The sequence below is a fragment of the Phasianus colchicus genome, chromosome 17 (assembly GCF_987193195.1).
Source record: "Phasianus colchicus chromosome 17, bPhaCol1.hap1.1, whole genome shotgun sequence".
Lineage (NCBI taxonomy): Eukaryota > Metazoa > Chordata > Aves > Galliformes > Phasianidae > Phasianus > Phasianus colchicus.
In genome coordinates this window covers 5228415-5359066 of record NC_143452.1, presented here as the reverse complement: position 1 = coordinate 5359066, position 130652 = coordinate 5228415, and the positions used below count along the sequence as shown (strand labels likewise).

Genomic DNA, 130652 nt, shown 5'->3' with positions numbered 1-130652 from the left:
AGGCTGGCTGCCTGCAGTCACTGGCTCCTCCAGACAGCAGTTTGGAGCTGGAGCAGGGATTGCAGTGACAGCAGAGTTTTTCAGGGGATGTTTTAAGTAAATGTGATTCTCATGTGGAACTCTTACCAGCAGGTGCAATTTGGTTCTCCACTGCAAGGCTGGCCTCCCATTTTGGGGTTCTTCATGAAGTCCATGGGCTATTGGTGCCCTTTGCCTGACACTAACACTCACCTTTTTGTTGACCACTGTCTCTGCAGCCCCCTTAGGGAGCATTTCCTCCATGGAGGTGAATGTGGACGTGCTGGAGCAGATGGACATGATGGACCTGTCAGACCAGGACACTGTGGATGTGTTTCTGGCCTGTGGGACAGAAGAGAGCAGTGTTTCTGGGCCCCTAACAGGTATGAACAGTCTGAGCCCTTTGTGGTCCAGACCAGGGGCTCTTCCTGCCTCCAGCATCTCCACCAGCTTCTTCTTCAGCCCTGGCCACCTTGACATGTCCCAGTGCTCTGTGTACACGTGCACATACACACATCCACCATACAAAGACACTCACTTGGTGCTGGTTACCACGAGATAGGTAAGACCTCACCCTGAGCTGCTCCGTGCCACTGTCCACCTCCACAGCCCAGAGGTAAAGACCCTGTAAATATATTGCACTGCAGAAGATAAGAAAGCTCAAGCACAGACAGCCCCATGAGCCAGCAGAAGCTGGGCAGAAGTCCCACAGGGAAAGCCCCGCGTGCCAGCATCTTCCTCCCCACCCACATGTACTGCAGCAAGTCACCAAGGCCAAGCCAGACATTTCCCCAGCACATCCTGTGACTGCAGCTGATGGCCCCACACAGCATGGCTTTGAGCCGTGCTTCACACAAGGCAGAGGCGGTTTTGCTACCAAAAATGGGGAAGGAATGCAAAGCACAGCCCAGAGCCAAGCTAGGGGGGTGAGATGGGGAGCGGCTACAGCAGCCACACAGCTCCCACTGCACCCCAAAGAGGGGTGAAGGAGAAAATGTGGCCTATAGAGGAATAACGTGTGTGGGGAGGGGGGCTATCTTTGAAGTTTTGGGGGAAAGAAGCCTCCAGAAGCCTTTTTCTTCCTTCTCTTACCTCTCTCTCCTCCAGGAGCAGATGCCAGCCAGTGCCAAGAGGAAATCACCCTGCAAGTGCCCCATGCAGCTGATACCAAGTCACGCATTTCCTCCACGTCCTCTGTCTCCACGGATCCCAACAGCCTGGACACCAGCGAGGAGGGGGCTGAGACCCCCGTGGTGCAGTCAGATGAGGAGGACCTGCAGGAGGACAGTCCTAAAGAGCTAGCAAGAAGCTAGCAGCCAGCCCTGCTCCCAGCCTCTTCTGGATGGACCTGCCAGCCTGGAGGAAGGAAAGCTGCTGGCACTCAGTAAAACCCATCCTGGACTGCTGTCTCGCAGGAGAGGGGAGATAGTTTTCCCCTCCTCTCCCTCTGCAGGTTCTCCTGGCATCCAAGGGAGAAGCAAAGGGGCATTGTAGGTTCCCAAAATTAACTCTTCAGGCTTTGCTGCTAACACTCCCTTGCTTCATTCCCCTCAAATGCTCAGCATCCCACAGCCCTACCATTCCCAGAAACCATCCCTTGGGATCCCAGCTCCATCATCCCACTGACAAGCACCCTATCCAGACAAGCATTTAACAAAGGCATACAGAGAAATAATACTCCTATCTAACCAAGCAGTGGGTGTGTGTGTTACTGGGAGAAAACAGCACTGGGGTGAAGGTTAGGTGGGGATTGCAGGAGGGAGAAAGTTATGAAGTAAGTGTGCTGAGTGCCACTTGGGAGCAAACTAATGCAGTTCTCCTGCTATGCACCCCAGCTTCAGCACAGGATGAAGTCCTGCATGTGGGGAACAGGCAGCACAGACTTCTGCTTGCTTTGCAAAGCAGGTCATGTGTGGATGGGCAGGTCACCATGCAGTGCTGCATCCATGAGGCAAGCAGCCAGGGGTTGAGCATGGCACAGCTGACCTCAAGAGATTTGCTGGTGACCTGTAACTACCAGGAAGATTTCCTATGCAAACAGGCTTACAGAGTCCATCAGCACACACAGCATCAGCTGCTGCTGCCCCTCCAGCACAGTACAGGAGCATCATCCTGCCTGGAGGCTGATTTGGAGGAGCATAGGAGGAGCGTAGGAGGAGCCATTGCAGTGGAGCCCTGTTGCAGCTTGCTTCACTGGCTTTATGAGCCAGGACAAGCAGGGCCTACTACTTCTATCAGCAGATGTAGGCCAGGAAAGTGCTGTCACTGCCCTGGCTGCGTCAGCAGAGCCACAGTCAGCCCACAAGTGAAAGAGCATGGAGATAAGCAACAGGGATCTAGGAACACTGTGTACACAGCTGTTCCCTAGGGGAATGTTCTTGCCATGCTGCAGGCAGGCAGCCCTGCACAGAGGGCACTGCATTTCTGGGTATGAGGAGCTCCATCACAGCTCTGTGCCAGCACTGTCACAGTGCGGCCTTCCTCCCGAGGTTAGCAGACGGGAGCAGTGTGCAGATGGGCCCACTGCCAAAGGAATCTGCTGCCTGCAGGACAGACACATCGCTGGGAGAACAGAAAGCAGAGGGGTACTCTGAGGAGAGGGAGCCGCGGGCAGTGAGGGCAGCCGGGCCTCGAGGACAATCCTCGCAGAGCCCACAGATGGCAGGAGCAAAGGAAACCTCGTGGAGAAGCCAGGCTCCTGCCACGCGGGCGACATGGATGCCGTCGTCACTGGAGCCGGCGACACCTCACTGCACTGACCGGGTCAGACGCAACGAGAAGGACGCTGCCGGCACGGCACGGCACGGCACGGCACATGGACCGCATCTCCACCGCGACGCCGGAAGCGGGCGCCATTGGGCGGCAGGACCGGAAGCGGAAGTAGGTGGGCGGGGGCGGGCGGCCATGCTGGCGGCGGGGCTGGTGCTGCTGCTGGCGGCGGGGCTGGGGCAGGGGACGACGCGGGGCGTGCTGCGGGAGGAGCTGCTGCTGCGGCCTCTGCCCGTGGGGGACGTGGCCGCCGTTTTCCAGTTCCGCACGCGCTGGGACGCCGACCTGCAGCGCGGGGCAGGTAGGGCGGCGCGGTGGCGTCGGAGATGCAGGTGTGACGTCACGTGGGAGGGCGTGCGACGTTGCACGTGCTGTAGTGACGTCACGCGGGGCCGAAGGTCGTGTCGCGTCACGTGCTGATAAGGGAGGCGAGGCTGTTTGGTGCTGATGCCGTGGGGTGCGGTGACACGGGAACGGGGCTGTGTGATTACACGGGGTTGATGACGTCAGCAGGAGGAGGCGCGGTATCGCAGCGGTGACGTCACGGCACTCACACCCCCGTAGTCTCTCACTACAGGCTCTTCCCGAAGGCGCTGGGGCAGCTGGTGGCGGCACACGGCGTGCGGGAGCTGCACCTTGCCCTTACCCAGGGCTTCTGGAGTACCCAGAGCTGGGGGCAGCCGCCCCTGGGGGCCCCTGCTGGCGCTGAGCTCTGGGTCTGGTTCCAGGACACCGTCCCTGAGTACGTACCTCCAGCACCACTGCACCTATGGGATTGTAGCCTGGGCCAGGTGGGATGCAGGGCTGCAGCTGGAGGGCAGGGCAGCACATCTGTCCCTGCAGCCTGGTGTCCATCCCACCCATAGCCTTCTCTCCTCAAAGGCACTGCTTGCTGGAGCTCGCCTTCAGCTAGAAATGGTTTGATGTCAGCTGGAGTGAAGGAAGTAAGAGAGGAGCAGCTGTAAGGAGAAGCAGAGTGGACCTGTGCTCAGTCTGAAGAGCAGAGTGGTGCAGAGAGAGAAAGCTCTTGTTCACTCAAGAAACAATTCCCTCTTGTCTCTGTGATGACAAAGCTCTGGCTGTGGTGGCAGGGTTACACCCCAAGCTCTCACCCATGACTCACTTCCTTTGACTCCTATACACTGTCTGTCACCATTCCCTATCTCACGTTCCCTCTAGCTTGGCAGCAGCAGTTCAGTGTGGATTCACAGAGCTCTCTCTGTCCTGCCATCCTATTGAAAGCTGCCTGAAGTTGCCCCATCCAGCCCCCACCACTTGCTCCTGCTTCCCCAGCCTTGCATACTACACACTGCCAGCCCAGCGACTGACCCTGCCTACATCTCATGTGTTAGAACAAAGCACTGGAAGGGGTGGAGAGTGAGTGACCAACAACCTGAAAGCCAGTGTGGTCACTGCAGTATGTTATTGGATGTTACTGAATTAACACCTGTTATTCTGAGGCTCCAAGCTAATGAGTAACCTTTGGTGTCTGTTCTCACACAGTGTTGACAAAGCCTGGAAAGAACTGAGTAACATCCTCTCGGGAATATTCTGTGCTTCTCTGAACTTCATTGACTCCACCAACACAGTCACTCCAACAGCGTCCTTCAAACCCCTGGGTGTAGCCAATGGTGAGCCTGACCCACACATCACAAAGGCTGGCTTTGTGCACTGACTCTTGTCCCTAGCCTTAGTTCTACTACCCCTATGCCGCACTGGGGCAGCTGGGTGCAGGTCCTGCAGGGACTCCTGCACTAGCAGTGTTTTTTCCTGAGTGGATGTCGCTGTGATGAGATATCCCTGGAAAGGGAAATCCTGTGTCCATGAACAAATACCAGAGAGGCTGGTGCTGTGCTAGCTCGCTCAGGAGAACAAGTGTTCCCACTCTGTTTCCTGTCAGCTAACCTTACTCCAGCAGCTGGCAGTGCCCTATCTGAATACAGACATGTACACTGGGGATTGTTAACCTGCTGGAAGCATTTCCTCTCCCTACTATTGAAGCTTATATTTGTGCAGAGGAAACCCGAAATAAATATGTGTCAGGTGCTTGTAAGCTCTTAGCTATCTCTGAAACATGTTTTACAGAGCATCCAGTGAGAACTGCAGGATTTAAGGCACTCTGAAAAAAAATCTGCGAAGAGACACTCTTACTTTAGTCTTTCCAAATCACTCTGAACAAGTAGAATCTATTCCTGATTGAGATTGTGGCATTTTAGGCACCTTCAAAGGGTCCTGGGCTCTGAGGTACGCGAGAGAATGGAACTGATCTGCTTCTGCAGCAGAACTTTAGAATCATTAAGGTTGGAAAAGACCTCTAAGATCATCTAGTCCAACCGTCCACCTACCACCGATGCTGCCCACTAAACCACGTCCCTAAGTGGTACATTTACACTTTCCTTAAACACTTCCAGGGATGGGGACTCCTCCACTTCCCTGAGCAACCTGTTCCAATACCTAACCACTCTTTCAGAGATGAAATTCTTCCTAATATCCAATCTGAACCTCCCCTAGTACAACTTGAGGCCATTTCCTCATGTCCTATTGCTGTTACATGGGAGAAGAAGCTGACCCCCAACTCTCAGGGAGTTATAGGGAGTGAAAAGGTCTCCTCTGAGCCTTCACTTCTCCAGGCTAAACAGTCCCAGACTGCTAACTCTCCACTTCCCTACACAGGGACAGATCACCGTCTCCTGCGATATGCTGTCCTGCCCCGGGAGGTGGTCTGCACAGAGAACCTCACACCTTGGAAGAAGCTGCTGCCATGTGGCTCAAAGGTAATGTTGAGTTCTGTTCCTGCATTGGGCTACACTCTGTGGAGCTAGGTGCAGTTCAGTAATGTGCACAAGGAAGTCTCAAAGCCTTATAGAGAGCAGACCACGGACTGAGTTTTTCCTCTTCCCCTTGCAGGCTGGTTTGGCTGTGCTGCTCAAGGCTGAGCGGTTGTTCCACAGCAGCTACCACTCACAGGCAGTGCACATCCGCCCCATCTGCCGGGTAAGCATCAAGCTCAGTGGCTCCCTCCTGCTCCTCCCTCCTTGCTCCAGCAGCTGGGGAGAGCAGAGTGTCTCATGGCCACTTGATGCTCTACAAATTGAGGAGAATTCAATTTTAGCAAGCTTTCACCAGTGCTGAGTTGTAGGAAGCTTTATCACCCCAAGGGAAAACTAGTAGCCTTGTTGTTGTGACTCTGCTCAGTGACATGATTTTGGCCACCTCCCCTGCAGTATCTCACACTTTTTCTGGTCTCACGTGTGCCCTGATGGGACTCTTGCAGTCCTGCTGTTTTGCCTTTCCAGAAGGTGTGATTGAAGCTGTCTCTTCCACAGGATGCTTCCTGCCTGGCTGTTTCCTGGGAGCTCAGGCAGACACTCACTGTGGTCTTTGACAGCTTTACCAGTGGCCAAGGAAAGAAAGGTAAGTTCAGCACCACTATGCTGTGCTCCCTACAGCCTACCTCATACCATCCATCACTGGATTTGCCTCCCACAGATTGGTCCCTGTTTAAGATGTTCTCTCGCACCCTTACCGACGCGTGTCCTCTGGCATCAGAGAGCAAGGTCTACGTTGACATCTCTCCTAAGAACAAGGTAACACCCATGGATGAGGGAGCATCCTGCTTTCTCAGTTCAGTGGCACTGGAGCATCCTCGCCTCCTACATCAGGGACTGAGTTCAGGGATGTCAGCAAGTGTGTTCAACTGATTGTTGGGTGGGAAAGCTCAGGGCTGGCTACTTCTGAGTGGGGCTTTGCCTAGCACCACAATTTATTTCAAGAGGAACTTTTCTTTTCATGGTCCACTTGCTTTCTCAGGAAAAAGAGTTACTGGAAGTGACCCCCACACCAACATCTGTACATGAAGCAATTGTCCAAGGAGACAAGACAACCTATGCAGTCTATGACCTGCTCAGCCCCGTGCTCTTCAATACATCCCGTAGCCTCAACGTGCAGCTGAAGTGGAAGCGGCCTGAAGACAGCTGTGAGTGATCACAGTGTTATCCCCTCTGCACTGCTGGCCAGGGCTCCAGGCCCAAAAGCTCCTGTCATCAGCCTCTCATTCCTCTTTCCTTTTCCTTTCTGCAGCGGAACTGTCAACACCCATAATGCATGCTCATCGCTATGTAAGTGGGTATGGGCTGCAGACTGGAGAAATCAGCACCCTCATCTACAACACTCACCCATACCGTGCTTTCCCTGTGATCCTGCTGGAGACTGTGCCATGGTATCTGCGACTCTATGTGCACACTCTGACTATCATAACTAAGGGAAAAGAAAACAAGCCAAGTAAGTAGACATTCCTGGCAGCATATTCCATCTGAATCCCTTGGCACAAGCAGCACATTCCAGAGATGGTTTAGTTCCCTCCCTTGGACCCAGCAATAACTGGGTAACAGGCCTAGGAAATAAGTGTTCTATAGAGTCATGTGGACAGTATTTCATAATCCAGCAAGATGCTGAACCAAAGCAAATTGATTTGGGTAGTAAGGGAACCTTAATTTAAAATTGTAGACTTAATTACATTTTACATTTTTACCTTTCTTTTTGAACACTTTCATGGGTCATCATTGCTGAAGACCAGCCAGATTTAGCTTTAACATGTTTTTTATTGCCTGTGCATCTTTACTTGCCCAGAAAAACTCTTCCCAGGACAGGGGAAGCAAAATTACCCACTCTGTGGAGCTCTCTGGGCAGTGTGAGGCTCGACCAGCCCATGGCACTGATGTGTGTCTTTGGGCTTAGGTTATATTCACTACCAGCCAGCCCAGGACCGGAAACGACCTCACCTCCTGGAAATGCTGATCCAGCTTCCAGCCAATTCTGCCACCAAGATCACAATCCAGTTTGAGAGGGCCTTACTGAAGTGGACAGAGTACCCTCCTGACCCTAATCATGGCTTCTATGTCAGGTAAAGGCACCTCTCAGCCTCTTGTCTCCTTCTGGGTTATGTGTAGCACTTCCTGCCTGGGTTTCTGGGTTGGGAAGAACTTTTGTTCTCTTCACTGGCAAGACTGACACCAATATATCCTTTGTTTTCTTAGTTCATCTGTACTTAGTGCCCTGGTGCCCAGTGCCATTGCAATGAAGAATGTGAATGTGGAGGAGAGCCCACTCTTCACCTCACTGTGAGTGTGCCTTTCTGCTGGGAAGAGGGAATGTGCTGCAGGCCTGCTGCAGCTGTCATCCCATCTGGGCTTCACCAGCCTACAAAACCTCAGGGGTCCTGGTGGGTGTTTGTGGTGTGTCAGGGGTCCTTGTGAGAGAGGCAGCTATAAGAGGTAACTGCTGTTATAGGTCCCCACAGTCTCTTCTGTGATTTCCTATGGGATTCAGAGGTCCTTGGGAGAGCCTGACCCTAAGGGGCTGTGAGCACTTCCAGAACTACACAGGCCCAGGTTGAACAGCACAAGGTCTGTCTTGTGCAGGCTGACTCTCCTGCTTCCCTTCTCCAGGTTTCCTTCCTCCGATGGCTCCAGCTATTTCTTGCGCCTGTATACAGAGCCACTGCTGGTGAACCTGCCAACACCAGACTTCAGCATGCCCTACAATGTCATTTGCCTGACGTGCACGGTGGTGGCTGTGTGCTACGGCTCCTTCTACAACCTGCTAACTAGGACATTCCACGTGGAGGAGCCCAGCCGTGGAGGGCTGGCCAAGCGGCTGGCCAACGTCATCCGCAGGCTTAGGGGTGTGCCGCCCATCTGAGAGCCTGGGGCACAGCCTTGGGAGGAGCAGAGCCCTGCTGCCTCCTGCCTTTGCTGCCTGCGTCCCTCTCCTGGGTCCTACAAGCTGAGGGATTGCTTCTGTAATTAAGGTGGGAAGCAGCTCTAAGCTCGTTAACTACTGAACTGCACTTGTACAGGGTTAGGAAATTAGTATTCTGTTTGGGAGAAGGGGTAACTTATGTGCTGGGAATTATGCTGAAAGTAAACTTGAGCTGTTTCGTACGTTTGTGCTGCTCCTCTTTGGGTTTGTTTCCCAGCACCACAGGCAGAGGGAGCCCCGTATGCTGCGGGGCTGCAGCAAAGTGCTGCAGTCAGTGGGAGCAGATGCAGAGACCTGTGGGGCAGCACAGGGATCAGAGGTGGTGCCACCTGCTTTGCCACAATGCCACGTTCCAGTGCCCTCCTTCCAGCCCGTACCACAGCTGAGCCACTTTCCAAACAACAAAAGCTGTAGGCACTAAACTGCCTGCTTGTCCCCTCTTTCACCCCCGGGGTTTACTTGCCATCTCAGAGCAGCCATGAGCACAGAGCCTCACGTGGCAGATTTTGAGCTGCTGACCCCCAGCACAGGACACCCCTCTGCTGCCCCCAGGCACCATTCATACTGAATTCGTGCATCTTTACGCATCTGCACCGCAGTGCCAGCAGTGCCCAGCAGCACAGTGTGCACCCAGCAGGGCACCGTTCTGCACAGCACACACACCAGCTTTGCTGCCGTCGGCACCCTGCAGTGGGAGGACACGTGCCGTAGCGTGGCCTGGGACAGTGCCGCTATCAAAGCACAAGAACTTCAGCACAACTGCAGTTCACCCCTCCATACCAGCGACGCTTCGATCCTCCGCAGCCCCTCAAGGACTCGCGCCAGCAGCGCACAGAAATGCAGCTCAACCAATGGAGCCGCACTCATGACAACATCGCGCATGCGCAGTGCTCTCAGTCCCCCCCCACTTTCGCTCGCTGCGCAGGCGCAGCGCGCTCAGTGCCCGCATCCACCCGCTGCGCATGCGCAGTTGCTATCAGCCACACTTCCACCTGCCGCGCACGCGCAGTGCTCTCAGTTCCCGCTGCCACCCACCGCGCGTGCGCAGTGCTCTCAGCTCCTGTCACCCGCCGCGCATGAGCAGTGCTCTCAGTTCGTCTGCCACCTGCCGCGCATGCGCAGTTCCCCCGCGCGGCTGCCCGCGGCGCCGCCTGACGGAGCGGCCGCGCTGCCCCCGCCGCCGCCTGAGCGCGGCCCGCGGCGGAGCTGTTGCGGGGCGGCGGGGCCGGGCCGGGGTAGGCGGGGAGGGAGGGAGGAGAGGGCCCCGGGCGGGCGTCGGCACGCGGCCCGAATCGGCCTCTCCTCTGCTATCCCTCCGCAGGGCGCGGCGCGTGGAGGCGGCCCCGGGATGGCGGCGTGAGGCGGCGGCGCCGCGCCGTGAGTACGGGCCGGGCCCCGCGCGGGGGAGGGGCGGCGCTGCCGGCCGGGCCGGAGGCGGGCGGCGAGGGCGGGAGGGCAGGCGGAGGAGCGCCGTGACACCGGCGGGATCGGGCCGCCGTCGGCGCAGCGCCGCGCTTCCCCCGCCGCTCTCTTCTCCCCTTTCGGTGCAGCTGTGCCGGGCGTCCCTCCGGGCACCGAGCTCTAAAGGAGCCAGAGCAGCCGGCCTCGCAAACGCTGTGCCCACGGAACAGCTTCTGCCTTGCCAGCCCGTGTGTCACAGCTCCCCAGAACGCGCTGTGGGTTTGCCTCGATTTGCGAAGGCAGAAATCTGAGCCCTGTATGCAGCGTGGTGTCAGAGGCACAAAGAGCGCTGAGGGGATCCGAATGAAAAGTAACGATGTTCTTTAGCGAATGACGTGGAATAGGCCAGGAGTTTTGTGGTTATTGACAAGTAAAGGCCAAGGAGGTGGAGAATAAGATCCAGTGATAATTAAATTAGTACAAAGGAAAATAGCAGCACTTGGCAGTTGTTGATGTTAGCTCTACCATAGAGCTAACTGACTTAAGGTTCTGCTTCTGTCATTTCCCCCTCTGAAAAACAGCCCTGCTGCCCTCTCTCTCCTCTCCAGAGGTTTATCGGCTCTATATTGCCTTTAATTGTGCTGCTGTCCAAGCAGGCAGGTCTGTGCAGTAACTGGACACTGTCTGATCAATTCCCCAGTGAAGTAACGAAGCTGTGAGAGCAACCCTGGAAATGGTAACAAGTGTCTCAGCAGATGTCTGCACTTTCCATGAAAGGAGTGTTGCTGTGGATTGTCTCTAGCTTGAGAAACCAGAACACTTTGTAACCCCCGAGGCTTGATTAATCAAGGATTTGCTGCTCTTTTGGAAATCGTTTGCTATTCTATTGCACCATTGCTGAGTCTCCACCAAGTGTTCCAAGGCATGAACTTACCAAAGAATGGCATAAGGCTTTTGCCAGAAATGGAAGGCTCACTTTTTCCAGCTGAGTCATACTGGCAGATAAACTTAAACTAAAAAAAAAAAAGAAAAATAACAAACAAAATCACAGAAAAACAGGAATTACTGGAATAAAAGCTGACATTAAATCTCTGATATTACAGATAGGTCTCAAAAGTTTGAACAGTTGTAGTTCTTAATTGTTCTGTATGTCTGTTTTTAAGAGATAGCACTAACATGTAGAATGCTGGGCTACTGTTGTTTTTCTTAGCTGAAAATAATAATACAAAAATTGTCACTTTTAATAGCTCCTCCACCTCTTTCCCCCTAGTGCTTTGGGTATTGTTGTATTTAACAGCTGTTCTGGACACTGGACAGTATTTGCAGGTTGGTTTTAACGCATGCTGGCAGCAGGAAGCTCTGCTCACACACATAACTTAAAGCTGCGTGGCTGCAATGAGGTTCTGGATCTGAACTGTTTTAAGCAAACTGTACCATAGGTGAGCCTTATGCACAACAAACTCAGTGCACATCCCGAGGCACACTTTAAGTATACACACACTTTAACTTGGGAGATTTTTATCTAGACATGTGGCTTTTAGTTCCCAAGCAGGAATTTGAGCTCCTAGAAGAGGAATAAATGGAGTGCTTAAGGAGTTAGGATGTTCTCAATAAAGATATTAACTCAGTACTGACATACTGATACAGAAAACTTGCTGGGTACAAGCACTTCTCAGCCTCACAATGTCTGGATTAACTTGTGGAATACCAGGGAACACCTTGCTGGCTCCTCACATGGATTTAATACAAAATGTAAATAATCCACTGCAAAATAATAGACTTGTGGAGGGCCACAAAGATGATCGGGGGCTGGAGCACCTTCCCTACAAAGACAGGCTGGGGGAGCTGGGCTTGTTCAGCCTGGAGAAAAGGCGGCTGGGGGTTACCTGATTGCAGCCTTTCAGTACCTAAAGGGAGCCTACTAACAGGAGGGGAGTCAACTCTTTGTAAGGGTAGATAACAGCAGGATGAGGGGAAATGGTTTTAAGCTGAGGGAGAGGAGATTTAGGTTGGATGACAGGGGGAAGTTCTTTACTATAAGAATGGTGAGGAGCTGGAACAGGCTGCCCAGAGAGGTTGTGGATGCCCCATCCCTGGAGGTGTTCAAGGCCAGGTTGGATGGGGCCCTGGGCAGCCTGGTCTAGCATTAAATGGGGAGGTTGGTGGCCCTGCATGTGGCAGGGGGGTTGGAGCTTCACAATCCCTGATGTCCCTTCCAACCTGGGCTGTTCTGTGACTTGTCCTAATTAATGCTTTGTTTTTCTTTCTGGGTGGGAAAGGTGTGCCCGTACACCTGCATAGGAATCTGAAAGTCTTCCCCACAAACATATGCCAATAGGAACTGCTGGATTTGAATGGACTTGGGAGGGAGGGAAGATGAGAGAAGGAAGGACTCTGCACACTGTGGAAACTGATTAATAGGCATGTGGAAAAGCGTCGGTGTTTGCTTACTAATGAAGTGTGCAGGGAACCTCCCCACACTACAGGAAGCATTAGGGAGGAGGCTGCAGCAGTGCCCAGAGATCTGAGGAGAGCCCAGAGTGCTGGCTGTGGGGAGAGCAGCAGGAGCATCACATGTGCTGCTGAGGGGGCTGCAGCAAGTTGGTGTGGCTCTGATCGCTGTGGAGGAGCCCGAGGTGGTGCATGAAGAGGAACTGATGGTAAACTCCGCTGTTGCCAAGTCAGATGACTTGAGCACTCCTGAGGATAGCAGGACAGCAGGCTGCTAAAGAATGAGATGAGTCACACAGGCAGGGGAGAACAAGAGCAACTGGTTGACGGAAAGCAGGGCACGTTGTGAAACAGGGTACTGGTAGAAGTGCTGTTGGATGACAGGTAATTATTTGTTCTGGGACATGGTAATCTTTTGCTTGGATCATGAGGAGGGGACAAAGAAAGCAAGGTAGGAATGTCTCATTTGCAAGTTTCACCAGCAGACTGTTGCTTGAGAATCTAGGCAGATCTGCATAATCTGCATGTTGTTAAGCTTCAAGAAGGGACTTCCTATCCCAGATGCTAAGGGGAGTGATACTTCCCTGTTCAGTGAAGAGCTGACAATGGGAGGCACCATTTCTCTGCAGGAAACCCTCAGCAGGAGGAGAATTGATAGCTTGGAAAGAGAACTTTATCCCTCTGCCAGCACTATAAAGGACTCTGCACTGAAGAGTGGGGAAGAGCATGAGTCTTAATTGTGGAAAATCCCATGAGGAATACAGAGGTGTGAAAGTTTCAAGTAGCAGTTACCTTATCTAGGATCAGCTGTGAGATCACATAGACAATGGTTTTTTCAGCCCTTAACTGGTGTATAGTTAAGAGGCACAGGAAAATAAGAGCACACTGACTACAGATACAAGACTAACTGTTCAAACATCTACATTTGTTTGAAATATAAGAGTTCTGCAGATTGAAGGGCATAGAACTTCATAGTAAAGAAAGACACTATGAAGTGTTTCTTTGTTCTGCAGAGTGGTTTTTCTGATTGCTGCAAGCAGCTGGCTCTTCCAGGAAGTACCAATATTTAACAGTGATTAACTTGGTCTGAGACCTGTGTCTATAGTGGGAAAGAGACTGCAGAAAACTTTAAGGAGAGAACACTCAGAAGGATGACTGGAGATCGTTAATTTAGTACAACTTAACTTACTCAAGGCAACGTGATCTCTGCCTAAGCAGGACAGGAAATAGAAGATGGGGTAGAGGGGTTCATTTATTTATCTGTTCAAATCTCTGTTAAATCTTTTCTCAGAATATTTCCCAGTTAAGAAGTTACCTGATGATTCAGCAGTACTTTTTTCTCCAGAAACAGCTAACTGATTCACAGAGGCCAGCAGACAGCATTTTTTGCTATGGAATGAGTAATTGTTATTCCCAGTTCACAGATTAGGAAAACTGGCGTGGGACTAGACTTGCCCTTGAAGATGTGAGAAGATGAGCTGCATAAGATGGGACCAGCACTGAGATCGTATTCCTTCAATTTTACTTTAGCTACATTGCAGTGTAAAATATTTTCTTCCCTATTCCTTTGGCTGCCTAATTGAACCCCTGCTGTCCTCTCTGCAGGAAAGCACTCTCTAGCAGGACAGTCAGCACAACATACTTCCCCCAAATTCTCTTAATCTGTTTGCCCTGGAGATTTTGGCCTGTGCTGTTTTTCACTAATGTTAAAATAGATCCTGCTGCTAGATAGACGGTGGATGGCAGCGTGCTTCCTGCTTCTGACACCAGAGCTGCTTGGTACCAAGGAGCTTAGTAAGCTGTGAGACACAGGTCTGACCTCAGTGGGGGTTTGGAAGAGAATCATGTGTGGTTTTCTCTTGGCTCTTCTGTGCACTCCCTCATTCCCTCTCCCTTTGCCAGGAAATCCCTTCTTCTGCCAGCAGGAGCCAGAGGAATGTGCTGTTTGTTTACTTTCTCACTCTTTCATCCTTCTAACCTTCCCACACCCCCAGCTCTAATCCAGACAGGCTCAGCTCAGCCCTTCATCCTTCTGACAGTACTGCTCAGCTGAATATTTTCAGATAAAAGGATTGCTAGAAAAAAGCTTATTCTGACCAGGGTCTGCATAGCTGGAGCAAGGCTGGGGCTGTCCTCTTGCCTTTCCTTCTCTGCCTTGGCTGGCAGCTGCTTCATTCAGTTGGCTGCATGTCACCATGACATACCATAGGATAACAGACAAGAGCCCACTTCCCAAGCTCTACTTTCTTTCAGCACTCCTTCTTGTATAATTTTTCCTTTCTAGGGTAGTAAGCTAGGTGTCTCCATGTACCACATCTCATTCTTTCTGTGCTTCATAAACTGAAGGAAATCTTGTCTGTTATTTTCCCCAAGAATATCTATATCTTCTGGCCTGTAATGCTGCTATATTAGATGGCTGAACTCCATTCTTTTGCCCTCTTTCAATAATTCTATCTTGGTAAAATATATCTAGGGCATTTTAATATTTTTAAAGCCCTCTAAAATTCTTGAATATGTTCGAATTGCTTAGAAATAAAAATCAAACAGTGTAGTTGATCCAGTTGCTAAAGATAGAAGTGTATTTTCTGGATCTCTGGTGTGCTGCCATCCCTGGTTAGCAGCCCTTGAAGCTCACTGTGTCCACAAGGTTTTATAATAATCCAAGTGAGGAAATCCTGTGTTTACTGCACTTATGAAAATTGCCATTTTGAGATTGTCCTCTCTTTGATTCATTTGCATACTTTGTCTTATCTGACTTGAGCTGATTGGCAAGGATTATAAATCCCTTAAGCAGGGACTGTCCTCCCCTTTGTTTTGCAGTACAGACACTGTCAGGGCTTTCCTGGGCAGCTGCATGTGTAGATTATTTTTTTTCTTTTGCTGTTTAAGACATTAGAATGGGTCTGTGCTTGGGGAGGAAGCAGTTTGTGTCTTAACACTTCCTATAAGCACGGTTAGGAACCAGACCTGCCATTTTCCCCTTCCTTTGTACCACCTGAGTTTTATCACTCAACTGGATGTTTTTCCCCATCACTTTTAGGCTTTGGGCAGCCTCAGATAAATACTTGTGTAGGAAGGGCTGCAGTAGCTTGTTTTTCTTTCTGTTGTTTCCCCTTCCACCTTTCTGTGTCTGCACTGTGCTAAAGAAAAGCGTCAGTTGTTAGGGTAAAAGCCTGAGAAACAGAGCACAGAAGGGATACATTTCTATATGAGCAACAGAGAATCTCATCCCCAGTTGTGGGCTTCAGAAAGCAGAGTTTCTACCAACTCTTGAGATGCACCAGAATTTAGTACTAGGAGTTGAAACCAGCAGCAGCATGCAGTGCTTGAGAATGGGTGAGCTGTAGAAGAGCTACTGTTGATCTGTTTGCCAAGTGTCTGACTGTCTTTTTAACCTCCTCCCTACAGGACAGCCCACCTGAGGAGCTGCTGGAGACTGGAGCACCAAACTACTGCTGCCAGAAGGCCCCACCAGCCAGACACGATGTACTGCCTTCAGTGGTTGCTGCCTGTCCTGCTCATCCCCAAGCCCCTTAACCCAGCCTTGTGGTTCAGTCACTCAATGTTCATGGGCTTCTACCTGCTCAGTTTCCTCCTGGAACGGAAACCTTGCACAATTTGTGCCTTGGTCTTCCTGGCAGCTCTGTTCCTCATCTGCTATAGCTGCTGGGGGAACTGTTTCTTGTATCACTGCACAGGATCCCAGTTGCCAGAATCAGCTCACGATCCCAGTATAGTGGGCACCTAGAAAACTATTATCTTCCAGTTTGCTGACAGCTCTGGTTTTGCTTTTAATTGGGGGGGAGGGTCTAGGGAACAGGGCAGGGGTGTGTTAGGCATGTGATTGAAGTAAAAACAGCCTATTTCCTGTAATGTATGTGTGGACTAGAGTGGTAAATTCCTGACCAGCCCTCCCACTCTGCCTGTGAAATTTGACTTGTTTACTGTGTGAACTCTTGCAGCGCCACCTGCTTTTTTAGAAGCAGAAATCTTTTTTCCTTCCCATATCACTGGGAATGGACACCAGCCCTTCTACCTGAGAACTGGTAGAGGAAAGAGCTGTTGGCCTCTGTCTGACTGTTGCATGGTGGTGGAGTTGTGTGTCACTCTCTTGTTGGCCATGGTGATCTAACACTGATTCTGCTCTAGTAGCTCCAGGATCCTCTCCATCCTTCAGTTTGTGGGGAGCCAGCCTTCCTACCTTACTGATCAAGGGACAGTTCAACAACTCACAGATGCACTTGGCCAAAAGCTGCTGGAGCCAGAGGCAGTTGAGTCATCTCCTCCTGCTCAGCCTGCCAAAGAGATGTGTGCACTGCCCAAGTGCTTTCTGAACTACTAATGCTCCAAGATCATAGCCTGAAAGCCTCAGTTACGCTGCTGCTTTTATAAAGCCTCACAGGCAGCAGAGACTGCCTCTTCCCCTGCTAGATTTCCAGGGTTTACCAAATTATTGACTGCAACAAGATGTGGGATTTTTCAGAATCTCTATGAACCTCACCTGAGAAAACTAAACTGGCCCAAAAGTCTGGGTGTGAGCAGAGCAAGAGAAGATCCTGAGGTAGAGGCATGGCCTGAAGCCATTGATGCCATCAGTGGACAAGTGATTTTCAATGACTGTTCTCAGGCGGATGGTGACAGAAAGCGCTGATGCTATGGCTTGGTGATGGAGGCACTGGGTACTCCTCTGACCTCACCCTGGCTCCTCTGGGTGGTGGTGGGTGTTTGCACGCAGGCACTGTTGTGCAGAGCTTTGCCCTGTGCAGTACTCTCCATTGAAGTGGCTCTTGGGGAGCCTTCCCTGGGGCAGCAGCTTGCATATGAGAAACTAAAGTCAACACAAAGTACTGACTACACTGTCTGAGAGTTCCCTCAATTACCATCTGCTCATCTTCAATCTCAAAGGGGAACGCAGCAGAAGTGGCTGCTGCTGTCCCAAGGAAGTTCAGGCTATGAAATTGTGAAACTTCCAGAATATTGTTTGTTCATTGCACAGCTGTTCAAAAATGTTTAATAAAGCTTTATAAACTTTGGTCTATGGACTACTTCCCTGACTACTGTTCGTCACAGATGCCTTAGCCCAGCAGTCACGCAGCTCAGTATTGTTTTGTTCCAAGTGCAGTAATGCCAGAGTCCTAGCAAGAGGCAGAGCCTGTTTACCCTGTGACTCCCAGTACAGACTCATTAACTGTTTAACCTAACCCTGGGCAAGCCAAGGAGCACACTGGCAGTTCCCAAAACAAGCTCATTTTGCACACAACACAGGAGGGAGCTTCTGGCTGCGTCTCCGCACTTCTGTGACAGATTCCTCTCCCTTCCTTGCAGCTTAAGGAGCTGAGGCACAGAGCTGACAGCCTAATCCCCAGCAGGGAACTGTTCCCTGCAGACACACGCACTGTGAGCCCATCCCACGCTGCCCAGTGCTGTGCCTCGTTGTGTCAGCCCCTGCCCTGCCCACAGCTCTGCTCAGCACTGGATGAGATGGGGTTATGGAAGCACCGTGCCCGGCTGCAGCCAGCAGCACCTCGCAGTTATCAGCACGTTTGGGAGCCAAAATGCACTGCTGGAACCAAAAGCAACCTCTGCCCTCACTCCTGGCCACTGAGTCCAAGTTGGAAAGCATCCAACGTGTATCTGTTTCTACGTTTAAAAGTGTGTGCCACATCACCAAGAGTAGACACGACAGCTCTGTCACCGAGCAGGCTGAGGGGAATCCCTGTAGCTGCCAATAGTTACAGCATAAATAAACAGAAGGGAAAGGTACACCTCTCATTTGCAAGGCATGGCAGTGCAGTTGGAGTGCTCTGAGTGGCTTTTAAGTTTTGTTTATTTAAGCTATGAGGATTGTTTTATTTAAGCTAATGCAGTCATCTCTTTTAAGAGCCCATTTGAGTTGCTAACTAACCAAGCTGCACTTCACTGCAATTTAAATAAAACCTAGCCACAAAGCCAGACAGTTTGGGTGAGAGCAAGCCCTGCCTTCGCCCATCAGCCCGACCCAGGACGCGGCTGCGGTTTCCCCAATGTGAGGCCTGGCGTGGGGAGCACAGCACTTCAAAAGAGGGACAAAGACGACGGCAGAGATCTCGACCCGATGCTTGAGAAGCATGCTTTTCGTGGTGCTTCCTCCCCAAATATAGTGATAAGCCCTTTGATATGCACAAAGCCCTCACCGAGTGCTATCTGACGCTTCAGAGCGCTGAGATACCATCTTCATTTTGAAGATGGAAAATTAAAGCAACTTCATCACGGTCAGACAGACAGCCTGAGGTAGAGCAGGAACCCAGCCGGGATCACATCCCATGCTAATGCCCTGATCCTCAGCTCATCCTCTATAAAGAGACTGCGAAAAACCAGCCTACAACTGCAGAACAGGTCAAACCCGACCACGTAGCAGAAGCATCATCACAGCTTGTACTTGTGTGCTGCGAATTGGACAGAGTCCACACAAATGCAGTGCCTGCTCCAGCTACACAGCAGCACCACAGTGCTCCCTGAGAGCCACCCCACCAGGAGGGCAGCACTGCTCCAGCACTGCAGTCCCTGCCTGCCCCCAGGACCATGCAGTGACAAGGAAAGCAACAAGGCTCAGAGCAGAGCGGTGCCAGGTCCTACGGAGCCCAGGCACTGCCCAGAAGGGATCTGGCACAGAACATCTCATCACCTTGCTTTTTAATAAGGTGCCCATCTGCCTCGTGTTCCCTGGTTGCAGGAGCCTTAAGCCATCCCTTTGCCTTTCCATCATAAGGAGGTCATTTTCTAGGTCACCCAACAGAGAAGCAGCATGGTGGGGTCAAGAGAGGAAAACAACGGCAGCCCTGCCACAAGCACACCCTGCTCTGCACCAGGAGCCCTCCCGCTGGGTCTGGGCGATAGGAGAGACCCCAGAGCCAGACCAAGACTCAGTCCAGGGCACTGCAGCCCAAATGTGGGTTGGGGCTGCTCCCTGCACGGTCACAAACACAGAAGATACACGGTGGGGGTTCCCACATCCCAACCCCAGCTCTGCAGAACCCCTGCCCCACTACAAGGACGAATCCCAGCACCGCAGCCACCCCAGCAGGGTACCAACCACCTTTCCCACCCATCACACACATAGACTGAGGCATTCACCAACAAAGATACCCTCTCCATCACTTAATTACTTTAGCAAGAAGTAAATCACAAAGCATTAAACACTTAAGATGATGAAATCGACTCACCAGCCCTCAGAGACAGAGCAGCACTCAGGGCACCAGAACCACCACGGGTCACTGAGGCTCAGCCACAGCCACACTCTCTGAAGGCCTATTCCCACAAATCAATTACTTCATCACCAACTGAGGGATTCCAATCAGCATCCACTAATTACCCTAATGAAGCAAACCTGCTCCCAGCCAGCTCACTGAGCAACAGCTGAAAGAGGCTGCAATCAGCACAGACAGGGGTGTCCCAGGGCAGGTGGATACTGGACAAAGCTGTGCATGCCCCATAGTTCCCCTCACACCCCTTACTGACTCTCCCCCCCCCCCCCCAAGACAACCCTGAGAGCCACGTGGGACTGCATGCCCTCTGGGGATGCCAAGAGGTCCTCCTTCACCATACACAACCCACAGCAATCTGTTTGGTGAGGTCTGTTTGTCTTTAATTATCAAATTGCAAAGTATTTACAACAACATCATCAGTTTCAAAGCACTCCCTCCCGCCCCTCCCCACCACGCCGGACATGGTCAGGTTTTTCCAAAGTTTTATTATTATCACAAAAAAAAAAAAAAAAAAAAAAAAAAAAAAAGCTAAATATTTCTTACTTTGACACTGAAAGAGGCAGAGGGGGAGTGGGTTGGGGAGAAAAACAGATCCACACGTCCTCTGCATAGTTGATGGGAGATGTTACAAAATGCTTTAAAAAATGGTACCAGCAGAAAAGAATGTCTCACACAGGGCTGCTTTGTGCCAAAGAACATCACTGGGGGGGCTGGGGGGAAGTAACCCCCCTGCTGTTCACTGGCTTCAGCAACAGACTGGTAGTGGAGGGGATGGCATAAGGGGGCTCTGTGGAGCACAGGTGGGCTAGCAGCCCCCAGCCCTGCTCCATGCTACGGGAAACCAAAGGCTGTGTGTCCGTGTGTGTGTCTGCCTTTTTTCCCTCTCCCCAGCTCTTGGCTCACATCTGGCTACTGCCCATTCCCATGTGCTGCTCTCAGAGCTTTCTCCTGGGGCTGCAGGCACTGTGCACACTGTGTAGTGATGGCACACAAACATCATGAGATGCGGGGGTTAAAAAGCTGCGACCGCTGGGGTGAGCAGACCCTGCACCAAGGTGGGCACAGGAAATGTGCTGGGGGACGAAGGGCTCTGAGTCCCATTGTGAGCACAGAAATCCATGGAAACAGTCCTCCAGGCCAAAGGTGGGATCCCTCCATACTGCTAAGAGCCCCTTCGTACTGAGTTCACCATTAAAACGGAGCCACCGACTGAGAACTCGGGTAATAAATAAGATGCTGGGGAGAGACTGGGAGGCAGCAGCAGCTCAGCTTGGTGCTCTGGAGGCATTTTTGGCACCAGGTGTGAGTGATGGATAAGAGGTCCAGGACACAGGTAGTGATTGTGTGATGAGGGGCTCCAGCTGGGGACAGACGAGGACAGATGTTGGTGGTACCACAAGAGGAACATGACAGCACGTGCAGCTGGGTCAAGTAGTGGGAGGTGCTGGAGGGCTATGTACAGGGTGGTGCTCAGTGGGTGCTGTTGTGGACACTGGGCTGTTCATGGATCGTTCTGACCTCCAACACACGGTGCTGACAGCAAGCAGGGAGCAGCTGAGCCTGCAAATGGCTCCCGGTGGCTCCGTGCTCCCTGATATGGGGATGGCAGAAGCAGGGGGGATGGTGGCTAGAAACACACTGGTGGACAAAAGCAGTGCTGAAAGACAAGTAATTCCCCAAAACACTGAGCCCTGCGCCCAAGAACGGGCGGGTGCTAGAGGAAGGGAGATGGCCAGCCTCCATGAGGCATCCCAAGGTCTGCACTCCAGCTGCATCCAATCCAAAGCAGTGCCTTCCCCATCACCAAACATCTCTGCAAACAGCTTCGGAGTGAAGTGGGTGGGTGAATGGGTGAAGAAATTTGTGCTGATTTAAAAAAGGGGGTGCAGGAGGTGTGGGGCAGTGTGTCTGAGGTGGGAGAGGCTATACCCCAATTTCTCTGGCTACTGTGAGAAGAGGGTCCTGAAAGCCGTGGCCAGGAGCCATCCAGCTGCTCCACTCGCCATCCTGAGCCCCAGCTCCACTGGTGGCAGTGCCCAGGGCTCCTCTTGCCACCTCGTTAAGTGTGGCCCAGCAGTTTTAATGAGCAATGCGGCACCCGCCACATCCTGCTCTGGGGCTGCTCCCCAAAACGTGGCCCCTCTGCATGGAGCCGGCCCTCTGTGCCCCACAGCGAGGCCTCTGGTGCCAGGAGGAGCTCCAGGTCTATAGGTTCTCTCCGGGCTGGTACTGGGGCTCTGTCGAGGTGAAGTAGTCCTCCAGGAAGGCCTGCAAATACTCAAAGGTGGGCCGTTCCTCAGGGTCCTTCCGCCAGCACTGGCACATGAGGTCGTGCAGTGACTCGGGGCACTCGGGCGGGCAGGGCATGCGGTAGCCCCGCTCCACCTGGTCCAGCACCTCCCTGTTGACCATCCCTAGGGAAAGAAGGGCAGCAGGGCCGGGTCACACACTGTGCCCAGCCCGTGGGGCGTGGGCTTGTTGCCAGCTCTCACTCACCTGGGTACGGCACCCGGCCCTTGGTGGTCAGCTCAGTCAGCAGGATGCCGAAGGACCAGACATCTGACTTGATGGTGAACCGGCCATACAGGGCCGCCTCGGGGGCCGTCCACTTGATGGGGAACTTGGCACCTGGACGGGGAGGCAGAGTGAGGGGCTGCTCCCCTCTGCAGCCCACAGACCCCCAACCTCAGGGCCTGGGGCACCGAGCCACCAACACCTAGTCCCACTGCCCGGGCCCTGCTCACACCTTGCCGTGCTGTGTACTCGTTGTCCTCGATGAGGCGTGCCAGCCCGAAGTCAGCCACCTTGCACACCAGGTTCTCCCCCACCAGGATGTTGGCCGCCCGCAGGTCTCGGTGCACGTAGTTCATTCTCTCCACATAGGCCATGCCAGATGCAATCTGTGGGCAGAGTGTGGGGACCGGGCTTTGCAGGGGACAGGAGGACCCCCACCATGGTGGGGATGGCTCCACAGCCAGACCCGATCCAGCCAATGGGAGGAAAAGGAAACAGGAACCCACCTGAGCAGCCATATCGACGAGCTGTGGCAGCCGCAGGTACTTGCCCATCTCTCCCTTCAGGAAGTCCAGGAGGCTCCCTGTGAGGAAGACAACGGTCACCAACGGGCAGAGCCATTTCTCCGGTCACCCAGCAGCCCTCCTGTGCTCACCCTTGCTCATGTACTCAGTGACGATGTAGATGGGCTCCTCTGACACCACGGCATACAGCTGAACCAGCTTCTCGTGTCGGAGCTTCTTCATCACCTGGGCTTCCTGTAGGAAGGCCTCCGGGGACATGGTGCCGGGCTTCAGGGTCTTTATGGCCACTCTGGTGGTGCCATTCCAGGTCCCTGCAGCACAGGACATGTTTACAGGGCTGTGTCTCTCACTTGCTGCCCCACTGCTGCAGATGCTAAGACTACATGTGGCCGTGGCACCAGGGCCAGAGCTGTCCTTACCCATCCAGACCTCTCCAAAGCAGCCCTGCCCCAGCTTCACCTCCAGCCGCAGCGACTCCCGGGGGATTTCCCATGCATCCTTGGCGAGTCCTTGGGTCTGGGGCTTGGATGTGGGGCAGACGTTGGTCAGGCGGTGGCACAAGCCATCAGCATGTTCTAACACAGCAGGGACAACCCGAGTGATACTCTGGAATTTGGATGATGTCTTCCTTGCAACATCTTGAGCATCTACACTCAGACCCCTTCTCCTCTTTCTCAAACCCAGTGTTTCACCAGGGTCTGCCCACCTGCTTCAGTGTCCCCACTGGCATTCCCTTCATAAAACCATCTAAGTTGGAAAAGACCTTCAAGATCACCAAGTCCCACCACCCCATCACTAAGACACGTCCCTCAGCTCCACATCCACGTAACTCAAACACCTCCACAGATGAGGTCTCCACCACTACCACCTTTCCATGAACAAACTCTTCCCAATACCCAACCCAAACCTTCCCTGGCATCACCCAGACCCCAAGGGATGTGGGCAGGGGCTCTGGCCATACGCACTGGAGTAGTAGGCCACCAGCTGCTGCAGGCTGCCGAACTGTGTGCGTGAGGTGATGTAGAAGCCACCGCTGTCCAGCTTGCGGATCTTGTAGTGCTTCACATTGAGCCCCTTGGCGTTGTCAAAGTCGGAAACGGAGAGGCAATAGGCACCTGAGGGCACAACCGAGTGGCTCGGGAACTGCACAGGGACCCCACAGGGGTTGGTGCAGCAGGAGCAGGCTGCTGGTTTTACCTCCAAAAAGCACCTCTTCTCTATCACTTACAATTACTGCCACAGCCAAGCAGCACTGTAAGGCACAGGGAGCAAAGTGGCAGCAACTGGGGGATGCTGAAGCAGGGATATAGGGAGGGATGGGGAGCTGCAGACCCAGTTATATGCTCCTACATCCTATGCTCTAGGCTATGTGCATCGATTCCAGTGCCTGGCTCTGCTGTGCCCACACAGCTGTGATAGCACAAGTCTGGGGCCACAAACAGAAAGAGGGAAGGCTGCTGAATGAACTGCTTCCAATGGAATAAAGTAAATGGTGCCAAGCTCAAAGCATCAAAACAGAAAAAAATATCAAGGAATTTTTCCCAAAGGGGCATTTGGAGCCAGACTAAAGCATGCTTCCAGGTAAGAAAAAGCATCCTCAGAAAGCCAAGCTCTTGAGATCAAACTTGTACATTTGGGAGGAAAAAAACAGGGAGAAAGAGTCATTAGACTTGAAAGGGCGTAAAAATCCATCACTGCCTCCACGTAGTTCTTCACAACTGAGATTTTGCCATTACAGAGAGGCTAAGAAAAAACAAAACTCATTTGCCCAGGGACAAAAATAACATGCAAAAAAGCCCAGGAGAGGACATGGTGTTGTTCCCAACACTTCAGAGTTATGTGGGCACATCAGTGGGAAAACCTTAGTGGGTAAAACCAGGATGTCATGCATGGGACACCTCTGTCTCCAGCTTGGATAATGGGACAAGAGCAGAGTGTGAAGGGGACATCTATAAAAGCAGAATACGAGTGAAACTGCAGGTGAATGCAGTGCAGGAGGCTCATCTCCTTTGGTACACCTATGACAGGGGGGTTGGGACCACGCGGTGACCAAGTGCTGGAGGACCCCTGCAGGGCTGCTCCCAGCACTGTGGCTCTGGCAGAGAAAGAAAGGGGGATATGGGGGTCACCTTTCGTCGTCTCACTCTCCCGGACCAGGAAGGTTCCCCGGGGGTTTTCAGGGTTGAGCAGCAGCCGCTCGGACTCCCGACGAGTGATCTTCCCAAAGTACCACCTGTGGGAACAAGCAGCAGGCTCACAATCACCGAGCAGAGCTCCGCTCAGCACCCTCACTCCAAAAGCCTCCCAAAACATGGGTGACTCGAGGACACCCAGCCCCCGTGCTTTGGTCATTGTGGGCAGCTGTGTGACTTCTGCTTTCCAAATGCAATGGTCACTCTGTGTCACCGGGGTCCTAATCTGCAAATGCAGAGTTTGCAGTTTCCCTGTGCCTGGAGGTGAGGCCATGCAACCAAGTGCTGTGCAAACACACAGAGCTCCGTGTGCCTCGAGGAGAGGCAGAAAAATGCTTAACGGGCTTAGAAACAAAACAAAATGAAAAAAAATAAGCAAAAAATAAGATGTCCTTCAGGTTTTGCACGTGAGGAGAGGGACAGCAGAGAGGGAAAAGTGCTCAGCGAATGCTTTTGTCATTGTTTGTTTTAAAACTGTCTAAAAATGGCAATTACTCTTCAGCCTGGATGGAGTCTGAGGGCGCGACATAGTTACTGGGGATGTAGCCCGTCTGTCCTGTAGTGAGGGAATGAGCCAGCCACCAGTCACCTTCCCTGCAAGAGAACCAAAACACACTCAGTGTGAAGCTAAAGAGCCCACAGCGCCCCGGGTCGGGCCCTGTCCCACCTCTGGGCACTGTCCCTGCATCCCCAGAGGAAATGTGGGATGGGGAAGAGCCAGCAGAGCCCAGCCTGAGGGGACAGCGGTGAGCAGCACCCACACCCAGCCTGCAGCAGGACCCACTCCCCACAGAGACCCCAAGGAGGGCAGCAGTGAGCCCCATCGGCCCCAAATCCTTTAGGGGCTCCCCAGGATGAGCAGCAGCTCCATGGTGCTGGTTGCCCATAAAGGAGGGTGTCCTTGCTGGAGAGATAGCAAGGCAAATACCTTTGGAGCCATCTGAATTTGAGCCGGGTCTGGCTGGAGATTGAGACGCATTGGAAATCCCAGCGAGCAGATAAGCAACAGGCAAAGGGGAAGGGAGGGGAAATGGGAGAAAAGCAACAGAATGATGGCAGTGATTAAAAAAGGCGCCAGGAGAAACAAAAGAAGGCAGAATTTGTTAAACACAGGCTGCAGAAAAGCAACAAAAGGGAGAAAATAAACGAGTGTCAGAGAGGGGTGGAACACCAGATCCAGCGGGCGCAGGGCAGCCGTGCTGGTGCCACGGGGAGGGGATGAGAGCTGCCCTATGGGCAAAGCCTGGCTGCGGTGCAGTGGGTTCAACCCCTTTGTGGCACAGATGAATACCAGTGCTATCCCCAAGCTCTGGTGCTGCCAAGAGGTGGCTGCAGGTGCTGGCAGGGTGCAGGAGCCTTCGCCCGCTGCGTTCCATGTCCTCCCCATCACATCCCACAGGCTGCTGGGCAGGAAAGGACAATGAATGGACATCAGGAGGCAGCTTCCCCTTCCAGGCAGGCAGCAGGGGGTTCCTCCACCACCGCCGTGTCCTCAGCCATCAAAGACAGCCGTTTCATTTATTCTGACCGCCAGGAAGACGGGGCTGCAGGGAAACCGCAGCTCTGTGAGAACAGTGCAGCAAGGACCGGAGGGCTGTGGAGGCATGGAGCAGCAGAGCTGCAGCCCAGCACCTCACTGTGTGCCCGGGACAGGGGCAGGAGCTGCCTTGGTTCTGTTCCCACGGGGCCAAAGTGAATGTCTGCTGGGAAATGGCCAAATCCTGACTGGCGGCGCTGTTCCAGCATGGGCTGAATGGCTGTCATCTGGGAATTCAGCAAAACAAACTATTCCAAAAATGTCGCAGCAGGAGGAGAAAAAATCATCAGCAGCATCAAAACAAAGCATTTCAATAATTCCCTGCACAACTCTACCCAGAATACCCTGTTACATCCCTGCTGCCTGACTGGGAAGGGACTTGCTCCTGCTGGGAGCAGTACTGAGATCCTTCCTGCACTGGGTGGGTGTGTTTGGCCATCAGGGAGGGGGAAGGTCGCTGCTGGCCTCTGGCAGTGTGCAGAACAGAGAGCTGCACACCCAGCCTGGTACAGCAGCTGGGATGCACCAAACACCCCACATGAAAGCTTTCTGTGCATGGCCAAAGCCCTGCAAGCAGCACATCCCAAACTTCATGGAGTGGAGCCATTAACAAACAGTGAGTGTTGGAACAAGGACAACAAGGACCCAAAATGCATTGCTGGGACAGTGCTGGGTCACTGCAGCAGTGCTTACTGTAGACAGCCCCACACCTCTCTGCTTGTTGCAGAGCTGCAGGGCTGTGCTGGGCACGTGCTGTGCATCTGGACAGAGCATACCAGCATTGCATCACTCACCAGCCCGGCCTCTGCCCCACGCCGTGCATCCGGCAACAGATGGATGTGCTCTTATGAGTGGGACGGAGAGCAAAGAACCAGACCCTATGGAAGTATCCCAATCCCCAGAGTGGCTCATTAAAAAAAAAAAAAAAAAAAAAAAAAGAGGAAATAAAAAAAAAAAAGCTAAAATAAATGGAAAAACAAAAAGAGACCAGGAAGGAGCAGAAACCCAAATGAACCAGGACTGCAGAGGGGCAAAACAGACAGGTGGGGTGCAGCTCTGAGTGGGCAGCAGGCAGGATTTTACCAAGAAGGTCATTAACAGTAATCATAACCCGCAATACACACCTGACATCCACTTTTCTCCTATATGAAAGCATGGCATGCAGAGAGAAAAAACACAGTCAGGACAGAAGCTGAGATCAGAGGCACCGCGGCAGCATGGAGAGAAGCACCTGAGGCAGAGGAGATGCATCCGGGCCAATGAGAAGTAGCTGAGTGCTGATGGGGACAGGGGACCTGGGCTGGGGGACCTGAGTTGGCCACAGGATGAGGAAAGACTTGGAGGCAGGTGCAAGGAGAACAGGGGAGCAGTGCAGCCTGATGCCTTTGGACATATCACTGGGAGAGGTGGCCCTCTGCAAGGCTTGGCTTAGGGATCCCCAGAGCTCCCAAAAGGGGTGAAACTGATGCAGGGTTGCAGGGACACTCACGTGTTGTTGACAATCTGCAGGCGTTCTCCTTTCTTGAAGGACAAGTCTGTTTCAGTCCGGGACTCGTAGTCATAGAGAGCCACGAAGGTGGTGACACCGCCTGCAACACGGATCGCTCAGGGCAGGCTGCACACTGGGTGTCCCACGTCCCACTGCCCGCCCTCCAGATCCCAGACAAAGCCCCCCAGTGGCAGGAGAACCCATCACCACCACAGGATGCTGGAACCCAATCCCACCCCACAGCTCACAGACACTCCATGTCGCACTGACCAGCCAGCGCCCCAGCACGCTGCGGTGACGTGACGGTGTCAGAAGTGTTGAAGCCCCCAAAGAGTTTGGGCTCGGTGGCCACGGTCCCGAAGGAGCGGCTGGGAGTGCGGTGCGTGTCGGGGGCTGCTGTCTTGTTGGGGGTCTGCGAGGCTGGGAACCCCCCGTGGTGGGTGCTGTCAGGTGGCTCCAGGCTGCGCCGGCGCTGGCTGGGGTCCTTGGGTTTGCTCTTGCTGCTCCCCATGATGGTGGGCTGGGAGAGACAGAAATGTGTGTGCAGAAGGTGTTTAATAATAATAATAATAATAATAATAATAGCCCAGCCCAAAAAGAAGAGCTGGATGGCAGAGCTGCTGCAACACACAGCCACCGCATGGCACGTTGTTCCCGGTGCCCCAAAGCCTTTCCTGCACGCTGTCAGCACTACAGCATCTGTATGGCCATGCTTCTGTGCACAAAAGGGTTTCTGTCAGGTCACGGATGGGACACAGACAAACACTCATAGGCAAGACCCAGACAAATATTCACAAGCTGGGATTCCTCCAAACTCACAGAGCCCACAGCTGCATTTAAATGCTGAGGATGCTCAAGTGGAGCCCAAAGCTCACAGCAAAGCAAACCCTTGGAAAAACCGAGCGGGAGAAGCTTCAATCGGGAGCAGTTTAAGGCAGTTAGCAGCTAAAGACCAAGGGATCGCTGCTTTATATATAGTCCTGCTTTCCCTTCCACTCAAGATCACGGTCTATAAATACCTCCAAGGTAATGATATAAATGAAGGAAGGGAATTATTCGCAGTCTCCAAAGAAGGCTGGATACACAGCAGCGTCCTGAAGCTACGGAAGGGAATATTTAGGCTAGATCACACATGGCAGGATGGAGAAGGGAGGTGGAGAATCTCTCTAGTAAGAAAATCCAGGCAAGCAGGAGTGGAGGCAGGAGAACAGCAGGGAAAGCAGGTTCTTGTGAAGAAGGAAAGCCCCCTCCTGTAACATGAGCCACCCCCATCTCCTCACCCCCTGCTCACCTCTGCAGGGTTCGGCACCCGCAGTGCTGCTGGGGCCACAGGGATGTGGCCAGGGGCTCGTGACAGCCCACGCGGCTGTGAGCAACAAGCAGCTTCCCCCAGCATGGCACTTCCCCAAGCAGTGAGCACCAGGGCGGGCAGTGGGGGCTGAGCTGCAGCCCTGAGGTGCACCCAGCAGCACCCTCCCAACTCCAGCCCAGAGCACATCAAAACAACAAAACTGCAAAAACAGCCGTGGCCAGCAGCGACAGGATTTGTGTGCAGTGTTATTATGTGTGCAGTGTGCCATGGGCGTGCTTGGAGCTGCACACTCAGCTCACACACAGCACAGCTGATACCCACTGTTTGCATATCTTGCTCACCCAACACCAGCAGGAGGGGTCTTCCCCCCCCCCATTCCTTACCTGCACGTCCCAGCTACCGCCTGGCCACGGTGGTGTGTGAGGCCACCAGCAGAGTCAGCTCAGCTCCTGCAGCACACAGACAGACAGATGGGTGTCAGTGCTTCTTTCCCCACTGCCCTCACCCGCTGCGGGCTGCTGTGCCCACCCTCCTCCTCCTCCTCCTCCTGTTTGCCCACCCAGCAATCCCACAGTGTGGGGTTGGCGGCCGATGGCTCTGATCTCTCATGTGTGAAGGGGACAATTCTCTGCTCCACTTCATCACTCCCACCCGGCGCAGGGTGAGGGGCCGGCGGGGGGCAGCCCTGGGCAGTGCGCAGTGCTGGGAGGGGGGGATGACACATTGCTGCTGGGGCACCCCAACGTCCTGTGGGGTTTTCAATTCTTTCCCAATGGTGGAGAAGCGAAACAGCTCTTCTAGATGTTCCATAGGGTGTTTCCAGCCCCACTGCTCCACGTCAGATGGCTGCAGGAACACGGGGACTTTGTCACCGGGGCTGTGAGTCGCCCTCTCCATCTCCAAGAGCACTGATGTGCCATGGCATAAAGCACACACACACAACATCCTGGTGCACTTCGTGCTGCTCCAGCCCCGACCCGAGGATCCTCATGCAGCGATGCTCCAGGCTCCCTCCATCCCCAGTGGGCTGCATGGGGCACACAGTGCAGCACAGAGCCACAGGGGCTGCAGCACACGTCCAGCACCTCCGGCTGGGCACTGTGCCGAGGACGTGCCATGCCACGGGTCTGTTTTGACATCCTTCCCTTCCCCCCTTTGCCCCCCCGCCAATAAGTTTGGTGGCTATTTTTAGTGCATTTGATAACAAGCAGTGGCTGATTGACAGCTCTTTACGACTTGAATGGTTTGTAATTTGTACTTGCCTAATATTCGCCGGCAATAATTGCACAGCGGGAGGGAAGGTGGGGGAAGCTGCAGACCCAACCCTGGGCTGCAGCACACACAAATACAGCTGCAACGCGGCTGCACGTGGTCCCTACGTCCCTGGCATTCTCACAGTGGCCCTATGGGAGCATCCCTGGGGGGGTCAAAGCGCTCCGTCCCCAAGGGGACACTCAGTACTGAGCTTTGCACACAAGCTCAGCCTGGTCCCCTATTCCCTCCCTGCAAACACCAAGCTGCACATCCCTGCCCAGGGCATAGCAGGCAGAAGAACCCCAGCCAGAGGGCACCCGGCCCTCCCTGTTCCCAAAGCAATTAAAACCGAGGCACACTCAGCTGCACAGCTCAGCTCCCATCACATCACGGCTGCGGATCAGGGTGGGAGCGCTGCTCATCAGCACCAATGGCCCCAGGGTTTCTGCCCACCCCCCAGAATTACAGCCAGCAAGGCGGCAGGTGGGAAGAGATGGCACCTGTGCCCTACCTTGCAGGGATGCTGTGGGAAAGCAGCACCAGGGGAAGCGGCTGCTCAGGGTCATCCGTCTCCTGCAGACAGGCTGTGTGCTGCGCCGGGCGGCTCAAGGATACAATGGGAGTTGTAAGAGCCACGCCGACAGCAGGGCTGGCAATATGGGGAGGGAGGGGGGGAAAGGCATGAAGGCATGAGCTTATCTTATTTCTTTTGTTTTTTTTTTCCCCTCTCAAAGACACCAACAAAAGACACTGATTGGGAGCAGACGAAACACAGAAATTCCATATTTGCTGCCTTCTGTGCGGCAGAAGCAGAGACCTTGGGAGAATCTGCGACATGCTGGGGCCCAGCCAGACAGTGAGCCTTGGGGGGGGGTTATATATGCCGACATGCCATGTCCTTGGGCTGCCGGGGGTGGGCACCGAGCAGGCAGGATGGGACGGTGCTCCAGGACACTGCAGTCGGCAGGAGGATTGGTACGGGGACACCATGCAGTGCCTCACCACCAGGTTTAAATCCCCCCTCAACTCTGTGTTTCATCCCTTCCCTGCAGCCGTGCTGCAGGGAGACCTCTGCCAGCCCTGCCTGGAAGAGCCATGCGTTAACCCCAGCCTGGTTTGCTGCATAGAAAACTGAGAGCATCCTTTTGGATATAAGGAGTGGGACGAGGGACCGGCACAGCCCCAGGTTTCCCCCCATGCTCCATCAGCTCACACAGCACAGCACGATGAATGACTGCACCTGTCTGCTGCCAGACTGACAAATGGAGCGGGAAGTGCGGCGGGCAGACAAAGCCATGGTGCAGCACAGAGCTTAGCCCACAGAACCAGGACAGCAGAACAGCGTAGGAATGCAGCCCCAAGCCCTTGTGCACAGCAGGCATCCCTAGGGATAGGAGTGGGGATGGGCTGGTGTGAGGCACAGAGCACATGTGAGGGTCATGCAGCAGCATGGGGTGATGGCGGCTGCCAGCAGGGCTTGGCATGGCACAGCCCTGCTCTGCACATCACTGTGTGCCCCTACATGGACAGGTGGTGCTAGGGATGCTGCTGAGATTTTTGCTCATTTTGGGGCTGCCAGAATGGATCCTGCAACAGGAGCACCTTGAAGGGCACCGCAGCAGCACCAAACCACACTTCATCACCAACTCATAAAGCAGGGGAGCAGCTGCCCCTGGCATCCCAAAGGCACCTGAAGCAGCACATCCCTGCCAATCTCTCATCCCCCCCCAGGACAAATCCATGCAGGGCCATGGCGAAGGCACAGTGCAGCTGTGTGCTCCCAGCAGAAGCAATGCGCGGCCGCTCCCATCCCACTCCGTCAACTCCTGTTACATTTAAAGACATCTTAATTAAAGCCTCATAGCCCAACCTGGCAGAGGCTGGTGGGTCACGAAAAGGCAAAGGATAATTAAATGAACCATCCAAATTCATCCCCCCGAGCACAGGGGAGTCACATTTGGTAGCAATGCAGAACGCCTTCAAAAAGACGTGTCGAAACAGGAGCTGGAAAGAACAAAACAAACCCTGAGCAGCACAGACACAGATTATTGATGTTCATCTGGTCAAGAAATGCAGAACCACTGAACCACTTCCAGGGCACCTAAACCGCTGCTCCTCCAACTGCACGTGGAACAAACACACGGGTCCTGCAAACCCATCCTGAGTTTGCTGTTTGCACACATGGATTGCCAGCCCAGTCCCAATCAGCACTACCCAAACAAACACAAAGCCCTTGGTGTGCATTAACCCGGAGCGTGCCTCTCCCAGACAGGTGATGAGGGCACAGCCCTCCTCCTGCCCAGCCCAGGAGAGGCAAACAGGGAATGCTGCCCGCTGCCCCGTGCCAGGAAGCACTGATGTGGAGCGGGGCCAGCACCACACCTAACCACAGGGCAACGCAGCCTCCTGCTCCCCAAAAGACACCTCAATACCACCCCAGGACACAGTGACCACCTGTGGGCTCCCTGCTAATTCTCATGTTCTGAGTGGCCTCAGAAGAGGAGCACAAAGCTGTGCACTTCAGTTCCCCATTCCTGCAGCAAACTCTCCCACTCCCAGGACAGCTGCAGAAAACAGAGCTCGCTTCTGCTTTCTGCACGGAGAGATCTGCCCGGGGCACTGCAGGGGATGGTCACAGTGCCCAGCCCCTCCGGGCTGGCAGCAAAGGGCTGACACGAGCAATGGATGCAACCCAAGTGGTGCCACCCACCCATGTGCCACTCGCAGCGATTTCACAGCCCAGAGCAAGGATAGCAGCTCCATGGGCAGCGGCAGGAAAGGATGAGGAACACGTGGCAGACAGAAAAGCTCCAGATATGAGCAAGTCGCAGTCACCCCGGCCATGCTGGCGTCACTGCTGAAACATTTCCCCACTCAGAACCAGCCCAGCCAGTCCGGCCGGAGCTGCCCGGCTTCCCCAGCTGCAGCCCCGGGGCACAGACCCCCAAAGGGCCCCGCAGGATCCCTGCTGCTCAGAGCCCTCGGACACACACCCGGAGCTGCAACAGCTGTGTTCAGAGCGGGGCCAGGAATCGGCTCCCTCCCTGCCCCACCGCTGGATGGGGGCCCGCGGGCACAGCTCTGTGCTCAGCCGGTCCACGGCTTCTTCAGCGCGATTTGTCACCAAAACAAAGCTCAGGATACGGCAGAAGCTCAGCTCAGCGAAAGGAGGGGTCTGGAGGGGGAGATCACACAGAGCCCCTCCGTGTTCCCGTGCCCATACGGCTGTGCTGGGTGCCCCGGCTGCGCCCTGACAGAAGCAGGCTGTGCAGGATGCTTGGAGCCGGCCGAGGTGCAGCGCACACTGCTTGCTACAAACAGCCCCAGCAGATGCAAAACAAAGGAAAACGCTGAGCTGGTGGCTTTCAGCCCCGCCGCTCCTGGAGGTGAGAACCAGGCTCTGCACACATCCCAACCCTGTACTGCTCACTCAGGTGCCCAGAACCCACCTGGATAATAGGAGTCACTGACACGGGACGAGCTGCAGGTACACACAGTTCCTCCAGCTCTCAGCGATGGCCCCACACCCACTTCCAGTGCTCTGAGCCTGTCCACCCTGGGAGCTTCCAATGCAGCTCCCCGCCCTGTCCCGTGTGCTGATCATCACCAGCACCAGTGGGATTCCGGCCATCCTCATCCCATCCACCCCCCAGCACAGCACAGCACAGCCTGCACTCACCCCATCCCACAGACACCGGCTCAGCATCCCCTCCCATGAGGACACGACCTCACACCACATGGGGGGTGGCAGTGCCGCTCCCCAGGGCTGCAGAGCTCCCTTATCTCTCAGCGACTGCTGCCAGGGGAAGGAAAGGGCTCAGCTGAGCAGGGAGGGACTCCAAAAGCTGCTGCCACTGTTCTTTTTTTCCGTATTGCAGAAGTTCTCCAGCACACGGTTCCGCCCTGGGAACATCCAGACCCATGAGGTGCTGCAGCACCATGGTTCCATTTAGAACTGGGAAACTGGGAAACTGCCAGGACCGGGCACAGTGTGGGAGCAGGGACCCCGTGTGCAGGGATGGCATGTGGCAGTAGGCACAGCCCAGTGCTGTGAGCCTGCTGTGCCCAATGACATGGGGCTTTGGAATGGGGAAAGGCGGAAGGGTGAGACTGTGTTATCTCCAGGTGCTGCAGTTCCCCATTTTCCTTTCCAAACCCTTCACCTACGCAGCCAGACATTGGGACAGGACCCCTCATGTTACACAGTGGATGTTCCAGCTCCTCCACCACACCTCTGCACAGCACAGCCAGTCTGGGGCTGGGGGCAGCCCTCTGTAAGGTCTAAAGCAAAGCCACCAACCAGACCCCCCTTTTCCCAGGGCTTCTCCTTCCTGTATCCCCACCACTGCTTTTGTCCCCTCCACATCTCCAGCACTGCTTTGCCCCCCGCGTCCACCAGCACATCCCAAGCATTCCCAGCTCTGCGCCCAGGAGGGCAGTGAAGAGATCTATAGCCTGGAGGGAAGTCAGAGCAAGACGCAGATTTACAGGTCCCGGTTCCTGGCCCACGTTCAAACCACATGAAATCTGTTTCAAGGCTTTCTTTTCAGCCTGTGCATGTGCAAAGGCATGTGCAAAGCAGTGCCACTTCCCTCACACCAAGGTCATGGCACCAGAGCAGGGGTGCACAGAGCACACAGACCACACCGACCAGATCCTTTTTCTCCCTGCCAAGCGGGCTACAGAGCAGACTATCACACAGCATCACACTCGAGGGAGCTGACCCACACTGCTCGCCCCACGGCCGCGCTTCTGAGAGGGCTCTAAGCTGAGAAGCTCTGAGGAAGTGAGGTCAGCTGGGAAATGGTTCTCAGAGATAAAGGGCCAAGTTAGAAACCGTGCTGCAGAATGGACGGCACAGGAAGCAATAGTGCTGCAGATAGCCCTTGGTGCTTCCCCTGCCACGCCTGGAGCAGCGCAGGGCAGGAGCGATGTGTGGCTGTGCTTCCCCTGAGGCACGTGGGCTGTGTGCTCCAGCCCAGGGCTTATTGCAACCCCTTCTCCATCCAGACATGGCACGTGCTCGCTGGTCATTAAAACATGTCATTCTGAGCCAAGCCTGGAGCCCATGTCTCCTCTGTGCCAACAGTTTGCTCCCTGTGCATGCAGCAAGCCTTCGCACATCAGACACTGCAAATCACAGCCCCTTCACTTGCTGTGCTGGGACAGACCCAACTGGGTGCTTTTCTGTCACTCCAGGACAATGTCATTCAAAAGCAGAGGTATTGTTAAGGCATCTCCATCACACAGGCAACACTGCAAGGCCACTGACAGTCTAAACAGCGAGCATCACACTTCCTTTTGCTGTGCCAGCCCACAAGCAACCCCAGCTCCAAAATCACAGGGCTGCATTTTGGGGACACTCCTGAGCATGAGATGCTCAGACAAGATCCAGCCCTGGGACAAAGCCTGGGAATGGGCACAGCCCACAGTCTGCTAAGCAGAGGTGCAGTGGGAGCACAGCCTGGCTCACAGTGGCACACTGCTCCCCAGGGAGCCTCATCACAGACACCGAGCAGCAGAGGTTTGTCCATGGGCCAACCATTGAGCCAGCACGAAGTGACACAAACAAGCAGCAGCAGCAGGGGAGCAGCCTGCACAAGAGTGCAGGGGAACAACAGCATCGCACTGCTCCCAAGCATGAGGTCACCAGCATCCCCATCACATCCCCTGGGGACAGGGGTGAGCACCAGCACAGAAGGAGGAAAAATACCAAACTGAGTCTTTTGTTGCCACATTCCCACAGCTCCATTTGCATCTCACGCTGTTGGATCGGTGCTGTCCCATTCTCAGCACCCAGGCTCCCTATGGGCTCTGAACACCACTGAGTGGGGAAACATCACCCACGGGAGCTGCTTCCCATACCCTCAGACCTCCCGGGCAGCAGAAAGAAAGGACAGTCAGGAGGAAACCACAGCTGCCGTGGGGCTGAGCCGGAGCACACTGCACGGGGTCATGGTCCGGGGAGGAAAGTCCACCGAGGCCCGGGTTGGCTCAGACAAATCCCGCGGTGCTTCCTCGCGGCGGGGACACGCACAGCAGCCAGGCTGCTCCGGGGGAGCCTCCCGGCCGGGTACGGCCCTTCCCCGACAGCGCGGGGCTCTGCAGCCTCTCCAGGCGAGAGCACAGTAAAAGCCCGGCCGAGCGCGGCCACGAGCCCCGAATCACTGACGAGCGAACATCGAGAGGGAAACGGAGCAGGAGACATCAAAGCAGGGGGGCGATGAATATTTCATGCCCTGGCCTACATACAGCCCGGCTCTCCCCGCCCCGCGCTCCCGGGGGTCCCCCGCAGCCCCCGATCACAACAAAGGGGAGTGCGGGCAGGCGGGGCCGGACCCCGCAGCTCCCCCCTCCGCCCCCCCGGCAGCCCCATAGCCGACACCGGGACCCCGCGCACCCTCCGCCGGACCCACAGCCGCCCCGCAGAGCCCGGAGCCGTTCCGCCGGCATCGCCGCCCGGCTACTGCGGGCATCCCCGGAGCCGCCCCGCCGCCAGCCGGGCATCCTCCACCGAACGGCGGGAATCTCCCCGCAGCCGGACTCCGCGCGGTCCCCGCTCACCTCCCGCGTGTGCGCACCGCGGGGCCGGACCCCGCCGCTCCCCTCCAGGGCTCGGCAGCGGCTTTGTCTCCGCGCCGGGGGCGCGGCCGCCGCCCCCCGCAGCCGCCGCCGCCGCCGCCGCGCTGGGTGCCCGCAGCCGCGGGCCGGGCCGTGCCGGGCGCTCAGGGCTGCGCCGCCGGCAGCATCGCGCAGCACCGCGGATCCGGCGCGCCGCTCCCCCGCCCCCGCTCACCCCTTCTCCGGGGTGTGTGTGTGTGTGTGTGCGTGTGTAAGGGGGGGGACAACCCACAGGGAGAAAAAAAATAGGAATATGGCAGCAGTAAACCGGAAACGGCTTATAGGAAAAGAAAAAAAAAAAAAAAAAAAAAAAAGCCGAGCCCCTCCCCTCTTTTTCTTTTCTTTTTTTTTTTTTTTTTAAGGAAGAAGGCTCCGGGCTGCCGGGCTTCGCGGGGTGCGGAACGCGACCGGAACCGCCCCTGCCCGCGGCTCTGCCGACGCACCCCGTCACGGAGCCGCCCGGTCGCGGCGGGGCCACGCGTGGGAGCGCGCCGCGGTTCTCCGTTCGGCTCCGAGCTCTCCGGCGCGGGGCTGCGGGTTGAGCTGTCCGCCGGGGCTCGTCCAGAGGAGAGCAGTGATTTTCAGTGAGGTTAGAACCGGGCTGCTTTGCGGTTCGTTTTTATTTAGCGACTGGGGCACGCAGCGAACAGCTGCTTTGTGATGGGTTCTGCGCCCTCGTGCATCCTCGTCCCCAGCAGGGACACCCGGCCGGTCTGGGAGGCTGCAGACCGCGATCCCCCCGATCTCCGGGAGGAGGCATAACTTCAGTGTAGGGGAATAAATAGGGAAAGAAGACCGTGCCGCGGGCCTCCCCGTGGACGCCATGCCCACCGCTCCTGCTACCCATTACAGCAACTGGAGCGGGGGCTTCTGGAAACTCCAACACTTGAGAATCGGTGTGGGAAGTGAACGAGTTTCAGGGAACTACGCGGCGGAGCTTTCCCTTCTGTTTGCAGTCCAGGCCCTCCCCCAGCTCATTTGAGTTATTAAAAAAATATTTCCCGTGACACTGCTGAGGGCCAACAAATCCATGAGTCACTGACAGTCATGCACACACCGATCTGTCCCCACCGGCCAGCACATCACACGGGGGGGGCCCTTCTGCCAGGAGCAGCCTGATACTTCCTCCCTAGCTGATTTGGAGGCAGCAGCCCCAAATTGCTGCCTAGTGCCCATGGAGAGTCTTTTTGGTGGTGTTAATTCCACAGGGCATAGCAGGGCATGGATGCTGCACCCACACCAGCTGCCCCAGCCCCGCAGCCCTCCTGCAGGCAGCGCAGCCCCAGGCACCGGGCTCGGCCCCAGCCCCCAGGAGCTGCTGGACGTGACTCAGCCCCCGCTGGATCCAGACCCAAACCGAAGATGCAATTATGACCCATAAATATTTGAATTTGGTTTCCCTCCTTTGCAGCCAGCTCCTTGGCTGCACACAGCCCCACAGTCCGCTCTTTCATCCCCAGCAGTGCAGCAGGCAGGCAGGCAGGCAGGCAGGCAGGCAGGCAGAAGGCAGCGCCTTGTAGCACGCTGTACCGAGCCCACCGTGCAGCCTCCTTCGTGGAAGGAGGAAGACGCCGACGCGCCAGTTGAAAATGGCAGACAGACACTCTTGACGTGCAGCCTCTCCTCTCTCGGGCTCCGGCTCAGCAATGTGCCCTCGCAGCACCCCGACGCTCAACACGCGGCGCTGCCCATAACGCGCTTGAAGCCATGGCAGCTGAAGCAGCGCAGCACGGCTCGCTGCCCTCCCGGCTCACGCCTGAGCTCTGGGCCCGAGGCGCGTTCACCTGCAGCCCTCCCGCTGCCCTCTCCTCCTGCCCCACTCCCAGCGCTGCTCTACACACCAGCCCACCCGCGCTCTTTGTTTTTCCCCCAGTGAAGGGTTCCAGTCTCTTCCCTGAAACCTTTTTCTTCTTTCTCTTCACCTTTCAGTAGCACCAAAAATGCACATTGAGGGGGGCGGGCAGGGAGGGGTGCAGAGGCTGAAACTGGAAGTGAAAGGCAGGTGCTTTCCAATTCCGAGTCACTCTCACTGAGTACTTCTCCTGGCTCACTCATGTCGGCACATCTTGATTTCTTGTTACAGACGCACAGGTATTTTTGTGTTTTTTTTTTTGTTGAACTTTAGGCAAGTTTCACCAGGAAAAATCAGAATAACTGCCCATGGCTTTCTCCCTTCAGGCATCTGCACACAGACAGCGTGTTGCAATGCCTGGTGACACCGGTGCTGCTACGTTTCTCCCCACGGAGCCCCGAGGCTCAGTCCCACGGCTGTGTAGTGCTGGGGAGCTCCAAGCCCTGCAGCTGCGGTGCCCCATAAAACTCAGAGTGGTTGGGTTGGAATTGAGCTCTCACCCCTGCCCCAGGCTGGCTGCCCCCACTGGATTGGGCTGCCCAAGGCCCACCCAGCCCAGCCTTGGCCACATCATGGAACGGGCATCCATGACTTCTCTGGACAAACCGTTCAGACCTGCTCATGAGCCCCATCCGACTGCTCCACGAGGCCCCTAAAATCTTCCTGCAAAGTGAGAGGGGCCCTTTGAGGTCCAATGCTCGTCGGTCCTGACCTCCTCAGCCCAGCTGTGGATTTATAACAAAACAGCCATTCATCTCTGGCCAGCTTTATTTTTAAGCATCCCTTTGGCGAGCGTGCATAAGTCTTGTTTCACAGATTCCATTCCTGAGGCGAGCTGTGCTTTGCTCGCTGCAAATTCCAAATATGTTTGTAGGAATTATTACTATGAATAACACAATGGTTGTGTTTGAGTTGCAGACAGACGCAGCAGAGCCCTTTGCTCTGATCTTTTCAGGAACTCAAACAGCTTTTCAGCAGCCCCACCTGCAGCCAGGAGCTGGAAGGACCCAGTGATCCTTGCAGGGACCCTCCAGCTCAGGAATTCTGTGTTTCAATCATTTTACAATCACTAAGCTTTGCAGACTTGCAAAGAGTGTGGGTGTGACAGCAAGTGATCAGCATGGCCAGCATCAGGAACCCACCGTTATGAGCTTAGGGCTGGTTTAGGTTTGTGAAGGGGGAACTAAAGCTGGGATCCTTCAATCCGGGCTGGAGGCACCTCGCACAACAGCCTGGTTCTGTGGGTGGCAGGTGGGCTGGACCCAGGCTGTGCAGGAATCATCTGGGCTCTGCTCCAGCTGTCTGCTGAGGGCCTTCGGCTGCAGCCAGCTGCTGCTCACACAGGGTGCAGAGAGCTCCAGAGCCACACAGGGACCTTCAGGCTCTGAGTGAAACCAGGCAAGCTGAGGGGAAGGAAGCAAACATCACCAGAGGTGGGGACTGCACAGCACTGATGTGTGGTGATAGATCGGGATGATGGTGAAGTTGGGAAGGTTAACAGTGAAAGCTGAATTTAAGGGAAGAGATGTGAAGCCAACAAGATCATTACCCTGTAACTGCCAAGCAAGGGACGTTTTGACCAGTGACTGCTCTGATCCACTTAACAAAAGCCACAAAACCACTCCATAAACTTAGAAAAACTGCTCAAAGCCACAAGCTACCAGATACCAGAGAAGAGCAGGACCTTTTCCCTGCAGTCACTGGCAGTTTCAGAAACATCAAAGCCAACACTGGTCCATATCTCTTGTGGGACAGCCCCAGCCAAATCATCCCTTCTGGTTTGAGGAGGATGAGGAGGGTAAGATCCTTTCAAGTGCCAAACCTGGCAGCCAACCTCATCACCAAACAAGTGGCCGGGATCCAAACGCCAGCACTCTCCATTCATCATCCCACTTCCTTGCTGCAGTCAGTCTGATGCCTCAAGAGATTCAGAAGCAAACAACAAAATCAATACAGTCATCTTGATCCCTGCAGGCAACACGCTGTGAGCAACACAATGTCTTCCTGGAAGAACTACCTCCATGAACAGAGGCAGCCACCAGCTCCTCCCCTCCTACAGCCTCATTGCTTTCTCAAGTATCACCACACGGAGCCTTGACCCTCCCTGGCACCCAGGCACCAAAGAGCTCTTTTCACATTCTTTACAGCAGGCTGGGAAATAATCTTGGCTTCAAGACTTTTCCAGGGGTGTGAGAGGCAAGCATCGGTTCTCTTCACAGATGGCCTTGGCCCTTCTGCTGCTGCCAGTGGGGAACAGCACCAGAGCATCTCTGAAGCAGAGAAGCACATGTATGAGAATGAAAGTAAATTAGGTCTGAACAGGATTAATAAGGATTTAATTGAACGATGTGAACTGGAACTCAGGTCACGAGCTGCTTATTAGCCTGCCTCAATGGATCATGCTGCTTGCACTGGAGGAACAGAGGGATGCACTGGGAGTGGGGTGGCTCGCGGGGCAGTGATGGCCATGGCACTCGAGATGAGCGTGGCCAGAGAAGGAGATCTGCTTGGACACTGTCAAAAATGGAACAAAAAAATTGCTTGAAATACTTGGGAGTTTAAGGACTTACCGCATAGCTTTTCTTTCCTTTCCTCTTCTTGGGAGGGAACCAAGTGATACTGGCCAGAGCTCGCCCAGCACATCACTCTTCCTGTAGCCCAAGCGGCCACCAGGCAGCTCCCTGCTACAGTTATGCTCACCACGGAGCCTGCAGAAATCCCCATCATCAATCGACTGAATCCCCATCTAATCCCCTGCTCCTATTAACAAACACTGCCTTTATTTCACTTCCACGGGGGGCTTTTGGAGCCAATCTCTCTCATGAGAGGCAAATTAATTAAGATGTTGTACCGTTTCCTCTTTCCAGGAAGGTGTTCTGGCAGACATTTTGCTGCTTCCAAGTCAAACACAGATACATGCATGCCTGAAAGTATGAACTAACCAACTTCACACAGATCAAAGGAGCTGAAAGGCTTCCCCTAAATAGGTCGCTTTCATGAATAGGCCATTGATGTCCCTGTGTTTCCACAGAGAGCTCTGGCAGCCTTCATAGTAAACAAACACACAGAAAGAGGCAGCATGATTTTTAAAAAGTTACTTTTGTTTTTATTTGGAACAATGATTATATATACATATATTTCAATACAAAATAGAATAAAATAAAATATGTAAGATACTGGTAATTACTAAAGACATACTATCAGTTCAGCTAATAATCAACATTTTGAAACAGGTATCAAGCTGTTAGGAACCAACTGTAAATACAGCACAATCCCACCTCCCCTCCCCCCAGAACAAAACCCCAATATCCAGGAATTCCACTTAGAAATGAATCATTTAGTCTCAACTTAGACAGAAGGAGAAGCCTGTTGTTCTGAGTTAACAATCACACAGGGCTCATTGCTGACCGGCTCTTGGCTGTGGAAGCACTCCTGTATTTTGGGAAATGTGTGCATTACTATTTCAGCATTTGTACTTCTGTTAGAAGAAAGCAACAGAACCCATCTTTAAGGAACCTGCAGAAGGACAAGATTAAATAAAACAACTACCATCCTCATTCACGGAAACTCAGAGATCAATATTAGTCTTTACTGTTGGTGTGAGAAATTTCTGTCATGTTTCTTTGTCCCGAGATCTTGAAGCAACTTTGGAGTGCTTCTGTCTCACATACTTTGTTCTGTTCTCCTCATGCTGCCCACCTGACTCATCCACCAACAGCAAGGGAGAGCAGCAAACATGGTCCTTCTCAAACTGATGGTTCCAGCCAGCAAGTGTGCTGTTAGGCTTCTGGTAGAGAACAGACACAGCACAGCACTGCTATTGTACCTGGGCTCACAATGGATTTGCAGCCCCACCACAGAACCCTTTCCTTCAAAGCCACTCTGAGCCCTGGAGCACCTAACACAGCAGGTTCTCCTCCCATTGACTCATTCGTGATCAAACAAACCAAGATGTGAGCTGGCATCAGGAAGCTCCAGATGCCTTATAGAGACTGTGTGGCTATGTCACCACCTCTCTTTCCAGTCCTGTCTAGTCATATTTCAAGCTAACTAGACCGTTCCTGGCCCTTAAGAGACAGACCCTGAAAGAATGCAGCGTCCCCAGCTCTTGCCATACATGAAGTCCTGCACAGGTGAAGTCCTCTTTGCTTGTAATGCATCAGAAGCCCTTCCCTTCCAGCTTCATAACTTCCTCTCCAATGTCCATGAAAGGGAAAGCACGGCCATGCCAGAAAACCAGACCGTACAGTCCGCTGCATTTGGAGCACCTCTGAGGAAGCATTCCAGGTGATTCTTCTGCCCTTTGTGGCTTACTGCTCAGGCCCTTACCGTTTCTTTTTGCTTTCCTTCTTGGCTTTCTTGCTTAGCTGTGCAGCACTTGCCTTTGGTTTCTTCACCGTCTCCCAAGTCTTAGACTCAAAGCCGTCCGAGTCCTACAAGAATCAATTCAGAAACAGTCAGGGAACCTTCTAACAATTGCCAGACTGCTCGCTTTGGGCACTTATGTGAAAACAGAACTACGTAAGTGCTGGGTATCTCTGCTGGAATGCATCTATATCAGACTGAGTCCACATTTAATGAGACTTGAGCAGCACCATCCCTGCTTCTTCTGTGTGTCTTTCTGGATGAGTGTGAGCTCACGCACAGCTTGTTACCACAGAGGTTGTTATAAGCTTAAGTGCCTAAATCAGGCTTTGGAGAAAAAAAAGTCTCAATTTTAACAGCAGGATGAAAACCATCACTAAACAACAATTATTCAAACAAGAAAAGGAAAAGATATCACCTGTATATGCGGTAACATTCAAAAAGTATTTCTGCAAAATGTTCATCCTTATCATGTGCAAGACAAAAGGTAATCCTCAAAACAGTAGTCAGAATGCCACGTTCAGAGCCTTTACACCAAGACTAAAACGCAAGGAGGGCACCAAAAGCAAAGCTCTCTTCACCTGGACTAACAAGAAATCCTAAGGTATAGAGCTTGTTTCCTTCAGGGGAGATGACAGATAATATTTCAGCCATGGGAAATAAAGTCTAGTTATCTGGTAAAGACGTGAGGGAACAGCGCCAGTCTCATTTGAGAAAGCACACACACACAGATTGCTTCCTTTCATTAAATGCATTTGAGTATAAATATTGCTTTAGCATCTTGGGTTCTAGCAGTCAGAGCTTGCCAACTGGAAAAGGACACAGAAAATGGCAGAGCAAGATGTGCTAGCTTCAAGCTTCCAACACAGAGCACCAGATAATGGAGGGGGAGGCACGCATCTGACAGTATCCTTTTAATCAGAGTCCTGTTCAATCATCTCTAAAGTCACTGGGCTATTACGGTTCAAATCTGGGTGGCTTTCCAAGGAAAGAGAGTTGGCTGGCTTTCCAAAGACTGTAATCAGAGCATGGGGAGCCGGGAAGGCTCTGGAGAAACAGAGCAACAAGCAACTATTACTCAGGTTTGCAGAGTGGTGCTGCTGACAAATGAACACTGATGCCTTCTACTGTTCGAACCAAGGTAGTCTCCAAAGCCTGAAGCCTCCAAAACAAAGAAGCTACTATGCACACATCCTGAACCCAAGCATCATTCCTAAGATATGGAGGGAGAGTATCTCTTGGTTATTATCATGTGAATTAATCACACAGACAGCAAATCAAGGGGACAGTGTATATATGGAGAAAATAAAAAATAGAGCATACAAACAACCGGAACAATAATAAGCCTGACATTTCTATCAGTTTAACTAACGGGATGAGGGTAAGAAACACCACATCAAACTAAGCTGTCATTATTCTAAATAACAAGAACAAGACATTCAATATTTCTCATAAATTTACTAACGGAAACGATGGGAACAGATGGCTGCAAAGGAACAGAGCAATGCCAGAGAATCAGGACTGGAATTGTTGGCTCTGTCTCATGCAGGTCAGAATACCGAGGTCCAGTTTTAAGTAAAGGGAAGATGGCATCATAGTCCTTCATTTCACATCAACATTTAACTTAAAAATTCAGCTGTACAACCCAAATGTGCGGATTCAGAGGCCAGTGCGGGAAATTGCCTTCCTGACATTGGGGCACACCAGAAACTCCACCTCTATCTTGTTCCCAAAAATCCCACGCAAACTACAGTCTAAAGGCCTTTCCTGCAACACAGTCCCTGCACAGGGGAACGCCCCGACTGGCACCTCATAGGCCACAGCAGCAGCAGGACAGTAAGATGAGCTTGCACCTCAAGGCTCCTTGCGTGCCAGCAGGAACAGCACGCACACGGAAGGAAGGACAGAACAAACTGCGGCACTCTCAGCAATGCTGGGGCACACTACCGTAGGCAACAGCTACAGATTGTTCCCTCCCAGCCTACTTGCTCAGCATTTCTATCAATCTCTGTCAAACAGAGCGCTACTTACTGTCTTTGCGGACTTGGAAAATGGCAGGATGATGGCCAACACGCAGAGAAGCTGGAAAACGGCTCCAAAGAAGAGTCCGTAGCGCAGCACGTTCTCCATTAGTGTGGGCTCAGGGATCTCAGGTGGCGAGAAATGCAGTTCAGCTGCCATAGCGCAGACAGCCTGCTGCTCTGCTGCTCTCAAGGAGGCTGCTTTCTACAAGGGGGAAAAAAGACTCATCATTCCTATCACGCACTCCGACGCTGTTACTGCCTGCTAGCAATAATTCCCAGCCTCACTTAGAGACGTGCTCTGAAGATACCCTGGGTCTTCCCACCCAATAACAAAGAGGGACACAAAATTTCAGGGAAGGCTTAACAGGCAGGAATAAACGTATCCCTGAGGTTGATCACACACGTGTGACGACTGCCTTATTAATATTAACAATAATATTATTAATACGATGACAGTTACACTTTTTCATGTACCTGGCTATGTATGTATCACGGCCTTGCTGCTGCTGTGCTGTACAACACCGAGCACAGAAATAAAGCACGCAGAAAGCCGATCTGCTGAGGACAGTGGGATGAGCTGTGCTTAACCAGCACTGTTTGGGAGCACGCCTAAGCGGTGCAGCGGTGCTTACTGTAAAGTAAGGCACACCTACCTTGCAATGGCCACGCGGGATGCTTGAGACACAGTCACAGACTGTTCTCCTGAGGCCCAACTTAATGTCACAGCCACTCACACTCTGCTCCTCAACACTCTGCAACACAAAAGTCACAAGGGGGAAATTCAATTAATCGGAGACGCCATTGGACCTCCGTGCTCACGGCAGTCGCACTCATGTCTTCAGATGATAAATCAGACGTGAGCTTACCGAGTGAGCACTGCTAACTTCCAGTTGATAGGAGCAATCTACCCCTAGCTCTAAAGTATGAACAGTAACCTATGCCTAACACTAAAAGACTACAAGTAACCTACGCCTAACTCTAAAATAAGAACAGGAACCTATGCCTAACACGAAAATACAAACAACTGTCTACTCCTAACACTAAAACTAAACTTAACACTAAAATCAACAAGAAAACCAGGGACTGGGACATAACAGGGTTAAGATGGCACTGGGGGCCCACAGAACTTGGCTCCAGAGGAGGCTCGAAGGAGGAGCAGCTGTTAAGTAATGCCACCCAGCTAATGCTGGGGGCGGGGGCCGCGCAGCGGGTAAGGAGCCGAGCGCCTGGACCAGCGACGGTGGAGCTGCGACGGCGCCAATGAGGGGCCTGGCACGGTGGTGTGGTGCCAGGCCAGCTGTGCCGCAGGCGGATCCACCTCCATCGGCTCATCCAGAGGTGGATCCACCTCCATGGGCTCATCCAGAGGTGGATCCACCTCCATGGGCTCATCCAGAGGTGGATCCACCTCCATGGGCTCATCCAGAGGTGGATCCACCTCCATGGGCTCATCCAGAGGTGGATCCACCTCCATCGGCTCCACCGTGGTGGTCACAGTGCTGGTCCAGGCGCGATGGAAACAGACTCTCTTTTCACTCCTCCTCCGCCTGATGGTCATGGCCAGCCCCCTCCTCGGCTTCGCTACTGGGGCCCCCAGCTCTCTCTTCCTCTTGAAAAGAGGGCAACCTTCGCCCCTCGCACTCTTCGCTCCTGACATGGCTGCTAACTGCCAGAGCTTTCAGAGGCGAGTGCGTTGTCCGGGGCAGCGGTGACCAAGGTGACAGCTGGCGAGGGTTCTAAAATGGCAGCCGCACTGCTGGCACTGGCGTTCCACATAGGATGAGGAGGGGGCTGGACGACAGGGCACGGCACGGCACCTAGAAGGCACTCCCTGTGCACAGCAGGCAGCCCTTCTCTCCGCCAAGCAAGAGGGCACAGAGGAGCCGGCCCCCACAAAAGGGCCCTCAGCATCCTGCACCCTCGCCCTTCTTCCACAAGGGAATCTTTTGGGGCTGGGACACGCAGCGCACAGCGCCATGTTCAGGGCTCTCCTGACCTCAGCACCAAGAACAGCAGGCTCCAAAGGGACCTGACTACGCCTGCCTCCTGGAGACCGAAGCTCCGGGTTCCACGTTAGCATCCACTGCCCCCTCTTGCACCTCACGCTTCGGGTTGCAACCATTCCCTACAATAAGCATGGCCAGCTGAATTTTGATTAAAATCACTCTGACTCAATTCCAAATCCGCACAGAATGCTGGCACGTACACGGGGCCACGCCGGCTCACCCGTCCTCAGCGGGGACCCACAGACGTAGAACAGCATCAACGGAGCAGGCAGAAATGCGACGTGCTCCTGACCGACGGCACTCTTAAAACCTGCCTCTCCCGCTGAGGGACGTCCAGAGGAAGTCTTGACAGCGTCTTTACAAACCTTCGTTCAGCTCCACAGCCTCAGGCCAACGCAGCACCCAGGCGTGTCGCTCCATTCCTCGCCCGGGCTTTGCTGGGCACCGCTCCCTGCGGGGACTGCTCCTCCAGGCGCCTGAAACACCAACAAAGCTCGGCACTCGCGCGGCCTTCCCTGACGGCAAGCTGCCCCCCGGCCCCCGCAGCGCTCGGTGGCACCGCACGCATCGCCTCCGCGCGCCGGCAGCGCCGCCAGCTCCTCCCCCGAGCGCCCCGCGATGCCCCCGCACCGAGGCCCGACCCCGTTCCCAGCACGCAGCCCGCTCCTCCCGGCCCCGCTCACCGCCCGCGCGCCGCCATGCCGCGCTGCCCCGGAAGTGCTCTCCGCCGCCACGAAGCACTTCCTGCCCCGGCCCTAGCAACCGCCTGCGGCGTCACGTTGCTAAGGGCGGCCTGGGGCCGGCCGGGACCTGGAGGGGGCAGGGGGAGCCGGGGGGGTCCGCTGCCGGATTCCTCTCGGATGGCGCCGGCGGCATGCAGCTTGTCTCCTCCTTTCCTTTCTTTCCCTTTCCCTTTCCCGTCCCTTTCCCTTTCCCTTTCCCTTCACTCCCCTTCCCTCCCCTCACCTGCCCTTCCCTACGCTACCTTCTCCTTTTTTCCTTTCCTTTTCCTTTCTTCCCTTTTCTCTTCCTTCCCTTCCCCTCCACAGTTCCCTTTTTCGGTCCTTCCCTCTCTTACTTTCTTCCCCCCATACCCCGCCCCTCCCTTCCGTTTTCTGTCAGTCCACACTCAGGATGCAGATCTCAAATGGACATGCCTGCAGAAGATCATCTACACAGGCAATAAATGCCTTGTGCTGTGCTTCCCTGCTTTGTGCTCTTGAAAGACTCTGATTTGTTTTGCCCTTCCCCAGCCCCAAAGTATCGGGAGGGCCTGGCCGGCTTTGCTGCGGAGCCTTATCATCCCACAGTCTGAGGGCTTGGGGGAAAAGCTCAGCAGCTACGTAGCTGCCAAGGGCAGATTTCATGCCCTGGGCTTCACACAGCCCGGCTCTCCCCGCTCTGCTCTGCGCTCCTGGCATCTCCTGCAGCCCCTGTGCTGCGACAAACACGAGCGGGGCTCGGGCCCAGTGCTCCCCCTGCTGCACGCCCTCCCACATCCCCATGTGCTGCACCCACACCAGCTGCCCCAGCCCCGCAGCCCTCCTGCAGGCAGCGCAGCCCCAGGCACCGGGCTCGGCCCCAGCCCCCAGGAGCTGCTGGACGTGACTCAGCCCCCGCTGGATCCAGACCCAAACCGAAGATGCAATTATGACCCATAAATATTTGAATTTGGTTTCCCTCCTTTGCAGCCAGCTCCTTGGCTGCACACAGCCCCACAGTCCGCTCTTTCATCCCCAGCAGTGCAGCAGGCAGGCAGGCAGGCAGGCAGGCAGGCAGGCAGAAGGCAGCGCCTTGTAGCACGCTGTACCGAGCCCACCGTGCAGCCTCCTTCGTGGAAGGAGGAAGACGCCGACGCGCCAGTTGAAAATGGCAGACAGACACTCTTGACGTGCAGCCTCTCCTCTCTCGGGCTCCGGCTCAGCAATGTGCCCTCGCAGCACCCCGACGCTCAACACGCGGCGCTGCCCATAACGCGCTTGAAGCCATGGCAGCTGAAGCAGCGCAGCACGGCTCGCTGCCCTCCCGGCTCACGCCTGAGCTCTGGGCCCGAGGCGCGTTCACCTGCAGCCCTCCCGCTGCCCTCTCCTCCTGCCCCACTCCCAGCGCTGCTCTACACACCAGCCCAACCACACTCCAACTCCTTGCGGCTCAACACGAGGCTGACCTGCAGGCCATGGCTGCCCAAAGACGGAGCTGGCCTTCCCAGGGCAAACAGGAACAGCCGGCACTACAGAAGGCTGAAAAAGCCAGCGGGGAAGAGAGACAAGCTCAAGGGGCTGAGTGCAGGGACACTCTTCTTCCTCGTGCGCTGCTTCCTCTCCTTTTGTTTCTCTCAGGCCTCAGAGAGCAAGGCGATGCTCACAGTCTGCCACAGCAGTTACTTTCAGCTTTGGCTGAACGGCCACCACTTGCGAAGACCAACATGGAAACGCGGGAAAAGCAGCTGCATCTCAGGGAGGGACGTGAAGCCGACCGGTTCATCGCCCTGCCACTGCCAGCCCAAGCCAGGGATGTTTTGACCAGCCACTGAAAGAGGCAGCACCGGGTTTAAAAGCTTTGTTTCCCTTTTATTTTAAACTAAGGGATTTGGGTTGTATTTAGTATACATTTCAACAGAATGTAAAATAGGTTGGCTACTGCTAATCGCTAAAGACATACGGTGACTTCAGCTAATGATCAACATTTTGAAACAGGTATCGAGCTGAAGGACCCTGAGGGAATGCAGCGTCCCCAGCTCTTGCCATACATGAAGTCCTGCACAGGTGAAGTCCTCTTTGCTTGTAACGCATCAGAAGCCCTTCCCTTCCAGCTTCGTAACTTCCTCTCCAATGTCCATGAAAGGGAAAGCACGGCCATGCCAGAAAACCAGACCGTACAGTCCGCTGCATTTGGAGCACCTCTGAGGAAGCATTCCAGGTGATTCTTCTGTCCTTTGTGGCTTACTGCTCAGGCCCTTACCGTTTCTTTTTGCTTTCCTTCTTGGCTTTCTTGCTTAGCTGTGCAGCACTTGCCTTTGGTTTCTTCACCGTCTCCCAAGTCTTAGACTCAAAGCCGTCCGAGTCCTACAAGAATCAATTCAGAAACAGTCAGGGAACCTTCTAACAATTGCCAGACTGCTCGCTTTGGGAATTCAAGTCACCTGACTGGGCAGCTTAGGATGCCAGTGCGGGAAATTGCCTTCCTGACATTGGGGCACACCAGAAACTCCACCTCTATCTTGTTCCCAAAAATCCCACGCAAACTACAGTCTAAAGGCCTTTCCTGCAACACAGTCCCTGCACAGGGGAACGCCCCGACTGGCACCTCATAGGCCACAGCAGCAGCAGGACAGTAAGATGAGCTTGCACCTCAAGGCTCCTTGCGTGCCAGCAGGAACAGCACGCACACGGAAGGAAGGACAGAACAAACTGCGGCACTCTCAGCAATGCTGGGGCACACTACCGTAGGCAACAGCTACAGATTGTTCCCTCCCAGCCTACTTGCTCAGCATTTCTATCAATCTCTGTCAAACAGAGCGCTACTTACTGTCTTTGCGGACTTGGAAAATGGCAGGATGATGGCCAACACGCAGAGAAGCTGGAAAACGGCTCCAAAGAAGAGTCTGTAGCGCAGCACGTTCTCCATTAGTGTGGGCTCAGGGATCTCAGGTGGCGAGAAATGCAGTTCAGCTGCCATAGCGCAGACAGCCTGCTGCTCTGCTGCTCTCAAGGAGGCTGCTTTCTACAAGGGGGAAAAAAGACTCATCATTCCTATCACGCACTCCGACGCTGTTACTGCCTGCTAGCAATAATTCCCAGCCTCACTTAGAGACGTGCTCTGAAGATACCCTGGGTCTTCCCACCCAATAACAAAGAGGGACACAAAATTTCAGGGAAGGCTTAACAGGCAGGAATAAACGTATCCCTGAGGTTGATCACACACGTGTGACGACTGCCTTATTAATATTAACAATAATATTATTAATACGATGACAGTTACACTTTTTCATGTACCTGGCTATGTATGTATCACGGCCTTGCTGCTGCTGTGCTGTACAACACCGAGCACAGAAATAAAGCACGCAGAAAGCCGATCTGCTGAGGACAGTGGGATGAGCTGTGCTTAACCAGCACTGTTTGGGAGCACGCCTAAGCGGTGCAGCGGTGCTTACTGTAAAGTAAGGCACACCTACCTTGCAATGGCCACGCGGGATGCTTGAGACACAGTCACAGACTGTTCTCCTGAGGCCCAACTTAATGTCACAGCCACTCACACTCTGCTCCTCAACACTCTGCAACACAAAAGTCACAAGGGGGAAATTCAATTAATCGGAGACGCCATTGGACCTCCGTGCTCACGGCAGTCGCACTCATGTCTTCAGATGATAAATCAGACGTGAGCTTACCGAGTGAGCACTGCTAACTTCCAGTTGATAGGAGCAATCTACCCCTAGCTCTAAAGTATGAACAGTAACCTATGCCTAACACTAAAAGACTACAAGTAACCTACGCCTAACTCTAAAATAAGAACAGGAACCTATGCCTAACACGAAAATACAAACAACTGTCTACTCCTAACACTAAAACTAAACTTAACACTAAAATCAACAAGAAAACCAGGGACTGGGACATAACAGGGTTAAGATGGCACTGGGGGCCCACAGAACTTGGCTCCAGAGGAGGCTCGAAGGAGGAGCAGCTGTTAAGTAATGCCACCCAGCTAATGCTGGGGGCGGGGGCCGCGCAGCGGGTAAGGAGCCGAGCGCCTGGACCAGCGACGGTGGAGCTGCGACGGCGCCAATGAGGGGCCTGGCACGGTGGTGTGGTGCCAGGCCAGCTGTGCCGCAGGCGGATCCACCTCCATGGGCTCATCCAGAGGTGGATCCACCTCCATGGGCTCATCCAGAGGTGGATCCACCTCCATCGGCTCATCCAGAGGTGGATCCACCTCCATCGGCTCCACCGTGGTGGTCACAGTGCTGGTCCAGGCGCGATGGAAACAGACTCTCTTTTCACTCCTCCTCCGCCTGATGGTCATGGCCAGCCCCCTCCTCGGCTTCGCTACTGGGGCCCCCAGCTCTCTCTTCCTCTTGAAAAGAGGGCAACCTTCGCCCCTCGCACTCTTCGCTCCTGACATGGCTGCTAACTGCCAGAGCTTTCAGAGGCGAGTGCGTTGTCCGGGGCAGCGGTGACCAAGGTGACAGCTGGCGAGGGTTCTAAAATGGCAGCCGCACTGCTGGCACTGGCGTTCCACATAGGATGAGGAGGGGGCTGGACGACAGGGCACGGCACGGCACCTAGAAGGCACTCCCTGTGCACAGCAGGCAGCCCTTCTCTCCGCCAAGCAAGAGGGCACAGAGGAGCCGGCCCCCACAAAAGGGCCCTCAGCATCCTGCACCCTCGCCCTTCTTCCACAAGGGAATCTTTTGGGGCTGGGACACGCAGCGCACAGCGCCATGTTCAGGGCTCTCCTGACCTCAGCACCAAGAACAGCAGGCTCCAAAGGGACCTGACTACGCCTGCCTCCTGGAGACCGAAGCTCCGGGTTCCACGTTAGCATCCACTGCCCCCTCTTGCACCTCACGCTTCGGGTTGCAACCATTCCCTACAATAAGCATGGCCAGCTGAATTTTGATTAAAATCACTCTGACTCAATTCCAAATCCGCACAGAATGCTGGCACGTACACGGGGCCACGCCGGCTCACCCGTCCTCAGCGGGGACCCACAGACGTAGAACAGCATCAACGGAGCAGGCAGAAATGCGACGTGCTCCTGACCGACGGCACTCTTAAAACCTGCCTCTCCCGCTGAGGGACGTCCAGAGGAAGTCTTGACAGCGTCTTTACAAACCTTCGTTCAGCTCCACAGCCTCAGGCCAACGCAGCACCCAGGCGTGTCGCTCCATTCCTCGCCCGGGCTTTGCTGGGCACCGCTCCCTGCGGGGACTGCTCCTCCAGGCGCCTGAAACACCAACAAAGCTCGGCACTCGCGCGGCCTTCCCTGACGGCAAGCTGCCCCCCGGCCCCCGCAGCGCTCGGTGGCACCGCACGCATCGCCTCCGCGCGCCGGCAGCGCCGCCAGCTCCTCCCCCGAGCGCCCCGCGATGCCCCCGCACCGAGGCCCGACCCCGTTCCCAGCACGCAGCCCGCTCCTCCCGGCCCCGCTCACCGCCCGCGCGCCGCCATGCCGCGCTGCCCCGGAAGTGCTCTCCGCCGCCACGAAGCACTTCCTGCCCCGGCCCTAGCAACCGCCTGCGGCGTCACGTTGCTAAGGGCGGCCTGGGGCCGGCCGGGACCTGGAGGGGGCAGGGGGAGCCGGGGGGGTCCGCTGCCGGATTCCTCTCGGATGGCGCCGGCGGCATGCAGCTTGTCTCCTCCTTTCCTTTCTTTCCCTTTCCCTTTCCCGTCCCTTTCCCTTTCCCTTTCCCTTCACTCCCCTTCCCTCCCCTCACCTGCCCTTCCCTACGCTACCTTCTCCTTTTTTCCTTTCCTTTTCCTTTCTTCCCTTTTCTCTTCCTTCCCTTCCCCTCCACAGTTCCCTTTTTCGGTCCTTCCCTCTCTTACTTTCTTCCCCCCATACCCCGCCCCTCCCTTCCGTTTTCTGTCAGTCCACACTCAGGATGCAGATCTCAAATGGACATGCCTGCAGAAGATCATCTACACAGGCAATAAATGCCTTGTGCTGTGCTTCCCTGCTTTGTGCTCTTGAAAGACTCTGATTTGTTTTGCCCTTCCCCAGCCCCAAAGTATCGGGAGGGCCTGGCCGGCTTTGCTGCGGAGCCTTATCATCCCACAGTCTGAGGGCTTGGGGGAAAAGCTCAGCAGCTACGTAGCTGCCAAGGGCAGATTTCATGCCCTGGGCTTCACACAGCCCGGCTCTCCCCGCTCTGCTCTGCGCTCCTGGCATCTCCTGCAGCCCCTGTGCTGCGACAAACACGAGCGGGGCTCGGGCCCAGTGCTCCCCCTGCTGCACGCCCTCCCACATCCCCATGTGCTGCACCCACACCAGCTGCCCCAGCCCCGCAGCCCTCCTGCAGGCAGCGCAGCCCCAGGCACCGGGCTCGGCCCCAGCCCCCAGGAGCTGCTGGACGTGACTCAGCCCCCGCTGGATCCAGACCCAAACCGAAGATGCAATTATGACCCATAAATATTTGAATTTGGTTTCCCTCCTTTGCAGCCAGCTCCTTGGCTGCACACAGCCCCACAGTCCGCTCTTTCATCCCCAGCAGTGCAGCAGGCAGGCAGGCAGGCAGGCAGGCAGGCAGGCAGAAGGCAGCGCCTTGTAGCACGCTGTACCGAGCCCACCGTGCAGCCTCCTTCGTGGAAGGAGGAAGACGCCGACGCGCCAGTTGAAAATGGCAGACAGACACTCTTGACGTGCAGCCTCTCCTCTCTCGGGCTCCGGCTCAGCAATGTGCCCTCGCAGCACCCCGACGCTCAACACGCGGCGCTGCCCATAACGCGCTTGAAGCCATGGCAGCTGAAGCAGCGCAGCACGGCTCGCTGCCCTCCCGGCTCACGCCTGAGCTCTGGGCCCGAGGCGCGTTCACCTGCAGCCCTCCCGCTGCCCTCTCCTCCTGCCCCACTCCCAGCGCTGCTCTACACACCAGCCCAACCACACTCCAACTCCTTGCGGCTCAACACGAGGCTGACCTGCAGGCCATGGCTGCCCAAAGACGGAGCTGGCCTTCCCAGGGCAAACAGGAACAGCCGGCACTACAGAAGGCTGAAAAAGCCAGCGGGGAAGAGAGACAAGCTCAAGGGGCTGAGTGCAGGGACACTCTTCTTCCTCGTGCGCTGCTTCCTCTCCTTTTGTTTCTCTCAGGCCTCAGAGAGCAAGGCGATGCTCACAGTCTGCCACAGCAGTTACTTTCAGCTTTGGCTGAACGGCCACCACTTGCGAAGACCAACATGGAAACGCGGGAAAAGCAGCTGCATCTCAGGGAGGGACGTGAAGCCGACCGGTTCATCGCCCTGCCACTGCCAGCCCAAGCCAGGGATGTTTTGACCAGCCACTGAAAGAGGCAGCACCGGGTTTAAAAGCTTTGTTTCCCTTTTATTTTAAACTAAGGGATTTGGGTTGTATTTAGTATACATTTCAACAGAATGTAAAATAGGTTGGCTACTGCTAATCGCTAAAGACATACGGTGACTTCAGCTAATGATCAACATTTTGAAACAGGTATCGAGCTGAAGGACCCTGAGGGAATGCAGCGTCCCCAGCTCTTGCCATACATGAAGTCCTGCACAGGTGAAGTCCTCTTTGCTTGTAACGCATCAGAAGCCCTTCCCTTCCAGCTTCGTAACTTCCTCTCCAATGTCCATGAAAGGGAAAGCACGGCCATGCCAGAAAACCAGACCGTACAGTCCGCTGCATTTGGAGCACCTCTGAGGAAGCATTCCAGGTGATTCTTCTGTCCTTTGTGGCTTACTGCTCAGGCCCTTACCGTTTCTTTTTGCTTTCCTTCTTGGCTTTCTTGCTTAGCTGTGCAGCACTTGCCTTTGGTTTCTTCACCGTCTCCCAAGTCTTAGACTCAAAGCCGTCCGAGTCCTACAAGAATCAATTCAGAAACAGTCAGGGAACCTTCTAACAATTGCCAGACTGCTCGCTTTGGGAATTCAAGTCACCTGACTGGGCAGCTTAGGATGCCAGTGCAGGAAATTGCCTTCCTGACATTGGGGCACACCAGAAACTCCACCTCTATCTTGTTCCCAAAAATCCCACGCAAACTACAGTCTAAAGGCCTTTCCTGCAACACAGTCCCTGCACAGGGGAACGCCCCGACTGGCACCTCATAGGCCACAGCAGCAGCAGGACAGTAAGATGAGCTTGCACCTCAAGGCTCCTTGCGTGCCAGCAGGAACAGCACGCACACGGAAGGAAGGACAGAACAAACTGCGGCACTCTCAGCAATGCTGGGGCACACTACCGTAGGCAACAGCTACAGATTGTTCCCTCCCAGCCTACTTGCTCAGCATTTCTATCAATCTCTGTCAAACAGAGCGCTACTTACTGTCTTTGCGGACTTGGAAAATGGCAGGATGATGGCCAACACGCAGAGAAGCTGGAAAACGGCTCCAAAGAAGAGTCCGTAGCGCAGCACGTTCTCCATTAGTGTGGGCTCAGGGATCTCAGGTGGCGAGAAATGCAGTTCAGCTGCCATAGCGCAGACAGCCTGCTGCTCTGCTGCTCTCAAGGAGGCTGCTTTCTACAAGGGGGAAAAAAGACTCATCATTCCTATCACGCACTCCGACGCTGTTACTGCCTGCTAGCAATAATTCCCAGCCTCACTTAGAGACGTGCTCTGAAGATACCCTGGGTCTTCCCACCCAATAACAAAGAGGGACACAAAATTTCAGGGAAGGCTTAACAGGCAGGAATAAACGTATCCCTGAGGTTGATCACACACGTGTGACGACTGCCTTATTAATATTAACAATAATATTATTAATACGATGACAGTTACACTTTTTCATGTACCTGGCTATGTATGTATCACGGCCTTGCTGCTGCTGTGCTGTACAACACCGAGCACAGAAATAAAGCACGCAGAAAGCCGATCTGCTGAGGACAGTGGGATGAGCTGTGCTTAACCAGCACTGTTTGGGAGCACGCCTAAGCGGTGCAGCGGTGCTTACTGTAAAGTAAGGCACACCTACCTTGCAATGGCCACGCGGGATGCTTGAGACACAGTCACAGACTGTTCTCCTGAGGCCCAACTTAATGTCACAGCCACTCACACTCTGCTCCTCAACACTCTGCAACACAAAAGTCACAAGGGGGAAATTCAATTAATCGGAGACGCCATTGGACCTCCGTGCTCACGGCAGTCGCACTCATGTCTTCAGATGATAAATCAGACGTGAGCTTACCGAGTGAGCACTGCTAACTTCCAGTTGATAGGAGCAATCTACCCCTAGCTCTAAAGTATGAACAGTAACCTATGCCTAACACTAAAAGACTACAAGTAACCTACGCCTAACTCTAAAATAAGAACAGGAACCTATGCCTAACACGAAAATACAAACAACTGTCTACTCCTAACACTAAAACTAAACTTAACACTAAAATCAACAAGAAAACCAGGGACTGGGACATAACAGGGTTAAGATGGCACTGGGGGCCCACAGAACTTGGCTCCAGAGGAGGCTCGAAGGAGGAGCAGCTGTTAAGTAATGCCACCCAGCTAATGCTGGGGGCGGGGGCCGCGCAGCGGGTAAGGAGCCGAGCGCCTGGACCAGCGACGGTGGAGCTGCGACGGCGCCAATGAGGGGCCTGGCACGGTGGTGTGGTGCCAGGCCAGCTGTGCCGCAGGCGGATCCACCTCCATCGGCTCATCCAGAGGTGGATCCACCTCCATGGGCTCATCCAGAGGTGGATCCACCTCCATGGGCTCATCCAGAGGTGGATCCACCTCCATCGGCTCATCCAGAGGTGGATCCACCTCCATCGGCTCCACCGTGGTGGTCACAGTGCTGGTCCAGGCGCGATGGAAACAGACTCTCTTTTCACTCCTCCTCCGCCTGATGGTCATGGCCAGCCCCCTCCTCGGCTTCGCTACTGGGGCCCCCAGCTCTCTCTTCCTCTTGAAAAGAGGGCAACCTTCGCCCCTCGCACTCTTCGCTCCTGACATGGCTGCTAACTGCCAGAGCTTTCAGAGGCGAGTGCGTTGTCCGGGGCAGCGGTGACCAAGGTGACAGCTGGCGAGGGTTCTAAAATGGCAGCCGCACTGCTGGCACTGGCGTTCCACATAGGATGAGGAGGGGGCTGGACGACAGGGCACGGCACGGCACCTAGAAGGCACTCCCTGTGCACAGCAGGCAGCCCTTCTCTCCGCCAAGCAAGAGGGCACAGAGGAGCCGGCCCCCACAAAAGGGCCCTCAGCATCCTGCACCCTCGCCCTTCTTCCACAAGGGAATCTTTTGGGGCTGGGACACGCAGCGCACAGCGCCATGTTCAGGGCTCTCCTGACCTCAGCACCAAGAACAGCAGGCTCCAAAGGGACCTGACTACGCCTGCCTCCTGGAGACCGAAGCTCCGGGTTCCACGTTAGCATCCACTGCCCCCTCTTGCACCTCACGCTTCGGGTTGCAACCATTCCCTACAATAAGCATGGCCAGCTGAATTTTGATTAAAATCACTCTGACTCAATTCCAAATCCGCACAGAATGCTGGCACGTACACGGGGCCACGCCGGCTCACCCGTCCTCAGCGGGGACCCACAGACGTAGAACAGCATCAACGGAGCAGGCAGAAATGCGACGTGCTCCTGACCGACGGCACTCTTAAAACCTGCCTCTCCCGCTGAGGGACGTCCAGAGGAAGTCTTGACAGCGTCTTTACAAACCTTCGTTCAGCTCCACAGCCTCAGGCCAACGCAGCACCCAGGCGTGTCGCTCCATTCCTCGCCCGGGCTTTGCTGGGCACCGCTCCCTGCGGGGACTGCTCCTCCAGGCGCCTGAAACACCAACAAAGCTCGGCACTCGCGCGGCCTTCCCTGACGGCAAGCTGCCCCCCGGCCCCCGCAGCGCTCGGTGGCACCGCACGCATCGCCTCCGCGCGCCGGCAGCGCCGCCAGCTCCTCCCCCGAGCGCCCCGCGATGCCCCCGCACCGAGGCCCGACCCCGTTCCCAGCACGCAGCCCGCTCCTCCCGGCCCCGCTCACCGCCCGCGCGCCGCCATGCCGCGCTGCCCCGGAAGTGCTCTCCGCCGCCACGAAGCACTTCCTGCCCCGGCCCTAGCAACCGCCTGCGGCGTCACGTTGCTAAGGGCGGCCTGGGGACGGCCGGGACCTGGAGGGGGCAGGGGGAGCCGGGGGGGTCCGCTGCCGGATTCCTCTCGGATGGCGCCGGCGGCATGCAGCTTGTCTCCTCCTTTCCTTTCTTTCCCTTTCCCTTTCCCGTCCCTTTCCCTTTCCCTTTCCCTTCACTCCCCTTCCCTCCCCTCACCTGCCCTTCCCTACGCTACCTTCTCCTTTTTTCCTTTCCTTTTCCTTTCTTCCCTTTTCTCTTCCTTCCCTTCCCCTCCACAGTTCCCTTTTTCGGTCCTTCCCTCTCTTACTTTCTTCCCCCCATACCCCGCCCCTCCCTTCCGTTTTCTGTCAGTCCACACTCAGGATGCAGATCTCAAATGGACATGCCTGCAGAAGATCATCTACACAGGCAATAAATGCCTTGTGCTGTGCTTCCCTGCTTTGTGCTCTTGAAAGACTCTGATTTGTTTTGCCCTTCCCCAGCCCCAAAGTATCGGGAGGGCCTGGCCGGCTTTGCTGCGGAGCCTTATCATCCCACAGTCTGAGGGCTTGGGGGAAAAGCTCAGCAGCTACGTAGCTGCCAAGGGCAGATTTCATGCCCTGGGCTTCACACAGCCCGGCTCTCCCCGCTCTGCTCTGCGCTCCTGGCATCTCCTGCAGCCCCTGTGCTGCGACAAACACGAGCGGGGCTCGGGCCCAGTGCTCCCCCTGCTGCACGCCCTCCCACATCCCCATGTGCTGCACCCACACCAGCTGCCCCAGCCCCGCAGCCCTCCTGCAGGCAGCGCAGCCCCAGGCACCGGGCTCGGCCCCAGCCCCCAGGAGCTGCTGGACGTGACTCAGCCCCCGCTGGATCCAGACCCAAACCGAAGATGCAATTATGACCCATAAATATTTGAATTTGGTTTCCCTCCTTTGCAGCCAGCTCCTTGGCTGCACACAGCCCCACAGTCCGCTCTTTCATCCCCAGCAGTGCAGCAGGCAGGCAGGCAGGCAGGCAGGCAGGCAGGCAGAAGGCAGCGCCTTGTAGCACGCTGTACCGAGCCCACCGTGCAGCCTCCTTCGTGGAAGGAGGAAGACGCCGACGCGCCAGTTGAAAATGGCAGACAGACACTCTTGACGTGCAGCCTCTCCTCTCTCGGGCTCCGGCTCAGCAATGTGCCCTCGCAGCACCCCGACGCTCAACACGCGGCGCTGCCCATAACGCGCTTGAAGCCATGGCAGCTGAAGCAGCGCAGCACGGCTCGCTGCCCTCCCGGCTCACGCCTGAGCTCTGGGCCCGAGGCGCGTTCACCTGCAGCCCTCCCGCTGCCCTCTCCTCCTGCCCCACTCCCAGCGCTGCTCTACACACCAGCCCAACCACACTCCAACTCCTTGCGGCTCAACACGAGGCTGACCTGCAGGCCATGGCTGCCCAAAGACGGAGCTGGCCTTCCCAGGGCAAACAGGAACAGCCGGCACTACAGAAGGCTGAAAAAGCCAGCGGGGAAGAGAGACAAGCTCAAGGGGCTGAGTGCAGGGACACTCTTCTTCCTCGTGCGCTGCTTCCTCTCCTTTTGTTTCTCTCAGGCCTCAGAGAGCAAGGCGATGCTCACAGTCTGCCACAGCAGTTACTTTCAGCTTTGGCTGAACGGCCACCACTTGCGAAGACCAACATGGAAACGCGGGAAAAGCAGCTGCATCTCAGGGAGGGACGTGAAGCCGACCGGTTCATCGCCCTGCCACTGCCAGCCCAAGCCAGGGATGTTTTGACCAGCCACTGAAAGAGGCAGCACCGGGTTTAAAAGCTTTGTTTCCCTTTTATTTTAAACTAAGGGATTTGGGTTGTATTTAGTATACATTTCAACAGAATGTAAAATAGGTTGGCTACTGCTAATCGCTAAAGACATACGGTGACTTCAGCTAATGATCAACATTTTGAAACAGGTATCGAGCTGAAGGACCCTGAGGGAATGCAGCGTCCCCAGCTCTTGCCATACATGAAGTCCTGCACAGGTGAAGTCCTCTTTGCTTGTAACGCATCAGAAGCCCTTCCCTTCCAGCTTCGTAACTTCCTCTCCAATGTCCATGAAAGGGAAAGCACGGCCATGCCAGAAAACCAGACCGTACAGTCCGCTGCATTTGGAGCACCTCTGAGGAAGCATTCCAGGTGATTCTTCTGTCCTTTGTGGCTTACTGCTCAGGCCCTTACCGTTTCTTTTTGCTTTCCTTCTTGGCTTTCTTGCTTAGCTGTGCAGCACTTGCCTTTGGTTTCTTCACCGTCTCCCAAGTCTTAGACTCAAAGCCGTCCGAGTCCTACAAGAATCAATTCAGAAACAGTCAGGGAACCTTCTAACAATTGCCAGACTGCTCGCTTTGGGAATTCAAGTCACCTGACTGGGCAGCTTAGGATGCCAGTGCGGGAAATTGCCTTCCTGACATTGGGGCACACCAGAAACTCCACCTCTATCTTGTTCCCAAAAATCCCACGCAAACTACAGTCTAAAGGCCTTTCCTGCAACACAGTCCCTGCACAGGGGAACGCCCCGACTGGCACCTCATAGGCCACAGCAGCAGCAGGACAGTAAGATGAGCTTGCACCTCAAGGCTCCTTGCGTGCCAGCAGGAACAGCACGCACACGGAAGGAAGGACAGAACAAACTGCGGCACTCTCAGCAATGCTGGGGCACACTACCGTAGGCAACAGCTACAGATTGTTCCCTCCCAGCCTACTTGCTCAGCATTTCTATCAATCTCTGTCAAACAGAGCGCTACTTACTGTCTTTGCGGACTTGGAAAATGGCAGGATGATGGCCAACACGCAGAGAAGCTGGAAAACGGCTCCAAAGAAGAGTCCGTAGCGCAGCACGTTCTCCATTAGTGTGGGCTCAGGGATCTCAGGTGGCGAGAAATGCAGTTCAGCTGCCATAGCGCAGACAGCCTGCTGCTCTGCTGCTCTCAAGGAGGCTGCTTTCTACAAGGGGGAAAAAAGACTCATCATTCCTATCACGCACTCCGACGCTGTTACTGCCTGCTAGCAATAATTCCCAGCCTCACTTAGAGACGTGCTCTGAAGATACCCTGGGTCTTCCCACCCAATAACAAAGAGGGACACAAAATTTCAGGGAAGGCTTAACAGGCAGGAATAAACGTATCCCTGAGGTTGATCACACACGTGTGACGACTGCCTTATTAATATTAACAATAATATTATTAATACGATGACAGTTACACTTTTTCATGTACCTGGCTATGTATGTATCACGGCCTTGCTGCTGCTGTGCTGTACAACACCGAGCACAGAAATAAAGCACGCAGAAAGCCGATCTGCTGAGGACAGTGGGATGAGCTGTGCTTAACCAGCACTGTTTGGGAGCACGCCTAAGCGGTGCAGCGGTGCTTACTGTAAAGTAAGGCACACCTACCTTGCAATGGCCACGCGGGATGCTTGAGACACAGTCACAGACTGTTCTCCTGAGGCCCAACTTAATGTCACAGCCACTCACACTCTGCTCCTCAACACTCTGCAACACAAAAGTCACAAGGGGGAAATTCAATTAATCGGAGACGCCATTGGACCTCCGTGCTCACGGCAGTCGCACTCATGTCTTCAGATGATAAATCAGACGTGAGCTTACCGAGTGAGCACTGCTAACTTCCAGTTGATAGGAGCAATCTACCCCTAGCTCTAAAGTATGAACAGTAACCTATGCCTAACACTAAAAGACTACAAGTAACCTACGCCTAACTCTAAAATAAGAACAGGAACCTATGCCTAACACGAAAATACAAACAACTGTCTACTCCTAACACTAAAACTAAACTTAACACTAAAATCAACAAGAAAACCAGGGACTGGGACATAACAGGGTTAAGATGGCACTGGGGGCCCACAGAACTTGGCTCCAGAGGAGGCTCGAAGGAGGAGCAGCTGTTAAGTAATGCCACCCAGCTAATGCTGGGGGCGGGGGCCGCGCAGCGGGTAAGGAGCCGAGCGCCTGGACCAGCGACGGTGGAGCTGCGACGGCGCCAATGAGGGGCCTGGCACGGTGGTGTGGTGCCAGGCCAGCTGTGCCGCAGGCGGATCCACCTCCATCGGCTCATCCAGAGGTGGATCCACCTCCATGGGCTCATCCAGAGGTGGATCCACCTCCATGGGCTCATCCAGAGGTGGATCCACCTCCATCGGCTCATCCAGAGGTGGATCCACCTCCATCGGCTCCACCGTGGTGGTCACAGTGCTGGTCCAGGCGCGATGGAAACAGACTCTCTTTTCACTCCTCCTCCGCCTGATGGTCATGGCCAGCCCCCTCCTCGGCTTCGCTACTGGGGCCCCCAGCTCTCTCTTCCTCTTGAAAAGAGGGCAACCTTCGCCCCTCGCACTCTTCGCTCCTGACATGGCTGCTAACTGCCAGAGCTTTCAGAGGCGAGTGCGTTGTCCGGGGCAGCGGTGACCAAGGTGACAGCTGGCGAGGGTTCTAAAATGGCAGCCGCACTGCTGGCACTGGCGTTCCACATAGGATGAGGAGGGGGCTGGACGACAGGGCACGGCACGGCACCTAGAAGGCACTCCCTGTGCACAGCAGGCAGCCCTTCTCTCCGCCAAGCAAGAGGGCACAGAGGAGCCGGCCCCCACAAAAGGGCCCTCAGCATCCTGCACCCTCGCCCTTCTTCCACAAGGGAATCTTTTGGGGCTGGGACACGCAGCGCACAGCGCCATGTTCAGGGCTCTCCTGACCTCAGCACCAAGAACAGCAGGCTCCAAAGGGACCTGACTACGCCTGCCTCCTGGAGACCGAAGCTCCGGGTTCCACGTTAGCATCCACTGCCCCCTCTTGCACCTCACGCTTCGGGTTGCAACCATTCCCTACAATAAGCATGGCCAGCTGAATTTTGATTAAAATCACTCTGACTCAATTCCAAATCCGCACAGAATGCTGGCACGTACACGGGGCCACGCCGGCTCACCCGTCCTCAGCGGGGACCCACAGACGTAGAACAGCATCAACGGAGCAGGCAGAAATGCGACGTGCTCCTGACCGACGGCACTCTTAAAACCTGCCTCTCCCGCTGAGGGACGTCCAGAGGAAGTCTTGACAGCGTCTTTACAAACCTTCGTTCAGCTCCACAGCCTCAGGCCAACGCAGCACCCAGGCGTGTCGCTCCATTCCTCGCCCGGGCTTTGCTGGGCACCGCTCCCTGCGGGGACTGCTCCTCCAGGCGCCTGAAACACCAACAAAGCTCGGCACTCGCGCGGCCTTCCCTGACGGCAAGCTGCCCCCCGGCCCCCGCAGCGCTCGGTGGCACCGCACGCATCGCCTCCGCGCGCCGGCAGCGCCGCCAGCTCCTCCCCCGAGCGCCCCGCGATGCCCCCGCACCGAGGCCCGACCCCGTTCCCAGCACGCAGCCCGCTCCTCCCGGCCCCGCTCACCGCCCGCGCGCCGCCATGCCGCGCTGCCCCGGAAGTGCTCTCCGCCGCCACGAAGCACTTCCTGCCCCGGCCCTAGCAACCGCCTGCGGCGTCACGTTGCTAAGGGCGGCCTGGGGCCGGCCGGGACCTGGAGGGGGCAGGGGGAGCCGGGGGGGTCCGCTGCCGGATTCCTCTCGGATGGCGCCGGCGGCATGCAGCTTGTCTCCTCCTTTCCTTTCTTTCCCTTTCCCTTTCCCGTCCCTTTCCCTTTCCCTTTCCCTTCACTCCCCTTCCCTCCCCTCACCTGCCCTTCCCTACGCTACCTTCTCCTTTTTTCCTTTCCTTTTCCTTTCTTCCCTTTTCTCTTCCTTCCCTTCCCCTCCACAGTTCCCTTTTTCGGTCCTTCCCTCTCTTACTTTCTTCCCCCCATACCCCGCCCCTCCCTTCCGTTTTCTGTCAGTCCACACTCAGGATGCAGATCTCAAATGGACATGCCTGCAGAAGATCATCTACACAGGCAATAAATGCCTTGTGCTGTGCTTCCCTGCTTTGTGCTCTTGAAAGACTCTGATTTGTTTTGCCCTTCCCCAGCCCCAAAGTATCGGGAGGGCCTGGCCGGCTTTGCTGCGGAGCCTTATCATCCCACAGTCTGAGGGCTTGGGGGAAAAGCTCAGCAGCTACGTAGCTGCCAAGGGCAGATTTCATGCCCTGGGCTTCACACAGCCCGGCTCTCCCCGCTCTGCTCTGCGCTCCTGGCATCTCCTGCAGCCCCTGTGCTGCGACAAACACGAGCGGGGCTCGGGCCCAGTGCTCCCCCTGCTGCACGCCCTCCCACATCCCCATGTGCTGCACCCACACCAGCTGCCCCAGCCCCGCAGCCCTCCTGCAGGCAGCGCAGCCCCAGGCACCGGGCTCGGCCCCAGCCCCCAGGAGCTGCTGGACGTGACTCAGCCCCCGCTGGATCCAGACCCAAACCGAAGATGCAATTATGACCCATAAATATTTGAATTTGGTTTCCCTCCTTTGCAGCCAGCTCCTTGGCTGCACACAGCCCCACAGTCCGCTCTTTCATCCCCAGCAGTGCAGCAGGCAGGCAGGCAGGCAGGCAGGCAGGCAGGCAGAAGGCAGCGCCTTGTAGCACGCTGTACCGAGCCCACCGTGCAGCCTCCTTCGTGGAAGGAGGAAGACGCCGACGCGCCAGTTGAAAATGGCAGACAGACACTCTTGACGTGCAGCCTCTCCTCTCTCGGGCTCCGGCTCAGCAATGTGCCCTCGCAGCACCCCGACGCTCAACACGCGGCGCTGCCCATAACGCGCTTGAAGCCATGGCAGCTGAAGCAGCGCAGCACGGCTCGCTGCCCTCCCGGCTCACGCCTGAGCTCTGGGCCCGAGGCGCGTTCACCTGCAGCCCTCCCGCTGCCCTCTCCTCCTGCCCCACTCCCAGCGCTGCTCTACACACCAGCCCAACCACACTCCAACTCCTTGCGGCTCAACACGAGGCTGACCTGCAGGCCATGGCTGCCCAAAGACGGAGCTGGCCTTCCCAGGGCAAACAGGAACAGCCGGCACTACAGAAGGCTGAAAAAGCCAGCGGGGAAGAGAGACAAGCTCAAGGGGCTGAGTGCAGGGACACTCTTCTTCCTCGTGCGCTGCTTCCTCTCCTTTTGTTTCTCTCAGGCCTCAGAGAGCAAGGCGATGCTCACAGTCTGCCACAGCAGTTACTTTCAGCTTTGGCTGAACGGCCACCACTTGCGAAGACCAACATGGAAACGCGGGAAAAGCAGCTGCATCTCAGGGAGGGACGTGAAGCCGACCGGTTCATCGCCCTGCCACTGCCAGCCCAAGCCAGGGATGTTTTGACCAGCCACTGAAAGAGGCAGCACCGGGTTTAAAAGCTTTGTTTCCCTTTTATTTTAAACTAAGGGATTTGGGTTGTATTTAGTATACATTTCAACAGAATGTAAAATAGGTTGGCTACTGCTAATCGCTAAAGACATACGGTGACTTCAGCTAATGATCAACATTTTGAAACAGGTATCGAGCTGAAGGACCCTGAGGGAATGCAGCGTCCCCAGCTCTTGCCATACATGAAGTCCTGCACAGGTGAAGTCCTCTTTGCTTGTAACGCATCAGAAGCCCTTCCCTTCCAGCTTCGTAACTTCCTCTCCAATGTCCATGAAAGGGAAAGCACGGCCATGCCAGAAAACCAGACCGTACAGTCCGCTGCATTTGGAGCACCTCTGAGGAAGCATTCCAGGTGATTCTTCTGTCCTTTGTGGCTTACTGCTCAGGCCCTTACCGTTTCTTTTTGCTTTCCTTCTTGGCTTTCTTGCTTAGCTGTGCAGCACTTGCCTTTGGTTTCTTCACCGTCTCCCAAGTCTTAGACTCAAAGCCGTCCGAGTCCTACAAGAATCAATTCAGAAACAGTCAGGGAACCTTCTAACAATTGCCAGACTGCTCGCTTTGGGAATTCAAGTCACCTGACTGGGCAGCTTAGGATGCCAGTGCGGGAAATTGCCTTCCTGACATTGGGGCACACCAGAAACTCCACCTCTATCTTGTTCCCAAAAATCCCACGCAAACTACAGTCTAAAGGCCTTTCCTGCAACACAGTCCCTGCACAGGGGAACGCCCCGACTGGCACCTCATAGGCCACAGCAGCAGCAGGACAGTAAGATGAGCTTGCACCTCAAGGCTCCTTGCGTGCCAGCAGGAACAGCACGCACACGGAAGGAAGGACAGAACAAACTGCGGCACTCTCAGCAATGCTGGGGCACGCTACCGTAGGCAACAGCTACAGATTGTTCCCTCCCAGCCTACTTGCTCAGCATTTCTATCAATCTCTGTCAAACAGAGCGCTACTTACTGTCTTTGCGGACTTGGAAAATGGCAGGATGATGGCCAACACGCAGAGAAGCTGGAAAACGGCTCCAAAGAAGAGTCTGTAGCGCAGCACGTTCTCCATTAGTGTGGGCTCAGGGATCTCAGGTGGCGAGAAATGCAGTTCAGCTGCCATAGCGCAGACAGCCTGCTGCTCTGCTGCTCTCAAGGAGGCTGCTTTCTACAAGGGGGAAAAAAGACTCATCATTCCTATCACGCACTCCGACGCTGTTACTGCCTGCTAGCAATAATTCCCAGCCTCACTTAGAGACGTGCTCTGAAGATACCCTGGGTCTTCCCACCCAATAACAAAGAGGGACACAAAATTTCAGGGAAGGCTTAACAGGCAGGAATAAACGTATCCCTGAGGTTGATCACACACGTGTGACGACTGCCTTATTAATATTAACAATAATATTATTAATACGATGACAGTTACACTTTTTCATGTACCTGGCTATGTATGTATCACGGCCTTGCTGCTGCTGTGCTGTACAACACCGAGCACAGAAATAAAGCACGCAGAAAGCCGATCTGCTGAGGACAGTGGGATGAGCTGTGCTTAACCAGCACTGTTTGGGAGCACGCCTAAGCGGTGCAGCGGTGCTTACTGTAAAGTAAGGCACACCTACCTTGCAATGGCCACGCGGGATGCTTGAGACACAGTCACAGACTGTTCTCCTGAGGCCCAACTTAATGTCACAGCCACTCACACTCTGCTCCTCAACACTCTGCAACACAAAAGTCACAAGGGGGAAATTCAATTAATCGGAGACGCCATTGGACCTCCGTGCTCACGGCAGTCGCACTCATGTCTTCAGATGATAAATCAGACGTGAGCTTACCGAGTGAGCACTGCTAACTTCCAGTTGATAGGAGCAATCTACCCCTAGCTCTAAAGTATGAACAGTAACCTATGCCTAACACTAAAAGACTACAAGTAACCTACGCCTAACTCTAAAATAAGAACAGGAACCTATGCCTAACACGAAAATACAAACAACTGTCTACTCCTAACACTAAAACTAAACTTAACACTAAAATCAACAAGAAAACCAGGGACTGGGACATAACAGGGTTAAGATGGCACTGGGGGCCCACAGAACTTGGCTCCAGAGGAGGCTCGAAGGAGGAGCAGCTGTTAAGTAATGCCACCCAGCTAATGCTGGGGGCGGGGGCCGCGCAGCGGGTAAGGAGCCGAGCGCCTGGACCAGCGACGGTGGAGCTGCGACGGCGCCAATGAGGGGCCTGGCACGGTGGTGTGGTGCCAGGCCAGCTGTGCCGCAGGCGGATCCACCTCCATCGGCTCATCCAGAGGTGGATCCACCTCCATGGGCTCATCCAGAGGTGGATCCACCTCCATCGGCTCATCCAGAGGTGGATCCACCTCCATCGGCTCCACCGTGGTGGTCACAGTGCTGGTCCAGGCGCGATGGAAACAGACTCTCTTTTCACTCCTCCTCCGCCTGATGGTCATGGCCAGCCCCCTCCTCGGCTTCGCTACTGGGGCCCCCAGCTCTCTCTTCCTCTTGAAAAGAGGGCAACCTTCGCCCCTCGCACTCTTCGCTCCTGACATGGCTGCTAACTGCCAGAGCTTTCAGAGGCGAGTGCGTTGTCCGGGGCAGCGGTGACCAAGGTGACAGCTGGCGAGGGTTCTAAAATGGCAGCCGCACTGCTGGCACTGGCGTTCCACATAGGATGAGGAGGGGGCTGGACGACAGGGCACGGCACGGCACCTAGAAGGCACTCCCTGTGCACAGCAGGCAGCCCTTCTCTCCGCCAAGCAAGAGGGCACAGAGGAGCCGGCCCCCACAAAAGGGCCCTCAGCATCCTGCACCCTCGCCCTTCTTCCACAAGGGAATCTTTTGGGGCTGGGACACGCAGCGCACAGCGCCATGTTCAGGGCTCTCCTGACCTCAGCACCAAGAACAGCAGGCTCCAAAGGGACCTGACTACGCCTGCCTCCTGGAGACCGAAGCTCCGGGTTCCACTTTAGCATCCACTGCCCCCTCTTGCACCTCACGCTTCGGGTTGCAACCATTCCCTACAATAAACATGGCCAGCTGAATTTTGATTAAAATCACTCTGACTCAATTCCAAATCCGCACAGAATGCTGGCACGTACACGGGGCCACGCCGGCTCACCCGTCCTCAGCGGGGACCCACAGACGTAGAACAGCATCAACGGAGCAGGCAGAAATGTGACGTGCTCCTGACCGACGGCACTCTTAAAACCTGCCTCTCCCGCTGAGGGACGTCCAGAGGAAGTCTTGACAGCGTCTTTACAAACCTTCGTTCAGCTCCACAGCCTCAGGCCAACGCAGCACCCAGGCGTGTCGCTCCATTCCTCGCCCGGGCTTTGCTGGGCACCGCTCCCTGCGGGGACTGCTCCTCCAGGCGCCTGAAACACCAACAAAGCTCGGCACTCGCGCGGCCTTCCCTGACGGCAAGCTGCCCCCCGGCCCCCGCAGCGCTCGGTGGCACCGCACGCATCGCCTCCGCGCGCCGGCAGCGCCGCCAGCTCCTCCCCCGAGCGCCCCGCGATGCCCCCGCACCGAGGCCCGACCCCGTTCCCAGCACGCAGCCCGCTCCTCCCGGCCCCGCTCACCGCCCGCGCGCCGCCATGCCGCGCTGCCCCGGAAGTGCTCTCCGCCGCCACGAAGCACTTCCTGCCCCGGCCCTAGCAACCGCCTGCGGCGTCACGTTGCTAAGGGCGGCCTGGGGACGGCCGGGACCTGGAGGGGGCAGGGGGAGCCGGGGGGGTCCGCTGCCGGATTCCTCTCGGATGGCGCCGGCGGCATGCAGCTTGTCTCCTCCTTTCCTTTCTTTCCCTTTCCCTTTCCCGTCCCTTTCCCTTTCCCTTTCCCTTCACTCCCCTTCCCTCCCCTCACCTGCCCTTCCCTACGCTACCTTCTCCTTTTTTCCTTTCCTTTTCCTTTCTTCCCTTTTCTCTTCCTTCCCTTCCCCTCCACAGTTCCCTTTTTCGGTCCTTCCCTCTCTTACTTTCTTCCCCCCATACCCCGCCCCTCCCTTCCGTTTTCTGTCAGTCCACACTCAGGATGCAGATCTCAAATGGACATGCCTGCAGAAGATCATCTACACAGGCAATAAATGCCTTGTGCTGTGCTTCCCTGCTTTGTGCTCTTGAAAGACTCTGATTTGTTTTGCCCTTCCCCAGCCCCAAAGTATCGGGAGGGCCTGGCCGGCTTTGCTGCGGAGCCTTATCATCCCACAGTCTGAGGGCTTGGGGGAAAAGCTCAGCAGCTACGTAGCTGCCAAGGGCAGATTTCATGCCCTGGGCTTCACACAGCCCGGCTCTCCCCGCTCTGCTCTGCGCTCCTGGCATCTCCTGCAGCCCCTGTGCTGCGACAAACACGAGCGGGGCTCGGGCCCAGTGCTCCCCCTGCTGCACGCCCTCCCACATCCCCATGTGCTGCACCCACACCAGCTGCCCCAGCCCCGCAGCCCTCCTGCAGGCAGCGCAGCCCCAGGCACCGGGCTCGGCCCCAGCCCCCAGGAGCTGCTGGACGTGACTCAGCCCCCGCTGGATCCAGACCCAAACCGAAGATGCAATTATGACCCATAAATATTTGAATTTGGTTTCCCTCCTTTGCAGCCAGCTCCTTGGCTGCACACAGCCCCACAGTCCGCTCTTTCATCCCCAGCAGTGCAGCAGGCAGGCAGGCAGGCAGGCAGGCAGGCAGGCAGAAGGCAGCGCCTTGTAGCACGCTGTACCGAGCCCACCGTGCAGCCTCCTTCGTGGAAGGAGGAAGACGCCGACGCGCCAGTTGAAAATGGCAGACAGACACTCTTGACGTGCAGCCTCTCCTCTCTCGGGCTCCGGCTCAGCAATGTGCCCTCGCAGCACCCCGACGCTCAACACGCGGCGCTGCCCATAACGCGCTTGAAGCCATGGCAGCTGAAGCAGCGCAGCACGGCTCGCTGCCCTCCCGGCTCACGCCTGAGCTCTGGGCCCGAGGCGCGTTCACCTGCAGCCCTCCCGCTGCCCTCTCCTCCTGCCCCACTCCCAGCGCTGCTCTACACACCAGCCCAACCACACTCCAACTCCTTGCGGCTCAACACGAGGCTGACCTGCAGGCCATGGCTGCCCAAAGACGGAGCTGGCCTTCCCAGGGCAAACAGGAACAGCCGGCACTACAGAAGGCTGAAAAAGCCAGCGGGGAAGAGAGACAAGCTCAAGGGGCTGAGTGCAGGGACACTCTTCTTCCTCGTGCGCTGCTTCCTCTCCTTTTGTTTCTCTCAGGCCTCAGAGAGCAAGGCGATGCTCACAGTCTGCCACAGCAGTTACTTTCAGCTTTGGCTGAACGGCCACCACTTGCGAAGACCAACATGGAAACGCGGGAAAAGCAGCTGCATCTCAGGGAGGGACGTGAAGCCGACCGGTTCATCGCCCTGCCACTGCCAGCCCAAGCCAGGGATGTTTTGACCAGCCACTGAAAGAGGCAGCACCGGGTTTAAAAGCTTTGTTTCCCTTTTATTTTAAACTAAGGGATTTGGGTTGTATTTAGTATACATTTCAACAGAATGTAAAATAGGTTGGCTACTGCTAATCGCTAAAGACATACGGTGACTTCAGCTAATGATCAACATTTTGAAACAGGTATCGAGCTGAAGGACCCTGAGGGAATGCAGCGTCCCCAGCTCTTGCCATACATGAAGTCCTGCACAGGTGAAGTCCTCTTTGCTTGTAACGCATCAGAAGCCCTTCCCTTCCAGCTTCGTAACTTCCTCTCCAATGTCCATGAAAGGGAAAGCACGGCCATGCCAGAAAACCAGACCGTACAGTCCGCTGCATTTGGAGCACCTCTGAGGAAGCATTCCAGGTGATTCTTCTGTCCTTTGTGGCTTACTGCTCAGGCCCTTACCGTTTCTTTTTGCTTTCCTTCTTGGCTTTCTTGCTTAGCTGTGCAGCACTTGCCTTTGGTTTCTTCACCGTCTCCCAAGTCTTAGACTCAAAGCCGTCCGAGTCCTACAAGAATCAATTCAGAAACAGTCAGGGAACCTTCTAACAATTGCCAGACTGCTCGCTTTGGGAATTCAAGTCACCTGACTGGGCAGCTTAGGATGCCAGTGCGGGAAATTGCCTTCCTGACATTGGGGCACACCAGAAACTCCACCTCTATCTTGTTCCCAAAAATCCCACGCAAACTACAGTCTAAAGGCCTTTCCTGCAACACAGTCCCTGCACAGGGGAACGCCCCGACTGGCACCTCATAGGCCACAGCAGCAGCAGGACAGTAAGATGAGCTTGCACCTCAAGGCTCCTTGCGTGCCAGCAGGAACAGCACGCACACGGAAGGAAGGACAGAACAAACTGCGGCACTCTCAGCAATGCTGGGGCACGCTACCGTAGGCAACAGCTACAGATTGTTCCCTCCCAGCCTACTTGCTCAGCATTTCTATCAATCTCTGTCAAACAGAGCGCTACTTACTGTCTTTGCGGACTTGGAAAATGGCAGGATGATGGCCAACACGCAGAGAAGCTGGAAAACGGCTCCAAAGAAGAGTCCGTAGCGCAGCACGTTCTCCATTAGTGTGGGCTCAGGGATCTCAGGTGGCGAGAAATGCAGTTCAGCTGCCATAGCGCAGACAGCCTGCTGCTCTGCTGCTCTCAAGGAGGCTGCTTTCTACAAGGGGGAAAAAAGACTCATCATTCCTATCACGCACTCCGACGCTGTTACTGCCTGCTAGCAATAATTCCCAGCCTCACTTAGAGACGTGCTCTGAAGATACCCTGGGTCTTCCCACCCAATAACAAAGAGGGACACAAAATTTCAGGGAAGGCTTAACAGGCAGGAATAAACGTATCCCTGAGGTTGATCACACACGTGTGACGACTGCCTTATTAATATTAACAATAATATTATTAATACGATGACAGTTACACTTTTTCATGTACCTGGCTATGTATGTATCACGGCCTTGCTGCTGCTGTGCTGTACAACACCGAGCACAGAAATAAAGCACGCAGAAAGCCGATCTGCTGAGGACAGTGGGATGAGCTGTGCTTAACCAGCACTGTTTGGGAGCACGCCTAAGCGGTGCAGCGGTGCTTACTGTAAAGTAAGGCACACCTACCTTGCAATGGCCACGCGGGATGCTTGAGACACAGTCACAGACTGTTCTCCTGAGGCCCAACTTAATGTCACAGCCACTCACACTCTGCTCCTCAACACTCTGCAACACAAAAGTCACAAGGGGGAAATTCAATTAATCGGAGACGCCATTGGACCTCCGTGCTCACGGCAGTCGCACTCATGTCTTCAGATGATAAATCAGACGTGAGCTTACCGAGTGAGCACTGCTAACTTCCAGTTGATAGGAGCAATCTACCCCTAGCTCTAAAGTATGAACAGTAACCTATGCCTAACACTAAAAGACTACAAGTAACCTACGCCTAACTCTAAAATAAGAACAGGAACCTATGCCTAACACGAAAATACAAACAACTGTCTACTCCTAACACTAAAACTAAACTTAACACTAAAATCAACAAGAAAACCAGGGACTGGGACATAACAGGGTTAAGATGGCACTGGGGGCCCACAGAACTTGGCTCCAGAGGAGGCTCGAAGGAGGAGCAGCTGTTAAGTAATGCCACCCAGCTAATGCTGGGGGCGGGGGCCGCGCAGCGGGTAAGGAGCCGAGCGCCTGGACCAGCGACGGTGGAGCTGCGACGGCGCCAATGAGGGGCCTGGCACGGTGGTGTGGTGCCAGGCCAGCTGTGCCGCAGGCGGATCCACCTCCATCGGCTCATCCAGAGGTGGATCCACCTCCATGGGCTCATCCAGAGGTGGATCCACCTCCATCGGCTCATCCAGAGGTGGATCCACCTCCATCGGCTCCACCGTGGTGGTCACAGTGCTGGTCCAGGCGCGATGGAAACAGACTCTCTTTTCACTCCTCCTCCGCCTGATGGTCATGGCCAGCCCCCTCCTCGGCTTCGCTACTGGGGCCCCCAGCTCTCTCTTCCTCTTGAAAAGAGGGCAACCTTCGCCCCTCGCACTCTTCGCTCCTGACATGGCTGCTAACTGCCAGAGCTTTCAGAGGCGAGTGCGTTGTCCGGGGCAGCGGTGACCAAGGTGACAGCTGGCGAGGGTTCTAAAATGGCAGCCGCACTGCTGGCACTGGCGTTCCACATAGGATGAGGAGGGGGCTGGACGACAGGGCACGGCACGGCACCTAGAAGGCACTCCCTGTGCACAGCAGGCAGCCCTTCTCTCCGCCAAGCAAGAGGGCACAGAGGAGCCGGCCCCCACAAAAGGGCCCTCAGCATCCTGCACCCTCGCCCTTCTTCCACAAGGGAATCTTTTGGGGCTGGGACACGCAGCGCACAGCGCCATGTTCAGGGCTCTCCTGACCTCAGCACCAAGAACAGCAGGCTCCAAAGGGACCTGACTACGCCTGCCTCCTGGAGACCGAAGCTCCGGGTTCCACTTTAGCATCCACTGCCCCCTCTTGCACCTCACGCTTCGGGTTGCAACCATTCCCTACAATAAACATGGCCAGCTGAATTTTGATTAAAATCACTCTGACTCAATTCCAAATCCGCACAGAATGCTGGCACGTACACGGGGCCACGCCGGCTCACCCGTCCTCAGCGGGGACCCACAGACGTAGAACAGCATCAACGGAGCAGGCAGAAATGTGACGTGCTCCTGACCGACGGCACTCTTAAAACCTGCCTCTCCCGCTGAGGGACGTCCAGAGGAAGTCTTGACAGCGTCTTTACAAACCTTCGTTCAGCTCCACAGCCTCAGGCCAACGCAGCACCCAGGCGTGTCGCTCCATTCCTCGCCCGGGCTTTGCTGGGCACCGCTCCCTGCGGGGACTGCTCCTCCAGGCGCCTGAAACACCAACAAAGCTCGGCACTCGCGCGGCCTTCCCTGACGGCAAGCTGCCCCCCGGCCCCCGCAGCGCTCGGTGGCACCGCACGCATCGCCTCCGCGCGCCGGCAGCGCCGCCAGCTTTTCCCCCGAGCGCCCCGCGATGCCCCCGCACCGAGGCCCGACCCCGTTCCCAGCACGCAGCCCGCTCCTCCCGGCCCCGCTCACCGCCCGCGCGCCGCCATGCCGCGCTGCCCCGGAAGTGCTCTCCGCCGCCACGAAGCACTTCCTGCCCCGGCCCTAGCAACCGCCTGCGGCGTCACGTTGCTAAGGGCGGCCTGGGGACGGCCGGGACCTGGAGGGGGCAGGGGGAGCCGGGGGGGTCCGCTGCCGGATTCCTCTCGGATGGCGCCGGCGGCATGCAGCTTGTCTCCTCCTTTCCTTTCTTTCCCTTTCCCTTTCCCGTCCCTTTCCCTTTCCCTTTCCCTTCACTCCCCTTCCCTCCCCTCACCTGCCCTTCCCTACGCTACCTTCTCCTTTTTTCCTTTCCTTTTCCTTTCTTCCCTTTTCTCTTCCTTCCCTTCCCCTCCACAGTTCCCTTTTTCGGTCCTTCCCTCTCTTACTTTCTTCCCCCCATACCCCGCCCCTCCCTTCCGTTTTCTGTCAGTCCACACTCAGGATGCAGATCTCAAATGGACATGCCTGCAGAAGATCATCTACACAGGCAATAAATGCCTTGTGCTGTGCTTCCCTGCTTTGTGCTCTTGAAAGACTCTGATTTGTTTTGCCCTTCCCCAGCCCCAAAGTATCGGGAGGGCCTGGCCGGCTTTGCTGCGGAGCCTTATCATCCCACAGTCTGAGGGCTTGGGGGAAAAGCTCAGCAGCTACGTAGCTGCCAAGGGCAGATTTCATGCCCTGGGCTTCACACAGCCCGGCTCTCCCCGCTCTGCTCTGCGCTCCTGGCATCTCCTGCAGCCCCTGTGCTGCGACAAACACGAGCGGGGCTCGGGCCCAGTGCTCCCCCTGCTGCACGCCCTCCCACATCCCCATGTGCTGCACCCACACCAGCTGCCCCAGCCCCGCAGCCCTCCTGCAGGCAGCGCAGCCCCAGGCACCGGGCTCGGCCCCAGCCCCCAGGAGCTGCTGGACGTGACTCAGCCCCCGCTGGATCCAGACCCAAACCGAAGATGCAATTATGACCCATAAATATTTGAATTTGGTTTCCCTCCTTTGCAGCCAGCTCCTTGGCTGCACACAGCCCCACAGTCCGCTCTTTCATCCCCAGCAGTGCAGCAGGCAGGCAGGCAGGCAGGCAGGCAGGCAGGCAGAAGGCAGCGCCTTGTAGCACGCTGTACCGAGCCCACCGTGCAGCCTCCTTCGTGGAAGGAGGAAGACGCCGACGCGCCAGTTGAAAATGGCAGACAGACACTCTTGACGTGCAGCCTCTCCTCTCTCGGGCTCCGGCTCAGCAATGTGCCCTCGCAGCACCCCGACGCTCAACACGCGGCGCTGCCCATAACGCGCTTGAAGCCATGGCAGCTGAAGCAGCGCAGCACGGCTCGCTGCCCTCCCGGCTCACGCCTGAGCTCTGGGCCCGAGGCGCGTTCACCTGCAGCCCTCCCGCTGCCCTCTCCTCCTGCCCCACTCCCAGCGCTGCTCTACACACCAGCCCAACCACACTCCAACTCCTTGCGGCTCAACACGAGGCTGACCTGCAGGCCATGGCTGCCCAAAGACGGAGCTGGCCTTCCCAGGGCAAACAGGAACAGCCGGCACTACAGAAGGCTGAAAAAGCCAGCGGGGAAGAGAGACAAGCTCAAGGGGCTGAGTGCAGGGACACTCTTCTTCCTCGTGCGCTGCTTCCTCTCCTTTTGTTTCTCTCAGGCCTCAGAGAGCAAGGCGATGCTCACAGTCTGCCACAGCAGTTACTTTCAGCTTTGGCTGAACGGCCACCACTTGCGAAGACCAACATGGAAACGCGGGAAAAGCAGCTGCATCTCAGGGAGGGACGTGAAGCCGACCGGTTCATCGCCCTGCCACTGCCAGCCCAAGCCAGGGATGTTTTGACCAGCCACTGAAAGAGGCAGCACCGGGTTTAAAAGCTTTGTTTCCCTTTTATTTTAAACTAAGGGATTTGGGTTGTATTTAGTATACATTTCAACAGAATGTAAAATAGGTTGGCTACTGCTAATCGCTAAAGACATACGGTGACTTCAGCTAATGATCAACATTTTGAAACAGGTATCGAGCTGAAGGACCCTGAGGGAATGCAGCGTCCCCAGCTCTTGCCATACATGAAGTCCTGCACAGGTGAAGTCCTCTTTGCTTGTAACGCATCAGAAGCCCTTCCCTTCCAGCTTCGTAACTTCCTCTCCAATGTCCATGAAAGGGAAAGCACGGCCATGCCAGAAAACCAGACCGTACAGTCCGCTGCATTTGGAGCACCTCTGAGGAAGCATTCCAGGTGATTCTTCTGTCCTTTGTGGCTTACTGCTCAGGCCCTTACCGTTTCTTTTTGCTTTCCTTCTTGGCTTTCTTGCTTAGCTGTGCAGCACTTGCCTTTGGTTTCTTCACCGTCTCCCAAGTCTTAGACTCAAAGCCGTCCGAGTCCTACAAGAATCAATTCAGAAACAGTCAGGGAACCTTCTAACAATTGCCAGACTGCTCGCTTTGGGAATTCAAGTCACCTGACTGGGCAGCTTAGGATGCCAGTGCGGGAAATTGCCTTCCTGACATTGGGGCACACCAGAAACTCCACCTCTATCTTGTTCCCAAAAATCCCACGCAAACTACAGTCTAAAGGCCTTTCCTGCAACACAGTCCCTGCACAGGGGAACGCCCCGACTGGCACCTCATAGGCCACAGCAGCAGCAGGACAGTAAGATGAGCTTGCACCTCAAGGCTCCTTGCGTGCCAGCAGGAACAGCACGCACACGGAAGGAAGGACAGAACAAACTGCGGCACTCTCAGCAATGCTGGGGCACACTACCGTAGGCAACAGCTACAGATTGTTCCCTCCCAGCCTACTTGCTCAGCATTTCTATCAATCTCTGTCAAACAGAGCGCTACTTACTGTCTTTGCGGACTTGGAAAATGGCAGGATGATGGCCAACACGCAGAGAAGCTGGAAAACGGCTCCAAAGAAGAGTCCGTAGCGCAGCACGTTCTCCATTAGTGTGGGCTCAGGGATCTCAGGTGGCGAGAAATGCAGTTCAGCTGCCATAGCGCAGACAGCCTGCTGCTCTGCTGCTCTCAAGGAGGCTGCTTTCTACAAGGGGGAAAAAAGACTCATCATTCCTATCACGCACTCCGACGCTGTTACTGCCTGCTAGCAATAATTCCCAGCCTCACTTAGAGACGTGCTCTGAAGATACCCTGGGTCTTCCCACCCAATAACAAAGAGGGACACAAAATTTCAGGGAAGGCTTAACAGGCAGGAATAAACGTATCCCTGAGGTTGATCACACACGTGTGACGACTGCCTTATTAATATTAACAATAATATTATTAATACGATGACAGTTACACTTTTTCATGTACCTGGCTATGTATGTATCACGGCCTTGCTGCTGCTGTGCTGTACAACACCGAGCACAGAAATAAAGCACGCAGAAAGCCGATCTGCTGAGGACAGTGGGATGAGCTGTGCTTAACCAGCACTGTTTGGGAGCACGCCTAAGCGGTGCAGCGGTGCTTACTGTAAAGTAAGGCACACCTACCTTGCAATGGCCACGCGGGATGCTTGAGACACAGTCACAGACTGTTCTCCTGAGGCCCAACTTAATGTCACAGCCACTCACACTCTGCTCCTCAACACTCTGCAACACAAAAGTCACAAGGGGGAAATTCAATTAATCGGAGACGCCATTGGACCTCCGTGCTCACGGCAGTCGCACTCATGTCTTCAGATGATAAATCAGACGTGAGCTTACCGAGTGAGCACTGCTAACTTCCAGTTGATAGGAGCAATCTACCCCTAGCTCTAAAGTATGAACAGTAACCTATGCCTAACACTAAAAGACTACAAGTAACCTACGCCTAACTCTAAAATAAGAACAGGAACCTATGCCTAACACGAAAATACAAACAACTGTCTACTCCTAACACTAAAACTAAACTTAACACTAAAATCAACAAGAAAACCAGGGACTGGGACATAACAGGGTTAAGATGGCACTGGGGGCCCACAGAACTTGGCTCCAGAGGAGGCTCGAAGGAGGAGCAGCTGTTAAGTAATGCCACCCAGCTAATGCTGGGGGCGGGGGCCGCGCAGCGGGTAAGGAGCCGAGCGCCTGGACCAGCGACGGCGCCAATGAGGGGCCTGGCACGGTGGTGTGGTGCCAGGCCAGCTGTGCCGCAGGCGGATCCACCTCCATCGGCTCATCCAGAGGTGGATCCACCTCCATGGGCTCATCCAGAGGTGGATCCACCTCCATGGGCTCATCCAGAGGTGGATCCACCTCCATCGGCTCATCCAGAGGTGGATCCACCTCCATCGGCTCCACCGTGGTGGTCACAGTGCTGGTCCAGGCGCGATGGAAACAGACTCTCTTTTCACTCCTCCTCCGCCTGATGGTCATGGCCAGCCCCCTCCTCGGCTTCGCTACTGGGGCCCCCAGCTCTCTCTTCCTCTTGAAAAGAGGGCAACCTTCGCCCCTCGCACTCTTCGCTCCTGACATGGCTGCTAACTGCCAGAGCTTTCAGAGGCGAGTGCGTTGTCCGGGGCAGCGGTGACCAAGGTGACAGCTGGCGAGGGTTCTAAAATGGCAGCCGCACTGCTGGCACTGGCGTTCCACATAGGATGAGGAGGGGGCTGGACGACAGGGCACGGCACGGCACCTAGAAGGCACTCCCTGTGCACAGCAGGCAGCCCTTCTCTCCGCCAAGCAAGAGGGCACAGAGGAGCCGGCCCCCACAAAAGGGCCCTCAGCATCCTGCACCCTCGCCCTTCTTCCACAAGGGAATCTTTTGGGGCTGGGACACGCAGCGCACAGCGCCATGTTCAGGGCTCTCCTGACCTCAGCACCAAGAACAGCAGGCTCCAAAGGGACCTGACTACGCCTGCCTCCTGGAGACCGAAGCTCCGGGTTCCACTTTAGCATCCACTGCCCCCTCTTGCACCTCACGCTTCGGGTTGCAACCATTCCCTACAATAAACATGGCCAGCTGAATTTTGATTAAAATCACTCTGACTCAATTCCAAATCCGCACAGAATGCTGGCACGTACACGGGGCCACGCCGGCTCACCCGTCCTCAGCGGGGACCCACAGACGTAGAACAGCATCAACGGAGCAGGCAGAAATGTGACGTGCTCCTGACCGACGGCACTCTTAAAACCTGCCTCTCCCGCTGAGGGACGTCCAGAGGAAGTCTTGACAGCGTCTTTACAAACCTTCGTTCAGCTCCACAGCCTCAGGCCAACGCAGCACCCAGGCGTGTCGCTCCATTCCTCGCCCGGGCTTTGCTGGGCACCGCTCCCTGCGGGGACTGCTCCTCCAGGCGCCTGAAACACCAACAAAGCTCGGCACTCGCGCGGCCTTCCCTGACGGCAAGCTGCCCCCCGGCCCCCGCAGCGCTCGGTGGCACCGCACGCATCGCCTCCGCGCGCCGGCAGCGCCGCCAGCTCCTCCCCCGAGCGCCCCGCGATGCCCCCGCACCGAGGCCCGACCCCGTTCCCAGCACGCAGCCCGCTCCTCCCGGCCCCGCTCACCGCCCGCGCGCCGCCATGCCGCGCTGCCCCGGAAGTGCTCTCCGCCGCCACGAAGCACTTCCTGCCCCGGCCCTAGCAACCGCCTGCGGCGTCACGTTGCTAAGGGCGGCCTGGGGACGGCCGGGACCTGGAGGGGGCAGGGGGAGCCGGGGGGGTCCGCTGCCGGATTCCTCTCGGATGGCGCCGGCGGCATGCAGCTTGTCTCCTCCTTTCCTTTCTTTCCCTTTCCCTTTCCCGTCCCTTTCCCTTTCCCTTTCCCTTCACTCCCCTTCCCTCCCCTCACCTGCCCTTCCCTACGCTACCTTCTCCTTTTTTCCTTTCCTTTTCCTTTCTTCCCTTTTCTCTTCCTTCCCTTCCCCTCCACAGTTCCCTTTTTCGGTCCTTCCCTCTCTTACTTTCTTCCCCCCATACCCCGCCCCTCCCTTCCGTTTTCTGTCAGTCCACACTCAGGATGCAGATCTCAAATGGACATGCCTGCAGAAGATCATCTACACAGGCAATAAATGCCTTGTGCTGTGCTTCCCTGCTTTGTGCTCTTGAAAGACTCTGATTTGTTTTGCCCTTCCCCAGCCCCAAAGTATCGGGAGGGCCTGGCCGGCTTTGCTGCGGAGCCTTATCATCCCACAGTCTGAGGGCTTGGGGGAAAAGCTCAGCAGCTACGTAGCTGCCAAGGGCAGATTTCATGCCCTGGGCTTCACACAGCCCGGCTCTCCCCGCTCTGCTCTGCGCTCCTGGCATCTCCTGCAGCCCCTGTGCTGCGACAAACACGAGCGGGGCTCGGGCCCAGTGCTCCCCCTGCTGCACGCCCTCCCACATCCCCATGTGCTGCACCCACACCAGCTGCCCCAGCCCCGCAGCCCTCCTGCAGGCAGCGCAGCCCCAGGCACCGGGCTCGGCCCCAGCCCCCAGGAGCTGCTGGACGTGACTCAGCCCCCGCTGGATCCAGACCCAAACCGAAGATGCAATTATGACCCATAAATATTTGAATTTGGTTTCCCTCCTTTGCAGCCAGCTCCTTGGCTGCACACAGCCCCACAGTCCGCTCTTTCATCCCCAGCAGTGCAGCAGGCAGGCAGGCAGGCAGGCAGGCAGGCAGGCAGAAGGCAGCGCCTTGTAGCACGCTGTACCGAGCCCACCGTGCAGCCTCCTTCGTGGAAGGAGGAAGACGCCGACGCGCCAGTTGAAAATGGCAGACAGACACTCTTGACGTGCAGCCTCTCCTCTCTCGGGCTCCGGCTCAGCAATGTGCCCTCGCAGCACCCCGACGCTCAACACGCGGCGCTGCCCATAACGCGCTTGAAGCCATGGCAGCTGAAGCAGCGCAGCACGGCTCGCTGCCCTCCCGGCTCACGCCTGAGCTCTGGGCCCGAGGCGCGTTCACCTGCAGCCCTCCCGCTGCCCTCTCCTCCTGCCCCACTCCCAGCGCTGCTCTACACACCAGCCCAACCACACTCCAACTCCTTGCGGCTCAACACGAGGCTGACCTGCAGGCCATGGCTGCCCAAAGACGGAGCTGGCCTTCCCAGGGCAAACAGGAACAGCCGGCACTACAGAAGGCTGAAAAAGCCAGCGGGGAAGAGAGACAAGCTCAAGGGGCTGAGTGCAGGGACACTCTTCTTCCTCGTGCGCTGCTTCCTCTCCTTTTGTTTCTCTCAGGCCTCAGAGAGCAAGGCGATGCTCACAGTCTGCCACAGCAGTTACTTTCAGCTTTGGCTGAACGGCCACCACTTGCGAAGACCAACATGGAAACGCGGGAAAAGCAGCTGCATCTCAGGGAGGGACGTGAAGCCGACCGGTTCATCGCCCTGCCACTGCCAGCCCAAGCCAGGGATGTTTTGACCAGCCACTGAAAGAGGCAGCACCGGGTTTAAAAGCTTTGTTTCCCTTTTATTTTAAACTAAGGGATTTGGGTTGTATTTAGTATACATTTCAACAGAATGTAAAATAGGTTGGCTACTGCTAATCGCTAAAGACATACGGTGACTTCAGCTAATGATCAACATTTTGAAACAGGTATCGAGCTGAAGGACCCTGAGGGAATGCAGCGTCCCCAGCTCTTGCCATACATGAAGTCCTGCACAGGTGAAGTCCTCTTTGCTTGTAACGCATCAGAAGCCCTTCCCTTCCAGCTTCGTAACTTCCTCTCCAATGTCCATGAAAGGGAAAGCACGGCCATGCCAGAAAACCAGACCGTACAGTCCGCTGCATTTGGAGCACCTCTGAGGAAGCATTCCAGGTGATTCTTCTGTCCTTTGTGGCTTACTGCTCAGGCCCTTACCGTTTCTTTTTGCTTTCCTTCTTGGCTTTCTTGCTTAGCTGTGCAGCACTTGCCTTTGGTTTCTTCACCGTCTCCCAAGTCTTAGACTCAAAGCCGTCCGAGTCCTACAAGAATCAATTCAGAAACAGTCAGGGAACCTTCTAACAATTGCCAGACTGCTCGCTTTGGGAATTCAAGTCACCTGACTGGGCAGCTTAGGATGCCAGTGCGGGAAATTGCCTTCCTGACATTGGGGCACACCAGAAACTCCACCTCTATCTTGTTCCCAAAAATCCCACGCAAACTACAGTCTAAAGGCCTTTCCTGCAACACAGTCCCTGCACAGGGGAACGCCCCGACTGGCACCTCATAGGCCACAGCAGCAGCAGGACAGTAAGATGAGCTTGCACCTCAAGGCTCCTTGCGTGCCAGCAGGAACAGCACGCACACGGAAGGAAGGACAGAACAAACTGCGGCACTCTCAGCAATGCTGGGGCACACTACCGTAGGCAACAGCTACAGATTGTTCCCTCCCAGCCTACTTGCTCAGCATTTCTATCAATCTCTGTCAAACAGAGCGCTACTTACTGTCTTTGCGGACTTGGAAAATGGCAGGATGATGGCCAACACGCAGAGAAGCTGGAAAACGGCTCCAAAGAAGAGTCCGTAGCGCAGCACGTTCTCCATTAGTGTGGGCTCAGGGATCTCAGGTGGCGAGAAATGCAGTTCAGCTGCCATAGCGCAGACAGCCTGCTGCTCTGCTGCTCTCAAGGAGGCTGCTTTCTACAAGGGGGAAAAAAGACTCATCATTCCTATCACGCACTCCGACGCTGTTACTGCCTGCTAGCAATAATTCCCAGCCTCACTTAGAGACGTGCTCTGAAGATACCCTGGGTCTTCCCACCCAATAACAAAGAGGGACACAAAATTTCAGGGAAGGCTTAACAGGCAGGAATAAACGTATCCCTGAGGTTGATCACACACGTGTGACGACTGCCTTATTAATATTAACAATAATATTATTAATACGATGACAGTTACACTTTTTCATGTACCTGGCTATGTATGTATCACGGCCTTGCTGCTGCTGTGCTGTACAACACCGAGCACAGAAATAAAGCACGCAGAAAGCCGATCTGCTGAGGACAGTGGGATGAGCTGTGCTTAACCAGCACTGTTTGGGAGCACGCCTAAGCGGTGCAGCGGTGCTTACTGTAAAGTAAGGCACACCTACCTTGCAATGGCCACGCGGGATGCTTGAGACACAGTCACAGACTGTTCTCCTGAGGCCCAACTTAATGTCACAGCCACTCACACTCTGCTCCTCAACACTCTGCAACACAAAAGTCACAAGGGGGAAATTCAATTAATCGGAGACGCCATTGGACCTCCGTGCTCACGGCAGTCGCACTCATGTCTTCAGATGATAAATCAGACGTGAGCTTACCGAGTGAGCACTGCTAACTTCCAGTTGATAGGAGCAATCTACCCCTAGCTCTAAAGTATGAACAGTAACCTATGCCTAACACTAAAAGACTACAAGTAACCTACGCCTAACTCTAAAATAAGAACAGGAACCTATGCCTAACACGAAAATACAAACAACTGTCTACTCCTAACACTAAAACTAAACTTAACACTAAAATCAACAAGAAAACCAGGGACTGGGACATAACAGGGTTAAGATGGCACTGGGGGCCCACAGAACTTGGCTCCAGAGGAGGCTCGAAGGAGGAGCAGCTGTTAAGTAATGCCACCCAGCTAATGCTGGGGGCGGGGGCCGCGCAGCGGGTAAGGAGCCGAGCGCCTGGACCAGCGACGGTGGAGCTGCGACGGCGCCAATGAGGGGCCTGGCACGGTGGTGTGGTGCCAGGCCAGCTGTGCCGCAGGCGGATCCACCTCCATCGGCTCATCCAGAGGTGGATCCACCTCCATGGGCTCATCCAGAGGTGGATCCACCTCCATGGGCTCATCCAGAGGTGGATCCACCTCCATCGGCTCATCCAGAGGTGGATCCACCTCCATCGGCTCCACCGTGGTGGTCACAGTGCTGGTCCAGGCGCGATGGAAACAGACTCTCTTTTCACTCCTCCTCCGCCTGATGGTCATGGCCAGCCCCCTCCTCGGCTTCGCTACTGGGGCCCCCAGCTCTCTCTTCCTCTTGAAAAGAGGGCAACCTTCGCCCCTCGCACTCTTCGCTCCTGACATGGCTGCTAACTGCCAGAGCTTTCAGAGGCGAGTGCGTTGTCCGGGGCAGCGGTGACCAAGGTGACAGCTGGCGAGGGTTCTAAAATGGCAGCCGCACTGCTGGCACTGGCGTTCCACATAGGATGAGGAGGGGGCTGGACGACAGGGCACGGCACGGCACCTAGAAGGCACTCCCTGTGCACAGCAGGCAGCCCTTCTCTCCGCCAAGCAAGAGGGCACAGAGGAGCCGGCCCCCACAAAAGGGCCCTCAGCATCCTGCACCCTCGCCCTTCTTCCACAAGGGAATCTTTTGGGGCTGGGACACGCAGCGCACAGCGCCATGTTCAGGGCTCTCCTGACCTCAGCACCAAGAACAGCAGGCTCCAAAGGGACCTGACTACGCCTGCCTCCTGGAGACCGAAGCTCCGGGTTCCACTTTAGCATCCACTGCCCCCTCTTGCACCTCACGCTTCGGGTTGCAACCATTCCCTACAATAAACATGGCCAGCTGAATTTTGATTAAAATCACTCTGACTCAATTCCAAATCCGCACAGAATGCTGGCACGTACACGGGGCCACGCCGGCTCACCCGTCCTCAGCGGGGACCCACAGACGTAGAACAGCATCAACGGAGCAGGCAGAAATGTGACGTGCTCCTGACCGACGGCACTCTTAAAACCTGCCTCTCCCGCTGAGGGACGTCCAGAGGAAGTCTTGACAGCGTCTTTACAAACCTTCGTTCAGCTCCACAGCCTCAGGCCAACGCAGCACCCAGGCGTGTCGCTCCATTCCTCGCCCGGGCTTTGCTGGGCACCGCTCCCTGCGGGGACTGCTCCTCCAGGCGCCTGAAACACCAACAAAGCTCGGCACTCGCGCGGCCTTCCCTGACGGCAAGCTGCCCCCCGGCCCCCGCAGCGCTCGGTGGCACCGCACGCATCGCCTCCGCGCGCCGGCAGCGCCGCCAGCTCCTCCCCCGAGCGCCCCGCGATGCCCCCGCACCGAGGCCCGACCCCGTTCCCAGCACGCAGCCCGCTCCTCCCGGCCCCGCTCACCGCCCGCGCGCCGCCATGCCGCGCTGCCCCGGAAGTGCTCTCCGCCGCCACGAAGCACTTCCTGCCCCGGCCCTAGCAACCGCCTGCGGCGTCACGTTGCTAAGGGCGGCCTGGGGACGGCCGGGACCTGGAGGGGGCAGGGGGAGCCGGGGGGGTCCGCTGCCGGATTCCTCTCGGATGGCGCCGGCGGCATGCAGCTTGTCTCCTCCTTTCCTTTCTTTCCCTTTCCCTTTCCCGTCCCTTTCCCTTTCCCTTTCCCTTCACTCCCCTTCCCTCCCCTCACCTGCCCTTCCCTACGCTACCTTCTCCTTTTTTCCTTTCCTTTTCCTTTCTTCCCTTTTCTCTTCCTTCCCTTCCCCTCCACAGTTCCCTTTTTCGGTCCTTCCCTCTCTTACTTTCTTCCCCCCATACCCCGCCCCTCCCTTCCGTTTTCTGTCAGTCCACACTCAGGATGCAGATCTCAAATGGACATGCCTGCAGAAGATCATCTACACAGGCAATAAATGCCTTGTGCTGTGCTTCCCTGCTTTGTGCTCTTGAAAGACTCTGATTTGTTTTGCCCTTCCCCAGCCCCAAAGTATCGGGAGGGCCTGGCCGGCTTTGCTGCGGAGCCTTATCATCCCACAGTCTGAGGGCTTGGGGGAAAAGCTCAGCAGCTACGTAGCTGCCAAGGGCAGATTTCATGCCCTGGGCTTCACACAGCCCGGCTCTCCCCGCTCTGCTCTGCGCTCCTGGCATCTCCTGCAGCCCCTGTGCTGCGACAAACACGAGCGGGGCTCGGGCCCAGTGCTCCCCCTGCTGCACGCCCTCCCACATCCCCATGTGCTGCACCCACACCAGCTGCCCCAGCCCCGCAGCCCTCCTGCAGGCAGCGCAGCCCCAGGCACCGGGCTCGGCCCCAGCCCCCAGGAGCTGCTGGACGTGACTCAGCCCCCGCTGGATCCAGACCCAAACCGAAGATGCAATTATGACCCATAAATATTTGAATTTGGTTTCCCTCCTTTGCAGCCAGCTCCTTGGCTGCACACAGCCCCACAGTCCGCTCTTTCATCCCCAGCAGTGCAGCAGGCAGGCAGGCAGGCAGGCAGGCAGGCAGGCAGAAGGCAGCGCCTTGTAGCACGCTGTACCGAGCCCACCGTGCAGCCTCCTTCGTGGAAGGAGGAAGACGCCGACGCGCCAGTTGAAAATGGCAGACAGACACTCTTGACGTGCAGCCTCTCCTCTCTCGGGCTCCGGCTCAGCAATGTGCCCTCGCAGCACCCCGACGCTCAACACGCGGCGCTGCCCATAACGCGCTTGAAGCCATGGCAGCTGAAGCAGCGCAGCACGGCTCGCTGCCCTCCCGGCTCACGCCTGAGCTCTGGGCCCGAGGCGCGTTCACCTGCAGCCCTCCCGCTGCCCTCTCCTCCTGCCCCACTCCCAGCGCTGCTCTACACACCAGCCCAACCACACTCCAACTCCTTGCGGCTCAACACGAGGCTGACCTGCAGGCCATGGCTGCCCAAAGACGGAGCTGGCCTTCCCAGGGCAAACAGGAACAGCCGGCACTACAGAAGGCTGAAAAAGCCAGCGGGGAAGAGAGACAAGCTCAAGGGGCTGAGTGCAGGGACACTCTTCTTCCTCGTGCGCTGCTTCCTCTCCTTTTGTTTCTCTCAGGCCTCAGAGAGCAAGGCGATGCTCACAGTCTGCCACAGCAGTTACTTTCAGCTTTGGCTGAACGGCCACCACTTGCGAAGACCAACATGGAAACGCGGGAAAAGCAGCTGCATCTCAGGGAGGGACGTGAAGCCGACCGGTTCATCGCCCTGCCACTGCCAGCCCAAGCCAGGGATGTTTTGACCAGCCACTGAAAGAGGCAGCACCGGGTTTAAAAGCTTTGTTTCCCTTTTATTTTAAACTAAGGGATTTGGGTTGTATTTAGTATACATTTCAACAGAATGTAAAATAGGTTGGCTACTGCTAATCGCTAAAGACATACGGTGACTTCAGCTAATGATCAACATTTTGAAACAGGTATCGAGCTGAAGGACCCTGAGGGAATGCAGCGTCCCCAGCTCTTGCCATACATGAAGTCCTGCACAGGTGAAGTCCTCTTTGCTTGTAACGCATCAGAAGCCCTTCCCTTCCAGCTTCGTAACTTCCTCTCCAATGTCCATGAAAGGGAAAGCACGGCCATGCCAGAAAACCAGACCGTACAGTCCGCTGCATTTGGAGCACCTCTGAGGAAGCATTCCAGGTGATTCTTCTGTCCTTTGTGGCTTACTGCTCAGGCCCTTACCGTTTCTTTTTGCTTTCCTTCTTGGCTTTCTTGCTTAGCTGTGCAGCACTTGCCTTTGGTTTCTTCACCGTCTCCCAAGTCTTAGACTCAAAGCCGTCCGAGTCCTACAAGAATCAATTCAGAAACAGTCAGGGAACCTTCTAACAATTGCCAGACTGCTCGCTTTGGGAATTCAAGTCACCTGACTGGGCAGCTTAGGATGCCAGTGCGGGAAATTGCCTTCCTGACATTGGGGCACACCAGAAACTCCACCTCTATCTTGTTCCCAAAAATCCCACGCAAACTACAGTCTAAAGGCCTTTCCTGCAACACAGTCCCTGCACAGGGGAACGCCCCGACTGGCACCTCATAGGCCACAGCAGCAGCAGGACAGTAAGATGAGCTTGCACCTCAAGGCTCCTTGCGTGCCAGCAGGAACAGCACGCACACGGAAGGAAGGACAGAACAAACTGCGGCACTCTCAGCAATGCTGGGGCACACTACCGTAGGCAACAGCTACAGATTGTTCCCTCCCAGCCTACTTGCTCAGCATTTCTATCAATCTCTGTCAAACAGAGCGCTACTTACTGTCTTTGCGGACTTGGAAAATGGCAGGATGATGGCCAACACGCAGAGAAGCTGGAAAACGGCTCCAAAGAAGAGTCCGTAGCGCAGCACGTTCTCCATTAGTGTGGGCTCAGGGATCTCAGGTGGCGAGAAATGCAGTTCAGCTGCCATAGCGCAGACAGCCTGCTGCTCTGCTGCTCTCAAGGAGGCTGCTTTCTACAAGGGGGAAAAAAGACTCATCATTCCTATCACGCACTCCGACGCTGTTACTGCCTGCTAGCAATAATTCCCAGCCTCACTTAGAGACGTGCTCTGAAGATACCCTGGGTCTTCCCACCCAATAACAAAGAGGGACACAAAATTTCAGGGAAGGCTTAACAGGCAGGAATAAACGTATCCCTGAGGTTGATCACACACGTGTGACGACTGCCTTATTAATATTAACAATAATATTATTAATACGATGACAGTTACACTTTTTCATGTACCTGGCTATGTATGTATCACGGCCTTGCTGCTGCTGTGCTGTACAACACCGAGCACAGAAATAAAGCACGCAGAAAGCCGATCTGCTGAGGACAGTGGGATGAGCTGTGCTTAACCAGCACTGTTTGGGAGCACGCCTAAGCGGTGCAGCGGTGCTTACTGTAAAGTAAGGCACACCTACCTTGCAATGGCCACGCGGGATGCTTGAGACACAGTCACAGACTGTTCTCCTGAGGCCCAACTTAATGTCACAGCCACTCACACTCTGCTCCTCAACACTCTGCAACACAAAAGTCACAAGGGGGAAATTCAATTAATCGGAGACGCCATTGGACCTCCGTGCTCACGGCAGTCGCACTCATGTCTTCAGATGATAAATCAGACGTGAGCTTACCGAGTGAGCACTGCTAACTTCCAGTTGATAGGAGCAATCTACCCCTAGCTCTAAAGTATGAACAGTAACCTATGCCTAACACTAAAAGACTACAAGTAACCTACGCCTAACTCTAAAATAAGAACAGGAACCTATGCCTAACACGAAAATACAAACAACTGTCTACTCCTAACACTAAAACTAAACTTAACACTAAAATCAACAAGAAAACCAGGGACTGGGACATAACAGGGTTAAGATGGCACTGGGGGCCCACAGAACTTGGCTCCAGAGGAGGCTCGAAGGAGGAGCAGCTGTTAAGTAATGCCACCCAGCTAATGCTGGGGGCGGGGGCCGCGCAGCGGGTAAGGAGCCGAGCGCCTGGACCAGCGACGGTGGAGCTGCGACGGCGCCAATGAGGGGCCTGGCACGGTGGTGTGGTGCCAGGCCAGCTGTGCCGCAGGCGGATCCACCTCCATCGGCTCATCCAGAGGTGGATCCACCTCCATGGGCTCATCCAGAGGTGGATCCACCTCCATGGGCTCATCCAGAGGTGGATCCACCTCCATCGGCTCATCCAGAGGTGGATCCACCTCCATCGGCTCCACCGTGGTGGTCACAGTGCTGGTCCAGGCGCGATGGAAACAGACTCTCTTTTCACTCCTCCTCCGCCTGATGGTCATGGCCAGCCCCCTCCTCGGCTTCGCTACTGGGGCCCCCAGCTCTCTCTTCCTCTTGAAAAGAGGGCAACCTTCGCCCCTCGCACTCTTCGCTCCTGACATGGCTGCTAACTGCCAGAGCTTTCAGAGGCGAGTGCGTTGTCCGGGGCAGCGGTGACCAAGGTGACAGCTGGCGAGGGTTCTAAAATGGCAGCCGCACTGCTGGCACTGGCGTTCCACATAGGATGAGGAGGGGGCTGGACGACAGGGCACGGCACGGCACCTAGAAGGCACTCCCTGTGCACAGCAGGCAGCCCTTCTCTCCGCCAAGCAAGAGGGCACAGAGGAGCCGGCCCCCACAAAAGGGCCCTCAGCATCCTGCACCCTCGCCCTTCTTCCACAAGGGAATCTTTTGGGGCTGGGACACGCAGCGCACAGCGCCATGTTCAGGGCTCTCCTGACCTCAGCACCAAGAACAGCAGGCTCCAAAGGGACCTGACTACGCCTGCCTCCTGGAGACCGAAGCTCCGGGTTCCACTTTAGCATCCACTGCCCCCTCTTGCACCTCACGCTTCGGGTTGCAACCATTCCCTACAATAAACATGGCCAGCTGAATTTTGATTAAAATCACTCTGACTCAATTCCAAATCCGCACAGAATGCTGGCACGTACACGGGGCCACGCCGGCTCACCCGTCCTCAGCGGGGACCCACAGACGTAGAACAGCATCAACGGAGCAGGCAGAAATGTGACGTGCTCCTGACCGACGGCACTCTTAAAACCTGCCTCTCCCGCTGAGGGACGTCCAGAGGAAGTCTTGACAGCGTCTTTACAAACCTTCGTTCAGCTCCACAGCCTCAGGCCAACGCAGCACCCAGGCGTGTCGCTCCATTCCTCGCCCGGGCTTTGCTGGGCACCGCTCCCTGCGGGGACTGCTCCTCCAGGCGCCTGAAACACCAACAAAGCTCGGCACTCGCGCGGCCTTCCCTGACGGCAAGCTGCCCCCCGGCCCCCGCAGCGCTCGGTGGCACCGCACGCATCGCCTCCGCGCGCCGGCAGCGCCGCCAGCTCCTCCCCCGAGCGCCCCGCGATGCCCCCGCACCGAGGCCCGACCCCGTTCCCAGCACGCAGCCCGCTCCTCCCGGCCCCGCTCACCGCCCGCGCGCCGCCATGCCGCGCTGCCCCGGAAGTGCTCTCCGCCGCCACGAAGCACTTCCTGCCCCGGCCCTAGCAACCGCCTGCGGCGTCACGTTGCTAAGGGCGGCCTGGGGACGGCCGGGACCTGGAGGGGGCAGGGGGAGCCGGGGGGGTCCGCTGCCGGATTCCTCTCGGATGGCGCCGGCGGCATGCAGCTTGTCTCCTCCTTTCCTTTCTTTCCCTTTCCCTTTCCCGTCCCTTTCCCTTTCCCTTTCCCTTCACTCCCCTTCCCTCCCCTCACCTGCCCTTCCCTACGCTACCTTCTCCTTTTTTCCTTTCCTTTTCCTTTCTTCCCTTTTCTCTTCCTTCCCTTCCCCTCCACAGTTCCCTTTTTCGGTCCTTCCCTCTCTTACTTTCTTCCCCCCATACCCCGCCCCTCCCTTCCGTTTTCTGTCAGTCCACACTCAGGATGCAGATCTCAAATGGACATGCCTGCAGAAGATCATCTACACAGGCAATAAATGCCTTGTGCTGTGCTTCCCTGCTTTGTGCTCTTGAAAGACTCTGATTTGTTTTGCCCTTCCCCAGCCCCAAAGTATCGGGAGGGCCTGGCCGGCTTTGCTGCGGAGCCTTATCATCCCACAGTCTGAGGGCTTGGGGGAAAAGCTCAGCAGCTACGTAGCTGCCAAGGGCAGATTTCATGCCCTGGGCTTCACACAGCCCGGCTCTCCCCGCTCTGCTCTGCGCTCCTGGCATCTCCTGCAGCCCCTGTGCTGCGACAAACACGAGCGGGGCTCGGGCCCAGTGCTCCCCCTGCTGCACGCCCTCCCACATCCCCATGTGCTGCACCCACACCAGCTGCCCCAGCCCCGCAGCCCTCCTGCAGGCAGCGCAGCCCCAGGCACCGGGCTCGGCCCCAGCCCCCAGGAGCTGCTGGACGTGACTCAGCCCCCGCTGGATCCAGACCCAAACCGAAGATGCAATTATGACCCATAAATATTTGAATTTGGTTTCCCTCCTTTGCAGCCAGCTCCTTGGCTGCACACAGCCCCACAGTCCGCTCTTTCATCCCCAGCAGTGCAGCAGGCAGGCAGGCAGGCAGGCAGGCAGGCAGGCAGAAGGCAGCGCCTTGTAGCACGCTGTACCGAGCCCACCGTGCAGCCTCCTTCGTGGAAGGAGGAAGACGCCGACGCGCCAGTTGAAAATGGCAGACAGACACTCTTGACGTGCAGCCTCTCCTCTCTCGGGCTCCGGCTCAGCAATGTGCCCTCGCAGCACCCCGACGCTCAACACGCGGCGCTGCCCATAACGCGCTTGAAGCCATGGCAGCTGAAGCAGCGCAGCACGGCTCGCTGCCCTCCCGGCTCACGCCTGAGCTCTGGGCCCGAGGCGCGTTCACCTGCAGCCCTCCCGCTGCCCTCTCCTCCTGCCCCACTCCCAGCGCTGCTCTACACACCAGCCCAACCACACTCCAACTCCTTGCGGCTCAACACGAGGCTGACCTGCAGGCCATGGCTGCCCAAAGACGGAGCTGGCCTTCCCAGGGCAAACAGGAACAGCCGGCACTACAGAAGGCTGAAAAAGCCAGCGGGGAAGAGAGACAAGCTCAAGGGGCTGAGTGCAGGGACACTCTTCTTCCTCGTGCGCTGCTTCCTCTCCTTTTGTTTCTCTCAGGCCTCAGAGAGCAAGGCGATGCTCACAGTCTGCCACAGCAGTTACTTTCAGCTTTGGCTGAACGGCCACCACTTGCGAAGACCAACATGGAAACGCGGGAAAAGCAGCTGCATCTCAGGGAGGGACGTGAAGCCGACCGGTTCATCGCCCTGCCACTGCCAGCCCAAGCCAGGGATGTTTTGACCAGCCACTGAAAGAGGCAGCACCGGGTTTAAAAGCTTTGTTTCCCTTTTATTTTAAACTAAGGGATTTGGGTTGTATTTAGTATACATTTCAACAGAATGTAAAATAGGTTGGCTACTGCTAATCGCTAAAGACATACGGTGACTTCAGCTAATGATCAACATTTTGAAACAGGTATCGAGCTGAAGGACCCTGAGGGAATGCAGCGTCCCCAGCTCTTGCCATACATGAAGTCCTGCACAGGTGAAGTCCTCTTTGCTTGTAACGCATCAGAAGCCCTTCCCTTCCAGCTTCGTAACTTCCTCTCCAATGTCCATGAAAGGGAAAGCACGGCCATGCCAGAAAACCAGACCGTACAGTCCGCTGCATTTGGAGCACCTCTGAGGAAGCATTCCAGGTGATTCTTCTGTCCTTTGTGGCTTACTGCTCAGGCCCTTACCGTTTCTTTTTGCTTTCCTTCTTGGCTTTCTTGCTTAGCTGTGCAGCACTTGCCTTTGGTTTCTTCACCGTCTCCCAAGTCTTAGACTCAAAGCCGTCCGAGTCCTACAAGAATCAATTCAGAAACAGTCAGGGAACCTTCTAACAATTGCCAGACTGCTCGCTTTGGGAATTCAAGTCACCTGACTGGGCAGCTTAGGATGCCAGTGCGGGAAATTGCCTTCCTGACATTGGGGCACACCAGAAACTCCACCTCTATCTTGTTCCCAAAAATCCCACGCAAACTACAGTCTAAAGGCCTTTCCTGCAACACAGTCCCTGCACAGGGGAACGCCCCGACTGGCACCTCATAGGCCACAGCAGCAGCAGGACAGTAAGATGAGCTTGCACCTCAAGGCTCCTTGCGTGCCAGCAGGAACAGCACGCACACGGAAGGAAGGACAGAACAAACTGCGGCACTCTCAGCAATGCTGGGGCACACTACCGTAGGCAACAGCTACAGATTGTTCCCTCCCAGCCTACTTGCTCAGCATTTCTATCAATCTCTGTCAAACAGAGCGCTACTTACTGTCTTTGCGGACTTGGAAAATGGCAGGATGATGGCCAACACGCAGAGAAGCTGGAAAACGGCTCCAAAGAAGAGTCCGTAGCGCAGCACGTTCTCCATTAGTGTGGGCTCAGGGATCTCAGGTGGCGAGAAATGCAGTTCAGCTGCCATAGCGCAGACAGCCTGCTGCTCTGCTGCTCTCAAGGAGGCTGCTTTCTACAAGGGGGAAAAAAGACTCATCATTCCTATCACGCACTCCGACGCTGTTACTGCCTGCTAGCAATAATTCCCAGCCTCACTTAGAGACGTGCTCTGAAGATACCCTGGGTCTTCCCACCCAATAACAAAGAGGGACACAAAATTTCAGGGAAGGCTTAACAGGCAGGAATAAACGTATCCCTGAGGTTGATCACACACGTGTGACGACTGCCTTATTAATATTAACAATAATATTATTAATACGATGACAGTTACACTTTTTCATGTACCTGGCTATGTATGTATCACGGCCTTGCTGCTGCTGTGCTGTACAACACCGAGCACAGAAATAAAGCACGCAGAAAGCCGATCTGCTGAGGACAGTGGGATGAGCTGTGCTTAACCAGCACTGTTTGGGAGCACGCCTAAGCGGTGCAGCGGTGCTTACTGTAAAGTAAGGCACACCTACCTTGCAATGGCCACGCGGGATGCTTGAGACACAGTCACAGACTGTTCTCCTGAGGCCCAACTTAATGTCACAGCCACTCACACTCTGCTCCTCAACACTCTGCAACACAAAAGTCACAAGGGGGAAATTCAATTAATCGGAGACGCCATTGGACCTCCGTGCTCACGGCAGTCGCACTCATGTCTTCAGATGATAAATCAGACGTGAGCTTACCGAGTGAGCACTGCTAACTTCCAGTTGATAGGAGCAATCTACCCCTAGCTCTAAAGTATGAACAGTAACCTATGCCTAACACTAAAAGACTACAAGTAACCTACGCCTAACTCTAAAATAAGAACAGGAACCTATGCCTAACACGAAAATACAAACAACTGTCTACTCCTAACACTAAAACTAAACTTAACACTAAAATCAACAAGAAAACCAGGGACTGGGACATAACAGGGTTAAGATGGCACTGGGGGCCCACAGAACTTGGCTCCAGAGGAGGCTCGAAGGAGGAGCAGCTGTTAAGTAATGCCACCCAGCTAATGCTGGGGGCGGGGGCCGCGCAGCGGGTAAGGAGCCGAGCGCCTGGACCAGCGACGGTGGAGCTGCGACGGCGCCAATGAGGGGCCTGGCACGGTGGTGTGGTGCCAGGCCAGCTGTGCCGCAGGCGGATCCACCTCCATCGGCTCATCCAGAGGTGGATCCACCTCCATCGGCTCATCCAGAGGTGGATCCACCTCCATCGGCTCATCCAGAGGTGGATCCACCTCCATCGGCTCCACCGTGGTGGTCACAGTGCTGGTCCAGGCGCGATGGAAACAGACTCTCTTTTCACTCCTCCTCCGCCTGATGGTCATGGCCAGCCCCCTCCTCGGCTTCGCTACTGGGGCCCCCAGCTCTCTCTTCCTCTTGAAAAGAGGGCAACCTTCGCCCCTCGCACTCTTCGCTCCTGACATGGCTGCTAACTGCCAGAGCTTTCAGAGGCGAGTGCGTTGTCCGGGGCAGCGGTGACCAAGGTGACAGCTGGCGAGGGTTCTAAAATGGCAGCCGCACTGCTGGCACTGGCGTTCCACATAGGATGAGGAGGGGGCTGGACGACAGGGCACGGCACGGCACCTAGAAGGCACTCCCTGTGCACAGCAGGCAGCCCTTCTCTCCGCCAAGCAAGAGGGCACAGAGGAGCCGGCCCCCACAAAAGGGCCCTCAGCATCCTGCACCCTCGCCCTTCTTCCACAAGGGAATCTTTTGGGGCTGGGACACGCAGCGCACAGCGCCATGTTCAGGGCTCTCCTGACCTCAGCACCAAGAACAGCAGGCTCCAAAGGGACCTGACTACGCCTGCCTCCTGGAGACCGAAGCTCCGGGTTCCACTTTAGCATCCACTGCCCCCTCTTGCACCTCACGCTTCGGGTTGCAACCATTCCCTACAATAAACATGGCCAGCTGAATTTTGATTAAAATCACTCTGACTCAATTCCAAATCCGCACAGAATGCTGGCACGTACACGGGGCCACGCCGGCTCACCCGTCCTCAGCGGGGACCCACAGACGTAGAACAGCATCAACGGAGCAGGCAGAAATGTGACGTGCTCCTGACCGACGGCACTCTTAAAACCTGCCTCTCCCGCTGAGGGACGTCCAGAGGAAGTCTTGACAGCGTCTTTACAAACCTTCGTTCAGCTCCACAGCCTCAGGCCAACGCAGCACCCAGGCGTGTCGCTCCATTCCTCGCCCGGGCTTTGCTGGGCACCGCTCCCTGCGGGGACTGCTCCTCCAGGCGCCTGAAACACCAACAAAGCTCGGCACTCGCGCGGCCTTCCCTGACGGCAAGCTGCCCCCCGGCCCCCGCAGCGCTCGGTGGCACCGCACGCATCGCCTCCGCGCGCCGGCAGCGCCGCCAGCTCCTCCCCCGAGCGCCCCGCGATGCCCCCGCACCGAGGCCCGACCCCGTTCCCAGCACGCAGCCCGCTCCTCCCGGCCCCGCTCACCGCCCGCGCGCCGCCATGCCGCGCTGCCCCGGAAGTGCTCTCCGCCGCCACGAAGCACTTCCTGCCCCGGCCCTAGCAACCGCCTGCGGCGTCACGTTGCTAAGGGCGGCCTGGGGACGGCCGGGACCTGGAGGGGGCAGGGGGAGCCGGGGGGGTCCGCTGCCGGATTCCTCTCGGATGGCGCCGGCGGCATGCAACTTTCCCTTTCTCTCTTCCCCTTCCCTCTTTTCCCTCCTCTTTTTTGTTATTCTTCTTATTTTTTCTCTTTTTTCTCTTTTCCTTTCTCATCATTCCTGCCCCCCCCTTCCCTCTCCCTTCCCTTTCCCTTTAGTTTCCTTTTTCCTTTCTTTTTTCCTTTTCTTTTTCATTTCTTTTGTAGTAATGTGTAGCATTTATATTACGAGGATTTTCTGCACTGTTACCAAGCACTTGAATCCTGCGGGTATTAACTGAATCAATTTCTTACGTTTGATTGTTTGCATTTCAAGCCTTTAATCTTTTTTTGTTGTTGTTGTTGAATGTGTAAAATTCTACAGCCTACTCCAGTATGTATTTGCTTTTGAGTTATAGAGGACTAAAACACTTAACTAAGCATTTCCTGTGGCATAATTATTCTAGGTAAACAATTACCAGTGTTTTCTGTACGCAAGAGGGTGAATGAGTCAACCCAGAGCTCAGGAAAGGCAATAAATCCTGTCCCCATCCTAACACAGCCCACTGAGGACAGAGGTGTAACTCTTATGAAAGTGAATGCCGAGATTCTGTTTGTTTAATGTGGCCAGGTTAAGTTACTTCCAGTACTAGCAGTACCCTGAACTGGGTCGTGCCACTGTCCTCTTACACCTCCTCATGGTTTGAAGGCTGAATGCCAAGGGGAAAGTACACATTTAGACTGCAAACTGCACTGTACATGTTCCAGGTTAAAGCCCTTCCTTTCTCCTCCCCTCCACCAGCAAAAATGGCAGTACCTATTTTAAGAAGAAATAAACAGCTGAAATTTTCAGCTTTTATACAGCTCCTACCCAACCCCTCCACCACCATCCTCCCGTGGGTCAGCTAACCTGGCAACAATGCCAGGACCTGTGCAAGAGATGCCACCTTTGAACTGCAAGCAGGTGGTGCCATCAGTCCGCTCCAGCTGCACGCCTTTCACCCTGCACCACACCAAGCCATGCATTTGCACTGATTTTGAGATGATATTTGAGATGATAAAAAGGACAGCTATTTGAAGGTGTAGGCTGGTTGAATTACTTTCCAAAGCCTCTGAGATCTGAGTGGGTTTCAAAGCTAACATTGATTCAACGAGCAGAAATGGCAATTGTGTCAGCACATAATTCTAAGCAGACACAGCTCAGATGTGAAGTTTTCCTCTGAATTCAAATCATCCTCAGCTTTTTTATTTTTCTAACTTTCTTCGGTGGTTTGCACTGCAATACTCCCTACAAGTCTCAGCAGCAAGACCACATAGTGCACACACACCATGAACTTGTGCACCAATATCTTTTCATCCTCAGGCTGTATATTATTATTCATGCAAGAAAAGATGAGTCTAATTACATATGTTTTTTTTTTCTTTCTTTTTTTTTTTCTTTCCAGTCCTTACTGAAAACAAGCCTTCCTCACTCCCACTCTGTAAAACTTTTACTTTTTTGATAACAGTAACACATCTTACTCAAAAACCCTGTTTTTTTTCAGCAGAAGCATTCAAATCTTTGTTTGGAACACAGGGACCTCAGTGCACCTGGACACCACAAACCAGGGACAGGTGTAGAATTAATGCCAGCTCTCCTTGTTTCTTGACTTTAGCTGTACTATCCTGTGTAACCTTCCAGACAAGGCTCCTTTCCAAACTGAAATGAAAGTGGAAAACCAAAGATGCAGTCACTGCTGGCATCTGAGCTCTGTTTGCCAGTAAGGAAGGGGAAGGAGCTGGTATTTAGAGCTAGAAATTCAGGAGCCAGTAACTCTCAGCTGAATGTAACATACTGACATCTGGCTGAAAGTCTTGGCACTTCACTTGGGCAGTGCTGAAATGCTCCTGCTGCTCTTCGAGGAGATAAACAGAGCCAGACAGGTGCCGGCTCTATAAATGGTTTCACCCACAGAGCACATCAGGCCTCATGACAGGTACGTATCCTGCAGGCTGATGCCATTTATTCCATTGTAGTCTCGGTGATACGGTAATGTTTGAAGATTAAGTAGGCTTTTCAAGCAGGCTTTTAACTCTCTGAGACAGTCCTTTCTAATAGCACATTCTTGTACATTTTGAATTAGGGATTTATTCTCTCTATTTTTAATCTGATCCCTTGCTTCAGACTCATTTTCATAGTCTAAACTGTGATCTCATCCAGAAGGACCTTTTTCAGGAGATAATTTTTATATTTGTTTTTATTCAGATTCCTACCAATTTGAAATCCTCAAGGGGAAATTCTCCCCAGGAAATCTATTGGTGTTCAAAGGGTCAGCTTTGGAGGCTCTGAAGATCCACATCTCAACATTTTATTCTTCCAAGTTGGAGAAGCCAAGACTTGCATAATTTTCTAATGGCAAGTCTTCCGATTTTGGCTTCTCCATTTCTTCCTTAGAAGTAATTGTAAGTCTGATCAAACCTGGTCTTTTTCATCTCATTTTGTTTGCTTTCTTGCCACAGAAATTATTGCATTTTTGCAAAGAACTTTGGAACAAAAAGTACTGTGTATGCGTGAATAATGGACAATATATTAAATGACTGATGGTCAACTTAATTATAGTGTGCCTTAGGTCTACCATGTGGGATAAGACATTTGAACTAAAACGTGTACCATCCTACACATAAGGTGGCAAAGTTAGACCAAAAATATAACTCAATCTTCTCAGTCTGTTGCATCTAATGTAACATTAGGGCACTTGTGATAAACTGGTCGCCACCACACTTCTTGAGTGAAAGAAAACCATAGAAACAGTTGTGTGTGGCTCTAAGAGGAACGGGGAGCCAGCAGCCACTGCCCATGACATTTTGGAGAAGTGCAGAAACACTTTTGGCAGTTAAGAACTGGGGATGATTTTCTTGTCATTTGATGGGTTACTTCTTACTGTCATTATGTTCAGCCTCCCAGGGTGAGTAGGACCACTTCACACGCTGCTCAGCTTATCTGGAGCTGTGTGCTACGCACCTGGAACAGATGGGTGATTTTTCAAAGCATGGCATGGAGTCTGGAGGAGGTAAAGCGAAGAGGAAATCAATATCTGGGAAATTGCTGCAGGATCCTAACATTGTGTCCTTCATCAGCAAAGGACCAGCAGTGAAATATAACTACCTGTCCTGTGCTTCACCCAGGATGGTCGCATCTACACAGATATGACTCCAAAATCCAGATACCTGTACTTGGCCATAGACTCTGTTGCTCTGCACCAATGTAGGGCTAGGAAAAAAGGCAGCTATCCACTGTGGGAAGGCAGGAAAATAATATATAATAAAACCAAGACAGGAAATTCTGGGGACAGAACAGCTGCTCTGTTTATAATATTTGGAAACTCCTAAGCTGTTTCTACTCAATGGAGCCTGGAGGGCTTTTAGAAATTTCTGCTGCCTCCTACAGTTGACCTGGTCACAAAGAGCTTTTTGTTGTGAGGCCTTTTTGGGTCCAGCTGTGCATGACAGGAGCCCAGTCCAGGCAGAACAGGGAAACCCCTACCACTACAGAGATTTTGACATAGCCTTCTCTGACAGCAGCTCACTTAAGATATAAATGCAGATTATAGCCCTCATAATCCAAGCTGGTCAGCAGGCAGCTGTAAATGAGTCAGTTATCGACTGATTCCCTTTGAACTGATAGATATTGTCCCATATCTTACATCAGCTCTGTGTAAGGCAGTGGGCCAGGCAGATTGAGAATTAGCTCAGAAACAATCTATAGGATAATATCTTGGAACAGCATCGGCTCTCAGCTGGTTTAACAGCGTGGTCTGATTCATCTGTGCAGCCAGTGTAGCACCAAGACAATGGAAGAAAAATAAGCCACGCTGAAAAATTGGTGCACCTGGCCTCACACATGAGAGAACTTGAACAGATTGCTTCAAAAATACAGACAAAAATCCTTTTCCAGTTGCAGAAACAGAGCACAGGAGTGTGCATCAGTACAGCAGTTTTGGAAAACCCACTTCTGTGCTATTGAAGAATACCTTTCTCCAGTGTCCAGAGTAAGGATGATGCACATCTGTCTGCCTGATCTTACAGCAGACCCTCTCCCCATGGACAGGCTGATGCCACCTCACAGCTGCAAGGGAAGCAGAAGTTCTCACTTCTCTTCATGGAGCTGTTTTGTTTTTGAATTATATCAGAAGTCCTCTGGTCAGCTGCTCACTTGAGGGCCAACTCCAGCTCCTGCTTTGCTCCTCTCAGTCCTTCTTGATCTTCCAGGGAAGTTGCCTGGCACTGATTTACACCAAAGGGAATGTGAGCCTTCAGTGCATGTCAAGACTGGAGGTTATGGTCTAGGTACAGAGCGACTGTTGTTTAATCCTTTGTAGATCTGGCATGCTGAGTTCACTCACACCTTGCTGCCCACTGGGTTACTGCTTACCAAGACCTTCCAGTCACTGCTCCACTAAGAAGCAAGCCACAGTGACAATGCCAATTGCTTTGCAAGAAGCAAAGGGGCAGTGAAGTTGGACCAACAATGACCACTTGAATCCCCTGCACCCTCCAGGTGCACTGCTCTTCCCTGCACTTGGCCTCTGCCAGCAGCTGTGCTGAGTGCAAGGTGATGGCGTCCTGCAGTAGGCAGAGATGAGTCACTCACTGCTGACACTTCCACCCAGCACCAAGGCATGCAAGCCCCAAGATGGGAAGGTCTGGGTCTCTATCAGTTCTGGGCATTATAAAATCAGCACTGAAAACAGGCAGAACTCATGCTTTTTGCCTCTTCTGAATGGTCCCAGCCTTCCCAGTGTCCCAGCTATGTATCCTTTTTAATGGGGAGTTTCACTCCTTGCTCCAGCAATGACAGCAGCTGCCAGCATGCAGCCCTCCAGGGGGACATCTGCCTTTTGGCAGAGCACACAAGCAGAGCAGGGCTTCCCAGCCGCTGTGAGCCTGATGTGAAGCTGCTGTGTTTGTGAGGGACTGAAGCATGAACTGCCCCGCTGGTGCTAGCAGATGTGAGTGACAAAGGAGAAGGAGGAAAACACTGATAATCAAAGAAAAAGAAAATAGCAAAGAGATAACCCCTCCTGAGCAGGCAGTGTGAGGAACTATTAATGGTTAACTCTCTTTTATTGTTGGATAGGAGGAAGAAATGCAATTGCAAAGAGAAAGATAAGTTTACTTTACAAAGCAAATTTGTCAATTACTCTGCCAGATTATCCTTGTTGTTATTTGCTTTTCCCTCTCTGAATGATAAAAAGAAAACATGCAGACAACCCTAAACCATAGTCATACCCCTTCCCCACAACCTCCCTGCACACACAAAAAAGAGGATGCTAAACACAGCTTTGAAACCCATGAGGATAATTGATGCTGTGACGTGCAGAAGCCCACAGGACTCCCGGGGAGCACAGGTATAAGAGGAGGAGCGCACCTCCCCGGCAGGCAGAGGACAGCTGGGGGCAGGTCTCAGTGTGCTCCCTGCTCAGTGGGGTCCTGGGGTTGGTGCAGGGGACGGCTCAGCAGCGCTCACACACAGAGGAGAAGTTGTGTCTGCAACAGGGGAACACCTGAGCAGGAGCTGATCCAGGAAGGGCTTGTTTTGAGGGAACGGTAAGTACGGGTCTCTGCATGTGGGCTCAACAAGATTCAACAATTCCTATTTGGAAATCAGAGGCAATTAAACTACACTGAAATGCAATCTAAGCTCGCATTGGTAATTAGCTTTGCTGGATATAATACCCTTTATATCATATGGGATTCTTTGTATGAAGTTAGAGAAGGAAACAGTAACTGAACTATTGGATAAGTGCAAAGCAGTACAGTAATAATACAGGGGAGCCTGTATTTAGTAACTGCCAGGCAGTTACTAAATGAAGCAGAGATTTCTTCTTTTGCTATTCTCGTGCAAATTCCTTTTGAAAAATGAATGCCATTCTACTCACCAATCAGCAGAGTTGTGTTTGTGCCAAAACGAAGCGTGAGCAGGAATGCAACAGCGTGTTCCAGTAGCACAGAGCCAGCTGTGAGGCAGCGAGCCACTTCAAATGAAATATGGTGTTAGAAAAGCAGAAATCCTGGTATAAAAGTCTGAACTTCACATACCAGCAGGCACAATAGAAGCTCCATTTCATCTCTGCAGTGGTATTTTTGAGACCGATCAGGTAAGATTTTGGGAGACACAGTTATCAATGTCTCCCAACATCATTCTCACAGACGCTGCTGTGTTAACACTGCACAGGATGGGATGGAGCTACTGTGCTTTATCTGTTGGAATGGTGCTAAAAGCTCTTCATCTTAAAGTGGAATTTATTAATCATTTTTATCCACATGCTGCCAGAACAGAAAAGAAAGGCAAAAATTCTCACCTCGGGAGAATATGAAGGTGTCACGGCTTTGCAGAGCTGTCATCTGCCCATGTGCAGGGTGATGCTTAAATCCTCTTCTCTGAAACAGCAGGCACTTGTGAGGGGAGGCTGAGAGGCTTTAGGCTCCTTCCCGGGGGAGACAGACATACTCAAAAAAGCTGAAGGGATGAGAGGCTGATGGCAGCAAGGGGAGAAAAGGCAAAGCGAGACGGGAAGAAAGGTGAAACAAAAGAAAATAATCACACAAAAAGCAGAGAAAGAAGAAAGAATCTCAAAGGGACAAAAAGTGGCTCTGGGGGAAAATCCAGCACAGGCAGTCAAGGCTGCGTCCTAGGAAGAAAAAAGGGAAGCGGACAACATTGTGTGAGACTTTCTTCTCATTTACATTGATATTTCACTTCTCAGCTCACATGGTGGCTTTTCTTGGAGCTGTATACGTCTCCTGTTGGCACGTTCTTTAGATGCTGGTGCCATGGTCTCCTGGTACCCTCCAACACATATAGAGTAATCAGTAATTCTGATTTGGAATTTGTCTTTGAGCTATTTAAGGGAGAGAGGCACAAGAGGGACATGCTTTCCCAAGCTCAAACGAAAGATAGAAAATTAATGGAAATCCAGACCAGCACTCCTGTGTCTCTCAGTCACCTTTTTTGCTGTTTCTGGGCATTCCTTGGCCATCCGAGGGATGACAAACCTCCTTAGAGCAGGTTTGGAGGAAGGCTGTCCTCCTGCACCTGGCTCTGCTCAAATCAGGGCTGTCGGCACTGCTGACAGGGTCCAGAATGAGGAAGGGTTGCACTAAGGAACCCCAATTCATAGAGCACCACTGTGCCCACTGGCTGCCACTCAGCACACTGCCCCTCGTCCTGTTACAATTCCATGCTCTCAGCAGCATGCTCACTTGCACACACACCACACCAGTGCTTAGAGAAACTTTGCCATGCTATTCAGTTTGCACTCAGGTGAGTGTGGGCAGCTGTGCCTGTGCAATGAAGCAGTGCTCACTGCTGACATTTTCCATCAGAGCTGCCTCCTGCCACCACCATCCATAAAATCCACTGCTTGGAAGGTTTACTGGGGAAATGAGAAGCCCAATCAGACCCTTTCCACTTGGAAATTGCTCTTGTTGCAATACAGTATTGTTAAATATTTGGAAGTTTCTTTTCTTTACCCCTATAAATGAACTTTTCTCTTTTATGGAGATCAAACATCTTTCTGCCCTTTTCTTGTGTAAAATAACACAGCTGAACAAGAAAACTTTATGTTTTAAAGATCTCCATCCATATTCTGCTTTCTTAAAGAATCTTTTTTGAGCTAAAGATCAATCGCTTTTGATCAAAACCGAGGAATGATGTTAACAGAAATATTCTCCCACCGTCTCTTGCTTCCAATAACAAAAGCATTGAGTTCACCTGCTGGTGGTGTGCAACCTCAGGCAATTCTTTGCTTTGAGTCATCCATCGGGGATGCTGGACACACAGCCAGCCTCAGGATGCAAAACACTGCAGTGTTTGTCTCCAGCACACACTGATGGTGCAGTCCATCCTGCTTTCACTTAAGTCCTGAGAGCCACAAAGATGTCTTCTATTGGTGGGGGGGGCTCCTCTAAGCATAACTGGGAAGGAGAGGTCGTGGGGAGCACGATGGAGGTTGTTGTGCAGTGATGTGGGAAGGCTGCTGTGGGCAACTTGTGCCACTGACTCACTGCTCCATGTTTCAGGTAACTCCAAAGGCTGGAAGATGCTGGATAAGGCCACCCTGTTCCTGTTCCTGCATTTAGTTGCAAGCTCCATCTCCTTTCCTCTCTACCCAGCTCTCAGGTAAGATGTTGAATGTTTCATCCATACTGTAACTCTCTGTCTCACCTCTGACCTTGTGCAAAATAAGCACATGTCAAATGAAGCTTGCCAGACCTTCTGAACGCCACTGGTGAACATGTCTTTACTCTGGCTTAATTTTTTGGGAATGCTGCTAGTTTACGGGTGGTTTCCCAAGAAAGCAGACACAATGTGGAATATTTCAGCCCAGCAATTGGTTTTGGCCTTGAATGCTCTGTCCTATAAAGGGAAATCTAGCCATCTCCAGAGCCAGCACTACCAGCTCCATAACCGACTGAAATTTGTGCCTGAAAGCTACCTGCACTCAAATCAGAACTGCAGATTCAGTATGGGAACTCAACAGCTGCTAATTAATATTTCAAGTATTTCCTTACTAACTGTGAAAAGTTAATATTACTTCCTACCATTACAAATTGAGGGATGTACAAAACTGGGCATGGGGCTCTGTAAAGCAGATTTGTAACGTCTCATAGAAAATGCTTTAGACCTGTGCTAAAGCCATGGCACAACAATGCCACAATTGCTAGAGTTTTGCTTGACAGTGCTGGAAAGGTCAGAGAGGGGAAAATGTATTTGAGGAAGCTTTACCAATTGCCTTTTCACTGTCTCAGGGCAGTTTCTGACTGGGGAGAGCGATGTACAAAACTGATGTAACTGAAAAGGTAGGGTAAAAAAAGGAGAAAAAAAGGAAAAGCAGAATGCAGAGTAATGCTCAAGAAGACCAATCCCTGACTGGCATTTGAGCACATTCCACAGCACACTTTGGGTTTTTCTTGAAGGTACAGCCCAGGACCTGTTACTGGCAAGTCTGTGAACTTCCATCTCCTGGACCACAGCCTGCTGCAGAGCCACAGTCCTTCAGCAGAGGAACAGGATGAGGAGGGTTTGTTAACAGACCCCGCTGAGAAAAGGTTTGTACTTCACCTCTCAGCCCCGCTACAGCACTTCTGCAGGGAGTACTGTCTTTCAGCAAGCTCTGAAAACCCACAGCATGGCTGTTAGAGCTTCTCCTTTCCTCTCCTGCCGGGAGACAAGGGATGGTCTGTTGTCTTAAAAACAATGCATCCCTGCAGCACTGAAGACCATACATATGGTTTATGCTTCCTTAACCCATGGATTTTCTGTAGCCTGTGTCCAGGCACAGGCAGGAGAAATGCCCAAGGATCATCCTGTGTCTGGGACAGGGGTGTCCCAGAAAATGACAGTGCTGCTGTAGAGCACAGGAACTTCCCACTCCCAGCTCAGCCCTCTCAGTCTGGTTCTTCCCCTTCTCAGTGTTCCTTGATGTCATCTTTGCTTTGCTGGCACTTCTTAGTTGTTTCAGTGCAAATATCGATCAAAAGATTTATTTTGCTTTACTGACGCCACCTTCTCAGGGCCAAACTCTCCCACATCTTTTTACCCTCCACCACTAACTCAATATCCAGAACGTTCACCTGGCACCGATCTCAGCAGTTACATCTGGTGTATTAAGACACGTGAAGCACCCGCTTCCCAGCAGAAGGCTGACCATGGGCTCGCTGAGCACAGCACCTGTTCCTGTCTTCCCCCCCAGGATGCGGCGCCATGCTGATGCCATATTCACCGACAACTACCGCAAATTCCTGGGGCAGATTTCTGCCCGCAAATTCTTACAGACCATCATTGGCAAGCGACTCAGGTAAGGCACGGGGGGCCCGCTGTCCTTGGGACAATGCTTTGCTGATTACATCTTATGCATGTAGCAGAAATAGTTGCCTTGTGCTGCAAAAGAAGCAATTTTTCCTGCTGCTCCGCACCCAAAAGGACATTCTGCATCCCCCCTTCTAAGATCCCTCTAATCAAGCAGCCTAATTAATCCTTCCCTCCAAGCCTATCAGTGTCACATCAGCTGAGAGCTCTGCCACATGAGCAACAGACAGCAACCTTTGCAGATTAACAACTGCAACCATCATTCACTGGAAGGAAACACCTATTGATATGCTGTTATTCCAGGCCTGTTTGAACATAGAAAACCGCCTTTCTATCAGCACTAGGATAGCTTTGCTTAGATAGATAAGCCCAACTAGGCAGATGCAAGCCAGCTCCGGGCAAATGCAGCTGTGCTCTCTCAGGGAGAACAGAACAGCCCCAGGCCCAGCAGGCTCTTTGCCATGCTGCTCAGAGCCACCATCTGAGCAAGGGACTGAAAGCACCTCTCACAGAGATCTGTTTCTCATCTTCACATGACAGAAACAGTGAGAGCAGTCCAGAAGAAGGGGTGCATGAGCTCCTGACAAGGCGCCAGACAGACAGCATCCTGATGGACAGCCGCTACCACCAGCAGATGGTACTGAGGGACTTCTTGGGAGCCATGCTGCAGCATCAAAGGTAGGAGGGAGGCATCTTGTTATCTGCGCTGCAGGAACGAGACAAGGCCCTTTTTGATGTCTGGCAAACATGAAGCAGAAGTGAAGCTACTGGACTAGGTGCTATTTTTCAGATACACCCAGGGAAAGAATAAAGCTCCTACCTGTATGCACAAGCCCACTTCTGGGCAGGTGGGGTGCAGGGAAGGCACAGTTCTGGCCAGCCTGCAGCACTAGCACCTCCCTGTGCTGCCTCCTCACATCCAGAGTTCAGCCAAATAGCAGTGGGGGAAAAAAAAAAATCATCTTGATCCCAGTTAAGGCATCATTCATCCCACTCTTTTCTTTCATAGGCCTCAGGATGTGACCAACAGTCGGTTAGAGGGGTTTCCCAGCACCCTGGCTAAGTTCATGTAAATATTTTTCCCTTTTTCGTCTCCCCATGCTCTGGTGAGTACCATCCCCTGTGCAATTCTGTAAGCACAGCACCCAGCACGTGGCTGGAAGGTTCTGCCTTGGCAAAGTCAGCTGCCACTGCTGTTCACAAAGGACAGAGCATCTGTTGCAATTTCAGGGGAAAAAACTCCCAATGAGTTTTGTTAAATATCAAAAGAGCCATTAGTCTGAACAGACACCATGAGTGCTGTGAAGACCTAGGCACATGTTTCCCCAGAATGCCGCCTGGTCTGACTGCTCCAGCACTAACCCACAGGCACAGCTCTTACTGCAGATCTATCAGCAAACCCAGCAGAACTCCAGTGCCCACTGGTGCAGCTGGGAACAGGCTCACAGCAGCCATAAGCAACCTCATAAAGCTGAGGCATTGAGAATCAAAGCCAGGGTAGAAGCAAACAAAATTCTCCCAGGGAGCAGAACCTACCTTTAGATGTCCATTCCCTCTCGGTGCACTGAATGGGAAATGAAACCTCACAATGTTCTGTGCTCCCCAGTCCTAAAATTAGTCAGCTGAAACTTGAAATATGCTCTAAACCTTGACAGCCTTGTGGGACTGAGTGTCCCCAGATAGGCCATTGCTGCTATCACCTTCATTCACACAAACGTGTTCTCCTTTATGCAGCAATCCCATCTTATTCCTCTGTCTCAGAAATTAAGCCTGCCTAACCATAGTCAGCATATGAAACAGTGTGAAGAGAGCTGTGCAAATATTATGCAGAGCAGGGCTGTGGGTAGCAGGGAAAGACCAGAATGGTACAAAAGAAATGATGCCTATGGATACAGGTGGAAAGCATGACATTGTGGCATCTTGCTTACCATGCCTGTGTTGGTGGTTCTTCCCACAAGTAACATGAGCCAAAAAAATACTCAAAAAAGGGGGAAAAAAAAGTCTGCATGTGTTCAATAGCTTTTTCTTAATTCTCTTTACCTCCTGCTTCTGTCCAGAATGATTCAGAGCTCGTGGATCTAACTGTACAGTAAGCCATTCACAGCAATGAAGACATTCCTGGAGGTGACCAGCTGGAGACTGATGCATACACTCCTCAAATCTGCTGAAAGGAATGCAGTTCTAATGCACTACTTCATTTACTTCAGTCTTTACTATTTAATTCCCCTCTCTAAACACTGGTTTGTGTAGTGAATCAGAAAAAAACCCACCAAACCTCTGTGGTTTAACCTCAGGCTGCTAAAATAACCAGCACACTTGTAATCCTGGAGACGTTAATGACTAATTAAAGTTTTCAGATCATGAAGTGTAGCAAAATTTCTGCCAAATCATCAGTCTGTTTGAGGGCCCAATTAATATACACAAGGCCACCAAAAAGCACCTTTGGGCAATTCAGTGAACTGATTACAGCCTCCTCTAAACAGATGCTGATGGCACAACCACCCACAGTTCAGCACAGGGTGAGGTCAGACATGAATCCACACGTTTGCCACCCATCACAAAATCTGCTGTGGGCTGTTGGCTCCTTGATTGAGCCTTGGCAGCAAAACTGAGCATACAAAGCTCGTTATAAGCAGTTACTGATCAGCCTCAAGGTGTTTAAACCAAAGCTACAGCTTTGCTCTGCAAGAGTTAAGAGATCTTTATGCATCAGATTGGGCTGACACTGTTTTAATTCCATGTGCCATGGAGTAGCTCTGAACTCCACCATGGCTATAGGGTTACAGCAGTAATGTTTGCACTATCACAAGTTATTAGGACAGTAATCTCTCACACAGCGACTTCCTTCCCTGTCACCTGAATTCTACTGTTTGTGTAATATTTACGTCTTCTGAAATGTAAATAATGTCAGGATGGGGTCTGCACCCCCATCATTAGCAGGGAATAAAAGTTGTTCTAAATAAACCTGTTCAACAGCAGGTCAAGATGGCTCTTTGTCTGTTGAAACACTAACTTTTTGATTCTGGGCACACAATGGAAGATAGCACTCAAGGAGAGCTGGCAGGAGCACAGAATACAGCTCAGAACTGTGCTCACAGAGGATCAGTGCCAACCACTCAGGACCAGGCTGGAAATACACCTGCACACAAACACACAGGGGCCTCTTAAAGCATCCTCCTTGCACCAGAACAATTCCTTGTTCCTGCAGTATACGTATCATCTCCTTTTCCCTGAAGTGATCATGTTCTAGTACAGTAGGCTCCAGCATACGTGGAAATGAGCTCCTACTTGCACTGAACAGATCACATACTCTCTGTTCAGATTCCAATTCTAGCACTACAAAAAAAGTACCTACTGCCCAGCAGGCTGGAAAGCAACAAGGGGATGTTGTACATCAGTGAAGCTGTGAGAGCAGCAAGTGCTCGAATGGGTCATCTGTACCCCTTACAGAGACAGGGAACTGTCACTGTGAGACACGACACCCTTCTGCTTCACAGTGCAGCTGGAGAATGACCAGCAACAGAATGAACAATCTGAAGTTCTGGTTCAAAGAGTGCTTGTAAAGAGGCTTCAGGCATGTTGGCTGGTGTGACAGAACAGACTTACAACTCACTTCAAGGAAAGGAATGTGGAAAAAAAAAGACAAAAAAACCCCATCCAAAACAGCAGATTCCTATAGCGGAAAATAAACAAGGCGATGAAAAAAAATTGCAAGTGTCATAAAAAAAGGCTCATTTGAAAGTTCAGTTGCTGTCAAAATGAGGAAACAAATGCTCAAACTCTGGCAGATTAAATGTTTGAAACAAAACAAAGTGTCTGATGAATAAGAGGCCAGAAAAATAAAAGCATCCTTTCCTAACAAAAAAAGTAGAAAAAAATCAATAGCAACAGACAGAGTTCAGGAAATGCATCACTGTAGAACCACATGGTTTTCTTTTTGCATTGGTTCTCTCCTTCGACAATGTGCCAGAGATCTTGTAAGAGTCAAGTGCTGGGATCTCTGTCCTACCGGGAGCAGCAGCAGAAAAACAAGGTGTGACACAAAGCTGACAGGCATGTAGTAAAACAAAATAAAACACGAGGCTCCAAGGAACTCAACAGGGTGAAAAGGAATCCCAGAGTATATTACCACAAATAGTAGCTTAACTATTTCTTGGTTACAAGTCCATTACTCCCAGAAGGCTTGAACCCAGCATGAGATCAGTCTTTTGAAGGAGTGCAGGAGAGTTCATTAAACCTGTACTATCTTCAGTGTCAAGTTCACCATGAACAAAACGGCAGGAGCTGGTATGAGAAAGAACAGACATGGTGAGCTAAGCGTGAACGACTGCAGAGGGGAAGAGGCAACATGGCTGTCAGAAAGCAGAGCCATGTCTCACAGATGTGAGGTGCTGTGGAAGAATTGGCCCCGTGTCCCTCGGCCGCATATTTGCTGGCTGATATAATTTTCTTGGATTTCCAAAAGACGTTTCACGAAGTTCCTCTGCCAAAAGGTCTTTAAAGAAACCCGTCTGACATGGGACAAACGGGAGCCAACACATGGATGCAGGGGAGGGAGCCAGGAGCAACTGCTAAGTTTTCCATGTGGAAATTGTTCATCAGGAGAACTCTCCAGAAATCTGCTCCATTCCCCAAAATCCTCATCTTCCACTTCCCAGATCATTAATTTGATGACGATACAAAATTACTGAATGCAACTTCAAAGCTCAGTGTTACAATAAATATGAGTGAGAAGGATCCCCCAAACCTGCTGGGGCAGACACAGCCAGACATGCAGCCCACAAGGACAGCCCCAGGGACTCCTCCTGTTTGAGCTGGGAGCAGCCTCAGCAGCTCCACGTGGCCGGGCCCAGCTCCATCCTGAGTCAGAGAACACTGGTTAGCAGAGAAATGCAGATGAAAGCAGATGAAAGCATCACAAAGGACAGGCAGGAGTGGGAAGTGTCCCCAAATAAATGTGTACCTCTGGGAAAGGACAGAAAAGAACAGGAAGCTCCTCACCACAGTGACTAATACACAAAAATTACCCACCAGAAAAAGCTCTGTTCATGTGAGCCCAACTTCCAACCAGAGAATCTGAAACAGCCAAAACAAAACTCAGGACCATTCTTTCCTCTTTATTCACAAATTGTTTAGTATGAGGAGAGGGCACCTGGGGAAAGGCAGAATTATGTTTTCCTTTTTCTTCTTTTTCAAAAGAAATTAAAACATTCTAAGAGCAGAGAAGGGGGACAGGGATGCAAGGAAGAAAGGACTTTCTGGTTTCATATGAAAAACACTCAAGTAGCATGAGCACAACAGTGAAAAATCAAGATTTTTAAAAAAAGTTTAACTGGAACCCTCTTGACTTTATATATATATATATAAAAAAAAAAATCTGCTTCTGCTTTCATTCTTCTGCTCTTTCAATTACTTTTTCACTTCTATTCTGAAGGTGTTTGCTCTGTTTTTCCCCATTTCTTCCATTCTTCTGGTGCTAGTGTGTCCTGGAAAGGGAAACCCAAACAATTAGCTCTCCCAGGCAACAAAGCACTTCTTTACACAGTACAAGTGCCCCCAGACCCCTTTTTCTCTCTCAAAGGAAGCTCCTCTGAGAGGAGAGTGATAAAACCAGTACTGCAACATAACCGAGGAATTAATACAAGTAGTATGGAAACGTTCAGGCAAAATGAAGGTCAATTTCTGGTGCAAAAGAAACAAATGAGCCTTGAAAAACACAAAACTGGACAAAAAAGCAGGGCTGAATGCAAAGTAGCCTGCAGCCGCTCTACCACTCCTCCACTTTCAACAGGACCATTATATCCAATTGCAACCAGCTGGTAAACACAAAGGAAAGATCTTCAACAATGTGGGCACAGTAAGTCCATCTTTTTAGTGTCCTTTTCCCTTTCACGGAGACAGATACAGGCATAGCTGGGTGCACTCAACAGTCCAACCCCAGATGCTGGTAGCAATACAGTCTTAACTGACATATCTGGGGCATCAGAAACCCAGCAGTGAGGAAAAGTGCTTGTGAGTGCACATGGCAGCAATTATGGTTTGTGGATAAGTTATTTCCAAGATCTTCCAGGATTACTCATAGCCCACAGGGAATTAAGGAGTTAAAATACCCAGCTGAGAAGCAGAAAATTTGCAAGCTGTGAAGAACACACTTCCTAAGTATTTGGCAACAGGCCACTAAAGCTGAAAATCACTAGCTCCAAGCTGTGGTAAAAAGAGAAGCATCCAGCAACCAGAACACGGTGACAAGTGCCATGCACCTCCAGTAACCTGTCAGAGACTGTTTGCTGCTATTATACCTCTAAACACTCCAGGGAGAGCAGAGGTGGTGCCAGGATGTTTTTCCTATGGGATACAATGCTAATAGTCCATAGGTAATTTTCCTGAAGCCATCCTCCATGCTATCTGATGTGCAAACAGGAGCTTATAGCACAGTGCACATGGTTTCTGAGACGCAGCCACCCACGCTGTTTTGCTTTGCACCACAAAACAGAGCTCTGTTCATTGTGCTGTTTGTATACCTGGAGTGCTGGCTACGAACATGAGAGAGTGGGTGTTGATGAGGCAGACCAGTACCAGCACATTCTGCAGTAGTTCTGGCCCCTGGACTTGTCCCACATTCTCTCTCCCTTCCCCTTTATAAGAATAATGTGTTAATAAGAAATGAAGCCATACACACAAAATGGGCAACATGCAGATGGCAGTAGATCTGCCTCCCATCACACCATGGATGTAACAAACCGGGACCTTACCTGCTCAGATTCAAAGGGAATGAAGGGCTTTACACTAGCACGTGCTAATGGAGATCCTATCGGATGATTGTATTCATTCGTGGGGAGCTGGCAGCTGCTGCTACTGACTGAGCCATCGTGACCAGTTCAGTCTAATTGAAGGGTGAATCCTGGATCGTGTCCTCAGCTGAATGAGACGGTGCTGACCTGGCTTCTGTTGCATACAGAGCGCTTGCCATCCGAGCAAGGACTTAATTTAGCTCCACCAGCAGTCAGAGTGCCTAGCAGCTGAACAGCCAGGATACTGCAGGTGGGGTAGGAGTACCCACAGCAGGATGGGAAAGGCTCAGATATGAGCCGCCTTCGTTATGTTCTCCTCTAGCCAACGCTGCTAATTATTTACAGGAACAATACTGAACTTGAACTATGTTTATTCCTACACCCAGCACATTCACACGCAGATATCACCACAAGATGAGATTATTAAGGAATCACATGAAGACCACTTAGCCTTCAAGGATATACACTGCTAGAATGCAAACCCAGCTATAAGCCAAGGACACCCAAGGACTGATTTAAAGCCAAATAAACAATGCTGAAAGGAGGCAGCTTCAGCTCAGGTACCTTTTTGTGCAAGAAATGAGGAATGAAGTGAAATGAAGCAGACAGCACGCCCAAGAAAGGCAAATTCCAAAAAGACCCTTACTTCTAGAAGAGTTGGTCACTAGCAAAACCCCTTTTTACCGCAGCGTTCTATACTTTGCCAACCTACTGCTCTGCTCTGCAGCGATCCTGCCAAAAGGAGAGAGGAAGAAAGGTTCAGAGAAGATAGGAAAGAGGAAAAGCAGCTCTGCTCTGGGAACCAGAGCCCACGATAGAAATGCAAAGAGCAAAACCAGGCCTTCTGGTAACTTCTGAAAAAATATGGTTTGTTATACAGTCCCCCTCCAACCCCTACCTGCGCTTTCCATAGTGGTACAGCAGCTTTGCCTCCAAGTGCTATCGAGTTAATTATCAGTGCACTTAACATCTGAGCCAGACCTGCTGTACATTAACAAAAAGTTGTCTTTTGGAACTTTAAAGTCATGTACAAAGGGTTTAACTTTAGCCTAAGGTACAGGTTCTACTTTCAAATCTGCCACTGTGGTCACAGATTCATGTCACGTACAACGAAAAAGCACAGAGACACCCCCTGCAGTGTTTTGAAGTACGAACCAACCACCAGCATTTATGTGCTAACAGAAGCCCTGGTTGAGCTAAGACACTCAGAAGTAAACTTTGTTGTATTTTTTTCCCCTTGCATCTGTATGCTAAGAAATCTGTTGTTAATAATGACTTTATTGTGATCCGTTAAATTAAAAGTGAAACATTATTAAAATAAACAAGACAAGACATACTGCAGAGGGCTGGGCATTCAAGGGAGCAAGTCTGAGACAGCTGAAAGGGCAGCATGTAGAGAGATAATTATAATTGTCCCCCCTGCTATAGCCATGCAAGTAGAGATGTTTGAAAGGCAACATACCAATGTGAAACCTCTGAAAATTCTACTCTTCTGTGTTTGTGAGGTTTTGTTGCTGCTGCTGTGCTTTTTTTCTTGTTAATCTTTACTTTTTTTTAACTGTTCTTGTCCTCTTGTCAAGTGTAATAAAAATATGAGAGTTCAGGGCTATTTATGCAAATAGGTGTGCAAAAAGAGTTCTAAAGAGTTGTAATGGCTCAAAAAGAGGAAGCAAGGAAAGCACAGGCTTGATGGCAAAGCAGGTCATGAGATCATCTTCAAATCCATATTCTGTATTAGTGCAAAAGTGCCAGAATTTAAATATCATGTGGAAACTCCATGTGGCAGAAGTGCAGGAGAGCTAAGATTTCAACTTCTGATTAACACACTGTATTGGAAGCTTAGGTCAGCAACCAGACTGCAGGCTGCCTAGTGTGGCACAGAGCACAAAGATGAAGCATCCACACAAAGACTGTGTCCATACTGGGCACTGCTGTACCATGCTTGCAGTACCCACCCAGATGTGCACAGTACAACTCAGTGACACAGAGCTGTTATGGTACAGGTTCCAGTAGTAGCAGCCCTGTCTTCAGCAGGGTTGCACAGCCTAGGAACAAAACCACACTGGGCTAGCTCTACAACCTCTAGTGATACAGAAATTCTGCCCAGGGCCGGCTGGTGTTTCACACTGCTTGAAATAGATATCTGAGTGCATTTATTGCAGAATCATAGAATAGTTTAAGTTGGAACAAACCTGTGGAGATTACTCGGTCCAACTGTGTGCTCAAAACAGAGCTAATTTTAAAGCTGAAGCAGATTGTTCAAGGTCATATCCAGCCAAGTTCTGTAGACCTCCAGGGAAATAAAGGTTTTACAATCTCTTTAAATTCTCCTTTCCAGTGTCTGTCCACCTTCAATGAATTCTGCATCACTAACATTTGTCAGAATTTTCCATGTTGTTCCTGGTGTGTGTTGCACTTTGTCTGCTGTTACAATCCCTCAAAAAGCAACTGCCTCTCTTTTCTAGTTCTGCTTCAGGTAGAAGACAGCAGTAAGATAATCCACACCTTACCTTCCTCCTCTTAAAATGTACCTCACAAGCACAGTTGCACAGGGGTATAGATTTTCTGCATTTCTATCAGCTTTAATTATCTAATATTATCAAAAACACAACTAAGTGAAGCAGTTGTGTCAGGGAACATCTGGCCAAAAGTGGGTTTCCCCATGTCACAGTGTATATGCTTTCTTTTGTTCACTGCTTTTTCCATGTGTCTGACCACTTCAGCAAGAAGACACACAGCCCATCTGCTCTGAAGGAGCAGGTAGCTGCATCTCAGTGGGAACACCTCACTGCCCTAGTCTGTTCGTTCCAGGGCTTATCTTGAAAACAGGCGTAAGAGTCCCCACATCCAAGATTGAAGAACTAAAAGCAATGCTTGTCACTGTATCAATTACTGATATACACTGATGCGTTCTCCTCCCTGTAAATTTAAAAGCAGCTCCCACTAATGCATCTATGCCTGGCTTACCGTTTTACTGCTTTCTGAGCCAGCATCCTATTGCCTGCCAGGAACGTGACACCACCCAAAATGGCCAAGTACTTCAGAGTTTGGAACATGTTGAGCTGAGTCCAGTACACATACATAAGTCCCAACATTGCTGTGAAAAAAGACAGAGTCCAGAGTTGAAACTGTACTACAAAGAAAGACCATTAGCTATTCCCAGAAGATTCTTATGTTGTACTGCCACACCTAAGCACTTGGTTTCTAACTTGTCTCTGAAGCTCCAAAGGGACAGATTTAAGGACTATGTATGTATAACTGCCAGGAGAAGGCATCTGGGTTTCCATACTTTAGAAAAATGTCACACTGACAGCTTGCAACAAATCCTCCAGTGGCATAATTATGGACATATTACAGACCTTGGAGGCTATTAAAAGATGGAGGATATTCTGGATTGTAACAGAGAATATTAACCTTTGCTCACTTTTAAGAGCTTATAAGGCTGTCAAGGAAACTGGCTTGGATTAAGCAGAATGCTGTCATATGGAAAGCAGTAGATCCAATGCTCTCCCAACCTGCTGTGTTTCTGAGAGTCTACCAAGACAATAAATAACTATGTGACCACAAGTACAATAAAATTGACGACAAAACCTGGTCCAGACTAAAAAGATTTTTACAGAAAGCACTGTAAAAGAAAAGATGTAGACAGTAGTCCCACATGTTTCAATCCCTACAGAAACTCTACTTACAAAGGACAAACATGCAATAACAAAAGCATGACCTCTGGAAATAAGAAGTTCTATTAAGTACTGATAAACAGTTGTGAGAGGAGCCCAGATAATGACCGTTGTTATAAACTGATGGCCAAGACAGATTTATCATCATATTAACAATCATGAAAAGCAGGAAGGCAGATGAAAACAAGAGAACAAACGTTATGCTATTATGTCATTATAGTTAATAGGCTGCAAGCCCATTTACCAACATGGCTCACATCTGTAACTCCCAGGTGAGAAGGTCAAACATAGCAGAAAGCCTCTGACACTTACCAGCATGTCCCATGTGGAAAACAAGAGTGCTGGGAGCAAAGCTGAAGTTGGAGATGTTGGCACCAATCTTTATCCACTAAAACGAAAAGAAAGAAAACCTGAATAAACACTCCTTGTGAACACAAGCTTTTATTTTAATCATAAAGGAAACAGTCTTGAAAGACACTTAAATTCTTCAATGAATACAGTGTATTCTCTACAGAAGCACATTGTTTTCTGGTACAGAGAACAGTAATTTTGTCAAAGACAGCACTGTTGAACTCCTTCAGCGGAAACTTCTACTGCTTAAGTCTGCAAAGGCAGTTCCTCACTTATCATTCTTAAAGCAATGAGAGGGTATTATTCCAAATCTACATTTTCCAGAAAAAATAATGTCATTTATTTCCAGCTGAACTAATTTCAATTAACAACAACAACAACAAAAACAAACAAGAAAGGTAGCATTCAAGATCCAGACAGAGCGGAAGACCAACGAGAGATGCAAGATTTTTCTTCATAAGAACAACTTCAGTTTTTAGCGAATGGCAGAGAAAGGCATGAAAAATGGAGAAAGATGATTGCAATAAAATTCCCCACTTGAAGTGATTTGTCAACAGCACGCATACTGCTAACTGCAGAGAGCAGTGGACATGACTATTTGAACGCCAGTTTTCACTGAGAATAGCTAAAGGGAAATCACTCAAAGCAAGTAAGGTATCGGGTTTACCCTCCAAATATAGTGTAATTTAACTTGACCAGAAGAGATTTGATATACATTAAGTACAAAACACCAAATTGATGCAGTTGAAATAGAGCTAGATGTTTCAACTACCAATAGATAAATACCAATTCAGTCTACAAATGGGAATCAGGCTGATGGGATTAAGTAACACAAATTTTGTTATCACAGAATCACAGAATGGCCAGGCTTGGAAGGGACCTCAAGGATCATGAATCTCCAACCCCCTTGCCTCACACAGGGCCACCAACCTCTCCATTTAATGCTAGACCAGGCTGCCCAGGGCCCCATCCAATATGGCCTTGAACACTTCCAGGAACGGGGCATCCACAGCCTCTCCGGGCAGCTGTTCCAGCACCTCACCACTCTCTCTGTAAAGAATTTCCCCCTGACGTCCAACCTAAATCTCCCCTCCCTCAACTTAAAACCATTTCCCCTCGTCCTGCAGTTATCTACCCTTTCAAAGAGTTTTTAAAGAGTGATGGTTATATTAAGTGCAAGGCAGAATCACTGCTTCTCTCCTGTAGAAGTCTGATGTTAGTTATAACTTATCTACCCACATTATTCAACATGACTAGCAGAACCACACTGGAGAAACCCCACTTCAAACTGGCAGCATTATTTTTCTCTTTCGACTATAAACTTGAAAAACAGTTTAAGAAAGAGACAAAACAAACAAACATTCTGCACAGACACTTGCTAGCTGTTACTGCAGCAGTGCTGTGCTGATTATAATTAACCAGGAGTTATAATATAAAGTTGAGATGGTCAACTTTCAAAGTGACTTTAGATTGAATGAGGAAATTTCTCCTTGTTCTGTGGCTCAGTTTACTCACCAGAATAAGCAGCAAGAGCAGTGGTGAAAGAATCAGCGCTGTGAATGTGTTAGATACCACAGTGGGAGGTCTCTTCTCAGGTTCCCTGAAGAGGTGCTGCAAACAAACAAACTCAGCTGGTAAGAAAGCATTCAACAGAGCACCTTCTTAGCTCCACAAGAGAACCAGCTGCAGCCCTGCTGCTGTCTTGGTAGGCGTTGTTCTGGATAATAAGCATTTCTCTGCTGGCAAAGCACAACTCTTTAAAGTAGCATCTATTGCAGTCTGAAAATTTGATCTCTTACTCAGTTAACATTTCCTCACACTCACAAAAGCAGTGGTTAGTTTGTCATCAGCACAAGTATTTAGAATGATGCAGAAAGCTTTCTGTGGCACCTACTACCTGCTCTACTTCTCTTATTTGAGTCTTCTCACTGACAACAGTTGCTCTCTCCTGGTAGGACACATAGCTTATTCATAAAGCAGAGAACTGCAAAGCATTTCTTTCCATTAAGTGTTAAATCTTTTTTCTTAACACACAATTAACACTTCTGTGAGAGATTACTAATCAAAACAAAGTTATAATGAGAACAAAGACTAGATAAGCTGAAGTAGGATTAGCCCCCTCCCTCCAGTCTCTGTACATGGCTTTTAGTTTTGATTGTACCTTAATTTCAGGTTTGGGAACAAAGAGGTTCTTGGACTGGACTGTGGATGGCGCATCTTCTTCTGGGAATTTAATCACAACATCAGCCTAAAATGAAATCACATAACTTCAGGAACTTTAATGTTTTTTAAGTTTTCTAAAACCTACTACACTATGGCTGCCAATTTGCCAATCATGGCAACCATATACTGACTGATTCTGTTTTAAAGGAATCTACAAAAAAGCCTCCAGAATTGAAAAAGAAACTTTTCCTAAACAGAAGAAGTAACATAACTAGAAGTTGGACTTACTTCCAGCACAGCGAGCACAGAAAGCCTAAGCCTTGAAGTGTTTGCTGCGAACTTATAATCGAAGTCACAGACACTCTCAAGTTTCTAATCTACATCGTGAAGAAATAAACATTTATTTAAAATCCACTTTAAAGCTCACTTGGAGTTTGAAAACTTAAACAGCAAACCTCAGAGTCCAAAAGTGGCCAAAAAGTTCTTGTTTCACTACAAGAACAAAAACATCTGAGTTTTTTTTTTTTTTAAATTCCAAGCCCGTACAAAATCCTCCTGCTAGACTGTCAGTCATCTCAGAACCACATCACCACACTTCCAGCTACATACCACATTCCACAGGATTGGATTTTCCAGAGTGGCATCTCCAATTATCAAGTACAGAGTATAGGTACCAGAGGCGGAGTCAAATTCAGTCTTCCTTTCAGAAGTATCCAGTTCAAACTTGTATACATTCTTGCTATCTGGTTCTGCAACAAAAACTACCTCCTGGCCAGTCTTCTGGTTGTGAAGTCGGACAAAAGTCTGAAAGGAAAGATTAAAACATTGCTGGAATATCTCACTGTGTGAAATGAGAGATTGGGGAATGAACTGGGAGGCGTGCTGTCTCCACTCCTGAACAATCAGGAAAGTACAATGCCTCTTCAAATAATTCTGTTAACACAGGATCAACACTGACCAGAGGTCTACCTGAGGAGCAGGACAGTATAATGAATGCCACTGGAGAGGGTAAGTACAACCACACACAAGAGGAATGCATGCATATATGCTTTTCTTTTTAAAAAATTATATATTAAAAAAAATAAAGTCTGCAACTGTGGACTTTCTCAGCAAACAATCTATATTCCAAAGGACAGAAATGTACTTTTACAGTGCAAACTACTGACATTTATTTTGCTGCAGTACCTGCAGTATCAGAGTAATAAGAGACTTCATCAAACATACAGACAAAAAAAATGGGCTGAATCCACCTCCCTCCTACCAAGACAAGTAATTTTTTCACAGTCCATGTCAAAAACATAAGGCTTTTCAAAACCTATTGAATCTTTCCAAGAGCAGCTGTCATCTCAGATGCTGCAAAATGGAACACTGTGCTGACACGACAATGACAAGAATTTGTTCTAACCTGGTGAGGAATGAGATCAGCTCCACTGTTCACATCTATCAGCTGGAAAGATAGAGCAAAATTCTGATGGCTGTCAGCAGTGAAGGAGCCCTTGGCTTTGGCTGGGTAAGCTACCCTAGGAAGCAGAAAACAAATAGAATTGAGGTGATTATCCAACAGAAGACCTGGTGTTCTGTGAAACCAAGGCGTGCAAGCTGCACTAACATCACTGTGGTCTACCAGACACAAATGGATATATTTTAACAAAAAGTTAGGTAAACTAGTATGCCTTTCTGTTCTGACATAATTGAATGATAATAATAATAAAAAGGAACAAAATTCCTCCATATTATTCCTGTGAGCTCCATATCTTGCATGTTTTCATGTAAAACATTAGTTCACTGTAGAGTTCAAAGAAACACAAAACCAAGATTTTGCTAATCCTACACCCCACGTTTCATTTAAACAAAGTTGTGCTACAAGAAAGTGTGATGGCAGTGTAACAGAAGAACACACTCAGATTTCAGCACAGGAAGGCTGTATCAATGCAGAGAGGACATCAGTGAAGCTATGCAAATAAAGTTAAATTCCATCTGTTATGTTTTAACTGATGGCAGTCAAAAAAGCAGCTAAAAGTTCAAGTAAACCTAGCCACAACATAACCAAACCCCCCACGTACATTGTACATGTTGTGTTAGAGCTTCTCTATCAAAGTTTAATAATAACAGAATCATTAAAGCAAATATTTTAATTTGCTTTTGCTACAGAGAGACGACACCAGAGGAACAGAAGATTAAGGTTGCCTGGTTTCTCTGAGTACTTATGTTAACATTAAGGAAAACCTTGTATAAAATTAATCACTGTTCCCCCCCCCCCCCAAAATTGGGGTTTAAGAGTTTAAGAGGAATAGCACTGGTGTAGTTTTGTTGGCATTCCAAAACAAGATTTCCCTGATTTAGCTTAAGCAGGTAAAGCTCAGAAGACCTGCAGTCTAGAGCCAGAATTGCCCCTTAAAGAGTCACACAATGAAGTCTTTTACCTGGTTGTTTTTGGTGCAATGCTCTGATCTTTATCCACGGTAGAAAGATCTACATTAGTAATCCCAACTTCCGTGGACACTTTTACTTTCAGCTGCAACAAAACACAACAGAAAGTTACTGGGACCACTCCTTCTAACTACGGTCAAGTTCACTTCAGAAGCTTTAGTTCTTCTGTCCCCTTCCCCACAAAGAATCCTTCACTAAGCCAAGACAGAACCTAACCAGAAAGGCAGATCTACACCAAATTCCCTTTTGGCAAAGCTCCTACATCAGTCACTAACCCAGCCCACTCCCCTCTCCTCCACAAGCTGCCATCTCTGAAGACAGCTGATTCTCAGTCATGCAGGAGTTGGCTCCCCCTGGAGCACTGTTTTTAATGAAACAGTCCAAATATCCACATTCAACTAGTTTTCCTCTTAAATGAGCAGAAGCTAGCAATTAAATCTGGCATCACATGCAACTTGAAGTTGTACATGCATGTGTACTTCTGTGTCCTGGACAGCAACCTGAGATGAGGGAAGTCTCCAGACAGCAACCAGCTATGCCTGCGTTGGCTCCTAAAGCCTAAAAGGTTTCTGTCGGTTTTATTACCAGCAGGCAACAGCCAAAGCATTCCTGCAGATCTGCAGGTTTTTTTTTTTTTTAAACTGTGCCTCTGAAGGAAGGCTTGCTATTTATCATTTAGTGCACGGCAGCCAATAAGGCTCTGCCATTTATCACAACTCTTCTGTGCTAAGTGCTCTACAAACCCAAGCAGAGCAATGATTTCCTGCCCCTCCCGCCCCAAACCACAGACAGTGAGCTTCAGTGTGTTTGGCCAACTCCATACCTCCTCTCAAATACAAGCAATTCCTACAGTGTGTAGTTTTTAATTAGCATATTTGTTCTCACAAATTACAAATGTTCCCCAGGAGAATTAGCTCCACTGCCAAGACATTTTCCAACACATACTACAATTTGTTGCTGCTGGTTTGCTCATGTGAAACAGCCCCCACCAAACTATTCAGGTCTGACTTCAAACACAACAACTTTGACAGTTCCTTTACAATGAAAGGTGTAATTTAATAAAGAAGTTGGCACTGAAAATGGATCCATTAACATACAGACTACTCAGACTAACTGTAACAAAACTGTATTTCATTCCAAGATGGGAGCAAAGAAAGATGGACTAATGAAATAACCATTAAAAAATAAAGTTACATGAAGGCAACTCAGAGCTGCTGCACACAGCCCCTCTGACTGAACAGTACACAAACATCTCTCAAATATTTTAATGTCAGGAAATGCAGGCTCTGCCTGGAGTAATAACCCACTGGTTTAGCTCATTACTGTCAAAAACGACGGGTGCATTAAGGACAATTAATGCTAATAACAGCAAGGAAAAAAAAGCAGTTCCCCCAGCAGTCCTCCCCCATAACAATGTGTCTTATTAGAAGCGGCTCACACAAAGCCACCCCAGCGTTAATGCATTCCTACTGGTACCTCTGTGTGCCAGCAGCGAGCTTAAGCAGGGCCAATCAATCCCCTTTTGACACTCCTAAGTGCCATTACTACTACAATGACAACATCAATTTGACACACGGTAAAGGTCAGCAGTTGTAAGTAAGTGTCTTCCTCTACTCCATGCTGATGATGTTGCAAGACTTTAAAAGCTAATCTTTTCCTTAAGTAGGCAACTAAAAGCAAAATTAACCCTAGGAATAGATATGCCAGCTGTAGACACTACAATGAATATATGAACAGCCAGAGGTCACATGCTTCTCACCATCATCCAACTTGAGAAGGAAAGTAAAACCAAGTGTTTAATACAAGACTCCTCTTTAGAGAGATACTTATACCCAGTTAGGAGATGCCAAAAGACCAGCAAGGCTCTTTTTCTAAAGCTCTAGAGCTTATACAGGCAGATGACATCAAATGTTTAACTTCCAGACATCGAGCAAGCTCTAGACAATCACTCAGCTGCCAGCCAAGCCTTGTGATTTACAGGTTCTGATCTGAATGCTCTGAAGAACATTGTTAGTAACTGTTTTTGCATAGCTACTTTAAAATATGGGCTGCTACATGAACACTTCCACTACCAGCCTTTGTCCACATGCTGTCAAATCACCAAATATCTAAGTGGTAAGTCAGTTCTGAAGTTTACAGAAATCTCTTTTGATCATACACTAATCTGGTTACTCTTCATAATCCTGAGTCAAAATCCAATCCATGTGCCAGAAAAACACATGGTAAAAATACCATGCAACATTCTTAGCAGACAAATAAAAAGCTGTTTCACTGTATAGCACGAAAATGAAATGCCACCCAAACACACACCCACCTCAACTTTGTTAGCAATAAATCGGCTATCTCCATCAACACTGATAGAGAAATCATAATATCCACTTGCAGGTTTGACATTCATGAAGTTCAGCTCAAAGACATCCCTAAAAAAAAAGCGCAAAGTGTTAAGAACCCTCTAGGACATGAACAGAGCGGCCTACAAGAAAGTAACATGTCTTGCTACCAAGATGTCTCTAAATCTATTAAACAGACAAACAGAAATGCTGTACAGAACTAAAACTAATTAGTGTGGTGTGAAAAATGTGTTCAAAGTTCCCGCAAAGTCAGGAGCATGTTGCAACTTTGCAATCAAAAGACCTATCCAACAGAAATTCAGCATCACAACAGTGCTCGGTTATCCACTGTCAACAAAATGTAACAACAGCATTTGGAGTCTTCCATCATACAAACACATACCTGGTAGAAAAACATAAAAGAGAAGCAAATACAACCCTGTTTAAATAACATTTGATTTCCCTCAACTCTAAAATAAGATTAAGTTCTTACCCTGACAGAACAAATGCTGTCTGATGGAGGACAGTGGCTTTGGTAGATGCAGACTTGGTGTAGTCTAGCTTTACAGAAGCTTCAGTGAGTGGCTTGGACATAACATTGGTCACTTGAAGCTAAAAAGAGCAAAACAAGAAATTCTGTGAAATCCACCATCTCACAAGGACTGCAGCTGCACAGACTGCCCCTTTCTGTATTATGAACTCAGGCTTCTCTCCTGCCCAGAGTCCCAGACTGTTTTAGTCCCTTTTAACACAGTGGAGAAAGCTAACGTTTGTAAAAAAGCTGACTTCTACAAGGTTTCAGGGTGCTTTTTCAATGTAGCATCTGCTAAGCCTTGGGTAAGCAGAGGTTTCTAACAATTTTCATAGAAGTACTAAAACACCAAACTGACAGCAAGCTGGGTCCTGGAGCCTACAATTAAAGGTATCACCTTACACATTACACAGTTTGCCCAGATCTACAAGACAAAAGACTGAGCCAAGAGATGAGTTCAGGTTTTCATATAAGGACTTACCCTAAGTACAGGCTGATGGTGGGACACAGCTGCAGGACCATCAGGGACAATGACCACAGGCAGATGGTACCGGTTGTGGGATAGAGAACCCGCGGCACAAGCAATGCTGAAGGCCTCTGAGAGTGTCTCAAAATTTTTCTTGCTAAAAATGGCATTCATCAACTGAATAATTTGATCCTGAAAAAAGAAACACCATACATTAGCACCAGCAGCTTACCACAGCTGGCTCAGTAAAATGCTATTACCAAAAACACCATTCATGTAAACTGTTTAATTTCTCCTGTTTGATTTTAAAATAGCTCAAGTCACAAGGTAGCCCAAAATTAGCTATCCTTTGAATGTCACATTAGTATTCTTATTTTTGGCTGGAAGGTTCCAACCACAGTCATTTTAATTGTGCTAAAGTGCACAAACCCAGAATTTGGATCTACCTCTTCAGATTACATGTTTGAGAATGGAAGATGACTTCATGCAGCTGGATGCAGGGCTCCAAGAGCAGTTCAACTGCCTTCATACAGTGGAGAAGGGCTAAGCTACATGTTCTGGTTACCAATAAAACTGGGACAACCTTAGAGTGGTGATGCAAACATCCTAATGGCTCTAGAAGGAGCCAGTCCAGGCCCATGCAGGCTTATCCCGTTGGGCAGAGTAGCATCCTTAAGCTAAGAGGCTGTGCTTTAAAGCAGTACCCCTGAGAGCACAGATCTGACTAGGAGCACCCTGACTTTGTAGTGTTAATGCACCTGCACTGCTTTCTGCAGACTACACTGTATTATACAGATTTTTCCATTACTTCCTGCTAATATGGAAAATGAGGGTTTGGTTACCTGTACTTTGATCCAAACAGAGGATTGTGTGCTAATTTCTAATCAGAAATGAGAAGGATCAAAGAATCCCAAATAAAGCAATAGTTACAACATTTCATGACTTGGAGACAATGAACACTTTTAAATGAAATCTACTGCACCTCAAATGTTCAGCCTCGTGCTTGTACATTAATGCTCATGAACACAGCACATGATTACAGAAAGCATTCCGATAGATGCAACAGAACCTGCATAATGCAAACAGTTTTTCGTTTATGTAAAATGAATGGCATGGCTCCATACATTAACCAACAACTGACACACACATTTAAATTGAGAAAAAAATAGTTCCCACTTTTTCACATACAAAATCTGTTAATTTTTAAAGCAAATTTTATAGCTTTTATGAGGCACTTCCACCATTCATAGGAGATAAAGCTTTAAGTCCTAACAACAATGCTTCTGACAGCCCATTTCTGAACCAATACTAAACAATCTTCCTTAATTGGTCTTTTTACTCTTTTCTTATATTGTTTGGATGCTGACTGTCAGAATTGTGTGTAGCAGAATCACCACCTCGATTACATTACAAAAATTACTTTGCAGTTAGTCTGCTAGCAGCAGCATGGAAGAGAGCCAGCAGTTAATTCAGACACCTTACACTGGCTTCTGTCTCAATTCTGACACTTTGGCTTGTACTTTTGGGAGCTGCCATTCTCAATCAAAAGGCCTACTTGTTAAAAAAAAATACCAGGTAGAGAACTCGAAATAATGATTTCTAGCTTGAACAATCTCCAAAGGAATTTCCAAACAGTCTTCAATTTTAGTAGAGACGTAAGTTTTTGGATTCCTGAAGAAGTACAGTACTCATGTTGCCTCCCTTCTAGACACCACTAATTAGGGTATCTGTAAATAACACAAGTAAATAACATTTGTGAAATGCTCTGAAACATTGCAAAGTACTAGGAAAGTGCCAAATACCTGAACAAACTCTGAAACAAGAGCTTTTTTCCCCAACGGTTTCTCTCAACAAAGTAAAAGTAGGCCTCACTTACAATTTCCTTCTGTACATTTGGAAAAAAAACCCACAAATTCAGCCTATGATCTTGAAGATGGAATTTCCTTCTACATTCTGTTATTCAACAATCATACTGAGATCTCCCTTTTTGCAAAGTGTGCTCATTACTTTTTCCAGTAGAAGCCCTACCTAGTTATGCCACACACTTGCAGTGTGCAACAATGACAAGGTAGATCCTTCTTGTGAGCTACAATGTGCAAGAGAGGAAAAGGCAGGTACAGACCTCCTTCATCGCTGGTTCTGTTCCCACATGGTCTGACAGTTTATAGGCAGCAGCAACAAACAGTGCAGTAGTCTCGATTCCTTCTTCAAACTGCAGATAAACTCCACCCAAGTCATCCAGGCGTGCAACAAGATCCTGACAGAAAAAGCCATTTCTACTTAAACTACATTCCAGTAGATCCATAGAAGTTAACTGTACTGTTCAGTGCCTAATCAAAAGTATTGGTAGTGGATTCACTGGAGTACTTTGTACATAATTTAGAAAATAGGAAGAAAAAATACCTTCAGCCTTTACTGAATTTAATTATATTTAAGTCAATGGACTTTCTGTCACACTGTGACATAGCTGAAGTTCAGGGGAAATAACTGCTTGAAATTAAGAGCCAAGCCAACTCACATGATACAGAAAAGGAATTAGCCAGACTGGCTTTTCACTGCGTGCTTCATATTAATACATCCTTTAGTATTACAGACATCTAGCAAAAATTCCACAGTAACCAGAGACCACAGTGTGTCCCTACCTCTATCTCTTCAACAATGCCACTTAAATCTGCCTGCTGAGACAAGTAAGATGCTGTCTCCAAAGCCTGGATGGTTCTGAAACAATAAAAAACAAACAAGTGCATGATTTTTGTTCCTCAGAAGTCATACATCATTCAAATCAAAGCAACTGCAGCCTCTATTCCGAATGATGTGTAAAGTAGCCGTTAGTGAGTTCACTTGACCCCATGCAATGAACACGACGAGATTTACTGGAAATTTAGAGTTCATTAGAGAATGCCACGCTAGTTGTATCAGCTTTGCAATAAACTCATAGATTCAAAGGCAGAGAAGAAACCAGACTTTGATCTCTGCATTGCACAGTCCTCCAAACATGCTGCTGAGGCTTCAGAAACCAAGCCGTTACACGTTTCCCTTTCTTCCCTAGCTTTTGATAAGAGCTCTATTCTCTCCTCTCATAGTAAAAATTACTTTAACAATCCTTTGGTAGTAATTGCAAAGACTCCTCCTGCTTACTGGCACATTTTCTTCCACCTCACAGTACATGCATCCCAGCCTACAAAGAAAAAGGTCTAAGGAAGAGCATCCAGCATACTTCAACTCTAAATAATCAAGAACTATGTCTGGGTCTTAATTTGTTTTGAAACTTTTTAAAAGAAGAGGCCTCTTCGGCATGCATCATCCTCACTAACCATCACACTTGAACTAAACTGAATAGATTAGGTCATCTGCAAAATCACAGAGAACAGTTCAAAACACTTTCCAAATTTTCCCAGAGAGTCGATAATGAACTGGACAAATATCCCAAGCAAAAATACAGTGTGGACTACTACAACCAGATTACCAAACCAAACATTACAATATCCTGTACTGCAAAATCCAATTGACTAGAAGATACACACAAAACACTGAAACATTTCTGTTTGAAAGACTTACGCCAGCACATTTTCTTCTTTACTGAGGCGAGCCGTAAGAGCACTAAGTGCTTCCTGAGATGCTAAAGGAAGGCCAAAGCTGCTCAGGGCCCCAACAGCATGGAAGATCTGGGTGATTGAAGAATCCTCACTGACAGCTGCAAGCAGCAGCTCCCTGGTCTCATTTGAAATGGTAACCTGAGGGAGAGTACAGGGAATACACTGATTCACACTTGAGAACAAGTCTTTTCAGGCTTTCCACTGACTTCCTCCTGGGGCAGTACACTTGACTGGTGACCTACTATAAGCTGCAGAAAATAAAACATTTATCACTCATTATCTTTTAGTTTAATTAAGTATCTAAGCACTGCTGTCAACTCTCAATTAGTCAGGATAATCGACAGTTCAGATTTATCCTAGTAACTTCCTACTACCTGCTTTTCATCTTATATCACATAATTGTGCAGCACCCACTGATACCGATGAAAAGTAAGGTGTGTGTAAAGCAACTGCAATTTAGTAAGTGTGGTCTGTATGTGTATTGTTGCAGTGTTTCAATACTGGGCTTTCATTCCAACACCTTATTATCTTCCCAAAGACTATATGAGTGATTCTGCTCTTGTGAATCCTATTCAGTTGCACTGGCTCCTTTTTTTCATAGCTACTGATGTTTTATCAATAGAGCCCTGAAACACTCCAACTTTCTCTATTATCACTCTTATCTACAAGCTGGCTGTGCTGCATGCAGGATCAGCTCTGCATTCATGTGCACATCTTGCTTGAGTATGCAAGGGGTAACTGGGAGCATTCACGGCCATCCACGTTCTAACAATCAGTTCTTTGAAGAACTATTTTTTTCTGTAGGAAAAACTCTCCTAATTCACTGTGTATTGGTTGAAAGAGTCAGTACCATCATACAGAAGGTCAGAAAATAGCTGAATTAGGTGGGTAAAAAGGGAGTAGAAAAGAAGAATACCAAGTGTGAAACACAGACAAGGGAATATTAAAGTCATTCTGTTT

The 130652-nt window shown here is 52.4% G+C and overlaps 15 protein-coding genes, 2 long non-coding RNA genes and 1 pseudogene across 33 annotated transcripts in view; 4 read left to right on the top strand and 14 right to left on the bottom strand.

Annotated features, from left to right (window-relative positions):
- The window catches only part of LOC116227663 (uncharacterized), a 3655-nt gene extending 2455 nt beyond the window's left edge, over positions 1-1200 (bottom strand). The window contains exons 1-2 of the long non-coding RNA XR_004166617.2: positions 1111-1200; positions 1-643 (exon numbers count right to left, since the gene is read on the bottom strand). The exon at positions 1-643 is cut by the window's left edge and continues 425 nt beyond it. This is a non-coding gene — a long non-coding RNA (uncharacterized LOC116227663). The remainder of the gene's footprint in view (positions 644-1110) is intronic.
- The window catches only part of DBNDD2 (dysbindin domain containing 2), an 8792-nt gene extending 7082 nt beyond the window's left edge, over positions 1-1710 (top strand). For both annotated transcript variants that reach the window (XM_031591081.2, XM_031591070.2), the window contains exons 3-4: positions 258-401; positions 1126-1710. In XM_031591081.2, coding sequence (XP_031446941.1) covers positions 258-401; positions 1126-1331 — 350 coding nt within the window. In that variant the 3' untranslated portion in view covers positions 1332-1710. The remainder of the gene's footprint in view (positions 1-257; positions 402-1125) is intronic.
- A 1193-nt stretch (positions 1711-2903) lies between these two features.
- On the top strand, positions 2904-8729 carry PIGT (phosphatidylinositol glycan anchor biosynthesis class T). The gene is made up of 12 exons (XM_031591057.2): positions 2904-3088; positions 3352-3529; positions 4291-4418; positions 5461-5561; positions 5695-5781; positions 6114-6201; positions 6277-6374; positions 6598-6763; positions 6868-7068; positions 7525-7690; positions 7824-7907; positions 8235-8729. Exons 1-12 carry the CDS (start codon positions 2923-2925, stop codon positions 8485-8487), a joined length of 1716 nt encoding a protein of 571 aa, XP_031446917.2. The 5' UTR covers positions 2904-2922; the 3' UTR covers positions 8488-8729.
- Positions 8730-9700: 971 nt separating this feature from the next.
- On the top strand, positions 9701-17437 carry BLCAP (BLCAP apoptosis inducing factor). 4 transcript variants are annotated; one of them, XM_090152105.1, is made up of 2 exons: positions 9701-9782; positions 15808-17437. In XM_090152105.1, exon 2 carries the CDS (start codon positions 15884-15886, stop codon positions 16145-16147), a length of 264 nt encoding a protein of 87 aa, XP_090008231.1. In that variant the 5' UTR covers positions 9701-9782; positions 15808-15883; the 3' UTR covers positions 16148-17437. The 4 variants fall into 4 exon arrangements, with proteins under 4 accessions (XP_090008231.1, XP_031446979.1, XP_031446987.1 ...); XM_031591119.2 differs by lacking the exon at positions 9701-9782 and adding an exon at positions 9788-9924; XM_031591127.2 differs by lacking the exon at positions 9701-9782 and adding an exon at positions 9802-9928.
- Positions 17438-21554: 4117 nt separating this feature from the next.
- On the bottom strand, positions 21555-37128 carry SRC (SRC proto-oncogene, non-receptor tyrosine kinase). 5 transcript variants are annotated; one of them, XM_090151954.1, is made up of 14 exons: positions 37030-37128; positions 29595-29660; positions 28170-28419; positions 27900-27999; positions 27535-27552; positions 25369-25467; positions 24811-24914; positions 23647-23796; positions 23101-23256; positions 22813-22992; positions 22664-22740; positions 22390-22543; positions 22140-22271; positions 21555-22057 (listed from the first exon to the last, which is right to left on the bottom strand). In XM_090151954.1, the coding sequence occupies exons 3-14, from the start codon at positions 28408-28410 to the stop codon at positions 21849-21851; spliced, it is 1620 nt and encodes a 539-aa protein (XP_090008080.1). In that variant the 5' UTR covers positions 28411-28419; positions 29595-29660; positions 37030-37128; the 3' UTR covers positions 21555-21848. The 5 variants fall into 5 exon arrangements, with proteins under 5 accessions (XP_090008080.1, XP_090008079.1, XP_090008082.1 ...); XM_090151953.1 differs by lacking the exon at positions 37030-37128 and adding an exon at positions 34145-36748; XM_090151956.1 differs by lacking the exon at positions 37030-37128 and adding an exon at positions 33915-34138.
- Positions 31173-33908, bottom strand: LOC116227686 (uncharacterized; annotated as a pseudogene).
- An 8362-nt stretch (positions 37129-45490) lies between the features above and the next one.
- On the bottom strand, positions 45491-47659 carry LOC149915611 (uncharacterized). Its single transcript, XR_016471882.1, has 3 exons — positions 47554-47659; positions 45981-46079; positions 45491-45529 (listed from the first exon to the last, which is right to left on the bottom strand). It is a non-coding gene; the product is annotated as an uncharacterized LOC149915611 (long non-coding RNA).
- A 2223-nt stretch (positions 47660-49882) lies between these two features.
- LOC149915610 (protein MANBAL-like) lies at positions 49883-53118 on the bottom strand. 3 transcript variants are annotated; one of them, XM_090152054.1, is made up of 4 exons: positions 53001-53118; positions 51508-51606; positions 50862-51056; positions 49883-50398 (listed from the first exon to the last, which is right to left on the bottom strand). In XM_090152054.1, the coding sequence occupies exons 1-4, from the start codon at positions 53055-53057 to the stop codon at positions 50291-50293; spliced, it is 459 nt and encodes a 152-aa protein (XP_090008180.1). In that variant the 5' UTR covers positions 53058-53118; the 3' UTR covers positions 49883-50290. The 3 variants fall into 3 exon arrangements, with proteins under 3 accessions (XP_090008180.1, XP_090008181.1, XP_090008182.1); XM_090152055.1 differs by having other exon boundaries at positions 53021-53044; XM_090152056.1 differs by lacking the exons at positions 51508-51606; positions 53001-53118 and adding an exon at positions 51329-51443.
- A 2231-nt stretch (positions 53119-55349) lies between these two features.
- LOC149915609 (protein MANBAL-like) lies at positions 55350-58610 on the bottom strand. 2 transcript variants are annotated; one of them, XM_090152052.1, is made up of 4 exons: positions 58498-58610; positions 56975-57073; positions 56329-56523; positions 55350-55865 (listed from the first exon to the last, which is right to left on the bottom strand). In XM_090152052.1, exons 1-4 carry the CDS (start codon positions 58552-58554, stop codon positions 55758-55760), a joined length of 459 nt encoding a protein of 152 aa, XP_090008178.1. In that variant the 5' UTR covers positions 58555-58610; the 3' UTR covers positions 55350-55757. The 2 variants fall into 2 exon arrangements, with proteins under 2 accessions (XP_090008178.1, XP_090008179.1); XM_090152053.1 differs by having other exon boundaries at positions 58518-58536.
- A 2236-nt stretch (positions 58611-60846) lies between these two features.
- Positions 60847-64107, bottom strand: LOC149915608 (protein MANBAL-like). 2 transcript variants are annotated; one of them, XM_090152050.1, is made up of 4 exons: positions 63995-64107; positions 62472-62570; positions 61826-62020; positions 60847-61362 (listed from the first exon to the last, which is right to left on the bottom strand). In XM_090152050.1, exons 1-4 carry the CDS (start codon positions 64049-64051, stop codon positions 61255-61257), a joined length of 459 nt encoding a protein of 152 aa, XP_090008176.1. In that variant the 5' UTR covers positions 64052-64107; the 3' UTR covers positions 60847-61254. The 2 variants fall into 2 exon arrangements, with proteins under 2 accessions (XP_090008176.1, XP_090008177.1); XM_090152051.1 differs by having other exon boundaries at positions 64015-64033.
- Positions 64108-66343: 2236 nt separating this feature from the next.
- LOC149915607 (protein MANBAL-like) lies at positions 66344-70088 on the bottom strand. Of its 2 annotated transcripts, XM_090152048.1 has the most exons (5): positions 69945-70088; positions 69462-69737; positions 67969-68067; positions 67323-67517; positions 66344-66859 (listed from the first exon to the last, which is right to left on the bottom strand). In XM_090152048.1, the coding sequence occupies exons 2-5, from the start codon at positions 69516-69518 to the stop codon at positions 66752-66754; spliced, it is 459 nt and encodes a 152-aa protein (XP_090008174.1). In that variant the 5' UTR covers positions 69519-69737; positions 69945-70088; the 3' UTR covers positions 66344-66751. The 2 variants fall into 2 exon arrangements, with proteins under 2 accessions (XP_090008174.1, XP_090008175.1); XM_090152049.1 differs by lacking the exons at positions 67969-68067; positions 69462-69737; positions 69945-70088 and adding an exon at positions 67790-67904.
- Positions 70089-71810: 1722 nt separating this feature from the next.
- LOC149915606 (protein MANBAL-like) lies at positions 71811-75554 on the bottom strand. The gene is made up of 5 exons (XM_090152047.1): positions 75412-75554; positions 74929-75204; positions 73436-73534; positions 72790-72984; positions 71811-72326 (listed from the first exon to the last, which is right to left on the bottom strand). Exons 2-5 carry the CDS (start codon positions 74983-74985, stop codon positions 72219-72221), a joined length of 459 nt encoding a protein of 152 aa, XP_090008173.1. The 5' UTR covers positions 74986-75204; positions 75412-75554; the 3' UTR covers positions 71811-72218.
- A 1723-nt stretch (positions 75555-77277) lies between these two features.
- On the bottom strand, positions 77278-81037 carry LOC149915605 (protein MANBAL-like). 2 transcript variants are annotated; one of them, XM_090152044.1, is made up of 5 exons: positions 80895-81037; positions 80412-80687; positions 78903-79001; positions 78257-78451; positions 77278-77793 (listed from the first exon to the last, which is right to left on the bottom strand). In XM_090152044.1, the coding sequence occupies exons 2-5, from the start codon at positions 80466-80468 to the stop codon at positions 77686-77688; spliced, it is 459 nt and encodes a 152-aa protein (XP_090008170.1). In that variant the 5' UTR covers positions 80469-80687; positions 80895-81037; the 3' UTR covers positions 77278-77685. The 2 variants fall into 2 exon arrangements, with proteins under 2 accessions (XP_090008170.1, XP_090008171.1); XM_090152045.1 differs by lacking the exons at positions 80412-80687; positions 80895-81037 and adding an exon at positions 79116-79365.
- Positions 81038-82760: 1723 nt separating this feature from the next.
- Positions 82761-86534, bottom strand: LOC149915604 (protein MANBAL-like). The gene is made up of 5 exons (XM_090152042.1): positions 86392-86534; positions 85909-86184; positions 84386-84484; positions 83740-83934; positions 82761-83276 (listed from the first exon to the last, which is right to left on the bottom strand). Exons 2-5 carry the CDS (start codon positions 85963-85965, stop codon positions 83169-83171), a joined length of 459 nt encoding a protein of 152 aa, XP_090008168.1. The 5' UTR covers positions 85966-86184; positions 86392-86534; the 3' UTR covers positions 82761-83168.
- A 1723-nt stretch (positions 86535-88257) lies between these two features.
- LOC149915603 (protein MANBAL-like) lies at positions 88258-92031 on the bottom strand. Its single transcript, XM_090152043.1, has 5 exons — positions 91889-92031; positions 91406-91681; positions 89883-89981; positions 89237-89431; positions 88258-88773 (listed from the first exon to the last, which is right to left on the bottom strand). Exons 2-5 carry the CDS (start codon positions 91460-91462, stop codon positions 88666-88668), a joined length of 459 nt encoding a protein of 152 aa, XP_090008169.1. The 5' UTR covers positions 91463-91681; positions 91889-92031; the 3' UTR covers positions 88258-88665.
- A 1723-nt stretch (positions 92032-93754) lies between these two features.
- On the bottom strand, positions 93755-97498 carry LOC149915602 (protein MANBAL-like). Its single transcript, XM_090152046.1, has 5 exons — positions 97356-97498; positions 96873-97148; positions 95380-95478; positions 94734-94928; positions 93755-94270 (listed from the first exon to the last, which is right to left on the bottom strand). The coding sequence occupies exons 2-5, from the start codon at positions 96927-96929 to the stop codon at positions 94163-94165; spliced, it is 459 nt and encodes a 152-aa protein (XP_090008172.1). The 5' UTR covers positions 96930-97148; positions 97356-97498; the 3' UTR covers positions 93755-94162.
- Positions 97499-98564: 1066 nt separating this feature from the next.
- Positions 98565-109822, top strand: GHRH (growth hormone releasing hormone). 2 transcript variants are annotated; one of them, XM_090152040.1, is made up of 7 exons: positions 98565-99482; positions 105568-105667; positions 106465-106596; positions 107241-107345; positions 107897-108034; positions 108366-108462; positions 109414-109822. In XM_090152040.1, the coding sequence occupies exons 1-6, from the start codon at positions 99476-99478 to the stop codon at positions 108427-108429; spliced, it is 546 nt and encodes a 181-aa protein (XP_090008166.1). In that variant the 5' UTR covers positions 98565-99475; the 3' UTR covers positions 108430-108462; positions 109414-109822. The 2 variants fall into 2 exon arrangements, with proteins under 2 accessions (XP_090008166.1, XP_090008167.1); XM_090152041.1 differs by lacking the exon at positions 98565-99482 and adding an exon at positions 103023-103092.
- A 2631-nt stretch (positions 109823-112453) lies between these two features.
- RPN2 (ribophorin II) overlaps positions 112454-130652 on the bottom strand; it is a 21656-nt gene continuing 3457 nt past the window's right edge. Inside the window, exons 4-18 of one of the 2 annotated variants that reach the window (XM_031603152.2) lie at positions 129655-129830; positions 128739-128814; positions 128219-128353; positions 126112-126288; positions 125592-125710; positions 125083-125188; positions 122762-122853; positions 121744-121858; positions 120948-121142; positions 120337-120423; positions 119691-119786; positions 118137-118212; positions 117115-117244; positions 114794-114879; positions 112454-112842 (exon numbers count right to left, since the gene is read on the bottom strand). In XM_031603152.2, the coding sequence (XP_031459012.2) occupies positions 114828-114879; positions 117115-117244; positions 118137-118212; positions 119691-119786; positions 120337-120423; positions 120948-121142; positions 121744-121858; positions 122762-122853; positions 125083-125188; positions 125592-125710; positions 126112-126288; positions 128219-128353; positions 128739-128814; positions 129655-129830 (1632 nt within the window). In that variant the 3' untranslated portion in view covers positions 112454-112842; positions 114794-114827. The remainder of the gene's footprint in view (positions 112843-114793; positions 114880-117114; positions 117245-118136; positions 118213-119690; positions 119787-120336; positions 120424-120947; positions 121143-121743; positions 121859-122761; positions 122854-125082; positions 125189-125591; positions 125711-126111; positions 126289-128218; positions 128354-128738; positions 128815-129654; positions 129831-130652) is intronic. The other variant, XM_031603154.2, reaches the window with a different exon arrangement.

What these genes read in the sequence shown, in the direction of transcription:
- LOC149915602 (XM_090152046.1), bottom strand. Translation starts at nt 96,929, where the DNA reads ATGCTGTTCTACGTCTGTGGGTCCCCGCTGAGGACGGGTGAGCCGGCG. An exon ending in GTGAGCCGGCGTGGCCCCGT is followed by an intron (nt 95,479 to 96,872) that starts GTACGTGCCAGC and finishes TTTGTGTTGCAG; the next exon opens with AGTGTTGAGGAGCAGAGTGT. An exon ending in TTTCCAAGTCCGCAAAGACA is followed by an intron (nt 94,271 to 94,733) that starts GTAAGTAGCGCT and finishes TGATTCTTGTAG; the next exon opens with GACTCGGACGGCTTTGAGTC.
- LOC149915609 (XM_090152052.1), bottom strand. Translation starts at nt 58,554, where the DNA reads ATGCTGTTCTACGTCTGTGGGTCCCCGCTGAGGACGGGTGAGCCGGCG. An exon ending in GTGAGCCGGCGTGGCCCCGT is followed by an intron (nt 57,074 to 58,497) that starts GTACGTGCCAGC and finishes TTTGTGTTGCAG; the next exon opens with AGTGTTGAGGAGCAGAGTGT. An exon ending in TTTCCAAGTCCGCAAAGACA is followed by an intron (nt 55,866 to 56,328) that starts GTAAGTAGCGCT and finishes TGATTCTTGTAG; the next exon opens with GACTCGGACGGCTTTGAGTC.
- LOC149915605 (XM_090152044.1), bottom strand. Translation starts at nt 80,468, where the DNA reads ATGCTGTTCTACGTCTGTGGGTCCCCGCTGAGGACGGGTGAGCCGGCG. An exon ending in TCCCGCGTGGCCATTGCAAG is followed by an intron (nt 78,452 to 78,902) that starts GTAGGTGTGCCT and finishes TCCCCCTTGTAG; the next exon opens with AAAGCAGCCTCCTTGAGAGC. An exon ending in TTTCCAAGTCCGCAAAGACA is followed by an intron (nt 77,794 to 78,256) that starts GTAAGTAGCGCT and finishes TGATTCTTGTAG; the next exon opens with GACTCGGACGGCTTTGAGTC.
- LOC149915610 (XM_090152054.1), bottom strand. Translation starts at nt 53,057, where the DNA reads ATGCTGTTCTACGTCTGTGGGTCCCCGCTGAGGACGGGTGAGCCGGCG. An exon ending in GTGAGCCGGCGTGGCCCCGT is followed by an intron (nt 51,607 to 53,000) that starts GTACGTGCCAGC and finishes TTTGTGTTGCAG; the next exon opens with AGTGTTGAGGAGCAGAGTGT. An exon ending in TTTCCAAGTCCGCAAAGACA is followed by an intron (nt 50,399 to 50,861) that starts GTAAGTAGCGCT and finishes TGATTCTTGTAG; the next exon opens with GACTCGGACGGCTTTGAGTC.
- LOC149915606 (XM_090152047.1), bottom strand. Translation starts at nt 74,985, where the DNA reads ATGCTGTTCTACGTCTGTGGGTCCCCGCTGAGGACGGGTGAGCCGGCG. An exon ending in GTGAGCCGGCGTGGCCCCGT is followed by an intron (nt 73,535 to 74,928) that starts GTACGTGCCAGC and finishes TTTGTGTTGCAG; the next exon opens with AGTGTTGAGGAGCAGAGTGT. An exon ending in TTTCCAAGTCCGCAAAGACA is followed by an intron (nt 72,327 to 72,789) that starts GTAAGTAGCGCT and finishes TGATTCTTGTAG; the next exon opens with GACTCGGACGGCTTTGAGTC.
- PIGT (XM_031591057.2), top strand. Translation starts at nt 2,923, where the DNA reads ATGCTGGCGGCGGGGCTGGTGCTGCTGCTGGCGGCGGGGCTGGGGCAG. An exon ending in TGCTGCCATGTGGCTCAAAG is followed by an intron (nt 5,562 to 5,694) that starts GTAATGTTGAGT and finishes TTCCCCTTGCAG; the next exon opens with GCTGGTTTGGCTGTGCTGCT. An exon ending in GGGAAAAGAAAACAAGCCAA is followed by an intron (nt 7,069 to 7,524) that starts GTAAGTAGACAT and finishes CTTTGGGCTTAG; the next exon opens with GTTATATTCACTACCAGCCA.
- GHRH (XM_090152040.1), top strand. An exon ending in CCTCTCTACCCAGCTCTCAG is followed by an intron (nt 105,668 to 106,464) that starts GTAAGATGTTGA and finishes TTTTTCTTGAAG; the next exon opens with GTACAGCCCAGGACCTGTTA. An exon ending in ATCATTGGCAAGCGACTCAG is followed by an intron (nt 107,346 to 107,896) that starts GTAAGGCACGGG and finishes TTCACATGACAG; the next exon opens with AAACAGTGAGAGCAGTCCAG.
- LOC149915603 (XM_090152043.1), bottom strand. Translation starts at nt 91,462, where the DNA reads ATGCTGTTCTACGTCTGTGGGTCCCCGCTGAGGACGGGTGAGCCGGCG. An exon ending in GTGAGCCGGCGTGGCCCCGT is followed by an intron (nt 89,982 to 91,405) that starts GTACGTGCCAGC and finishes TTTGTGTTGCAG; the next exon opens with AGTGTTGAGGAGCAGAGTGT. An exon ending in TCCCGCGTGGCCATTGCAAG is followed by an intron (nt 89,432 to 89,882) that starts GTAGGTGTGCCT and finishes TCCCCCTTGTAG; the next exon opens with AAAGCAGCCTCCTTGAGAGC.
- BLCAP (XM_090152105.1), top strand. Translation starts at nt 15,884, where the DNA reads ATGTACTGCCTTCAGTGGTTGCTGCCTGTCCTGCTCATCCCCAAGCCC.
- SRC (XM_090151954.1), bottom strand. Translation starts at nt 28,410, where the DNA reads ATGGGGAGCAGCAAGAGCAAACCCAAGGACCCCAGCCAGCGCCGGCGC. An exon ending in GGAGAGTGAGACGACGAAAG is followed by an intron (nt 23,797 to 24,810) that starts GTGACCCCCATA and finishes TTGTGCCCTCAG; the next exon opens with GTGCCTATTGCCTCTCCGTT. An exon ending in GCTGGTGGCCTACTACTCCA is followed by an intron (nt 23,257 to 23,646) that starts GTGCGTATGGCC and finishes CTGCTGTGTTAG; the next exon opens with AACATGCTGATGGCTTGTGC.
- LOC149915604 (XM_090152042.1), bottom strand. Translation starts at nt 85,965, where the DNA reads ATGCTGTTCTACGTCTGTGGGTCCCCGCTGAGGACGGGTGAGCCGGCG. An exon ending in GTGAGCCGGCGTGGCCCCGT is followed by an intron (nt 84,485 to 85,908) that starts GTACGTGCCAGC and finishes TTTGTGTTGCAG; the next exon opens with AGTGTTGAGGAGCAGAGTGT. An exon ending in TTTCCAAGTCCGCAAAGACA is followed by an intron (nt 83,277 to 83,739) that starts GTAAGTAGCGCT and finishes TGATTCTTGTAG; the next exon opens with GACTCGGACGGCTTTGAGTC.
- LOC149915608 (XM_090152050.1), bottom strand. Translation starts at nt 64,051, where the DNA reads ATGCTGTTCTACGTCTGTGGGTCCCCGCTGAGGACGGGTGAGCCGGCG. An exon ending in GTGAGCCGGCGTGGCCCCGT is followed by an intron (nt 62,571 to 63,994) that starts GTACGTGCCAGC and finishes TTTGTGTTGCAG; the next exon opens with AGTGTTGAGGAGCAGAGTGT. An exon ending in TCCCGCGTGGCCATTGCAAG is followed by an intron (nt 62,021 to 62,471) that starts GTAGGTGTGCCT and finishes TCCCCCTTGTAG; the next exon opens with AAAGCAGCCTCCTTGAGAGC.
- LOC149915607 (XM_090152048.1), bottom strand. Translation starts at nt 69,518, where the DNA reads ATGCTGTTCTACGTCTGTGGGTCCCCGCTGAGGACGGGTGAGCCGGCG. An exon ending in GTGAGCCGGCGTGGCCCCGT is followed by an intron (nt 68,068 to 69,461) that starts GTACGTGCCAGC and finishes TTTGTGTTGCAG; the next exon opens with AGTGTTGAGGAGCAGAGTGT. An exon ending in TCCCGCGTGGCCATTGCAAG is followed by an intron (nt 67,518 to 67,968) that starts GTAGGTGTGCCT and finishes TCCCCCTTGTAG; the next exon opens with AAAGCAGCCTCCTTGAGAGC.